The 106,454-nt window shown below is 38.7% G+C and overlaps 3 protein-coding genes and 3 long non-coding RNA genes across 11 annotated transcripts; 4 read left to right on the top strand and 2 right to left on the bottom strand.

Moving 5' to 3' along the window:
- Positions 1-249: 249 nt before the first annotated feature.
- Positions 250-2,116, bottom strand: CRH (corticotropin releasing hormone). The gene is made up of 2 exons (XM_014065194.2): positions 1,790-2,116; positions 250-1,217 (listed from the first exon to the last, which is right to left on the bottom strand). Exon 2 carries the CDS (start codon positions 1,197-1,199, stop codon positions 627-629), a length of 573 nt encoding a protein of 190 aa, XP_013920669.2. The 5' UTR covers positions 1,200-1,217; positions 1,790-2,116; the 3' UTR covers positions 250-626.
- Positions 712-21,161, top strand: LOC148049174 (uncharacterized). Of its 2 annotated transcripts, none has more exons than XR_015695386.1 (3): positions 712-785; positions 18,655-18,823; positions 20,965-21,161. It is a non-coding gene; the product is annotated as an uncharacterized LOC148049174 (long non-coding RNA). The 2 variants fall into 2 exon arrangements; XR_015695385.1 differs by lacking the exon at positions 712-785 and adding an exon at positions 2,216-2,390.
- A 12,971-nt stretch (positions 21,162-34,132) lies between these two features.
- LOC148049172 (uncharacterized) lies at positions 34,133-62,034 on the bottom strand. Its single transcript, XR_015695384.1, has 3 exons — positions 61,879-62,034; positions 35,810-36,047; positions 34,133-35,508 (listed from the first exon to the last, which is right to left on the bottom strand). It is a non-coding gene; the product is annotated as an uncharacterized LOC148049172 (long non-coding RNA).
- On the top strand, positions 53,632-58,381 carry LOC148049173 (uncharacterized). The gene is made up of 3 exons (XR_015695383.1): positions 53,632-53,841; positions 54,595-54,719; positions 58,001-58,381. It is a non-coding gene; the product is annotated as an uncharacterized LOC148049173 (long non-coding RNA).
- Positions 62,035-73,415: 11,381 nt separating the features above from the next.
- Positions 73,416-75,461, top strand: RRS1 (regulator of ribosome synthesis 1). The gene has a single exon (XM_014058896.2). It carries the CDS (start codon positions 73,486-73,488, stop codon positions 74,566-74,568), a length of 1,083 nt encoding a protein of 360 aa, XP_013914371.2. The 5' UTR covers positions 73,416-73,485; the 3' UTR covers positions 74,569-75,461.
- A 3,220-nt stretch (positions 75,462-78,681) lies between these two features.
- ADHFE1 (alcohol dehydrogenase iron containing 1) lies at positions 78,682-92,945 on the top strand. Of its 5 annotated transcripts, none has more exons than XM_087706993.1 (14): positions 78,682-78,781; positions 80,310-80,347; positions 84,026-84,069; positions 84,197-84,250; positions 84,755-84,909; positions 85,074-85,270; positions 85,859-85,936; positions 86,154-86,259; positions 87,072-87,224; positions 89,163-89,261; positions 89,574-89,652; positions 90,040-90,136; positions 91,300-91,457; positions 92,550-92,945. In XM_087706993.1, the coding sequence occupies exons 1-14, from the start codon at positions 78,723-78,725 to the stop codon at positions 92,631-92,633; spliced, it is 1,401 nt and encodes a 466-aa protein (XP_087563119.1). In that variant the 5' UTR covers positions 78,682-78,722; the 3' UTR covers positions 92,634-92,945. The 5 variants fall into 5 exon arrangements, with proteins under 5 accessions (XP_087563119.1, XP_087563120.1, XP_087563124.1 ...); XM_087706995.1 differs by lacking the exon at positions 78,682-78,781 and adding an exon at positions 78,786-78,877; XM_087706994.1 differs by lacking the exon at positions 84,197-84,250.
- The last annotated feature ends 13,509 nt before the right edge of the window (positions 92,946-106,454 follow it).

The raw sequence follows: 106,454 nt of genomic DNA, 5'->3' as shown, positions 1-106,454 counted from the left end.
CGTTAATCCATTTACCAACCTCACCCCGCCCCATCGAAGATCTCCAACCTTCCATTTTTTCTGAAATTTGACGTGCCGGCAGGCAAGGAAGTGTATGCAAACCAACGTTCCTTTGCAGCTTTTATTAAAAATATAGAGAGATATTATATAGATATAGATATTAAACGTTCTCTTACACAACCAAGTTGACCGAGCGCTGAAAATATGTTTTATTTGTGGAAAGAAATGTTTACAAAGAAAAGACAAAGAGGAGTGAAATCGAAATAGCTGAGTACAGACAGGCTCCGGCCCCCTTCCCCGCCCACCAACCCCCAGAAGACGCTTCTCGTCCTTCACCTGCTTCCGATGGCCAGACCAACGGACCCCCACCCTGGAACGCCTAACCCTGAACCTTGCCTGGGACAGGGCGGGTGAGAAAAGAAAAGAAAAGAAAAAGAAGTTACAAACGACGACACTTGGGTACGACGCCGGACATGCTATTCAAGGCTACTTCGAGAAAGCTTTCGAATAAAAGAAGGAGGAGGGAAGGGGAAGGGCGCGAGGGAGCGGTGGTGAGTAGATCTAGGTCGAAGGGGCTGTGCTAACTGGAGGAGCTCTTTGGTCGGGGCCAGGCAAAGGAGAGCGCTTCATTTCCCGATGATTTCCATCAGTTTCCTGTTACTATGAGCCTGCTGCGCCAGCTGCTCCGCTCTGGCCATCTCCAAGACTTCTCGGAGGAGATGGAAAGTCAGATCCAAGGAGATCGGCGGCTCCTCGGATCGTTTCTCCTTCTCAGTGGCCTGTAGGTGAGTGCCGTCGTCTTCGCCGTCCCAGGAGTCGGGGGCGCCCTCTAACGAGCGTTCTTGGAAGTGCTGCAGCTGCTGCAGCTGTTGGACGACGGCTCGGAAAAAGTTGCCCGCGGATGCCGACGTAGCCAGGTGGCTGCTGCTGGTGCTCGTGCTGGTAGTGGAGGAGAAGGATCCGGCGGCGGCGGCGGGAGCAGCGGGGTTCTTACGAAGGCTGCCCAAGCGCAGGAAATACTCTTCTCCCATGCGGAGCAATATGGGGAGCGATTGGGGTTGTTCTTGGAAATCTAGCTGCTGCAGAGCGCTACTGGCGGCGGGAGCGGCCGGGGCTCCCTTGCTGAGGGTTCTGCACTCATGGCAGGGCTGGAGAGCAACCAATAAGATCCCAGTAGAGACAAGCAGCTGGATCTTCATGATTCAGGACGGCCGGATCTGAAAATGTAACAGGAGGGTTGGTGGGAAAAGGCACAACTGTCTATCAAAGAACTGAAGGGGGGGGGGGATTTGCTGTCCGTGCAATGTACTGTCCGAGGTGCTTAACTCTTTCAAGCAATCCTCGCGCAGACTCTTAACGAACCGAAAACACAATCAGACTTTTGCCCGGAACGGTCAACCCAAATCATTTTTCCCCCTCGAACTTAACCGCGAGAAGGATTTGCATTCTTTCTCTGGGTGAAGAGCCGCCTGAAACCCACCCGCTCTTCCTTATTAAAGGTCAGAACAGACCGAGTAGTACTTAATTTACATAGTAAATAGCTATATTGGGGACTTCCTATAAATCATCAAACTTAATCTTTTAAAACAGTGAACATTGTCTTACCAAACGGTGTCTTTTCCCTCCTCCTCCTCCTCCCTTATCACCACAGTTATGACATGATCTCAATACAGCGATGTTTCTTAGACCATACTACATACTTCCATCACAATCCACAAACATGCACACACATGCACACGGCTTCCTGAGAAAAGTTTGCAACCCGTGCTTGCATCTGCCTCTTCCCTACCTTAAGAGATACCGACGGAGCAGTCTGTGAGAAGTAGAGTCAGTCAGTGGTCGGTGCCCACTTTTTCTCTCTCTTTCCTTCTTGGGATGTGTACCTAACGTCTCCTGCCTGTCCTGGTGATCCGTTGGTGTCCTAATCAGAGACTGGCTGTGATTTTTATAGGTTAGACCCTGTTCTGGAATCACGCAGCCCTCGCCTAATAAGCTGACGCTTCCTTGACAGCTCGCTTGCGTGCCCCGATCCACTGCTGAATCAATCATGGGGGCCTCTCCATAGCAGCGGTGGGCAACGTCCTGCAATCACAACCCCAAGTCTCACATCCAATTATAACAAGAGATATTTATTGCTTCGTTAGTGACGTCAGCAAAGCCTGTGGTTGGGAATTATCAGCGGGACACTCTTTCCCATTGACAAAAACCCTTGAATGAAGAGTTCCCAAACTGGGGGGGGAGGGGAGGACAGAACAGAACATCAGCAAGCACCACCTCCTACAATCCCCAGTCAAGATGGTCAAAACTTTCCACTTTGTTTGTTCTAAGGAAACCGTAACTCAAGGAAATCAAAGCATGGTAACAAGTCGTTCCTAGGAGAACTTCTAAAAGTAAGTCTGGTTTATTGCCAACAAAGCCATTCTTTCTACTTTCCTCATTTGCAGGATAGAGTAACCACAGAATTTCTAACATTCAAGGACATAAATAACATCTTAAAAATTGAGTAGCCTTGCCACTGGATTTTGCTATTGGTATAGGAGAAGAATTCAAATGAAAAACTGACATCAGGGGAAAGAATCAGGTAAAGCAAGCATATGCAACACACCTTTCTCTCCTGCTTTGTTTTTAACAGGGGGGGGGAAGGACTTATATGGTAAAGAGTGATAAAGTATTCTCTTAAAATATATGGTGAAGTTGACAACTTTGCTAGTCCTAACCTTCTTTGGGAGCATAAAATCCCATGAATTACAATTGAACTTTCTCTGCTGAATAACTTGGAGTGTGGCATGAAAGAGTTCCAAAGACATTATAGGGAGGTGAAAGTCCAGCCCATACACAGCCCATCTGGCTAGCTAAAACACACACAAAGGGGAAGGGAGAAATCAGATTGTTGGGGTTTTTTTGCCATACTATGGCAAATACAGTGCTATACTTCCATACACAGTGGATCCAATTTAAAGTGTGCTGTTGGACTTATTGGAACTAGATTTGGTGGCCTTTGCTTTTTTTTCAGTAGCTGAAAGTCTGATACACAGCATACAGCTGAATCTACATAGGGCTACACTCTGTTCTTTCTACACTCTGATAGCCTTTGAAATGATCACTGGCTTTTATCTCTGGCATGCAGGAAAACAGTAATGCTGGGAGTAATCCTACCTCAAATTTCCTTTGAGCTGGGTAACTTGATATAGCTGAATGGCCCTTTTGATTTTACTGGCCTCTTCCTTTGCCTGCTTGTATGTAAAGTTAAGTCTTCTGTAAGGACACTTGAACTCCTATTGACTTCATAGGGACAACCAAGTAATTTTATTGTTACCAATAAATGAGAATAGTTGTAGCTCAGGGTTGAAATGAATGGGACAATGAAACATCTGCAAGAAAACAAGAAAGCTCAGAGAACACCAAGGACCCTTCAGTTTTCTTGTTAGGAATAGAGAAATGGTTTGCTATTAACTTCTGAGATTTTTGTTTGTTTGTTAGATTTATTTGCTGCCCATCTCACCTCAATATTTTTTCACCTTCCCAGCCTAATTGTTACCTGTAGAATTACTTGGTCTCCCACCAAGTACTAATCAGGCATTATTTTGTATATCCTCTGTACAAGGAGTTAGGAAGCAAGTTGATCTGAATTCGTTCTTTAATTTTTTATTTACCCTTGATTCTACTGAATGTCACCCTTGCCATTTCTGTCCATAGTTTTATAGTTTGAACAATCCTATGACCAATTAGCATTGTTTTCCTCAGTGCATCCCAAGAGCTTCAATATCAGAAGTGAAATACACACAAACTTACATGCTATACTGTTTTTTCTTTTCTCATTCCCAATCAGTGACAGTCGAACTTGGACCCCAGAACAGTTGCTGTTGCTTAATGCCATTACCGATCCAGTTCATTTCCTCTATACAAAAGAGGTCCCATAGTCAAAAGCACTCTTTAATTCTCTATTCTCCAGTTGTTCTCAACCCAAATTAAGAAATTGGGTTGTGGATGTATTTACCTCTCTGTGGCTGATGAATGGGAGGGGACGGGAAAGAAGAAGGGAGGACAGGGGAAGAGACAGGAGGGGTGAGGAAAAGAGTGGAAGAATCAAGAGGAGAGGACAGGAGGGGAGGGGGAGGAAAGGAGGGGAGGGAAGGGGAGAAGAGACCAGGGGAGAACAAGGGGGAACAGGGGAGAGGAGAGGGGAGGGCAGGTGAAGAAGAGAAGGAGAGGGGGAAGAAAAGGAGGGGGAGAAGGGAAGAGAGGAGGGATAGCATAGTAGAAGGAAGGGGAAGGAAAGGGGAGGGAAGAGACTGGATCATCACAAACCAAGTGGACTGACATTTTGGATATAGCAAAGGAGTTGAAATTAAGGCGTAGATGTGGACAATTTAATGATAGGACCATTGTTTGATACATTCAGATTATTATCATGAGAAACTATTCTGATGAAACATTCAGAATTACACAGTTCTCCAATTTAAAGGGGAACATTGTTCATCTTGTTGGAGAACAAGAAAGAACAACTGGTTTTTATTTATTTTTCCCCAGAAATAATTTGACCTGTTCTTGTTTCTAGTCTACTTTTCTAACCAGATGCCAGCCACATGCATGCTAGTGCTACAATATATCTGGTGGGAGTCATATTAGGAATACCTGTCCCCTGGTTAATGAAGCAACGAAACTATGGAATGTGTGTTATATGTGACAGTATTTTGGTTTAAAAACTTGGCCAACAATGTTATAGAATTCCATGCAGATGGTTCTAGCTATGAGTATTGTTGTATTTTTACTGGCATAGAGTGCACTTCTGGGATTTTCTACTTCAAATGGTAAATGTCTACATAAAGCTAGTCCTCGGTTAATGCCACAGTTGGGGCCAGCAACTCCATTGTGAAGAAGTGTGGTCATTAAGTGAAACATCAAATGACCCCAATGTATTTACATCTGTTCCCCTGCAATCATAAAGCAAATTATTTGTAGTCATTAAGTGAGACATCACAGTCACATGATTTACTGCTGACTTTTCCATTGACTCCGCTTGCCAGAAACTGGCTGTCAAACTTGCACATGAAATGACATGAGCGTAGGATGCTGCAATGGTCATAAAATCATCCTAGTTGCAAAAACTGCAAATTGTGAGGATGTGGCTGTAAGTACACTGCAACTGTCTAATGTTCAAACACTGGTCATAAAGTTACTATTTCACCATTGTTGCAATTTCAAACTGCCTCTAAACAGGGAAGCTGTTAACCAAGAATTACATATACCTTGGTTTTGAGGTGTCATTATTTCAGCTAGCAAATGTGTTGAGCCAATTGTGTTATTGAAGTCCTCCATGTGGTTCTCCTTTCTGAGGTGTAATTGACATCATTAAGGAGAACAATTTGGTTATATTCCAAATGTCCCCAAGAATTGACAACTTTTCTCAAAGTGCTATGTTAATATTTTTAAAGATACAAATGAAAATCCGGACACTTATTTATTGGGTATTTTGCTCTTTTATTATTATTATTTTCTCTTTGGTATATGTTTTATTGATTTATACTTATGTTTTGTAACCTCACAATAAGGATAGTACTTACTATAAGATTACATAAAACATAATCTTGGAAGACTAAAAGATTTTCCTCTCTTTTTTTTTTTTAGTCTCCAGAAAACTAGGGGGGATACTTTCTGTGATTTTCCACTCTCTGTGGACTGAATTATTTCTTATCAGATTGTTGTCAGCGTTACAGCTCTTGCTCCTATCTCTCATTCCCACACATCATCAAAGTTTCAGAGGACCTTGGATGATGTGGATTATTTGGATTTTTCAGTTGAATTTTAAGATGGGTTATAGTACTGATTGGTTGCACTTCTAGATGTTATATAGAGGGCTTGGGATGGGAAAGTGTTCCCATCCTGACTCTCCTAGATCTTTCAGTGGCTTTCAATATCATTAAACTTACAGTAATATCCTTCCAGAGTGGTTCAGAGTTGGGAGTGGGGGGATGCTGTTTTCCAATAGTTCTGTTCCTTCCTGTGTGGCAGATTCCATTGTTCTTGGAGAGACTGTTACGTCCTTCCCTAAGTCCATCTTTTATGAGGTACATCAAGATTCAGGTCTCCCACCTCACCAATTTAACTTCTACAGGAGGATTCTGGGGAAGTCCCTCAACACCATGGCATGTGGTATCATCCATATGAGAATGATGTTGAGCTATACAACTCCATCCCAGGTGGGAGAGATGATGCCATTCAGGTGATTACCCAGTGCCTGGGGGCTGTAAAGGCCTGCATGTGGAGGAACCAACTATGGCTCAACTCTGGAAAGACAGAGTGGCTTTGAGTTCAAAATAAGAATGATAAATATTTGGAAATTTTCAAACTCATTGGAAATTCCAATTGGACTGGTAATGTTACATTTATTGGATTATCAAGAGATCCACATCGCATTGGAATGATGTGGATTTATTTATGTTTTACTTTTTGGTTATATTTTATAATAAGAAATTACCAGCCATGTACTTACAAACTGGATAACTCACAAAGCAATTAGCCTTCCTCAACCCAATGTGCCCAAATGAATTAGCTTTTTGTCTTTTTTTAAACATGATCTAAATGTTGCTTATTTGGATCAATGCTCAAACATTAAAAAAGCAGTTAGGGAAAGCAGCATTTATTCAGAGCATGTTTGGAGTCTAAGAAAGAAGACAGGTGAAATAATTAGGAAAATCTAGACCGGAAATAAACAGCTGGTTAAATCAAAAAAGTGTCTTGTTGATGAATTATTACCATACTAAATATAACCAAGAAAAAACTGGCCTTAATTAGAAATATATTGAAGTGTTATAATAAGAATGCCTACACTTAACCAAGATAATTCCATAACCATTATATACAATTTAATTTAAAGTTTGTCAGTTCCATACGAATCAATTCTTGCTGTCTTTACCAATAATGTTGATCTTTTCCTTAAAAAAATTACACTATATAACACAGTAATTGCAAGCTGTTGTTTAGGTTTCATGTATACAAATGCCATTGGGATGAACATGTTGCCTCCAAATTTTGGATTGCAACTTCCATTATCACATCCCATTGCCTATGCTGGACAGCAATATCTGGAGAGTTAGATATTACTTAAGTAAGACACATAAAGATGTCACTTGATAAAGTAGCTCATGAATTGAAACCGTTCAAATAATTCATGCAGACAAACATTCTTATAACTTAGTTTGGATTAATATTTTCTGTTCGGAAAATGCAACTGACCCTAATTATCTTTTAATGTGGGCCTTGTTCACTTAAGTGTGTTAATTAGGTCATCGGGAGAAGGTTAAGAATGTCATACAAACAAACAAAACCAATTAAAACTTTGCCAGTCTTAAAGGAGGTAAAAAGGAGACCAAATTAGTAGGATAAGAACTTTTTTTTCCCTGCTTTAACGAGAAAAAACATTGTGTACTGTACAATGTTTGAGATTTTAGTAGATTTCTCCATCAGAATTGCCCGTGTGTTGGAACCCAACCATGATCTATTGGAATTCTGGTATTATAAATCTACCCCAGAGCATTGTTTCTCAATCCCAACAACTTTAGGATATGTGGGCTTCAATTCTCAAGAATTCCCCAACCAGCATGCTGATAGGAAATTCTGAGAGTTGAAGTTCACACTTGTTGAAGTTGGTAAAAATTGAAAACCACTGCCCAGGGCATTGAACTGTGGAAGTCTTATCAGGTTAAATACCTCAAAAAAGAAATGAGTGTTGACACATTTATATCTAATGTATCTTATTTGGTTAAAATCTTATTGTAAGACAGGATTCTAAATGCTTGTTTTAGGAATTTTTAGGATTTCCAGATCTGCTTGTAAGACCTAGCAAATGAAAGCAGTTCGTATTCACTGTGGACTTCCAACACCAGAATCACATTTTTTTCCAACTCTCAGCCAGGCCACAATACCCATGACTCTATTTTGCTTTTCTAAGCATTGACTTCTTATTATTTAAATAATATCCTTATTTGTCAGTTTGTCATACAACAAACCCAGTTTGCTAATTGTAAATGTATAGAACCAGACTCTGGTTATTCAGAACTTGGCTTTAGTTAATATTACATTTTCTTAGCATTATGATTGCAGTAACCATTAAGTTACCTTAGAAAAGAACTAAGGACAGTATTAATGGCACCTTTGCATTTCATATCTATAATACTGTTTAAAAACAAAAAGCAAACAAATGAGATAGCAACATTCAATAAAAAAAACATATTCAATTATTTCAGTCCTGAATAAAACTTTTCTCAGAAGATACTACTGATGTGCGTCCGTCCGTCTGTCCGTCTGTGTGTGTGTGTGTGTGTGTGTGAAGGAAAGAGAATTTCTGCCTGATGAAGTAATAAGGGATTTCTCATACACACAGTCTGAGGATCATATCACAGAAGAAAAGGATTAAATTCCTCTGCACAACTAATGCAACCTCAAGATTGTAATTAATACTGTTGGAATTTTAAACTATTGCAGTTAAATGCATTTTATGTCAATTGTTCCTTAATTTTTCTAAAGTTGCCAGCCTTGGATTTCCAGCAAGCTCTATGGCCACGGGAGAAAAATTGACTTTCTCTCACTACTTTGAGTTCTCCCAAGTTACCTTCTGTTACTGTTGTTCAGTTGCTAAGTCGTGTCCAACTCTTCGCGACCACAGCATGCCAGGTCACTCTTTCCTCCACTGTCTTCCAGAATTTGTGTTCATTGAGTCAATGACACTATCATCTCATCCTCTGCCGTCCCCTTTTCCTTTTGCCTTCAATGTTTCCAACATCAGGGTCTTTTCCAATTAGTCCTCTCTTCCCATTTAGTAGTCAAGTATTTGAGCTTCGGCTTCAGCATCTGTCCTTCCAAAGAACAGTTAGGATTTTTTTCCCCTTTAGTATTGACTGATTAGCTATCTTCTAGTTGGTAGCTATTCCTGATACCAAATAAAAATGGGAACTTTAAAAAAATAGATGGCTCTCCCCATAGGAAAAAATTATCCTATTCTTCCACTTCCATTCTATTTTCATGATGGAGTTAATTGTTCTTACAGAATATTTCTCTCTAACTGTTCATATCCTTATATTTGATGTTTGTCATCATGATCTCATTTACTGTGAATTGGAACACCACTGAGATTTCAGATACAGTATACGCTGCCATCCAATTTGCTATTAAATAACTTGATTGCCTTAAATTAATACTAACACTGTCAGTGATGAAGTGTTCATGTGCTTTCTTGACTTGTACTAATTCAGCCTTACTGTGATTAAGGCAGAGGTTGGCTCCAGATCCATCTCTGCCCATTAGCGGGAATTTTTTCCCTAAGACTCTGTGCTTCTTAAGTCATGTAAATATATTTCAGAATCAAATAATATCTAGTTTTTTAAATGCTTGTTCCATGGTTGTCTAAAATCTGAAGTGACAATCTTTTTCTCGGTGATATAATATATGCTGTACTACATAACAGAATTATACATAAAGCATATATTGTAGCATGACATAATTAGCTAGAGAGAATAATGCATTTATCACTTCACAGGCAAAATAATTAAATAATAGGAAGATAATCCCAGAGATCTACTCAGCTGGACAAAATATAACAGTAGGGGAGCTGGAAAAAAAAGTTGAAAGGTGGAAGCAACAGGAAAAAAAACTCCTATGAACAGGGCCGGATTTAGATGAAAAGAGGCCCTAGGCTATTCCACTTACGAGGCCCTTTCACCTCCCATTTTTAAGTTTGTAAATTACATAAGAGACAATAAAATACATCATTACTGTGATATATAGCAATATATATCAATATATATAGCTGGCCTCCCGACGGAGGGCGGCTCTGCTCTGCAGCAAAGGCAGCGAGGCCAGCCGCCTCCCCTGCTGCGCTCAGGTGCCCAGCTCGGCCCCCTCGCCCTCACCTGCCTGGCCGCTGGTGGGCTCCGTGTCGATGGGGCGGCTACTGGGAGCAGCCGTGCCTCTCGCCCAACCGCCGGTGCCGGGAACGTGGGCAGGCTCCCCAACTGCCGCGGCGCTGGAACGATCTTAACCAATACATTTTTATGTTTGTTTATTAGTCATATGCGTAGAATTTCTCCTTATTTTTGGTTCAATAGCAGTAGACTTATAGCAGTAGACTTATATACCGCTTCATAGGGCTTTCAGCCCTCTCTAAGCGGTTTACAGAGAGTCAGCATATTGCCCCCAACAATCTGGGTCCTCATTTTACCCACCTCGGAAGGATGGAAGGCTGAGTCAACCCTGAGCCGGTGAGATTTGAACCGCTGAACTGCTGATCTAGCAGTAGCCTGCAGTGCTGCATTTAACCACTGCGCCACCTTGGCTCTTGGTTCAGTGTTTTAGTGTTCACTGTTTTTAGAATAGTGTAATTTTAATTTTGCTAACAATTTGAATGTAGGCCCCTCTTGATCTTGAGGCCCTAGGCTGAAGCCTAGTTAGCCTATAGGAAAATCCAGCCCTGCGTATGAATATAAGCTCCCTCCTCATTAGTAACTTTCTCACATCGGTAGTGCAAAGCTGAAGCCAGCCCTAATTTTCAACATATTGGCCACATTCATATAAAGGTCTCAATCAGGACATTTTATTCAGTTAAAAAAAGTGGATCTGGGACTTCCTGGGAGGAGCCTGCTGGTGGTGGCAGCAAAAAAATCAGCTGCCTCTGAATTCCTGGCTACGTACCTGTTTAGAGGATCTTCCATCTGACGTCTTATCAGGTTTTCTTATCCTTCAGGCAAGAAGGAAAGAAGAAATTGTTTTGCTGGCAAATGCTCTTCAATTTTTGCAGCTTTTGTGCTTGCAGGGAAAGGGGGGCTAGCCCAAGGCAGAACGGCTGTCCGTGCTGGGAATTTCAAACTGCCTTGTGCAGGATAAAGTAGGTCTCTCCCACTCAGTTCAAAGTTTTGTTTGATTTAATCTTATCACGAGCTGAATCCGTTTCCGTGGACAATAATTGTTTATCAACATTTTAGCTTCTTTTCTTTTTCTCCTCCAAAAAATTATTTACTTAGAGGCTTTTAAAATGGCGCCGAGCAGGCTGGTTTCTCCGGTAATAATGAACACTTTTTGTTAATTCTCACAAGAATTCAAAACAAAAGAGATTGCTTATCATATGTTTTGGTTTCACAATAGGCCAGCAGAAGCTTTTTAATTAGTTTCATTTCTACAAGAATTTTACTCCTTCATTAACTTTGCTTATCTGGAAGTTAAATGGTGATGAATCTGCTGAACGGTCTTGTTACAATGTTTACTCACTGAAAGTTTTGCCAAGCCTTAAACTTCAAAATAAAAGGGGAACTCAGCCTCTTTACTTAAAGCTGCATATTCAGGCAATAGAGTTTTATTAACTGCAGGCAGATAAATTTTGAAATGGCTTCAAAACCAAATATTAACTTGAAGTCGTAATTTTTTTTTATTACTATTCAAAATACCAGCTTCAATTTTGTAAAAGGCTTTCTTATCCAGCTGCGTTACAAGATGGCGATTTTATAGCTTCTGCGTTTGATATATGACACACTCAATCAGCTCTATTCTCCTGAAGACTTCTCCTTATTAACTGTTAAAAGTCTATAAATAGTATCCCATTTAAAACCGAGGGGAGCAGAGACTTTGTTTGTTTGCTTGTTTGTTTGTGCATTTTTTATAATGGCTCCCAAATCGAAGCAGTCTAAGCGTTTCCTTAATAATACATCTCAAGAAATTGTTACAAAATCGCTGCCCTTGCCTCCCACGCCCTCTACTGGAGATCTCTTAATGCAAGAATTTCTTTTTGAAACCCTTAAAGCAGTGTTTTTCAACCACTGTGCCGCGGCACACTAGTGTGCCGTGACATAGTGTAAGGTGTGCCGTGGGAAAAACACTTTATATATAGTCAATATAGGCACAGAGTTAAAAAAATTTAACATTTTCTAATGGTGGTGTGCCTCGTGATTTTTTTCATGAAAAAAGTGTGCCTTTGCACAAAAAAGGTTGAAAAACACTGCCTTAAAGAGTTCAGACAGGAAATTAAACAACTTTTATCGGACTTATATGATGAACTGGATGCCAAGATTGCTCAAACAAGGGAAGATATGATTGGAGTTATGACTGTTATGACAGACTATGTTGCTGAAATGGAGGACAAATTGGAACTTTTGGAAAAAGCTAATTCTAATTTGACATCTAAAATTCAAACATTACAACAGGAAGTTGAAAATGCTCAAAAACAACTCGTTATGATAAATTACAATAAGACTGCGTTTGCAATAAGAGTCAGAGGACTGCGTGAAAAGGAACAGGAGAATTTGAAACAGACCTTTTTTGAGGCTTTCAGACGTTCGGTGGGAAGTCCGGGATTTAACTTTGATTGGCAGATTCAAAAAATTTATCGCCAGAACTCGTGTGTAGCAAAACAATGACAGCTTCCGAGGGACATAATTATATATTTCACCACAAGAGAATCCAGAAATGCGATAATACAGAAGTTCTACAATAACAGGCTGCGAATCAATGGACAGGACTTGATTGTTTTTAAAGAAATACCATCTCAAATATTAAGAGCAAGGAGAGACTACACTTTCTTAACTGAAAAACTCAGAGTTTCTCAGATACAATATAAATGGGAAGTGCCATCTGGTATCACAGTCACATTTGAGAACCAAAAATATCGTCTCAATTCTGTTTGTGAAGCCCGATATTTTTACTACAAAACTCTGAAGGCGGGACTTCCTGATTCACCCGGACTTGGAGAAAGACAAGGAGAAGGACACGTGGCTACAAGGCGGAGGGTGTTGCTTTCCCCTTCCAGAAGGGCAGAAGAGTAAAGAATAAAGATCCAGCTATGCCTTTAAAATACTTCTTAAATTTTTAATCTGAATAAAATTTCAGGACTCCTGTCTGGTATAAAATGACAAAGCTGTATACCGATGAAGAGATATTGAGACTGAAAGAAGCGGTGCTGAATTTGGACATATATTGTATGGGACTTATATAAGACTTGTTTGAATCTTAATTTAAACTGCGCATGATCTATTCTTTGGGGCGAGGAGAGCGGAGATTGTAGTTTTCTTGGATTGTGGTTTGGGATGAATGGAGTCGGGTGGCGTGGGGTAAATGGAAGAGTAGTGAAAGTTCAATTAGATTACCTTGATCCAGAATGTAAGCTGATTTTTGTATAAATTGTTATTTGAATACAAGGTTAAGAAAGATTATCTGGAGAGTCTACACGAGGGTGGAGTAAATATGAGAGGAGCAATGGATGAGGATAAAATATATATGTGGACACGGGTAAAGGCAGGATGGGAGGTATAAAATTTATATGCGGAAGCGGGTAAAGACATTGTTTAAGATTTTAAAAATAATGAGAAGCTGAGTTTAATGTTAGAGAGTTTATTGACTTCTCTTTCTTGGGGGGGGGTTCCCCCCTTTTTTTCTTTTTATTATTCTTTTCTTTTTTGTTCTTTATTTTTTTTATTTTTTTTTATTTTGTAACTTCTAATCTATTTGGTTTCAATATACTCCAGACTTTGCTTGATAAAGAACGATGCCGGGAATGGGATCTGGGAAGTCGGAAGGGGGTCAGGGAGGGGGGTTCAGGGGGTGGGTGGGGGGGAGGGTGGAAATATAGACTCAATTTTCAGAACAATGAATGCACTTGGATACTGTTGCTTTTTTTCTTTTTTTTTCTTTTCTTCTTTCTTCTCCTTTTATTTTTCTTTTGTTTTAGTACAAAACAAATAGACCAATGAATACTAGAAATACACCGAAGCGAGGTGTAGAGGGAAAGAAGAGGGGGAATTAAGAGGGAGTGAGAAGGGAATGTAAGGAGGGTGAGATGGTGGGAAGGGGAGAAAGGAATGGCTGAGGGGGAGGGGAAGTAGAAGAGGGGATTGTTGGAAGGGAGAAATGAAAGTTGGAGGGGTAGAAGGAAGGGTGTAGGATAGAAGTGTTATGAGTTGTTTATTGCTTCTTTTTTTTAACTGCACAGTATTTAAGTGATTGTATAAAGGAAAATGAAAATGTAATAAAAGATGTCAATCCGGAAAAAAAAGTGGATCTGTTTTCATATAATTTTAAACCATAGTCAAAATGTTTTATTAAGAAAATAATCACTTAGAGTTGGTCATGAGTGAAAAAGTCTATAATCTCAAATAAATGTATACCATATCATACAATAGTATAATATTTTACCAACATCAATTAATTAATGAATCAGCTCTAAACATAAATTTTTATCACTCTCTTTACACTATTTCCTGGGCAAAACGTTAAAAAGCTGCCAATACTACTTCAATCAACCTAGTACAGGGTTGTTAAACTCGCGGCCCACGGACCAGATATATCACACACTGCCCATGCCCACGCCTGGTTTAGCAAAGTGGGGAAAAGTCCCAATACATCACATTATGCCACCATGACAATGCAAGTTTTACACCCCTGGCCTAATATCACCTTGGCTAGATATAGGCCAGATTGAAATTGGCTATTCAAAGATGGTCCTCCCATAATCCCAAAATCAAATATAAACTTGTATATTCTGGTGAAATATGGGATGAGGAAGTATGGAATCGGGCATCAAGAAACTAATATGCAGGCTGCAAATAGAATCATATGAGAGTGAAACTGCCCATCCCAAAACATGCTGGTCCTCTGTCCTTCATTACTGCTATCGCACTGTTTAGCATATCTTCTGCTTTCAGAGTAACAAAGGGAAAACATCCCATCCCCATCTTAGAAATTATTCTCCCAGATGGGAGATAGGAATAGCACAGCTCTGAGACAGAATTAATTTTAAAATACTTTTATTATTGATATTGCATTTATGTATATATGTACACAAGGTTCATTAGTTGATTGATTGATTGAACTATGGTATATTCTAGATCACATACCTCCACTTATATCCTTACGTTGCAAAAGAAAGAAAACTCCTTCTTCAGAAGCCATGCTGGTCCAGCAAAACTTGTTCCTCTCATTACACTTAGAATAGTTTAAAAGTTTAATTTAGTGGTGCTTTCTTCCAGTTAAAACTCAACATTGGAGCAATGTGCTTATAATGTCTTGGCTTCTCCTTAGATTTTATATTAGACACAGTATTGTCTATGTTGAGCTCATTCACTTGTGGTAATATTATAAAAAAATGAATAAATAAATTGTAAACAGATTATTTTAATCTTTAGATTGAGACGCACAGAACTTCATTTCTCATCGGTTCTATCTGATTAAATACTGAAACTGGTTAGTTTAAAAATAGTTCTGTGGTTATTTAATATCTAAATTATGAAGACTGATGGAACTATTCCATTTCCCTGTATATCTGCTCTCTTTTAGCAACCTTTTGACTCATTTGATATTTGGCAATCCAACCAGTCTCATAACTAGCTTCCTGCTTTGCATTTGTAGCACAATGTTTTATATGCTATTGAAAAAATATGTTTCTATATGCGCTCACTCCCAATAAGGTGAAATACACAAAGAGAAATATATCTTTGTTGATTGCAACTTAGTCACGTACTCTTCAATCCATTCTTAACCTCTCTTATTGTCAGATTTGCCAGAATTAATTTGAGTTTCCTCATTCAGCTAAATCTTTTATTTTAGTCTATATTGTGTCACTTTTGAAAGAATAATCTGTAAAAAATACAATACATATATGCTTTGAGCTGAATGCTAATAAACAAAGATTTCTTCCCCTTTTCTTAATTTCCAAAAGATTTTTCTTGCCACTCTTAATTCTAGTTCCTAATTTATACGCATGCATATACAGTATGTATATACATACTTCCTGAAGCATTTTCTCCCCATGGTTTATATTTACATTTGAATCCCTCTCTAAAACTCAATTCAGGATGAGTTTGTCTATTCAAGGCTGACAGAATTTCAACCAAAAACCTCTGGTGTATCTATCCCAATGGATTAAAGAGTGTCTTGTTCTTAAATGGTTTATTATCAATGCTTCATCAGAAACTATGTCACAGATTATGTCAATCTGGACTACTCTTTCTTGCCAAAAAGTAAACTTTCAAGCTGTGCATTTCTTACCTTCAACTTTCCAATCTGTTTTTGGAATCTCAATCAGTTCTTTAAGGAATGCAAATGATACTTCTCCCTTTAGCCCTGTAACAAGCTACTGGGAAATTCACTTGCATAATCTCTGCCTGTTCATGCATGAATTTTAATAATAATTGGCACTAAAAGAATAGGAAACTTATATATTTTCAAAGACACATAGATCTTCCTGGCCTTTCAATCAATTCTTATCTCCAATACAATCAGTAACATAAATGTAATTAGAATAGAGTTAATATATGCCAGTTGTTTGAGTTTTTAACTGTAAATTGGTTCTACATCATCAGTAATAGATTCACACTGTGCCATGATTTGTCGAACAAACCAACATTGGTTAGTCATTTGTAATATTAAGTGTACACTGTTTATAAGTGTAGGTTCCCAATATATTTAATACCATATTGGCCTATCAAACTCCTATGGAATCCAATCCATAGATTAATTATGTGCTTTGTAAATATGTCTTTCCTTTGTGTTTTAAAGCTCATTTCAATAGTTAAATGATAATCATTTTTATTACTACCCTTATTTTGCTGATTCAAGCCATACATTTTAGTAAATCTGTTTATTATTTTTAGAAGTTATGTATAGCACATGTATTCTCACCACCCACATCCCCAGCCATCATTTGTTCAGCAGCACCCAATTTTATTTTGGAATATATTTAATAAGAAGTAACTTATTAAATGCCTAGCACTAATGCAGTCTTAAAAGAATGGCTTGTCATTCTTATAGGATGTAGGTAACATCCGGAAGAAGCCTTAGCATCTAGATAATATTAAGTTATCTCATGGGCTTGTGATAGAGCCAAATCACTATGATGTTTCGCTATATGTATGATGACTTAATGTTTCTTTTTAAGCATGCATAACTATGCTTGGATGCTGTGTGTCTATTATCTTGTGTTTACAGTAGCCATAGGAATCAGATGATGAATCTGCAGTGCTATGGAATGATTTTCCTATTACTGTCCATGAGCTTTTCCCCAATTAACACCCACTCCCAGCTCCTGCTTCCTTTTTGGCTTAGGGGACTGAGGGGCAGAAGCTTTGTTTTGGTTTTTTTTGCCTCATTTTTTACCTTTTGAGGCAAATAGCAAGTTATATGAGTGTTTTTTTATCAGAAAAATTATCTGGAATAAAGGTCAACACCTTTCCCTCAGGCTCTGTCCATGTTGTTATTCCCTTTATGCCGGAATGTTCTGAATGCATTGGAATTCTATTCACATCCAACTTTTTCTCCTGCATCAGATAATTTGGCCAAATTAATCATCAAAGTCTTGAAAGGCTACCAGAAAAGCTGCTTATTTCCCAACCTGTCTGAATTTTTTTTTAAAGAACACTTAAAATGGATGTGTGTTGACTACCTTCTGATGTAGAACAAGAAACAAACACATTTCTCTGATGAAGTGACATCCTCTTTTCCGCCCTTCCTATCTGGTGGGGGAAGAAAGATACATTTCCAAGGCATGAGCAAAAAGGAAAAGAGAGTGAAATGTTTAAGGGCTTCTAAAGCTTCCAGCATTTTCTGCATTCATGACTAATAGTATCAGGTTGACATTTCTTTTCCTACCTGCCCACCCTTCCTTTTTTAATTTCCAAACTCCAAGTTAGTGGACTGGATGTTCCTAGGAACAAAGTTTCCAGCTGCAGGGACTATTTTAACTCTGCCAGAAATCTCTCTTCATTGGTTGACTTGAAACAGCATTAATAATGCTATTGAAGAAAACAAATACGTTTTATCAGACTTGTTGGCAAAGTCATGTTCCATATTACCACATAATCAAATTATCAAGGGCTTATTTTACACCAAAGCCAGAATATACTTTCAAAAGTACTTTCATCTGGAAATGTTCTACGGCCAGGGCAATGAATGACAGGAGAGGACTCTAATGCAGATGGTGAGGTGCATGTATTTCAGAAAAAAAAAATCAGATTTCAATCTCTGCCAATTTGATTTCAAAAAATTCTGGTACCCGTAAAATGAACCACCCTGCCTGGAAACTGAAGAGACATGCCACTTGACAAAGCCTGGGGTAATCATTGGGCTGGTATAAAATTTTATTTATACACTTGGGTAGAGCTCTATAATCCTGGATTTTATTCTGGAAACAATTTTCAGTAGTTTGTTGGCCTGTATTATGTATTAATTGTTATTGGGATTGAACATCACATGAAGTTTGTTTGGTTTTGATACTGTATACTGCATTAAACCGCCATTGTGATTCGAATAGCATGATTTATGGTTACCATGTTATATAAACTCATCTGATTGATTAATTACATTCTGTTAAATAAAGCACAGTGGTGTAGTGTGATATATGAACAAAATCTGTATGTTGTTACTCTATAATGAATCACTGTCTACAGCCAAAGATATTATTCATAAACCCATATAAATAATATTGAGGGACCTAATACCTATTGCCTCTGAAACAAATAAAATACTTTGATAAAAATAATTCTCTATTTTCTCTCCATGCTAACTCAATTTAATGGCCAAAACATTTTGATGAGATTTGCACAATATGAGCCTCCATTTATGGAATAATCAAGGAGTGTGTGAATATAGTCTTCTAATTGTTCTTTTCTTCATTCTCCCAAGCTTCCTGCCCTAAGGAGACACCATGTTGGAAGCATAGGAAACCAGGGAAGGATCACAATGAAGGAACAATGTGTAACAAACAAAAACATTGAAACACATTACTTCAAGAATAAAGTAAAGTAAAAGTCACTAAAAGAAATTCTAAAATTTCAGAGAACCTGAGAAAAAGGTAGGTAGAAATCTTTTTCTGCAGCAAAAGAACATGACTTAAAACTCCAGGACATATTTCAACACAGCAATAGTTTTATGTATTTTTATATTTCTAAGCAGATTGTGTAAATCTGAAAAGTTCTTTGCATCACTAGATTTCTTATCCAACCAGAACAATGCCTAGTAATCAATACTGAACATCTTTCTGGATAATAGCTGCAGGAAATACTCATTTTTCTTCTGTTAATATCATCAAACAATTTCTTATAACGTCGTTTACCTTCAGCCATATTTGACTGAACCATTAAATATTCCATCTTCAACAAATAATTATAAGATAAGCAGACAGAAACACACATACACAGACCACTAAAGGTAACATTTCAAATATGTTCTTTTAAACCATTTACACATACTTTATTAATGGAAATTAAAGACAAATTTAATTGCTTCATTAGCTATATGGGAACAATTCTGCCCTTGTTAAGAGAAACCTGCTGGTTCAAAATGATTTGTTAATTGGCTTGTCAGTCAGCTGTGAATTAATTTTTCATATCAGTTATAACAATACACCTTTCTTTCTCTTCTTGCTCCAAAGGAACATATAAAAGGGCAGCATTACAGCTTTCAGAAAAGCATGAGAAATGCGGCTTAAAATCAGATTCAGAATTTCTTATGGTTAACATTTGGAATAGGTTTAAAAATAGGTTGCAGAGATAGATTTAGTTTCTTTTATAGTATATCTCAACTTGCTAGCATAATGACTATATTGACACATGGACTATAGTTTATTTTCTTCACTATTAGAAGACATTAAGCTCATTCCTAATGCTAAGAAGAATGGACTCATTCTCTGTCACCCTGGATGGCAGGACTAGGATGGAAAAAATGAAATTACAGAGAAATATATTCAGGTTAGATATGAGGGGGGGGGAATCTTATAGTAGGAACCCATCAACCAGTAAAGTAGGTTGCCTCATGAAGTGGTATTGCAGGGCTTCAGACAAGAAGCTGGAAAGTCATATGTTCAAACACAGATCAGGGACTTGGATGATATTTACATTGTTTTCATATAGCACATTACTCTTTCAGTATAATTTGTTTCATTTTGTACATATTTTGTAAACTCAGCCACTACAATCTCTGAACCATGAGCAACCTATGTGAATTCAGCCAGTTGTGGTTTATTCAATAAGGTATGGCATTGCATGACGTTAAGTTATAATGTGGATTTTGAACCATTAAAGAACATTAAATTGGCCAAGTTACCCATACCAAAGAGCCATGCCAATATGAATTAGATTCCTCATAGCAGAGTATGAGAAGGTGATAAGCCGCCTGGGAAAGCAAAGGGAAATCATCAAAGCCATTAAAAAGCAGAAGTTAGAATATTTTGGACATGTGATACAACATCCAGAAAAATATAGCATCCTTCACTTAATCCTCCAGGGAAAGATTGAAGGCAAACAAGGTCCAGGCAGAAGAAGAACATCATGGTTTCAAAACCTAAGGGACTGGTTTGGACAAACTCAGACGACTTTTTCATGTGGCTGTTGACAAAAATTGGATTGCCAACATGATCACCAACGTCCGATAACAGATATGGCACAACAACAAGAAGACGATAACAGAGTAGGACTCTCTTATCCAACATGTCAAAAACTATTTGTACGCAAAGCATAAATCGCCTTTTCTGGAGAGGAGGGTAAAAGTCAGCTTGTTATTGTTTGAGGTCTTTAGCTTGATGAGTCTGTTTGTTCCTAGAGAAATTTTGAAGCAGAAGGTTCACTTCTGGATTGAACTGAAGATATTTCCCTTAAACATCTTATACTGAACATTAAAAAATAGTCTATTATATCAACGGATTATTTATTGCCTGCAAGATAACTCCAAGAGATCAAGAAATACTGGGCTTTCAAATTGTATTTATTTTAGCTTAACACATATACCATAAACAAGTTACATTATGTACTTCACTTGCCAATACTTACTCCTAAGTAAACTCCAGGGAATCCAGTGAAAGTAATGACTTGGTACTCTGCTAGCTATGTTCTGTGGAAGGCAAGCAGCATGATTCATCTCACTTAGAGAAGTTGGCATGTATCCACTCAAGGCCTGACATTCCATCTTACTTTAATGCATTTCTTTTTATACTTACAGGTTTTACTAAATCTGCTACAATTTGTAACAACAGAGAACCACTTTGTCCATTTATATTATTTTCTGTTTGGCCACTGGACCAAATGGACCAGCTTTCAAATGGTTTACTTGCCCTAAACTGAAATTCATCTTCCAGCAACAACATGAATACAATGTAAATCAACACAAATCAATGATATTAAAAAATACTGAAAATGTTTTGTGAATTGTGTGATACCCATTTATATTCTACAAAAAATGGCGACTTATCACATCATATGCATATAAATTTGGGACTGATCTTCCAGTCTTCTGATTGGCTTAACATTCTCACCACTCACAAACCATATTACCAACATGATAATATCCATGAAGCTATTTTAATTGTAAACACAATGAAGCTCAACTCTGAGTAAGTTCATGGACACATCCATGTAGTTGTTTTGGAATCGGTATAGATGTAGCTAATAATCATTGCCTTCTTTCAGAATTTTTGTCTACTCCCCAGTATATTCTGCAGCCCTGTTATTTCCTGATGCTGTCCCATTCAAGTAATAACTTTTTCTCACAACTGACTCCAGTGCACTAGAACAGCATCTTCATTGCCATTTTTCAGATCTTGTAGATAAGTCCAATAATTATGTGATTATTGCAAAATTCTGAACAAGGGTTGAAGTCCCAAGTATTGGTCAATTTCCAGATTAGGTAATTAAAGTTAAAAGCATGGCTCTGTAGAATTCTCCTGCTGTTTTAATTAATGAAATTATATTTCACTTCCTTTCCTATTAAAGTATGAAAGAGTTGAAGAAAAATGGAAGGAGCAGGTTAAGATTGCTTGAATAGAATGATTGTTATATTTCATATCTGATTCTGCTTAATTTTGGCAAAATATGAGAAATAGTGCTCTTCTACCTGAAAGTTATGGGGAACAGATATCATCCGGGAGAAATCATTCAAGGAGGAAAGTAAAAATCTCCTGTACAAATAAGTGGATTTTTTTTCCTGTTTTGATTAATTATTCATAAACATTTTACTTAGATGCATTGAGAAATTTAATTTTATTTAATGTTACTCAGTAGAAAGTACTTTACATAGTTTCAGGGCTTACCTTCAACAGGCACTGATGAAACAAGGGATTTTCCATTGGAACCAAACGAGATATATTTGTTCAAAGCCTTTCCTTTCCACAAAAGTGTATGCAGTTTACATCTTCCTTCAGTCATTTAAACTTTTAAAACCAATTTTAAACTTGGCCTGCCAAATGTCAAAAGTAGATACTATACACACCATATCTTTGGCATATTTCACTAGGTAGGTTGTACTCCTGACATCACACTGCTTTATAAGAATGCACCCAGTGTGGCTTCCTCAAGTGAGTCACCACCATGATGCATTGGACAGGATATTTATGGAGTGACTTTACTTAGGATCTATGATTAAAGAAACTAAAATTTTCAACTTAAGAAGCTAAAATATGAAAATATTACTTAAAACTAAATCAAATTTTCCCTTCCTCTTCCATCTTTTCCCTTTTGTTTCCCTGTGTGTAATGAGCAATTCTTTCATTCTATCAATGATTAAAATAAGCAATATTTATAAAAAATATAGACATTAAATATATCCTTGGAGCTGCATCTATCAACTGATTCATCATCATGACTTCTATCTTGCCTTCACTAATACCTGCAGTCTAAATGGCTGCAACACAAAGGCTTGTCTACTATGTGAATATCTTAGTAGGATGTCTGCAGCTGCAAAATGCACACACTTCATTTTAGAGTATTGCAATATCAAAGTAGCAAAGATTAAATGCTACCATTGTGTTGACTCACAATATTGTTTGATTGGTTCACATATATATGAACACAACCACTGTGGTTGGTAAAACACAGTTAAATACAGTGAATTTAAAAAAAAAACCACATGCCAGAACTCATGAATCATATCTTCACCTCAGCTAAATAATATAACTCACTTGCAATTGCCCTAAATATCTTTATATTCTGTAAATGTTTTGGCATTGATTTATTGAATAACAACATTGCATCTCTATGGTAAAATAAGCAATTTTTGATTATTTAGCTTTCCCATGCAATTAATGAACCCAAGTTAAACAACAGTAGCTATCATATATATATATTGTATATCCATCTATATGGCTGCCAAGAATTGACAATGAATTGATGGCACATAATCAGTCAATCACACATCATTATCAATAAGTGAAATCCTGTCTGAAAGTCCCTAATATTGGCTATTTCTATTGGTTGATGATGGCCCTTCTTGACTGCCCTGTATTCACCTTTAACTTGTTCTTGTTTAGTGGGCAGCATTTTGGAGCTGGGAAAAGTTGCCTTGCCTTCTCTCAGTCAAGGGAAGAACAAGAGAAACAACCAAAAATGCTTTTCTAAAAGGCAACTGGACTTTTCTGAACTGAATTGAAGAAGCTTCTTGGATGAGAAGCTGAAACATTTTCAAAGAGGAAAAAAAAACAAGGAAGTCCAATTTCCTTTTGGAAAAACACCTTTGGGATAACCATGACTTGGGTGATTGAGAATCTCCATAAGCTACCAAAAGAAAGATTAGAACGAATAAAAGAAGAAAAAAAGCTGGAAAGAAGAAAGTGGGACATGTGCCTTTAGCATGGAGAAAGACATCACATCAAAACTATCTCTTTGGGTTGGGACCAGTCAGTCATTGGTAAATTCAGTTCAGTTTAAGTGATTATAATATGATGCACTTTGTGGCAATTCCCCTACATGCACGCACGCATACACACACACACATTATTTATACTTTGTTTTCTCTTATAAACAGCCTTCTATCAGAGATGTGAGTTATACCTACCTTGACATCCTTCAGAGAGGCCTTGAATAAGGATGCAGCTATACCTCAGGGCATTTGGAACTGGTTGGTTGATTGGTTGGTTTTCCATCAGTGCTTAGGATGGCATTTATAGTTTTATAGCATTATTTTGCTGTTTCTTTATTATTCTAAATGTATATGATTATCTGGCAAACAACCAGGATTCAGTTGAACCCAGCAGTGCAAATTTGCACCTAGGTACACCTAGGTACACCTACGTTACACCTATCCTCCGCGAGCTGCACTGGCTGCCCATTGGTCTCCGGACACGCTTCAAGGTGCTAGTCGTTACTTTTAACGGCATGGCATCGGACCTGGTTACCTGAGAGATCGCCTCCTGCCAATTACCTCCCAAAGACCGATTCGATCGCACAGACTTGGCCTTCTCCGGATTCCATTTGCCAGCCAATGCCGGCTGGCGACCCCCCAGGGGAGGGCCTTCTATGTTGCAGCTCCGGCCCTCTGGAACGACTTCCCCGTTGAGATCCAGACCATTACCACCCTCCCGGCCTTCCATAAAGCTACTAAGTCCTGGCTGTTCCGGCAGGCCTGGGGCAGCTGAAGTATGCAGCCCCACTTTAATTGTGAATGTTGTTGTATTTTAAATTGTTGTTTTGTCTTATTTATCCCCCTTCCCTTTTTATTGTAAGCCGCCCGAGTCCTTCGGGAGTGGGCGGCATACAAAACCAATAAACTAAACTAAACTAAACTAAATAACTATATACATACCGCTTTTCCCTGAAAATAAGACAGTATCTTATTTTCTTTTGACCCCTGAAATAAGCAATTGGCCTCATTTTTGGGGAGGTCTTATTATTTGTGAGGAGGCAGAAAATATGGTCAGCTCATGGCTGCTGCTGTGTTGCGTGTCACTGGGCCTGCTTCCCTTTTTGCGTAGGCCATTAGCATGATAGAAGGGTGCAGTGGCTAGGATTGCGGGAGCAGCCATTAGGTAAGGGCATGTGGGGTGCATGGGGCATGTTCCCCCTCCCTTCCCCCCCCTCAGGCCTTGCCTCCTCACCTCTTGTTTGCGCAGCAAGCAACCAGAGGAAATGGCAAGGCTGCGCATGTGTTTAAATATTTTCAGGGGGGCTTATTTTCGTGGAAGGGCTAATTTTAGCACATGCGCTCCAAAGCCTGATTGGAATTCTAGGGGGTTCTTATTTTGGAGGAAACAGAGTAAATACATCCACAAAAGGGGTCTAAGCAGTGTGGAAAAAGGTATTCAGGTCATAGTGGATAGTCAATTTATGAACATATCAATTTACTGTGTGGTAGCTGTGAAAAAGCAGACGCCATGCCTCAGATCATTAGGAAAAGAACTAAAAATAAACTGCCAACACTGTAATCCAGATTAAGGAGTGCAGGGGCTCATGTACTTAGGACATTGGGTTGACGACAGTCAGGCTTGTATTCGACACCCAGTTATTGCTGCAGGATGGGGTGGACTCCAATCACTCGCTCCAACTCCTGCCAATCCAGCAGTTTGAAAGAAGGCAACTGTGAGATAGGTACCATATCAGTGGATATCTTAAAGAAGACATGAAAGGAGCCCACAAGTGGGCATCCCTGGGCAACTGTGATGTCACTAGCAAATCCTTTCAACTTGGAAGCACTTTGGCGCTCCCAACCTCACTGTAGTAGTATCCAGATTAGGAAAACCAGAAGTTTGAGCAAAAGTTTGAACACCTCTTATTAAAATTAAAATAAGATCTTAAAAATTGATATTCTTTCATTTGAGAGAAAAGGTGTGATATAATCAAAGTGTGATTATATTACTTTCAAAGGAAACTAGATAAATTCAGGAAAGATAGTTCTATTAAAACTATTAGTCTCATATTACTTTCAGCATACACACAGGATGGCGAACATGATCGCCAAAGTCTAATGATGGATGAAATTCTAACAAAATGAAATTCAATGTTGAAAAGAGTAAGGTTCTTCATTTAGGCAAAAAAAAACCAACCCAAAATGCACAGGAACAGTATATGTGGTACCTTGCTCAATAGTAGTAACCGTGAGAGGATCTTGGAGTCCTAGTGGACAACCATTTAAATATGAGCCAGCAGTGTGCAGCAGCTGCCAAAAAAGCCAACACAGTTCTAGGCTGCATAAACAGAAGGATAGAATCAAGATCACGTGAAGTGTTAATACTACTTTATAATGCCTTGGTAAGGCCACACTTGGAATACTGCATTCGGTTTTGGTCACCACAATGTAGAAAAGATGTGGAGACTCCAGAAAGCGTGCAGAGAAGAGCAACAAAGATGATTAGGTCTGGAGGCTAAAACATATGAAGAATGGCTGCAGGAACTGGGTGTTTCTGGTTTAATGAAAAGAAGGACTAGGGGAGACATGATAGCAGTGTTCCAATGTCTCAGGGGCTGCCACAAAGAGGGTGTCAAGCTATTCTCCAAAGCACCTAAGAGTAAGACAAGAAGCAATGAGTGGAAACTAATCAAGGAGAGAAGCAACTTAGAACTAAGGAGAAATTTTCTGACAGAACAATTAATTAGTGGAGTAACTTGCCTCCAGAAGTTTTGAATGCTCCAACACTGCAAGTTTTTTAGAAGATGTTGGGTAACCATTTGTCTGAAGTGGTGTAGGGTTTCATGCCTAAACAGGGGGTTGGATTAGAAGACCTCCAAGATCTCTTCCAGTTCTGTTATTCTATTCTATCATATTATCCAATAGTTTATTTAAGGAGCTTTCCTCCCTGGGAATTCTTTAAAAAATATGGCACAATAAGAAAAAGAAGATACACAGTATGCTTCAATGCAGTACTAGTTGTAGGAGAACTGAGGCAAGAAAAAGGTTATTATGCCTTCCCCTTCTCCTCAGAAGGACCACAGAACATCCAATAGGTCATTGTGGAAAAGAAAATGCTGGGATAAATCTAAGCTTTAATCTAACAAAGCTATTTTTAAAACAAACTAATTCTAGACCCTGATGTTGAACATGAATTTGCACAAGCTCGAGGAGGCAGTGGAGAATAGGGAGGAATCTGGCATGCGATGGACCATGGGGTCACAAAGAGTTGGACAAGACTTAGTGAGAACAAGAACAAAGTAGTTGAAGTCTAAAGACTTTTCCTGAAATAATGTGGCATTATATGGATAAGTTGCTGTGTTCAATTTTTTAAAAAAAGGCAAGAAACAGGAATATATAAAGAATAATTTAGAATTGCTTCTTAGTGAGAGAAGCTTTTAGAGTTAACTAGATAATGAAGCATTGGTTCTGCATCCTTATTGTTAGCAAATATTTTATGCTTAATGCTTTAACGAAGCTTGTAGCCTTAGAATGACTCTACCATTTTACTCTGTAGCAAAATATTTCAGTGCTATGAAATGATTTGCTCAAGGATTATCAAAATATTGGGTCTCACAGTTGACTAAAAATAAAACTATAGCAGTTTTGCACTAGAGAAATGATATCAGTAGATGCAACTCAGATACAGAACTCAAAACCGTGCATACTCTTTGGCTGCTACTCATTGGAGATTATTACATCTGTAAGTGTTTTCTACTCTCTCCATATCTGGAGAACACACTATTAAGTAAATTACACCATAAATACTTGAAATGTCCATCCAACAAAATTTCCTAGTAGAAATATATCCGTAGTTAACTCATGAGATTTCCTATGTATCTGTATTACAAATAGAGAGAACACTCTAAGATATGAAATTACATTTAGGTTCTATTAATAGCCTAGAAGAAGCTTACATTGCAGTTTATCAGAATTTGTTTTTTACAGTTAACAACTATACACAGTCAACTAGCAGGTGTTAATTCTAAATTAAGCCTTTAGAATTATTTTAGAAGTAACATACATTAGCCAGTTTTATGTTGCTAGTACAAAAAATAAAAGGAAATTAAGATCAATCTGTCCCTTTCTATATCTCGAGTAAGGAAATCACAATGCCTCTCCTCTGAGAAACACATAGCCTGTGGTAATGTACCTGGAGCATTCCTTTCAATAGCTTGTGTATAAAATTACTGCCCAAAGTATAGATATGTAGTTAGCTCTGCTTCTGTATTCAACATTTCAACAGGCTTTCCTTTTTTGAGAAAAATGCTGTTACAAGGGGTGATCCTCTCCAATTCCAATCCTGGGGTGCACTGATAATTTAAATCCATTTCAAATTGGGTTGCCAACTGATTTGGCAGTTGAAATGGCACTATTCACATAATGGTATTATTTATACCTGCAGAAATATATAGCATGAAATTGCTATCCATCTGATTCCTTCTGGACATCTTGATGGTTTTCAGTATCAGCTACCATCTAATATCTTCCCAGGCCAACCATCTGGACAGAAGGCATCCAGTGATTTCATTTCTTATCTTGCAGACTGGATCTATAAAATGAAACATTGGTGTGTTAGATATTTTTTAAAAATCCTTCTGAAATACAGGTAGTTCTTCATTAACAACCACAATTGGGACTGGAATATTGATTGTTGAGCAATAAGGTTGTTAACTAAGTCATCAAATGACCAGACATGCTTTTATAACCATTTATCATGGATGCTAAGCAATTCATAAGGTTGTTAAATGAATCAAGTAATAGTTAAGTGAATCTGACTTCTCCAGTTAACTTTTACTTGTTGGAAGCCGGCTGGGAAATAATTATGATCATGTGATTGCAAGATGTAATGGTCACAAATGTGAACCAGGTTGCCAAGTACTTGAATTGTAATTACATGACTATGAGTGTAGTGTGACAGTCATATTATTAAGGATGGGTCATAAATCACTTTTTTTGCAGCTGTTGTAACTTTGAACTATTGTTAAATGAATGGCCATAGATTCAGGACTATATGTAAATGGAATTATTTGCAGTCACTATTAATTTGTTACAATTAAGTTTGTGTACTCTAATCAATATTATGCCTGAATTCAATGAATTTGCCTGCTTTAGAGATAGTGCAGTTAGTATCACACATATTTTGGGGATAACTTGAAAACTTGATTTTAATTTGTTCACTTGTTCTAAACACAGTTGATAGAATAAATGGGCCATCTCTATAGAATATATCTCACCAATTCTACAACCATTTTATTTGCATTGTACTAATGCAAAATGATGGGTTTAAGCCCCACTTGGCATGCAACACAACCATGCAAAACTTGTATGATCTTTTCCCTTCAGTGGTCAGGTCATTCTCAAAAGCCTTTCTTTAGAAATCTCCTTCTAAAATTAGGTTCGTGAGAACAGAAGGGTTTTTTTCTGTTATGATGAATGGAATGATATCCTTATGATGGACTTGGTATCACATAATGATCTATAATGCCAACTTTCACATATTTTAATGTATTTTATATTCATTATTTCACTATATTTTAAGTATTAACTTTTTAGTTTAATCTTTGAATGCGAGTCTGCCTGGGACTCATACATCTAGGATATAATATTCAATACTGCACATAAATATATGATTAGAACAACAAATACTTTGAGATACATAAGTATAAAGTTACAGAGACATAAAAACTACAATAAAAAGATCTTAATGTAATCATTTCACAAAGTTCTAAGTTTAAAGTATTTGCCACAGACGTTAGCTCCACCCCATGACATTTGAAGAGAGAACTATTAGTCAACTGATGTCATTAACTAAACCTCATTATGTTTTTGGATGACACCAAAAATCTAATCGATCAGCTTTTTTAAGCTAGCATCCATCATCTTAAAGACAAAAGGCAGCCTTCAGAAAGAAAAATCATCTATTCTAATTTAAGAAGCACTTCTTAAGTCAGAAGTGATGGTTTCCTACATTTTAATTCCTTTGCTCACTCAAAATTGCTCTCAGTTGCACCACTATGGAGTAGAATACTTTTAATAGCTGGAAATGTTTGGATGCAAAAAGATTTGGCAGTATTGCAGGGATTTGAAATTTTGTTTGCATATCTACAGACTCAACCAATGAAATGATTAGCTGCCTCAAATTTGATAAGGTTTCACTCATATTCAGAAGGACAATTCTCAATTTGCATTTGTAACTCAGGATTGAAATGAGGGTCCTCGGGGCTCTATGAGGTTGGTTGTTTTCTATACTTTAAATAAGCCTAATTATGAAATAACTTTGCAGATGCAGAGCTTGTAAAGAAAAAGGATTCACGAGCCCAAGATTGGTCTCAATAAATGCAGTTGGAGGATCTTTTGATTACAAGGTTTACAATCAATTCTTGCATTTCATCATCTGGGACAGGAGACCATGATAAAGCATAACTAAGTCCAAGGGATAATATATTAAGCTGCTTTTCTATAGCAATAATGTGAAGAAAGAAAATTAGAATCTATTGATAGAACTCCGGGTGATTTGCAGTAATTGCTAGGAGCTTTCAAATTTTCAGCAGTTAACAAGAACAGTTAAAATGATGGCATTTTTCTACAGAAATAGAGCTGTTGAAATAATGAATATATAATATATCTCAATATAATATTGAAATAAAGGATGTTTGGAATATCCAGGGAGAACTTTTGGGTTCAAGGTCAATGAGATTAGTTCAGTTCAAGCAACTTATATGTGTGCAATGTGCATTGAGGTACCACCCATTACTTCATTCTAAATGTTTGTCTTTTGCAACTTGTATGTATGTATGTATGTATGCATGTATCTATTTGCATGTATAACAGTGGTGGATTTCAAAAAATTTTACTACTGGTTCTGTGGGTGTGGCTTGATGGGCGTGGCATGGCTTGATGGGCATGGTTTGGTGGAAGTAGCAGGGGAAGGTTACTGTAAAATCCCCATTCCCTCCTGATCAGCTGGGACCCAGGAGGCAAAGAATAGATGGGGGCAGGACCAGTCAGGGGTGGCATTTACTACTCAAACTACTACTACTCAAACTACTCAAAATTACTACTCAAAATTTCCGCTACCAATTCTCCAGAACTGGTCAGAACCTGCTGAATACCACCTCTGACATATTTGTGTATGGGCATACTAGTTAATATCAAGCAAAGTATGGCATGGGCAGGGACGTGCAGTCAGGGGAGGCAGGGCCTCACCACTGTCATCATGAAAAAGAAAAACAAATGTAAAAGGAAAAAGGCTGAGGTAGTTGCTGACAGAGTCACAGTGGATGACTCTGCTTAGTGCTTAACTGTAGGAGGAGGTGAGAGAACCACGTGTCTCCTTTACTCTATCTTTATGATCATTTGAGCAGAGTTAAGCAAGGGTTAAAAGGTGAAAAATTCCTTATGCAAAGGAGGCACATGGTTCTCTCGCCTCCTGTAGAGGGCATTTTTAGAGGCTTTTTAGAGTTCTCTGGGAGCAACTAGCTCAGTCTGACCTCAGAGCTCTTGCCTTTCTCCTTTTACATTTTTTTTCTTTTCATGATGGCAGGCAAGAGCAGAGTTGAAATCCTCTCTGAAACAGCTGGAAAAGGTGCATGTGTGGGGAAGGGAGAGTAATTCAAAAAGTTTGATTGCATGCAGAGCCACGTTGCCTTTTCAAACACACACACACACATATACAGCTGGATAAAAGTATATAAGCCCAGCTTCACTGATTACAAGTTCAAAAAGGCAATGTGGCTCCACGTGCAATCAAAGGCTCGGATCGGAAGGCAGCAGGGGAAGGGGGGGTATGGCAGAGGAGCTGCTTTCAAGCCATTGGAAAATATATCCAATCCAACTTCTGTGTTTGTGTTTGTTTGAGAGTGAGTGAGTGAGTGAGTGATCCAATTTCTCTGTGTGCGTGTGTCTGTTTGAGAGGGGGGGAAGAGTGAGGAAGGAGGGGGAGGGAGAAGAAAAAGAATGAAGGAAAACTTATTTTGCAAGGGGAGAAATGCTGTCGCTTTAAATCGAAACTGAGCATGCCTAGCTGTGGAATTCTGGGAGTTGAAGTCCACAAGTCTAAAAAAATTTGAAACCCCTGTGTGACTGTGTCAGTGCGTCACCAGCTATAAACCTCAGCGCATGTCACTGGGCATGAGGATGGGGACAGGAAGGAATTGAGGTGAGATGAACTTTGCTTCTATTTTAAAAGAAGTGTTTTATACAAGAATGTAAAACACTGTAAAAAAAAACTCAGGAGAGGAGTAAAATGTAGAAAACTAAAAAAAAAATAAGAGCATGAGATAAGAAAATATAGAACTATTTTATATATGCACTTTTTGCTCTTTTGTGTATTTTGCTTCATTTGTATTAATTTTTTATCCTTGTATTTTATACTTCAATAAAAATTATTACTACTTAAAACACTATTAGCATTTTTACTAAAGTAAACAAATGCATGTACTTGCTCTTACTTTTTACAATTAGTTTGCTTCATTTTCCCTCTCCAACAGATCTTAGATACTTTAATGTTCAGAGCCACGCTACTTGCTGATCAAACAATTTATCTAACATTTATTGCAAATCATTCCATTTCTCAGTCAATAACAGGGCATTATTCCAAAGGTGCTTTTTCCAAAAGGCAACTAGATTTTCTTGGGGTTTTTCTTCAAAAGTATTTCGCTTGTCATCCAAGAAGCTTCTTCAGTTCAGAACTGAAAAAGTTTCCTGGATATGAAGTGAAACATTTTCAATTAAAAAAAAACCAAGAAAGTCCCATTGTCTTTTGAAAAAAGCACTTTTGGGACAACCACAACCTGGATGATTGAGAATCACCATGGACCACATGGCATTATCGCCATACAAACATTAATAAACATTAATGTCCCAAACATACACTTCTAATGTCACCACAAGGATACCTAAATACATCAGTCAAAGGAAATAACCTTGCTTTATTCCATCCACAATAATGAGATGTTTGCTAAATATTCCATTTATTCTAATTCATCTATCACTTCAATCATCCTTAGCACATTCTGCAACCATCTTTCAACTCCATATTTGCATAAAGCATCCGCTCAATCCTATTCCTTTAATTTCATTTCATTCATTTCATTTATTTAATTTCTATGCCGCCCAATCCCGGGGGACTCCGGGCGGCTTACGGAAATGAAAAAAAAGGAATTAAAAAGAATTATTAAAAACAATGGGACACAACAAGCTAAAAAGGAACACAACAGACACTCAATTGGACGGGGCTGGACCTCCATCAATCATACACTTTCTTTAAATCAGCAAACTTACAAAAAAATTTAAATTAAAAAGGCTCTTGTGGGGTCTGCAGGCTTCTGATCCTGCAGGGCTGAGAAAGAGGCTTCACTGCTGCTCCTTGAAGAAAGATAGAGTTGCCTGATGGACAAAGAATTCTCACTCCAAGATGCCAATGAAAAAATCATAGCAATCCTTAATAGGGACTCAGCAAAGACAAGTGCCTGGTGGGGAAGAAAGAGAACAAGCACAAAAATGACTTAACTGAGCTTTTAAAAGTCTGGCAATAAAGTATGCTTGGATGTTGCCAAGGCAAAAACCATTCAGTTTAAGTTCACATGCAAAAATATGAAAGAAAAGGAAAGGCAAAGGGAGGGGAGGAGGAGGGAGGGAGGGAGGGAGGGAGGAAGGAAGGAAGGAAGGGTTGCCAAATACTTTCCCAGTCATGCTTCACAAACTGATCCCTCATAGTTTTGCATTCTTTGTATCTTTTCCAGACTATAGCATAATAACAGTATTCCAATCACAGATGAAACCTTCCCATACAGCATCAGTCGACCACTCCATCAGTACACCAAATCAATATTTTAACATTTCTTCAGTTATACAGCCCATTCTTACAGCTTTATTGTTTTTTTTCTATAGAGTGCTATAAAGCACTATGGAGAGGTATATAAGTCTAAGTGCTATTGCTATCCTCAGAGCATTTATTAATTCTTTTAATTTTTTTCCTACAAACTAAAATTTGTGATCTTTGACATATCACCATCTTTCCTACCATCTTCATCCACTGAAAAAGAATAAATAATGGGGAAAAAATTCTATTGAACTCATTGCCTTTTCTTTGCCATTTTTACTCTTAACCATTTATTTCTCTCGTTGACAGCATTCTCTGCAACTGTCATTTTCTTTCTACCTCTCTTTCTCTCAACATTCCTTACAGGAATCATTACAGCATGCATCATTCTCATCCACAGCCACTTTCACACTATCATTCCACTGAGTACCCTTTTTCACTCCTCCCATTGCTATAACTCCAATGAGGTCAAATGTAATTCTTTTCACAACTTTTTTATTTCCACTTTCCATGAACCAACACACCATTTTCCATATCTCATTAACTCAAAGAACATGCAATGCTCAAAGATATATGCAATGCAATACGCAACATTGAATATATTAATATTCTAAATTTAAAACAATACATTATTATATCTAATAGTTCTCAAGTTCTGTTGTTGTTGTGGCCATCTCATATTCCATTTGTGGGGAGGGAGATAAATGCAGGAAGGAACACTATTGGCTGTAGAGTTTATTCAAAGAGATCTTCCTACAATATTATTTGTGCTTAGTTTTATTTTCTTAGCTTTGATGGCCAGCTCATCTTGGGGCTAAGATTATACTGCCTCTGTTGAATCAAAGTGCCCTGGAAGCGAACTTTTAAAAAAACAAACTTTAAATAAAAGCAGCTCTTGGTAAGAGCAGCAACTATTGTTAACAAGTTTCCAAATTTGCTTGATATCTTTAGTTTTGAGGGTTAAACTGTTATACAAGAAACCTTTGTCATTTTGATTTTCACTTTCAAAAATAAATGTATAAACTTTTGATTTACAGAAAGCAAATATGCCATAAAAGTAATATTTAATCTTCATAGCAGATTGGTTGAGGTTTTTTTATATCTACACTTTTAATCTTTCAATAGGTGATTATTACTGTTGGAACGGAGTGTGCTAACCATCTGTTCCATGTTGCGTGTGTACTTCTAGTTTAAGAGAATAGTCGTAATCATGTGGGGATGCAGTCCTGAAAGTGACTCATATGGTTTCTAGCCCAGCAGGCAATCTGTATGTAGATTACCCTCACTGCAATTCAAAGTATGGTGTAAGAACAAAAGGCTAGGGAAAAGTCACCTATATAAATTTAGACTGGAGCTCAGTTTAAAAAATAAATAAATCACAGGTGTAAAATACTTTAACATGAACAAACAACCCTTTGAGTTGATTATGGACTTTGGTTCATTTATGAAAGTTATTTTCTTACTTTTAACATAGAAAGATGAGCAATTACTGCTAAATAAAATCTAAGAATTATTTGCAGACTCTGAAAAAAATGTTTTTGATGCCAAATGGATGAGAAATATGATGCCTTTTAAGCTGAAATAAATTCTAAGTTTTTCATTTATGGTCCTATGAAATAAATGAAATATTATGAAATGGTTTTTATTTTATTTTTAAAAATAAAGGGCTTTTACTTTAAGGATGTAGCTGCTCACAACTGAAGGACCCCATTTTTGGGAAACAATAGATTATTATTTAATAATCAAGAAAAACATGTACAAGGAAGAACAGCATCAAATATCTAGTTTCACTATAGGCTCAAGGCACAGGTCATATATAAATAATATTTGGGTTTATTTGGATATACTGGATTGTATTAAATTTGAGGTTAATGCTGCTAATATAGTCTATGGATAACAGAAGTCAAACTTGTATATAAACAAGATGTTGTTGTTGTTAGTTGTGAAGTCATGTCCGACCCATCGCGACTCCATGGACAACGTTCCTCCAGGCCTTCTTGTCAGTGGTGAAATCTAAAAGATATTCCTACCGGTTCTGTGGGCATGGCTTGGTGGGGGTCATGTGACTGGGGGTCAAAAGACAGAAACGCACTTTAACAATGTCCTGCTGGATCCCTTCCAGCCCTGGATTACTGTGCTCTTCCAATGTATCCCCTGAAGCTGCATCTAGTGCCAGGTTTGTTGTCCTTCCTCCCTCTCCTTTTTCCCTCCCTGCCTCCCTCTCTCTCTGTTCCTTTCTTCCTTTCTTCTTTTTCTTTCGCAGCACACCCCACACCCCTGTTTTTGGCCTAGCAGGCCTCAGGGAAGCCTCCTAGGAACAAAAATGGACCCCAAATTATAAAAAAAAGGTTTTTAAAAAGTTCCCACCATTGTGCAGCACATCTGATCATCAGAACATGTTTTTACTTTGTTAAGCATTTTTTTTACTCTCGGTTCAGGCGAACTGGTAGCATTGCACCTCTGCTTCCTCTGGAGTCCATTCAAGCTCACGCTTACTGCTTCAGTGACTCCATCCAGCCACATCATTCTCTGTCGTCCCTTCTTCTTTTGCCCTCAATCAAACCAGCATTAGGCTCTCCTCCAGTGAGTCCTTCCTTCTCACTTCCTGTGTATCCAAAAAAATACAAAAAAGTATATAAAACATAGCTTCTGCGACTTTCTAAAATTTCTTTACCCCAATGGCTATAGAGCTGTCTATACATCTCATGTGTAACAAAATAATGTTTCCATGTGAGCAGAAGTTTATTTCTATTCTTCTTTCAACTTGTGCCACTGTGTATGTGCACCATGGGAGCCAAACCCTCCCTACCTTATGTGACCAGCAGGCAAAAGAAAAAGTGGCTTAGAATTCTGAGCCCCTAGCTGGATGCAGTCCATTTTCAAACTCCATCTTCCCTCTGCAAGCTTTTGCCCCCATCCCAAATTTGGTCACATTCTGTTATGTTTTCAGGAGATTATCCTATTGGTAGACCGATGGATAGAGACCCAAACTCCTTTGTACAACTTTTTTTCAACATGGTGGTAGGGTATAAAGTATAGGAAAAAGTGTTATAGCTTTTGTTGAGGACTGGCTTTTGGTATGCATGTTTCTGAATGCAAAAGCATTTGTTACTCTAAAAAAAAATAATCAAATCAGTGACCTTTTGCTTAAAAAGAACTACCATGCCTGTTAATGATTAAAAGAGATTTGTTTTACTTGACCTTCCTACATAGTTAGTTTTTAGAACTAAAGACTTTACTTTTGGGCATAAAGACTTTCAATAATTATTTTGAAAAACTTTAAATGTTTGATTTCCAGCTGTTATGGCCAAGGCTAAGGCTTAGACTTTTACTACTGTGGGCAGCAGTATATTGGTTTACAAGGTGACCTCTAGAATAAGATGTCCTGGTTTACAGGTGTGTAAGATGTGCATCTGTTTGGGGGGAAACTGAGCTTTAGTTGTCTTTATGGAATAGTCAAATTGTGTCAATGTTGTCCCACTAGCAAGGAATATTACATGTGCACAGATTAATATAATTATGTCTGGTAATCAAAATCTACACTTTCTTATTTTACTAAACAAAAAGATTTGATCAACCAATGCAAGGCAGATCATGAAGGTAATGTCTATGAGCTTATCCAACAACAATTGTGGCATAGAGTTACAATCTATAACATAAGAGAAACAAAATGTAAATTAATAAAATTAATAAAGGAAAGGAAATAATTGTGTTTTGTGTTCTCTGAAAACATCTACACTGAATAGTGGTAATACAATAAAGAAAAAAATCTAAATATGTTAGTTATGGTATGATGGTTAAATGAACTAAACGTAACAAGAAATTAACAGAAAGAAAAGAGCCATTTGATAAATGTAGCTATCTACAGAAAATTAATTCAGTTGTTGAGCTTATTATTAATGGACAACTAACCTGATTTATCACATATGTAATGCAGACTAAGTATCTCTTTGAGTGCAAAGAAAAATAGGTAACATTTATTTGCAAACCTTGTAATCTGCCAGTCCAACTCTTCTGGTTCATCAAAGTGCTAGACACTTCAATTATTCTTCTGCAGACCACTTTGGCTCCAAACAGTAAGACATTAATGCCAATTGCCAGTTTATAAATTGCAACTTGTAAGATCAAGCTCTGAAATAACAACTCGCATACAGATATTGATTCTCCTTCCTCTTACAATTCAACCACGTACATATACCAATCCAGTTTACCTTATACAAAGTGATCAGAGACTCAAATTATTATTCAGATCTCCAACTATCAGATTTACCTGAAGAACATATTCACCCTTTTCCTTCTACCTCTCTTCTGACTAACACTCCGGCCTCTGCATAGCAAAAGCAACCACTTTATAAGTTGCATATGCAACAGAAACTTAGAATCTGGGTGCAAATAAACACTTATGCTTGTGGATAGTCACAATTTACTCTGGTTCTTCTACCAAAGAAACTATTTCAATTTCTATGGATATTAATTCCTCCATACGTTAATTATTTGTATTAATACATTGGCTACTCTCTAGAAGTTTGATGACTCAAGCCCTAGTCATCTCTCATCTGGATTACTGCAATGTGCTTTACCTGAGGCCACCTTTGAAATGCATTCAGAAGTTTCAACCAGTATCATGTAGGCAGCACAAGCAGTCTGTGGGGCCTGTGGAATAACCCCTATTATGTCACATGCTTCACAAGCTGCACTGGCTGCTGGTTTTCTCCCAAGTGCAGTTCATGTAGGTTATGACCTTTAAAGCTCTCCATGACATAAGTCCAAATTACTTGATGATATGTCTCATACCAGTAATACAAGTCCACCCTACTTGTGCCACAGTGGTGGGATTCAAATAATTTAACAACCAGTTCTCTGCCCTAATGACCAGCTGGGTAGGTGGGGCTCAGTGGTCATGTGACTGGGTGGGTGTGGCCAACTCAACGTTACTCATGTCAATGGGCGCTTCGTCTTAGCTGTTAGAACGTAATAAGGGTTAACTGGAGAGGCAGTTTCTGTAAGCAAGGCAATAAAAATTAGTCTAGAAACAATATCAGAATGTTTCCTTCCTGCCTTCCTTACAGGATTAGCCTTGTAAAGTGGAAAAATACAAAATAAAATTTCTTCCAACAACCAATTCTCTGAACTGTTTAGAAAGTTAACAACTGAATAGGTGTGAACTGGCTGAATCCCACCACTGTTGTGCCAGAGGAGAAAGCCTTCTGAGATCCTATTGGTCAAGGAACTCCAACTGGCAGAGTCCGGGAGAAGAACCTTCTCTGCTATAATGCTGATCCTCTGGAGCATCCTGTCCTCTAGGATGAGATTTGCCCCCATCTTTCTAGCATTCTGCAAGGACCTTGAAGACCTGACTCTGCCAGTTGGCCTGGGGGCCCAACAGGGGAATACCACACTGGAGGTGCCTACTGTGCTAATTAGCTTACTCCACCCCACCTCCTCTACTTCCTGATCCCCTTCAGCCATCTTTTAATTCATATTATTGTACTTTCATTGTTTATTTTTATTGTTTCATTGCTTTGCTATTGTTATATTTTTTATCAATTGTTTTCTATTTACTGTTGTAAGTTGTCCAGAGTAGCCCCACGGCAAGATGAACAACAAATACATTTAATTAATTATTTCATACATACATGCATGTGTGTCTGTGTCTGTGTGTATTTATATCTCTGCATTCTTGTGAAACCATAAAATTAATGACTAACTTGTTGCCTAACAAAATTGGACTCTTAAAAAAGATTGTATAATATGTTAGTAGCACTGGAATTCTCTCCAGAAAAACTGAATTTTTAACAAACTTTTCAAGGCCATCAAGGAAATGGTTAGTCCAATGTCTACATGAAAACCTTCCAGGCACTGCCACTGAGGGGTGCCTTCTAGCACTATAAGACACCCCCCCCCAAAAAAAATTAGTGGTTGGAAATATATGTACATCTTATAGAGTGAATATTGCAGTGTGGGGAAGAAGGTTGGTGTCACCACCACCGCCTGTCACTGCTGCCACCGCTTGCCACTGCCAGGAAATGCTGGAGCCTTCTCTGATGAGCAGCTGATTGGTGGTTGGACCGGCCAATCATACCACCAATCAGCTGTTCCAGGTGGCTGGGATGGCGATTGCTGTCCCAATTGGCGCCAATTGCTGGTGATGGTGATCAGTGGTGGCAATCGGCAGCAATCAGCTAATGTTGGTGGCAATCAGTGGCAGTGGCAAACAGCAGTGGCTGTTAAAGACTGGATGAGAGCTAACAAACTGGTACTCAACCCGGACAAGACCGAGTGGCTGTTGTGTTTTCCTCCCAACAATTTGGCCAACATTCCATCACTCAGGCTGGGGGGTCAAAATTTATACCCCTCAGACAGGGTCCGCAACTTGGGAGTCCTCCTGGACCCACAGCTGAGTTTTGACCATCACTTGTCAGCTGTGACCAGGGGGGCATTTGCCCAGGTTCGCCTGGTGCACCAGTTGCGGCCCTACCTGAACCGGGAGGCCCTCACAACAGTCACTCGAGCCCTTGTGATCTCTAGGCTGGAATACTGCAATGTGCTCTACATGGGGCTGCCCTTGAAGAGCATCCGGCGACTTCAGCTAGTCCAGAATGCAGCCGCGCGAGTGATTGTGGGCGCACCACGGTTCGCCCACATAACACCGATCCTCCGTGAGCTGCGCTGGCTACCTGTTGATCTCCGGGTGCACTTCAAGGTCCTACTTACCATTCATAAAGCGCTCCATGGTAGTGGATCTGGCTATTTGAGAGACCGCCTTCTGCCAATTACCTCCCTTCGTCCCATCAGATCGCATAGAGTAGGCCTCCTCCGAATTCCATCCGCCAGTCAGTGCCGACTGGCGACTACGCGGAGGAGAGCCTTCTCAGTTGCAGCTCCGACGCTATGGAACAATCTCCCCGTGGAGATCCGCACCCTCACCACCGTCCAGGCCTTCCGCACAGCCCTCAAGATCTGGCTATCCCGTCAGGCCTGGGGATAAGACTTTACTCTCGCCCCTCCCGAATGTTGAGTGAATGTTGTGTTTTACCACTAATTATTTTTACTCACATTTTCTTTTTGTGTTTTGTCCTGCACTCCCCTCCCCTATTATTGTAAGCCGCCCTGAGTCCCCTCAGGGAAAAGGGCGGCCTATAAATGTTTAATAAAAGTAAAAAAAAAAAAAGTAAAGCAAAAACAACTGTGGCAGCAATAGGCAGTGGCAATCCCCGCCACCTAAACAGCTGATCAGCAGTATTCCTGGAGGCTGATCCAACTGCCAATCAGCTGCTCAGCAGAGAAAGCTCCAATGTTCCCTGGTGCCGGCGGCAGTTCAGCTCAGTTGACTGGTGGTGGGCGCAACAGATTGGAGCCCTGACGAGCCACGTGCTGGGGCTGCGATAATGTGCTAAAGCTGACCAGGCTGTTTGCTGTTTGCTGTTTGCTGCAAGGATGCTAGCCAGATGAATACCGGATGGATGCTCAGAGGCAGATTTTTTTTTCTTGTTTTCCTCCTCTAAAGTTAATGTGTATCTTATGGTCTAGTGCGTCTTATAGTGTGAAAAATAAGGTAATGGTAATTTATCAACAGTATTTAAAGGAAATATCATGTAAATCTGGGTGATTTAATGAGGGTGTGAACACTAGCCAGGTCATCTTGCACCACTAAAAGTCACAATTGGTGCCCAGCTGAATCTACTATTCAAATAGAAGTCTTGATTCCAGAAGGACCCCAAATCACAAACCTGCTTCTTCACAGCTCACGTCCGCCCATCCAGAAATAACAGTTTATCATTATCCCTAATATACAACCTGCAACTTAAGTCTTGTTGAGCTTGTAGTACCCCATATAGACTCTTAAAGCTTCCAAGCCCCAAGAAAGAACTTCAACAAGATTTTCCCTACAACTAGGATAATGATGTATAATTAGTTATCATCATTGTATAGATAATGCCACCTCCCAACAGTCAAATGGCCTGTCCCCACAGCTTCATATATATGTTAAAGAAAGAGAACCAATTAATGCAACATACTAATTGGAATTGTTCAGTGGGGAAGGAGCAGAACCACCGCAAAACTGTGCCTCTTACACCTTAATGTTTTTGAAATAGCAGCTTCAAACGCACCAACAAGAATATTGATAGTCATAACAGATATTATTTGAAAATGTCATCCAGTATTTTTTTTTAGACACTGAAGCAATGAAATGCTGCCATTCCCCATTAACAGAGTTTACTTGCAGGTAATTGAATTCAATAATTATTTCATTTTGCTGTGATGCAAAATAAAAGCTATTTACAGAGAAATTCTACCAGGTCTACACCCTAATGATTCTCTCCTATTAAGAAGGAAATGTGTTTTTTGTTTATTCTTTTCTTAATTATAAATGAATAAATACAAAAAGCTAAAATTCAATTTGGAGAAGTAAATTGTTAAAATCCCTATTCCCGATTTTAAATGTTAATGCTTATCACATGTAGAACGTATTCAAACCAAGTTGGAAAAATGGATTAAAATGTTACTTATATTCCAAACACATTTGTCTTCCTGCTTAGCTATTCATAGTCCTTAATATTCTATCCAGTATCTTTCTGGCAGGGTCATTTGTTACAACATAAAATAGGAGAAACAGATAGTGGTCAGTAGGCCTAATTAGTCAGGCCAACCTCTCCATCGCACTCTTCCTTTGATATCATGTCTGGTCTGCATACTGCTGACTCCCTTCTTCTCAGCACTGAATCACCCGAACCAAGAGAGATACATACATGCATACATATAGATACATCTAATTATATGCAGTGATTTGATTACCACAGTATGAAACCAATCTGGAAATTGTACAGAACAGTGGCCATTTAAAATTATAACACCACTGAAAAAAGTGACACATGACCAGTTTTTACACTTGCAACTGTTGCAGTATCCCTATGGTCACATGATCAAAATTTTAGCACTAGGAAACTAAATGTATTTAAGAAGATTGCAGCATCTCATGGTCATGTGATCACCGTTTGCAACCTTCAGCTGGCTTCCAACAAGCAAAGTCAGTGGGGAAAGCCAGATTCAGTTAACAACTGTATATTTTGCTTAACAACTGTCCTAAAATGTTTGTAAAATAGGGCAAAACTCATTTAACAATTTTCCTGCTTAGCAACAGAAATGTTGAGCTTGATTGTTGAGAACTAGCTGTATATGAATTGCAGAGAACAATAAGTATAAAAGACAAAGATGGAAATCGCGTTAGAAGAGGCATCCTATGATCTCCGGAACTTCATTGAATTGCTTGTGCACATATTCAAGAGAATGAAAAATTTTACAGATTATCAACCTTCCTGTTAGCTAGTCATCTGATTTCACAATTTGAAACTAAACAAAAATTGAAACTCATTTGAGTGAGCTCTTCTGACTGTTACATGACCAGGCATTATAGGAATATATAGGAACAGCCAATTTAATATCTATATGGGCCTGCAGCACACACAAAGAATGTACAGCCTATCAGAATATGCCATCACTTGCTAAAGGATGAGTACAGAGATTGCCAAGCAATGCTCGGTTATTGTGCAGTTACTGATAGCTCAGACAATGCAAAATAATGAAATGCTGCTGCTTCTGCTAGCTTTGGGAAGTGACCAAGTTGCCCTACATTTCACATCTGCTGCAGAAAAAACCTAAGAAGAAGTTTAATGTCTATCAACAGCATCTACTGATCAGTATGAGATTCGACTCACCTACAAGCAGACATGAATCTATGGCTAGCAAAGCTCCATTATGAGTTGAGCAATATATAGTGAAAAAAGCAAGGTTCTAATGAGCCTTATTGTATCATCATAGTTCATCCTTATGCAATTAGATATACATCATAAAACAGACATGGAAGAAAAAATATGGGGGAAAAACCCCAAGAGTGAAAATAAAATAAGTCCAAGAATAGAAAGTACAAGTATGAATACATATTAGAAGACAGAATGAATGAACAGTTGACAAAAGGAAAGAATAACACTATTTGGAACCAAATGAAAAGGATTATTTTATGGAATGTTACCAAAGTGACATTAATGGTAAGAATGAAAAATAATGCTTAGTGAAATAGTGAAGTGAAAGAGGCTGTGGATGAGGAAAAATACATATAAGATAACAATTGCTACAAAAATGACTCTGAGAAAAAGACATGTTCTTATACAAACAAGGAGGTTGCAATGGATACAGCCCAAAAGAGTAAGGCATAGTTAAGAGTGCAAGGAAAAGAGAAAATGCTGACTAATTTTGTTAGAAATAAAGAACACGCTTTAGAAATGGGTGAAGAGGCTAAATTGGGAACTCACACAGAATGAATGGAATTAAAAATAAAAATAAGGAAATAATTTGGTATCAAAGGCTATCTGAGAGACCGCCTCCTGCCACAAACCTCCCAACGACCAATAAGATCTTACAGGTTGGGCCTCCTCCGGGTGCCATCGGCTGGACAATGCCGGCTGGCGACCCCTCAGGGGAGGGCCTTCTCTGTAGCTGCCCCAGCCCTGTGGAATGATCTACCCGTAGAGATCCGGATCCTTTCCACTCTTTCGGCCTTCCAAAAAGCCACCAAAACCTGGCTGTTCCAGCAGGCCTGGGGCTGCTGAACAATGTCCAGCCCCATCTAGACAGAACGGATGGTGTGTTATTTTAAAAACTGTATCTTTTATTCTTAATTTTTTAAACTTTTTTATCTTGTCTCTGTAAGCCGCCCAGAGTCCTATGGGATTGGGCGGCGTACAAATTTATTAAATTTCAATTTCAATTTCATACTAAAGTAGGGAAATGATAGAGGATTATTTTAAGAATTTGTATAAGAACAAACTTGATATATTAAATGCTATATGTCTTAGTCATACTCCACCCTCAAAAAATCAATGAAATAAAGAAATTATAACTGCTATGAGAACATTGAAATATGGTAAAGTTAAAGAAGTGGACAGCATAATTGAGAAATGTTACAAATGGACCTGATTTCCTTGTGGAGTGGCTGTCTGATTTGATTTAGTATGTGTGTGAAGACTACCTCTGTGTATCAATTGGAAAAATGTTGCTATAGTTCCCCATTATAAAGGGAAAGGTAGTCAACGTAAATTAAAACTTTACAATGTGTTAGTTTGTTAAGGATCCCTAGGAAGGTACTTGGCAGGTTTCTGATATAGCATATAAATATGACAAATTTTATTGTATATTTCTTGATTCAGAGAAATATATAAAATAAAATGAGGATACTTGAATTATGGAATGCTTTGCAAGAATATGGAGGCAAAGATTAGTTCCATAATGGAGTGAGTGGCATTGAATGAACATAGTATGTAGAATATGTGAAAATAAACGGGATACTTTGCAAATGCTTCAACATTGAGCAAGCTGTAACACAAATAATATATTTATGAATAAAAGTAAAACAAATGTTTGTGATGACATTGAAGTAGTACGGATGGCAACTGCAGTTATATTTACATGCAGATGACCCCATATTTTTGACTGAACCTAAATTATAATTATACAATTCAATACAAATCTAACCAAATTAGATTGCTTGATACAATGAGAAGCATGGATATGAAAATTAGTATCTCAAAAACCAAGGAGATTATATCTGATAGGGAAACTCAAGTTAATGATTACAAGTAATATATAAATGATGAATAACTAGAACAATAGATGAATTTGTGTACGTTGGTGGAAAGTTTTCTAAAGATGTAAAATGGTAGAAAGTAGAAAGATAATAGGTAGTAACTATACTAACTGCCAAAAGGAATGAATGTTTCTTGAAAGAATAGAGTTCTTCTGTTTACTATCGGGTATATTGGGAAATAAAAAAATAAATTTACTGCAGGATTTTTAGAATGTAAGCGTGATAAAAGAAGCAATAAATTAAGAATGGATAGGTTCCAAATGAATGTTGATTTGAATACAAAAGTGAGTGACCAGTATGAAAGTAGTACATTGAAGTGGTCTGATCATATAAAGAGAACGAATAAGGACTGAATTGCAGAACAAATATATGATGAAGGAATGGACAACATGTGCATCTGTAAAAAGGCAAGTGGGAAGTGTTGTCATGTATGTCATCCTGCAAATTAAGTTCTGTATGTCATTTACATCATAATGCCGCTTGTGTAAATTATGCAAATTGAGGATGCATCATTGGCATGATAAAATCATGACATTTATGATGTACTCAAAGCATCTGGCAGATTCCAATGATTAAGAGGAAGGGAAAGACAGAGAAGAAGGTTGGGGTTGGAATTGATAAGATCTTCAAAAAGAAAGAGGTGGATAGTTTAAAGACCAAAAGGAATATATGCACAGAGAAGTAAGGTTTGCTTGCAAGCATAGAAAGAGGTTCTGATCAGTTCTGGAGGACCGGTAGCGGAAATTTTGAGTAGTTTGAAGAACCGGTAAATACCACCTCTGACTGGCCCAGCCCCCATTTATTTTCTGTTTCCCGAGTCCCAGCTGATCCGGAGAGAATGGGGATTTTGCAGTAACCTTTCCCTGGAATGGGGCGGGAATGGAGATTTTGAAGTATCCTTCCCCTCCACGTCCACCAAGCCATGCCCAAGCCATGCCATGTCCACCAAGCCGTGTCATGCCCACCAAGACATGCCATGCCCACCAAGCCACGCCTGCAGAACCGGTAGTAAAAAGATGTGAATCCCACCACTTGCCAGGTTAGCTGCAGTTTGTTAGCAGTGGGAGGAAGAAGATGGTGCAGTCAGTTGGAAGTGGTAGGCCCAGCACAAGGACAGTGCAGCACAGGGACAGGGCAGGGGAGGGCAACAGGTCCAGATTGACAAAGCTAGCAGAGTACAGGGCAGCAGGCTGGCAGAAGCAGCAGAGTGCAGGGTGGCCAAAAGGGCAGAGATGGACGAGAGACAGGAGGTGTGTGGAGTTGAAGCAGAGGCAATTCTTCACCTTACCAAGGCTCAGGGCTGGAAGGGACCAGGCCAGGAATGGTTTGGATTGAGGAAAGTCCTCACCTAGCAACTGGATAGGATTCCATTAATGAAGCAGCTGGACAGCTGGGATTGCCATTGCTAAGCAATGTGTTCGCATGACATCATGTTTTACGACCACATCATTTAGTGACAGTTCCAATTACCATGGTAACCCAAGGGCTACCTCTAGTTTAATATACCAGAGGAAAAGAACAGAGTATTATAACCATTGCCTGGTCCTAGCCATTTGTTCTGGGACAAATCAACCCCCCAGCTGTATATTAGAACACATATGACTGTAATTAAAAGTTTGTTAATTATGTCAGGGTCTTCTGTTCGGCTTATCTCAAACCTATACTACCCTGTGATCAATTGTGCATATAAGGTTTACATATTGTAAAGTTTACCCATTCTTCTTTTCAGCTCTAAACAAACATACGAGAGCAGAAAATAGTTGCTTCAACCCTTGAAGCCAAGGAAAAATCCCTTGCTTTATATTGCTACACAGATGAACAGAAACATTAAAAAGTCACAGTACTTCTGTTGCATTATAGAATCTGCATGAAGTACAGATTGATTAATAACACGTGCTAACATCCTAAGCACTAACAAACATAAAATAACCTGCATTATTCTAGGGTTTGCATTTGTTTGGAATGATGCCAAGGTGAGATTCAGTAATGAGTCTGAAGTTGCTATCCAAATGCCATAGCACTGAATGTGCAGAACACTTGTAATGTTACCAAGTTGCATTAAAGAATACTGATGCTGCTGATGCTGTTGAATGACCTCTCCCAGCAGTCAGATGTTAAACAGAAGGGGCAAAAGATAGAAATCCTGAAGCATCCCTTACTGCAGGAGTCTGAATGGAACTTGCCATAGAGGAAGGAAGAGAACCACAGTGACCTCCAGAGCCAGTCCAGGAGGATATCATGGTTGATGGTATAAAACACTACTGAGATATCTAGAATGGCCAGAACAAATGCCCCAACCCAGTCCTTGGTCTTCTACGTATCATTCACATGTATGACCTGACTTAATATAACCTGTGTGAAAACTTATATCTGACCTGGCCTGATTTTATTTTGACTTTATTGCTTTTGACTTTATAATTTTGCATTAAAAAAGAAACAGAATTCATTCAACTGAATGTTTCTGTGCTGTAACTCATATTGTTTTATTTTAATTTTTATATTTTATCTTTTTCTTATAAACTGCCACAGATTTTTTTCTACATGTAGTTCATAAATACTTCAAAGTGAGCAAAGTTTTTACAAGTGAAGTCTTCGCAGTGCAGTTATATGACCATGGGATTTACTCCTCTTAGTTGGAGAATTTGTATTCCAAATTCCACAAATTATGGAGGGAATACCAGGCAGGTCCTACTGTAATCTACTCAAACGTTTAGCAGAAACTATGCAAATCAAAGGCTGGAGTTTCCTGAGCTGCCTGTCTGCTCTTACAAAATCAATAATTATCAGTGCAAGAACAGAAAATAAAAGAAAGAGTGTTTCCAGTTGTCCTTTTGATCAGTCTCATTCTGGCAATAGTATTACACACCTGCCTCCAGATGCAAGTAGTGCCAGGCAAAACATAAATGATAGCCAGTTGAGCTAGACATAAACAAGAGTAGCAATGTATGTAGCATTCTATTTCTCAAAATGGAGTTGAAGCATTTTCAATTGTATGCTTTATCCAATGCAGCCTAGTCAATAGATAATTAGACAAATGTTAAAACAACAAAATGTTTTTTCACAGGAATAGTCTAGGAAAGCAATTAATATACTTTTTGTTTTTTACACAGATTTTACACTACAGGTACATTGCAAACTTTACCCTAAATATAATTTTTTAAAAAGAGATTGTAATAGTTGATGATTCATATTATCTAAATTTAATATCAAAATGTAGCCAGTGTTTAGTTGACACCTCCTACACATCTACTGAAGCTTTGGATAACCTATAATATCCTAATTATTTTGAGAGCATCTTCATGAAGGAAAACACAGTGGAAATTCTACACTATTATAAAAACAGGAGGCACTTTTAAACTAATTTAAATTCTAAGCATAACTTTCTTATAAAGGCTGAAATAAGTCTATGTGAAACAAAAATTGCAGTATATATTTTTCTCTCTTCACATATAAATGTATCATGAATATATGCAGAAATTTCTCAAATAACATACAAAGGAAATCACAAAATAATTTGAAACAGAAGTGCCATTCAAATGTTGCCACTTGGTTTCCTTGTTGCCAAGTTCATCCAAGTTCAGGACTAGTTAAAGAGTAAAAACTCATCTATAAATAGATTCACATTCTGTAGAGTTGAAAGAAATCTGTGATATTCCACTGTGACATTTAAGTTAGCAGCACAGAAAAATTCAGGTGTTAAGAGTTGCTAAAAGACCAAATTGGAAAGGATATCATTCTAATATATAATCTCAGAATGAAACAGGGCAAGGCAAGGAAATATAAAATTCCCTCTTTTGTATTTATCCCCTCATAACTTTGACCATAACTACACTGGATTAAACTAAGACTGACTGTCTTGTTTCATGTCATGATTTGACTTCATTATTCTTACTAAGGTTACCAGATATGCCAACTACAACTTTTAAATTCTCCTTCTGCATTTGACTGAAGCATGAGTGCTCAAACTGCAGAGAGAAATGGACTTGCTATCCTTATGCTCAGCAGCCAAAATTTGGAGTTTTCTGTGATCACAGATTCTGACAAGATTGGGCTGTTTGTTGCCTGCACTTCATAAAACTGACACTCTTCTGCTTCCCACCATATTTTCAAAAGAGCAAAGAGGTAGTTACTCCACTGAAAATGCCTTTGATACCAACCTTGTACTAGTCCCGAAAGAGAAAAGTTTATTTTCAGATGAATTGCGTCCATCTCTCTGGTTGGTTTCCCTTTTACACAAGGCTATGTGTGCACCATCAACAATACTTTGTTAAATCACTTATTTTGCCAAAAATGCAACACAGCAGCATTACAGGAAAGACGACCTTATGAAATAAAATAAAAAATCTTTGCAAGCGCATCACATTTTCATATGCTGAGGAAAAACATTAAGAAAAGGTCACAGGATCAATTTTTTAAACTTTTTTTAAACTTTAAAGGAAAGAAAACTCTACGATGGGCTGATTCAAATTGGACTGGGCAACATAGCTTTGCTTCAAGCTATTACAATTTCAGCTAGAAAAAGCAAACTATTTTGTCAAATTTAAGGAGACATCCTTTTGCTGGAAAGAGAATATGTTTGAATTTAGAATCATGGTGTTTCATATATGAGGGAATGTTGCTTTAAAAGATGCCAAAATATTAAGATTTGAAAAAGAGGAATGTTTTATTAGAATTTACACATTTTGTAGAGTAGGATGCTATTTGTATCAGAAGTAAAAATGAGCAGATCTGGTTGCATGGGGAATTCAAGTGTGAAGGGTTTTAAGGAAATTAACATTAAATAACCTCCTCTGTTCTTTTGAAGCACAATCATTACTGTATTTTATGATTAACTAACACCAAATAGACAACAATATTAGGGAACAGATACAGAAATAGTGTTAAAGGCAAAAGGGAAAGTCCAACATCAAAAAGTGATAAACAGTAATCAACCTTAGACACACAGATATGTTTTATGCCAAAAAAGATGGGAAAGCATTCAGAAAGCAAAGGTTTGAGGATAATATTCTTGTAAATCTTCTGAATTGACTGAAAGAATTTTCCTGCTCTCCCGAGGATGAACAATATATCTATTTATAGAGCATCAGTCAGCCACCAAACTCTAGTCACATAATAGCTTGACCATTGTAACATGCTCTAGTGCAGTGTTTCTCAACCTTGGCAACTTGAAGATGCCTGGACTTCAACTCCCAGAATTCCCCAGCCAGCATTCACTGGCTGGGGAATTCTGGGAGTTGAAGTCCAGACATCTTCAAGTTGCCAAGGTTGAGAAACACTGCTCTAGTGGACTTGTCTTTGAAGACCACTCAGAAGCTTCAAATGATTGCTGTGCTGGGCATGCCTCTATATGCCCACATGACACCTCTGTTTTGTGGCCTGCATTGATTGCAATTAAAATGCTGGCTATTACCTATAAAGCATTAGGGTATATGACAAATTTCCATAGTTTCTACCCAGCTGGTACATGCTCCAAGTCCCTTACATTAAACAGCGTCATCTGTCGAGATCTAGGAAGCATGTTTTCTGCTGCAGCACTTGGGTCTCTACAATGGGATCCCTCCTGAGATCTATATGGCTCTTGCCGTGATGCGTTCTGGAAGGCCTTGTAGGCCTGGTGATTCTTTCAGGTCTTGGGTTAGGGTGATAAACATGTTGTGGGGTTGTTGTTGTTTTGCATTAAATGGTGAAATCCTATCTTCTTTATTTTGTGTGGTGCTTTTGTCTTGCTTTTTACTATACTGTCAACTGTCCAGAATCATTTCAGAGTCAGGAAGCACCAACATAATTTTTAAAAGATTTTTTTATTCTTCTTCTTCTATATTAAGACTTTTCTTTGAATAAACTTTTGTTTGAAAAATGAGACAAATGACTTCAGTGAAACATTAGTAGAAAATGATGTGATTATAAAGGGACACATTTAAACAGTCTCTAAATATTCATAATTAGAGCTGTCATCTTGCTAAGTAATTCACCTTTGACTTTTGCAGCTTTTTTTCAAACTATATGTCAGGAACAATGAATTCAAAAAAACCCAGGTATGTGACAGACCTAAATCTTTCAGAAACAATTGCAGGCAAGTCAGATAAGCTCCATTCAAGCTATCAATAGTGCTAAAACTCCAAACACATCCCACTGAAAAGATGTGCAAAAACTTAACTCATTATTCCATATGGCTTGCTGGAAATATTTTTTTCCCATGGATTGTGCAATACATCTCTGTGATTATGCTATGATAGTGTGTAACATATAGCCTTTAATGGCCCAGAATGGCTGCTGTTTTGCTGCTTTAATTCAGAAAAAAGAAAAGAGAAAAAGGGGAGAAGAATCTCAATTTGGGTCTTGAAGTATAGGCATGCTGTCAGGAAGGCTGATGAGCTGAGCTGACTGCTAGACAGGGTTCTTGTGAGTCAAAAGGAGAGAACATTCCTGTTGGGTAGTCTTCTATAGAAGGGTAGGACTAGAATCCTGAGGGAGACACTTACTTCCTCGCTTGCCAAAGGCTAAAGTTGATGCTGGTGTGTAAACCAGTTGTTGGTTCCTGGGTTGGAAAGGGAGAAGAAAAGTCAACAAGTGACTTCCCTGGAAAAAAGATATGAAGTTCCAGAGAGACAGAATGTTTATCCAAGTTCCAAAATGGGAAGCTCCATGGAAGAACTGAAGTCTTCCAAGAGAAGTTCTACCCCCCAACAGATAAGATGTGAACAATAATGGGTTGAGAAGATCCAAGGAAAGGAGAAGATCATGAGTGAAATTCAGCAGGTTCTGACAGGTTTTAAAGAACCAGTAGTGGAAATTTTAAGTAGTTCGGAACCAGCAAATACCACCTCTGGCTGGTCCCAGAGTGGGGTGGGAATGGAGATTTTGCAATATCTTTCCCCCAGGAGTGGGGAGGGAATGGGGATTTTGAAGTATACAATGTAAAACTCTGAACAGGCTGTAAGATTGGTATAAAATCATTGAACTTGCATAGAAAAAATAAACATCAGAGACAACAAAGTAAACTAAAATAAAAAAGCACATGCAATCAAAAGAAAAATAGTCTCACGTAGCTAAACTTACTCCTCAAAGGTATACAGATTACTTGAAGCAAAAGCCTTCCCCTTTCTTCCTTCTTCATTTTTTAAAACATATTGCAACCATTTTTCAGAGGCTCAGGAGTGTTGCCTAACTTGTTTACCTACCTTTACCTGCTCTCTCAGGACAGAGCTTGCGTGAAACAGACCGGCAGTAACGCCGGCAGCAATCCACCCCTGTTAAAACCAACCGTACCCTGATTCTATGCCTAATGTTCTGGAGATGATGAAAGCAGCAGTGGGTCAATGGGTTGGCAAGAAAACTAAGTAGGCAAAGGTGACACACTTCAAATGGGGCATTGGAGGTTTCCTGTGTTTAAATTGTATCAGGTCTATTCTCAATCTTATTGTATACTTTTCAGGAAATAAATGGTAATTGTGCTGCTGATTTTCAACGTTGATATTGCTGAAATTAAATGATATTCAAAAAATATTGGGGGTGGAGGGGGCAAAAAGATCTTCAAGCCTGCATATGGTCATGGGCAAGTGATTATATTTTGCAATCACTTTTTCCTTGAGGCCATCAGCCTACAGTTTTATAAGATTACATGGTATACCACAGTGATGGCTAACCTTTTTTTGATCGTGTGCCAAAAGCAGAGGTGTTATGAATATAATCTAACGGTTGGGTTGGCAATATATAAATCACGTAACAATGTTATTATACCTGTTTCTTTAAATCATACTGTAAAATGTGATTGGTTGCTGTTTTCCTCAATCGGCCATAAGAGGGAGCCAGAGTGCCGTGAGCTATTGTAAGTTTTGCAACTGCTAGCAAACCTTGAGTTCTGAATTGATTATATGATACTGGACAATGTTATTTGGATTATCCCTTAACTGAAAGACATTAATGACTGACTGTCTTATCCGTGTATGACTTGGACTGTTTGATGGACTCTGATACCCCTATTTCCACGAAAGTAAAAGCTTATTTAAACTGCAGTGTCTCTGTATGCTGGTTTGTGTGTTCTCCAACAACACTCTCACAACGCTTCGCTGAATGTACTCGCTCTACCAATGGGGAGCTTACCTAACAAGGGAGAGCACGGAGGGGGGGGTTGTGTGTGGCCGTGTCCACTGTGCGCTGGAGCTGACAGGGTAATGCCTCGTGTGCCCTAACAAATGGCTTGGCGTACCACCTATGGAACGTGTGCCATAGGTTCACCATCACGGATATAACCACATGGTAGGCAGGAGGAATTGACAGAAAACATATGCTGACCTTCTTCGTGTATTGTCATTTAGAAATAATACTCTAAAAATGTCTTCTCCAAGTAGAGCTGAGACACATAGCAGGATCCATTAAGAGAAGCAATCATTTTCAGCATTATAAATAATTGTCATCATTTTATGGTAATTTTCATTTAACAGTTGATGGCCTTTAATGCTGACAGTTAGGCTAGCAGCCAGAACTCTTATTACATCATAAACCTCGCACCTTAAAATACATTAATCCACTGTATCTCTTCAGAAGCTCAAAGACCATCAGAGCAGGCAGGCTACTTTCACCCAATGAACAGATGTATCCATCTTATTAGGGAACTTAATGAAATCAACCTGAACAACAATGGCAAGACACAGAAAGAGCTGTGCTTGTAGATCTAAGCGCCAAAAGTCTCGGCGGCGTAAAAGGGGGCAGAAGAAAAAGAAATCTTGCAAAAGGCAACTAATCAGTAAGAACAATGGTAACAACAGCATCCTTGTTCTTAATTTATACTATTTATTAACTTACTTTGGAATGATTTAGGTTATTCCCTCTGAATTGGCAGACTAGTTTGTGATTCACATATTTTAAGGATAAGATGTTACATTGAGGTTGGGTCACATGTGAATTGAAGAGATGCGCTATTATATCTCAAAGCAAATTTCATTATCACTGTCCATAATAAATAACTTTTAGAATAGTTGCCAAAAATATTTCAGAACGTCATCATTTTGTGACAAATCCAGATTTTCCTTCTTTGTTCTAGAACATCTGAGTTCCAGAACATAATGCTTACTCCTCATTTCAGAATAGCATGGTACACTTAGAACACTAAAGAACATTCTTGGTGAATATCTATGGATTAGATAAGACGGCCAGGCATAATTCATTTCCACCACCCACCTTTGTGAAGGCAACCCAGCATCTTTGCCAGTGGATGGCTGGTAGTCATTTATTGTTATTTTGTGCAAGAAGTTAAGAACTTGAGCTGATGAAATGACATCATGAACTCAAGCCAAGATATGATCAAAACTGTCATGACTAAGATGCAGAACAGTTATCCCTCCTTTACACCTTGTTTCCAAGCAAAGTTACTGCAAGGTCACAGGGGGTGAAAAAAGTGGAGAACAGAAGGAGTTGCTTCTGCACAATTACACTTGCAGCTGTTCCTGTACCCTGTATTGTTTTCTGGAGGACTAATGGCTGCTTAACCATAAGCTAACCATTATTCCAGGTTCGGATGACATGCTAAGCCACTTCCAGAACTGCTTAACCATGGACAAAGCAAGATTACAGATTGTGATTAATGGGGTCTCAACTGACAATGAAGTGCCCAAGCTCCCAGGTTCAGATGAAACGGTAAGCCAAACTATAATATGGCTTAGCATGTCGTACGAATGTGGTCTATCACTACATATCAAAAGTTGTCTTAACTTGATATATGATAGGTGAATTCTCATCTCTGAGGACTGCCCAGATTTCTAGGGCAGAGAAAAAACTGCCCTAGAAAAAAAAACTAATTTCAAGTATGTATACACATCCTAAAGTATAGATACACCTTGTCATCCTTCTTCCTCCTTTGTATTTCTTCTCTAAGCAATCTTGAACAATTGGGGATGGGATCCAGAAAGGGGTGCTATGGAGCAGCAAGCACGGGAGTTTTTTTTAAACCTGTTTCCCAAAATACCAGTTGAGAAACTAAAAGTAACATGTCAAAGAATTGTCAATAAAAGCACCAACTAACCAGCCACCACAATTCAGCCTTTCTTCATGCTACCCATTGAGGCACAACTATGATTTAATATTTAAAAAATAATAAAACTAAAACTAAAAAAGCCATTAACTAATTTAAACATGGAAAGGTAACATCCAAGTAATCCTGAACAGCCAAGGGCTTTTAATACACAATTGCATCTAACTACATTCATCAGGATTCCTTAATTCAAGAAAGAATACATTCTTCTTTGTTTGTTTGTTTGTTTTCTATAATTGCCCATCTCAGTCAATGACCCTGGGTGGCTTATAATTGAAACAATATATTACAATCGAAATACTCAAAACATTTTAATAAAAACAATAGAAACATGCAAATAAAATAGACATGGAAGCCGAGATACTTAGCTAGTTATCAATACAGCCAGGAAATGGGGCCCTTAACCCATTCAGGACCTTAAATTCAAGAATATAGCCAGGCGTTTAGGCCTTATGAAAGACCAATAGAGTTCATAAATTATTGTTATCTCAATCTTGCCTAGAGCCTCATTCTGGCAAAATCCAAACCAGAGATGTGCAACATTTTCTAAGTCAAAGGCCTCACATGAAGGTCATGCAATATCTTAAAAGAAGTATACTTCCCTTCATATTATGAAAGCAGCTGTGGCTTTTTTAAAATGTGCTACGGAAACTATTCCCAATTGTGTATATTTCACATGCATGTACAGCTATTTATAAAGCACCTCTTTTGGACAATTTGTAGAACGTAATCCATTGTTTTGTCCTCTACGGCCATGGGTTGTACTAAAAAAAAAAAGGTAGTGCATGGGACTGTAGAGTTATCTATGTTGCACGGAGCCAAGAGGTTTCACGCTGTGCTCCTCCATCCTCCATTCTACACAGATCGAATAAGTAAAGTGGAAATAAGATCTATGAGCATTTCTTGAAAGATACCACATCCATATTGATAGCATCACCCTTCATGGATCATTTGATTGTTAACCAAAAGTTTCAGACAGTTGAGAATCGGTGCTTCATCTTACTGTCAATACCTGATAAGAAGCAAACTCCAAGGAGATGACATTGGGGAAGCAGCCTTAAATGGAGAACAAAGTCCAAGTGCAGCTGTGCTGAGACTGACCTGAAAGAATGGGTGAAGAAAGTGAGGAGACATGAAGGACTATGAAAACAGTGGAGATTAGAGAGAGGGAGGGGAAAACGCAGGGGAGGAACTTGTGGTGTCTGCATGTGTACTTTGGGTATGATATGTATGTCTGTGATAGAGAATTAGGAGTTGAACTGTGTATTGTAAGTGTGGAGAAAATTATATGGATGAGAGAAGAAACACAGATATGTGACAGGTTCCTTAAGCAAGAGAGACAATTATGGGTCCCAATGTGTGGATCTGTATTATATATTCTGAGTCTCAGGGCACATTCACACATCCCCTGTCAGCAACTAAAAGATGCCTCACTAACCATTTTTGAAAGGCCTTTCCTCATGACTCAAAACTTCTTCTCATCCCAGCACACAGCTGAGGCAAGTTAACTTTGCATTTAGCTGATGTGATGTTAAAGTGGTATTTACATCTATTCTCAACACAAGGTTTGCTAAAGTACATAATGCCACTTACACAGCCATTGTGACAATTATGTGGCAAGAGTTGGATCTGCCCATCTCTTAATGGCTACTTTCAACTATTGTGATCGTGACCTTTTTTCCAGCGATTGCTGGCATATCATCGTGGCTTTTTTGATTTGTGTTGCTTGGCTGATGTGACATCAAGAAAGGAGAAGCAGCACCCAGCACATGAGAGAAAACCATAGTCCAGGAACTCTCTAAAGTAACCAGCCTCTCAGACCTCAGACCAAAATAGTCATAATGGTCTGTGAATTTGCAAGTCACTCTATGGCACGTTGTTTCTATGGGTCTGACAGGCAGAAGTTGCACCTAAACTTCACCTAAATTCTTGCAAGAACAGCAGCAAGGATCCTTGAAAAAGCAGGAGACCAGGACATCTCCAAAGTGACAAGCCATCAGAACCTTTGCAGAAAAAAGAACCTCAGAGGTGACCTATCAGGCACTCCCTTTTCTGTTGCCTGAAGGTAAATCTCACAATGACCATTAGAAAATTATTTATATTCAAAGGTTCTGACAAATGACTAAACCTGAAGGGAAACAGATACTTTTGACTGGTTACAATCACTCTGTATATATTGTTCTTTACATTTGTGGTCATTTCCTCACTAGTGATTTATAGTATCTTCTAGGATCATCAAACATCACTGAGATATTCTAACAATAATGGCAACAAGCTTATACTGTCTCAGTATTTTGGTGATGCCATAAGACAGTGTTTCTCAACCTTGATGACTTTAAGATGGGTGGCCTTCTTAAAGTCATCAAGGTTGAGAAACACTGCTATATAAGATACTAACATTCCTGGTCAAGGAAGTGGCTTGTGAAAATCTCACAACATTCCAGATATATTTGTTGACCTGAAAATTTTTATAAAACATTTATCCTACAAAGATTATTTTTAAACAAAATTATGACTTTTGGATTAGTCATGTGAATTTAATTTGGACAATTACTATTTGTAATTGTATTGTATTACAATTTTTAATAGGCCACAATCACCATCATGGAGAGAAATTTCTTTGTAATTTTTTACATTCACTGAAAGCTGAATGTTCCCACAACCATTTAAAAAATGAGGGATTTGGGTGGGGAATAAAGAAAAGTGACTGGATGAACAGTGTAACATTCCACTCAAAATGTATTCAGATGATACAGGTGATAATCATTTTGCATATAAGAATCAAAACAAGGTATGTGGGTAGCATGTGCTAAGCGATGAAGTTTGTCTCAAAGTTTCTCATAGTATGTTTTCTTAATAATAAAGCATTGTATTCATGTGTCAACAGGGTACGTACGTATCTCAACCACCTGCCATTACAAAAGAAAATAACTGCTTTGTGGGCCGCCTTCAAAACATCTGTTTCATTGCCATACCATACACGAAAACTCCACCTCCTTCGTGAAAGTGAACAGCAACCATTGGGAATTGTCAACACCAACATCTAAGGGACCAGAACATCAGAGAGTTGACAATGCAACAGCTGATTCTGCTGGTGGAAGTGATGGTAGCCTGTCAATACATTTGATAAATGCCTCTGTTCTGCAATATATTCCTCCAGATTATTGGGAAGAAGGGCATTTCATACAACTAGCTCTATCATTAAGCAGAACACCACCATCACCTTAGAGGCAGCTGATGTGGACTGAACATGTTATTTATTTACTGTTACTCACTGTGTATTCATTGTGTATTCACTGCAAGGAGGGAAGAAACTCTGGGAGTTTCTGTCACATTTGCTGTAATGTTTTGATCAGTCTTGGGTAGCATAGGCCTTGATCTAAAAGCCAGGGCACCTTATGGGGGTTGCAGCTCAAGCAACAGTTGCATTTATTGTATTGTTTTGAATACATTGAGTGCATTTAAATATTAAATTTAATTACTTTAAATTAAGTATTTAATATTTAAAATAGATTTCTTTCAAGACAAATTAGAATTCAAAAATGAGCCCTCTGCCATTATTCCATTTATTGTGGCACCAAAAAAAGCTTGTCTCCTTTGAGCATTCACAGCCTTCTTCTCCACTAAGAATATGAAATAGTCTCGGTTTACAAGAAGGGAAGAACCATTCATATTCCTTTCTTTCAGTTAATGACCAGCATAAAACAAAAACAAAAGAAAAACAATGAAGCAATAAAAAAGAAATACAAGCAGATCCATATGAGCTCTTGAACAACATTTGTGTTTTGTATTGTAGAAGTATAATATGCTGTAGTAAAACAGAATATCACCAAGATTTAAACTCAGAACTAAAACTAATATTTGGCATCTAACCACAAAGAGAGGGAAAATAGTGGAAAGTACATTAGTGGATAGTACATCTTCATAGTAAGAAATATATGAGTTATAAGCTGCATAGTCAATTAGGGAAAATATTTTTTCAAAGATCTGTGAGGAGAGTTAAAAATATAAATGTGAATAACACAGTCCCAGGAGAGGAAGAAAGGAAATTGGGCCTACAATAGGTTATTAGTAATAGTAACAGTTATATGCAGTACCGGTATATATTACAGGAACTAAAATAAATAGACTAAGATGTTGAAGTTCAGTTCAGTATTAAAAAAAATAAACCTGGAGACTTAACGCAAGAAAACAAGATTAACCTATATAATATCAACTTATCTGAAAGGGAATGGCTAAGTTATTGGATCAAGAAATTAACCAGGGTGATTTTAATTAAAGGAAGAGGGTTCAGTTAAAAACATTATTGATGATAATAATAATATTGATATTAATAATAAAGAATTTTTAAAAACTTAGTTTTTTATGTATATTTGCCCATATTCTTGCCATTTGTGGGTTTTAATTGCTCACACTCAAACACACACACACACACACACACACACACACAGACACACATTATATATATATATATATATATGAAAAATAACCTATTTTGAGTGCATGCACTAAAATAAGCCCTCCCAAAAAAATAAGCCCTCCCCAAAAATATTGCAACACAGCAGCAGCTATGAGGTGACCACACTCGCCACCTCCTGCACCTCAAAAATAATAAGTCATTCCCGAAAATAAGGCCATGTGCTTATTTTGGAGGGGGGGTTCAAATGAAAATAAGACCCTGTCTTATTTTTGAGGAAACATGGTATTAACATTCTGTGGAAAAACTTTCATTCATACAATAGAACTTCCCCTTGCTCTCCTTTCTTTAATCCAGTGAACTGATTTGGAAAATGAAGGGTGTGGAGGGACTGAGATAGAGGAAAGAAAAATGCTTTTTATTGCTGGATGTTGTTCCATCAGCTGTTGGAGAAAACTCACTGCTCATTGTTTTATAAAATGTATATTGTAACAGAAAAATCAACTAGCAAACAGCTATAAATATATAGCTGTTACTACATATTCTAATGACATAGTCTAAAATATAATACTTTTGCATCATAACAATTCTCAGCATATGGGTAAGTCCTTGACTTATGACCATAACTGGGACTAGAATTTCTATTTGTAAGCAAGGTGGTTGTTAAGAGGGCTGCACCTGTTTTTAAGAAAATTTGCTGCCATAGTTGTTAAATGAATCACTGTGATCATTAAGCAAATCCAGCTTCCCACATTTACATTGCTTGGAAGTCAACTGGTGAGGTCACAAATGACAATCACAAGAGCCTGGGTTACTACAATAGATACATGCTGGTTGACAAATGCCTGAATTCGATCACGTGACCATGGGGTGCTGCAATAGTCATGTGAGAACTGGTTGTAAATCTCTTTTCTCAATGCTGTTCTACATTTGAACGGACACTAAATAATTGATTGTAAGTTAACTACTACTTGTATGGTAACTCCAGCTAAATTCTAAATGGACTCAAAAGCTCAGGGTTGGCTTAGATTAGTATATAAACCAGGTACTTCTTGGGAATGTAGGCTGAACTGAGAAATAAAAGCAAAAGCCCCAAAATCTTTTCTATACTGATACCAATTACATGAACATTAGCAATATAGCTTGATTTCAAGGACCCTTGGTGCTTTTTTACTGTAATAACTGTAAAAGTAAAGGTTCCCCTCACACATATGTGCTAGTCATTCCCAACTCTAGGGGACGGTGCTCATCTCAGTTTCAAAATCGAAGAGCCAGTGCTGTCCAAAGACATCTCCGTGGTCATGTGGCCAGCATGACTAAACGCCGAAGGTTCACGGAACGCTGTTACCTTCCCACCAAAGGTGTCTCCTATTTTTCTACTTGTATTTTTATATGCTTTCAAACTGCTACGTTGGCAGAAGCTGGGACAAGTAACTGGAGCTCACTCCATTATGCAGTGCTAGGGATTCGAACCACCGAACTGCCAACCTTTCTGATCAACAAGCTCATCATCTTAGCGACTGAACCACCACATCCCTAACTGTACTGTACCCTACTGTACTGTACTGTAATAACTGTACTCTCCAGTTATTTATTTTCTCACCATTTCTCAACTCAAGGGACTACTTACAAGATTATACAAGTTTGTGTATGTGCTTTATGATTTTGATGATTAGACAAGATAGATTATAGAAAGAAGAGCAACGTGATGCATCTTTAAAGAAAGAGAGGTCAATATATTTGCACTTACACAGTATTTATTGTGTTAAATATCGGAAGCTACTTCTTTATATTTTTTTCAACTTTTCTTTTATTTCATTGTTTGCTTTTTCTTTGATTGATTAATTTATTTGTATTCCTTACTGTGTGTTATTTTGTGTTAGCTTTTTGTTTATTAAAAGTTTTAATAAATATTTTATATAAAAAAGACTGTGCAATCTTAAAAATAAGCAATTCTAATTCAAATTCTTGAGGTATTGTTCTTTTTTCACATTATGCAGGAATAATAATCTTAATGGCCTGGTATGATTGCTATTGAGTTGGCGTGATTCAGAAAAAGGAGAAAGAGAAAAAGGGGAGAAGTTCAATTGTGGCTTGAAATGTAGGCGTATTGTGAGGAGGGTGCTAGCCAGGGTTCCTGTGGGTCAGAGAGAGAGAGCTGCTGCTTGCCTAACCCCAGATGGGAAAGAGAAAGGAGAGAAAAGAAAAAGAGAAAATTAAAAAGACTGTATTGAAAGAAAGTGGCTGGGGGGGAATGCAAACTAAGGTTGGTGTGTGTGTGTGCGCGCACGTGCATGCGCACATGCGTGCCAACAAAGCTTCATTCAAAAGGGAGAAGAAAAACTGACCTGTAGCTTCCCTGGAGGAAGAGAAGCAAATTCCCCACATGACAAAATTTCACAAGACTGGAAAGAGACTGTTTTTGACAAAATTCTAGCCTTTGTGGTAGACTGGGCAGAGATGTTCTTCCCCCAAGGAAGGAGACACAGAGGATGATCAGCTATGTAAATGGATCCAAAGAAAGAGAAGCAGGACTGAGCACTCAAGTCCAGCACTTTTCTTTTTCTTTCTTTCTCTTCCCCGCCCTCCCCAGAAATGAGGGAGGGAATCTGAAAGAGAGACTTAAGAAACCAGGATCTTGTTGTAAACACCTATTGGTTCTACTGTCTATGGGGGGCGGGGGGACATAAAAGCATCCACTGTCTACGTAGGTTTCTCTGTTTCAATTGTCATTCTTATAAACCAAAATATACCTCAAATTATTTTGTATCGCTCCTCACTTTCCTTCTTTTGTGACATATAGAACACATGTTTTGTTTCTGAATACTATAAAAACGTCTGTAATGATTTTTTAACCAGTAAAACGAGAAAAGCTACTTGTAACCTGAATACCCTTCAGTAAGCTTTAAATGCATAGCCACAAAATCCTACAGCTTTCATCTAATACTTTAGCTATTCAGCACTACTACCAGTTGAATCATGCATACAAATACGTAAATGTTATGAAATCATGTCAGCAATTCTGAAATTATTAAACTGAGAAAAAAGTTATTCAGGGTAGAAAAATAGTGCATTCACATTTAAACGAAGTGAAGAAAAGATGCTGATTGTTTCTTCTGTTGTTGTTGTTGTTTGTATTATGCACAGTAGTAAAAATGTTGAAAATATTCCATGCATTGTGTTCCATTGCATAGACATGACACTTCATTCAGCTCCCATTCTAAAATAATACCATTATTATGAGTCAATAATTTGACTTCAAAGTAAGTGTGATATCTCCTCCTTAGGCAATCAGAGATCACTTCAAGTCATCACAAAGATGTCTCTTAGTCATGCTTCAAAATGCATAAGATTTGTTCTTCTATACAGCTGATATAGTTACTGGGAAGAATATATCATAATAAATTTGTTAATTTCTGAAGTGCTACACAAATTCTTTGTTGTTCTTCTGAGTTAATCATGAGTGAGAACTGCCTGAAAGATGCAAATATATAAGCACCATCCAATTTCAGAAAGCTATTCAATTTCTGTCATAGACATTATCCTGGTTAGTTTTTTTTTCCAATTTTGCACAACAAGACTCATAATGAGCTAACATAATAATAACATAAAAAGTGTTCTGCTGGATTGGTACCTTAGCCCACTAGTATAGGATTCTGTTCTCACACTAGCCAATCAATTGCACAAGCAAGGCCATTAGTCTTATAGTGGACGGCTTCAAACCAGTCAAATTGCTATCAAGGCTAATAGCCACTACCAATTCCACATGCAAAAATTATAATGTCCATGTTCCAGTATTATTGAGATACACACTGAACATTTCAGATCACATTAAGTAAAAAGTTGGTATTGCTATTGCCACCAAAGGGTAAAGAGCCACAAATGATATTCAACTGCTGTCAAGAACCTCTGATCATGATCATAATTCATTCCATAACTTTCAACCTGATTTGGTCGTGACTCGAACCTAATTTTGGAAATTTGGTACTTACAAAAAAATGGTGCAGAAAGAAAAATTGGCCATGGGAAAAAAGTGTGCATTTTTTTTTATTGGAATCCGATATGGTCGTGGTCAGAAGCAGAGGTTCTATTGTATCTGGGAGAACTGCTCAGCTGGCTTATTCAGACCAGTTTGCTCTGCAAGCTTGCTATGCTATGCTGAGAGAAGAACCACAAACAACTCCTTATTGCAACAGAGACAGTACCTCCGTTTTTTTCATTGCTGATCTCAAGAAAATATGACCCTAACTGACTGCTTTATGACTACCAATGACAGCTGCAAAAAAAGACTCACTTTAATACTTAATGTTATTAAATATCAAATTCCTTGCATATCCATATTTTTCTAGTTTTCATAGTAATTTTCTGCTTTAGAACTGTTTATGTCTTAAGGTTGTTGGCCAAACCATGAATTGGCCCAATCAAATGCTGAATTTGTTTGTCCTTGGTGCAAAATAGCCTATTATCAGACAAGGCTGGAAATGGCAACCTGTTAATTTTGCACTCTCATGTGCTTTCAAGACTAAATCACAAATGCAAAGTCCCCAGTACACAAATTAGCATAGCTTTTATACACTTTTGAAAAATGAATGCACATGATTATTAGCACTTAAAGGCAACAAGCAACGAAGTATTCATACCCATGGTAGAGGATTGCCTTTCCAGAAGGTGGATTCATTAATAAAATATTACAGTGCTTGCCTTTATGCCTATAACTGGTAAGGCTGGTAGTTTAACATTCAAAATTTTCTAGTTAATTTATCTGCAACATGAACTACTGACCTGGTATGAGTTTCTTGATAAAGCTATATCACATAACTTTCCAGGAATTTTAGAGCAAAAGGATCAGCAAAAAGGAGTGGCCCAATGAGAAAACTTCTAAAAGCAAAATGAAGGTTCGTCAACAAAATGGGGCATCTCTACCTAAAATTAGCTATACCAGTCCTACAATGTCTAACACCTAATCTCAAATGTCAACATAGTAAAGATACTGCATACCCCAGTGACCATATTGAAAAATACTTTGTAGAACATTATGAATTTGATGAAGTACCAGAATTGCTAAATCACCAAGAAGTGGCAGAATTAAGTAAGAGAGAGAGAGTTTGGCAGTTGATCATACCTCAAAGAGTTGATTATTCACAACAAAACAACAAAACCACACAGCTGACACCAAACTCTCATATATATTATTGCTTGACTTTTAGTTGTGATTTCACCCAACCTCTGGTAAAAAGATTCTATAGTACAGTGTTTCTCAACCTTGGCAACTTGAAGATGTCCGGACTTCAACTCCCAGAATTCCCCAGCCAGCATTTGCTGGCTGGGGAATTCTGGGAGTTGAAGTCCAGACATCTTCAAGTTGCCAAGGTTGAGAAACACTGCTATAGTAGTATCAATACGTCTGTGTTCTAGAACTTTTGAATATCCATTGTTTGCTCCCATATCTATTTTACTAATCAGGGAAAAATTATGTACTAGTCAGGGATGTTGTGCAGAGCTTTGGACTGAAGGAAATGTAATAATTCCATTTGATATATGAGATATCCTCCTCCTCATTCACCTTTTAGTCCTTTCAAAAGTTTTTATTAAGTACTTTTCCCTGCCTCCTCTTTTTTCTGCTTTCCCAAACATGCATGTTTGCAACAATATTTATGTCATGAGCTTTTTGAGAGTGGGCATGTAGATAAGTAAGAATTTCTATTTTTACAAGAATATTTAAAGCATAGTTCATGGGCTGGGTTTATTTATTTCTCAGAATCTCTTTCTGAAGTACTCAAGTTCTGGGGTGGTTTCACTTATTAAAGTTCTAGGTTTCAGCCTGCAGAGAGACTATAGTGGATATGCCTCAATAAACAGCAGATATAAACACTGAAGCCAGAATAGAAGAAGAAAGAATGCTAGGAATACCATAATAAAATAATTCCATAGAATAATGCAATTTCACTGGAGAAGGTCTGTTTCTATTTCTCCTGAAACTAATACTGCATCTACAACCTGCTGCTTCTATGAAAATATAATTCATCACCCACCCACTCACCCACAAATCACCTAAGAATGGTAGATTAGGTCTCGATTGCATGCTGGCTGGGGAATTCTGGGAATTGGAGTCCATACATTGTTAAGATGTTGACAATGTCCTGGTGAATAGATTTGCCTCATCAAATTCTTCCTCCCTCCTTTGGAAAATGTATTTTCACATCTGGACAATTCAGATACTGAACCAATTCTTAGTTTTACAAGATCAGTTCACACAAATCATGACTACTGTGGTTTCCCAAAAATAAGACAGGGTCTTATTTTTTGACCGTCTGAAATAAGCACTTGGCCTTATTTTTGGGGAGGCCTTATTATTTTTGAGGTGCAGGAGGCAGCGAGAGTGGTCACCTCATGGCTGCTGCTATGTTGCAATATTTTGGGGGGAGGGCTTATTTTCAGGGAAACAGGATAGCAAGTGCCAGAGAAATGGAAATATTAAAAAACTAAGATATTGGTTCCAAATAAATCTATTACAATATTGACATTATAGTTAATATTATCCACAGTGGGAAGGTATGTAGCATTCCAGATTAAAATTACCATAGCAATGCATTTGATTATAAGTTTCTTTAAAAATCATGTAAATTATACACTAAATTGGGGGTGCCTTGATTGTATATGGGTTTTTGTGAATGAGTTTAAGAACAATTCACTCATTAAATCTTTATACATGAAGAAGTACAAAAAAACCTCAGCAATACATATTGACTTGGATTATTCAGTGCATAATGGCAAAAGGAGTAGAGGTGCTAATGTAAAGTAACCCACTTGAAGGAATGGATCTAATTTTAGGCTGAAAATGCTAGGCAACAAATGAGAAGGACTATAAGAGGTTTTAGGTTGCCCTGACTCCATTTTTCCCATCCATTCCTTTGTGTTTGCATTCTGCAGGTAACCCACTTATCAGCCTAAAGGAAGGACTCACATAACCTGGTTCTTTACAAAAACTAACATCAGCATTATAAGTTATTTTAAACCAGTCTTCCAAGATGAAATAGAAGACAAGCGTTCCAATTCTAGTTCAATATTTTGCTAAATACAGTTGGAGTTAAACATGCATAAGCTAGTCCCAAAAGGATACATGTGGCATTTTACAAAAAAACATATTGAGTCAAGCAGCATTTTAAACATATACTGTCCATTATGCTGATCTGACCAGAGGAATCTTTCTTCAGTCTTCTTAAAATTTAATTAATTCCTTCAGTTCAAAATATCAATTCTGTTAGTTGTAAAGAAAATATGAGTTATCAAGGCACAGTACCATCTTGTGGTAATTAACAGTACTATTCCAGAAACAAGCCTGAATGAAATACTAGAAATATCACAAGACCACTTGAAACTGTGCACTTAAATCTATGACATGTTTATTTTTTCAGTTTCATCTGGGCAATGTTTTCAAATGTATTTATAAGAGCCAAGGTGGCGCAGTGGTTAAATGCAGCACTGCAGGCTGACTGCTAGATCAGCAGTTCAGCGGTTCAAATCTCACCGGCTCAGGGTTGACTCAGCCTTCCATCCTTCCGAGGTGGGTAAAATGAGGACCCAGATTGTTGTTGGGGGCAATATGCTGACTCTGTAAACCGCTTAGAGAGGGCTGAAAGCCCTATGAAGCGGTATATAAAAATCTGCTATTGCTATTGCTATCTACTTATCTGGATGCTTTTCTGTGGATGTGGCTTCTGGACAATATACAAAACCTAAACAGTTGTCAGAATTTTGACATAATACTACTTACCGCAATTTATGTATTTATTACACAGAAATCAACAATATAACTGTACTTTCTAAATTTTAAATAAAGATTTTATATTCACTGAAGGAAAAAAAAAACATCTTATCCACTATCTTAAATTCAAATTCAGTTACACAAATTCTCCAAATTCCACGAATTTGTTTCTTTAGACCAGTGACGTGCGGTGAGGTTTATGGCTGGTGAGGCAGTCCTCTCCCCCAACACCCCACTGACTAAAGCACTTTCTTTCACCCACCTGAGCTCGCGGTAGCCTGCCTGAGCTCTGTCGCGAGCACAGGCGGGCAAAAGAAAGTGCTTTAGTCAATGGGGTGTCGGGGGAGAGGAGAGAATGCCTGAGCATTGCATTTATTAAAGAACAAAGAAAAAAAGAAATTTGAAGGAAAAGAGGGAGCGTGGGGTGGGGGGCATCAGAAACGGAGAAAGAGAGGAGGAAGAGTGAGCGCCATGCTGCAGCTTTAAACAGAATGACAGAGTTGAAGCCTCTAAAAATGCGCCCTCTACTATGAGGCAGGAGAACTGAGTGCCACAATTACCTCGGGATATTTTAGGCTTTTAACCCTCGCTTAACTCTGCTCGAGCGCCTAAAAAGTCAAACTAGATGAGGCATGCAGTTCTCCTGCCTCATAGTAGAGGGCGCTTTTTAGAGGCTTTTTTAAACAGGCAGTCATTCACAGTGTGGCAGCAGCTAGCTAGTCTAACCTCAGCACTCGTCTTTTCCCATTTACATTTTTTTCCTTTTCATGATTGACAGTGGTGAGACAGTGGTGAGGCCTCCCCTGCCTCCCCTGACTGCACGTCACTGCTTTAGACATGAGAGAAGTTCCCAAACCATATTACAAATTAGAAGAAACAGACAACATTCTTGTTGAGTTCTACCTCCATTTCAGTTAGTAGTGAAGAAAACCCATCCTGTGTTCTTTACATTATTATCAGTTTTTGAGTTACTAGAATTCACTTTCTGAGTACTTCTAGCATCTAGTCCCTTTAAACCAGTTCTTATCAGAAATTGAAAACAACTTCATGGCACAAAATCAATCAATTTATATAACAGACAAAATCCTTACCAGTATTTAAAATTATAGTGATATAATCTTCATAGCTTGAAGATTGTCGGGTGTGAGTCCTTGCTGGTGAAGTTGGACCTCAAGGGTCAAGTGGGCCTGCTGTTAACGTACCTGCCTCCCAACAGCGTTGCAGCAGCCCTCCCCTCGCTCCTCGAGTCAGTAGCTGAGCTAGCAATTGAGTTCCCCAGGCTTATGGTTCTGGGGGATTTCAATTTGCCTTCGCTCGGTGAACACTCTGATGGAGCGCAGGAGTTCATGGCTTCCATGACAGCCATGGGCTTGACCCAAGTAATTTGGGGCCCGACTCACTCGGGGGGTCACATGCTCGGCCTCGTATTCCTCTCAGAGCAGTGGAGTTGTGATCTTGGTTTGAGGGGTAGTGAGACCTTACCCCTGTCATGGTCAGACCACTACCTACTGAGGCTTGACTTTCGGAGACCAAACCCCCACTGTAGGGAGGAGGAACCGATTAGGTGGTTCCACCCCAGGCAACTTATGGACCCTTTGGGCTTTCAGACGGAGCTTGGGGTTGTTCCTGATACCCTCGTCCGCAGTCCGGCGGAGACTCTGGTTGCTGCTTGGAATTCAACAGCGGCAGGGGCTCTTAACTGGATTGCGCCTTTACGGCCGATCTGAGGCAGTGGATCCAGGAGGGCCCCTTGGTTTACTGAGGAACTCCGGGAGATGAAGCGCCGAAAGAGACGCCTAGAGCAACGATGGAGATCCAGTAAGTCCGAGTCAGACCGAGCGCTTTTAACATCCAGCATCAGAGCCTATCTTCGGGCAATTAGGACGACTAAAAGAAGACACATTGCCTCTCTGATTGCTTCCGCTGAGTCGCGCCCAGCCGCCCTGTTCAGGATAACCCGTTCCCTCCTAAATAGGAGGGATACGAGCGATCCTTTGCAGGGCAGAGCTGAGGATTACGTCCAATTCCTCGCGGATAAAGTAGCTCGGCTTCGGATGGACCAGGACTCCAATTGCGCAGAACCAGCTGAGGCACCAGGGGAGAATCTGGAAGGACATCACTGGATTGATTTCCAAGCTGTTAGCCCTGAGGACGTGGACAAGGCCATGGGAGCTGTAAGTGCCTCCACATGTGTACTGGACCCGTGCCCCTCCTGGCTGGTTGCTAACAGCAGGGAGGTGACATGGGGCTGGATCCAGGCGGTTATTACCGCCTCCCTTCGGGAGGGGTTCTTCCCCCCCCCGCTTTAAAGGCGGCGGTGGTGAGACCCCTTCTGAAGAAGCCATCATTGGATCCAGCCGTCTTAAACAACTATCGTCCAGTCTCCAACCTCCCCTTTGTGGGGAAGGTTGTTGAGAAAGTGGTAGCCTTTCAACTCCGGCGGTCCTTGGAGGAAACCGATTATCTAGATCCCTTCCAGTCGGGATTTAGGCCTGGCTACAGCACGGAAACCACTTTGGTCGCATTGATTGATGATCTCTGGAGAGCCAGGGATGGAGGTCATGCCTTCGTCCTAGTGCTCCTTGACCTCTCAGCGGCCTTCGATACCATCGACCATAGTATCCTTCTGCGACGACTGCGGGAGGTGGGGGTGGGAGGCACTGTTCTACGGTGGTTCTCCTCTTACCTCTCGGACAGGTCGCAGTCGGTGTTAGTCGGAGGGCAGAGATCGACCCCTAGGCCCCTGAATTATGGGGTGCCGCAGGGTTCGGTCCTGTCCCCCCTCTTGTTCAATATCTACATGAAGCCGCTGGGTGAGACCATTCGACGGCACAGGATAAAATACCACCAGTATGCGGATGATACGCAGCTGTATCTGTCCACCCCGTGCCAACTCAATGAAGTGGTTGACGTGATGTGCCAGTGCCTCGAGGCTGTTAGGGACTGGATGGGGCTTAATAAGCTTGTACTCAATCCGGATAAGACCAAGTGGCTGGTGTGTTTCCCTTCTACTAATTGGCCAAGTGTTCCATCTCTCAGGCTGGGGGGGTCAAACAGTACGCCCCTCAGACAGGGTTCGCAATTTGGGAGTCCTCCTGGACCCACAGCTGACTTTTGAACACCACTTGTCAGCTGTGACCAGGGGGGCCTTTGCCCAGGTTCGCCTGGTGCACCAGTTGCGTCCCTACCTGAACCGGGAGGCCCTCACAACAGTCACTCGTGCCCTTGTGACCTCTAGACTGGATTACTGCAATGTGCTCTACATGGGGCAGCCCTTGAAGAGTATTCGGAGACTTCAGCTTGTCCAGAATGCAGCCGCGCGAGCGATCATGGGTGTACCTCGGTTCACCCACGTAACACCGCGAGCTGCACTGGCTGCCTATTGGTCTTCAGATATGTTTCAAGGCGCTAGTCGTCACTTATAAAGCCCTTCATGGTATTGGACCTGGGTACTTGAGAGACCGCCTGCCGCCAATCACCTCCACTAGACCGATTAGATCCCACAGATTAGGCCTCCTCCAAATTCCATCCGCCGGCCAGTGTTAACTGGTGACTACCCGGAGGAGAGCCTTCTCTGTGGCTGCTCCGACCCTCTGGAACGAACTCCCCGTGGAGATTCGAACCCTCACCACCCTCCAGGCCTTCCGCAAAGTCCTCAAAACCTGGTTGTTCCGACAGGCCTGGGGCTAAAGAGCTGTTGCCCCGTCTCGAATGGTATGACTGTTGTGAGTTTTAAATTATATATTGTTATGCTGTTGTTTTTAAATTTCTTGTCTGTATCCCCCTCCCCGGTTCGAGTTGTGAGCCACCCTGAGTCCCCTTCAGGGGAAAAGGGTGGCATATAAATTTAATAAATCTAATTTAATCTAATCTATAGTATGAAACCAGTGGGGCCTAAGTGGATCAAACTTGTAAAGTGTTTTCTACTTCAAATGTATGTACCATTCTTTCTCTGCTTTAGGAACCTTTCTGTATCAATGTATCAATATTATCACATATGTTAAGGATGCAGAAAATCTCTAAAATTCCTGAAAAATGACATGTTCAGGCAACTCCAAAGATCATGCAAGCTCTTAGTATAATATAGCATAGTGAAATGTAGTGTACAAAATGAAGTATTAATTCTTTTCAACAGCTTTTTTAGGCTCTATATACTTAAGAGTTCAGTAAGGCATTCAACAAAGTAGACCATAACCTACTTCTTGCTAAACTAGAAAAATATGGGGTAGTTGGCATTACTACCAGCTGACAAACTATACTCAACCAGTAATCCTTAATGGTATTACATCTACATGGAGGAAAGTAAGCAACGGGGTACCACAAGGTTCCGTCTTAGGCCCAGAACTCTTCAATATCTTCATAAATGACTTAGATGAGGGAATAGAAGAGAAACTTATCACATTTGCAGATTATACTAAACTGGCAGGCATAGCCAATACCTAGATGATAGGCTCAAGATACAAATAGATCTCGACAGACTTGAACACTGGACCCTATCTAACAAAATGAAATTCCATGTAGAGAAAAGTAAAGTCTTATCCTTAGGCAAGAAAAAGCAAAAGTACAAATATAGACTGGGTGAAACCAGGCTTAATAGCAGTTACTGTGAGAGTGATCTTGGAGTCTTAGTGAACAAGCAGCTAAATATGAGCCAGCAGTGTGCAGCGGCAGCCAAAAAAACCAATGCAATCCTAATCTGCATCAACAGAGGGACTGAATCAAGATGACATGATGTAGTAATACCACTCTATAAAGACTTAGTAAGACTCAGAGGTGGGTGCTTCCGGTTTGGCCCGGATAGGGTGAACCGGTAGTAGCGGTGGCTGGAGGCTCCACCCATCCACCCGGACGCTTCTGTGCATCCATGAGCACGAGTGAACCGGTAGTAAAAAAAATTAGAAACCCACCACTGGTAAACCACACTTAGAATACACACTATAAAAAAAGATATTGAGACTCTAGAAAGAGTGCACAGAAGAGCAACAAAGGTGAATAGGGACCTAGAGGCTAAAACATATGAAGAACAGTTGCAAGAACTGGACATGGCTAGTCTAGTGAAGAGAAGGACCAGGATAACAGGATAGCAGTGTTTCAATATTTGAGGGGCAGCCACAGAGAGGAGGGGGTCAAGGTATTTTCCATAACTACTCAAAGGCCAGACAAGGAACAATGGATGGAAACGGATCAAGAAGAGATTCAGCACAGAAATAAGGAGAACTTTATTGACAGTGAGAACAATCAACCAATGGATCAACTTTGCTTTCAGAAGTTGTGGCTGCTGGAGGCTTTCAAGAAGAGACTGGACTGCCATCTGTTTGAAATGGTGTTGTTGCAGAAAATGACAGGTGTTAGACTTCTCAGGATACAGGAAAAGTTTATTTGGCAGCCAGGTTCAGAAAGCTAGCCCACGGCTAGCATTGCAAGTTCTGAACAGCCTTAATTATCGAAGCACGCATTCTTATACATTCTCAAAAGCATTGCAACACGTAAATACTTAACACATTTCTTAGTGGTTACCTTGAGGAGAAAGCCTTATAAGGAGATGGGATCTTACTTCTCCTTTTGTCTATATAGTACGTGTCATTAATGAACTTTAATTGAACCTAGGATTTTTAACATAAGCTTTCGACATAGGCTTTTTTGACATAGACATCTTGTGGTTAGGCACAGGCTTCCTGTTCTATTGAAAGTTCCAACTCTGTCTATGTGGCTTTTAATATAGAACTATAGGGTCTCTAAGAGGCTGTCCAGCCTGACCCAGTAGGTTTCACACTTAATGTCCAAATCTCACTTTACGGCTGCTTTATCGTAGGCTCTCCTGCTTGGGCAGGGGGTTGGACTACAAGATCTCTTTCAACTCTGTTATTCAGTAAGGGAAAGTCTGTTTAAAAAAATTACGAGGGCGACTAGGATACAGTAAACCCTTCGTTATATTTGGAACTACGAGAACCAATGAAAGAATGAGAAGCCATTCTTTTAGCAAACTTCCTTATCAATGGAGGACTACATCCCCCAGGATTCCACGCACACATACTCCATGAGACTAATTTTAGTCGGGACGCCGCAGAAGGCACAACCGGAACTGAATGTGGCTTCGCCCCGGAAGTGGTCTCCCTGACTTTGATCTAAGAGCCGGCGTGGGAAAAGGAGAGTGCCTTTATCGGCAGCCACGTGCGAGGCGCTGGTGACTATGGCTACCCTCCTGGTCGAGGACTTGCTGGCGCGCGCCGAGGAGCGCAAGGCGGAGACCCAGCGCAGCGTGGCGGTGCATAAGGAGCTGGAGTTGGAGTTCGACGCGGGTAACTTACTAGCGGTGGATAAAAACCCGGCCCCGCGCGCCTTGGCGCGAGCCTCCTCGCAGCGCGAGCCTCTCCTGCGCGCTTTGGCCCGGGATAACACTCAGTTGCTGGTGGGTCAGCTGTGGGCGCTGCCGTCGGAGCGGGCGGAAGCGGGCGCGGGGCCCGTGGTGGCCCGCCTGCCCGAACCCTCCACGCGCTTGCCCAGGGAAAAGCCGCTGCCCAAACCTCGGCCGCTCACCAAATGGGAGCAGTTCGCGCGCCTCAAAGGCATCCGCCCCACGCGCAAGAAGCGCGGCACGTTGGTCTGGGACGAAGCCGCCAAAGAGTGGAGGAGGCGCTGGGGTTACCGCCGAGCCAGCGGGGATCCCTCCGGCGACTGGCTCTTGGAGGTGCCGGACTCGGCCGACCCGTTGGAGGATCAGTTCGCCAAACGGCGCCAGGAGAAGCGGGAGCGGGTGGCGCGCAACGAGCTCAACCGCCTGCGGAACCTGGCGCGCGCTCACCGGGGTCGGGTGGCGGCCGATCTGCACCCAACGGGCCACCAAGACCGGGCCGAGATGGGCCGCGTCTCCACCCTTGCTCGCGTCTCCACCGCCTCCCGCGGCCGCTTCCAGCCTCGCCTCCCCAAGGAGTCCGCCGTGGCGCAGACCAACACAGCCCGCGGGAAGAAGCGTTGCTTCCAGCCGCTGCTGGGAGACCTTGAAGGGGAGAAGAAGCGGCACCTGGAGTTAGCCCGCAGCCTGAGTAGCAAGAAGCCGCCCCTGGACCTGACCCGGGCGGTCAACAAGCAACTCCGCGAAGAGGAGGCCGAAGCTGCCAGAGGCAAAGGGAAAAAGCGCGACCAACGGGGCAAGAGGGGTCGACGGCAGCAGCAGAGGACCGGAAATGCCAAAGGCAAGAAAAGCACAGGAGCAGGTCGCAGAGGGAACCAGGGAGGATCTGGAAGCTTCAACGGCAAAAGGAAAAGAAAATGAGCTTTCCTTGGGTGGGGGTTACACTGCTATCCCAGCTAAACAGCAGACTGATGTGGTTTATTTTACATACCGCTGCAACAAAATGTGGACTTGCTAAGTTAAACATTATTCTAACAACCTATTCTAACTTAATGTTGGCCTTTAATCCCCAAAGAACTTTGTGGGGCCTGACTAAAGAGCATATAAAGACATCGCCAATAAATAAAAATATATAAAGAATATCTTTGAAAGAATCTACTCACTTGAAGAAATATGTACGGTTCAGACAATGCCTTTATTGGGAATTGGAGTGACTTCAAAGAATAAAACTTCAAAGGAGTTGAAATATATAGAAAGACCTGCTTTGTTTATAATAAAGTTCTAATATGCCTTTTTCTTTAAATGAGAATTGAAATGGACACCTCTCAGCTGTAGTGTTTTTCTGTATTTCTTTTTCATGTATCTGAATTGCAGTATCTCCATTGTTGGCCAGGTTGAAGGCAAATCACTAGAAGTGATTTGTGTTTACATCATGTTAACTGATTTTCTTTTGTATGCATTGAGATTATAAATCTGCATATAAAATGTCAAATCATCTCATCAAAATACCATTTTCATCATTTTGACACTATGAATCCTGATTTCAGCAAAACTAGATTTTGTATGTGGGCATGTATGTGGATATATATACTTATCCACTGTTCTTACAGCAAGATTATAAATAAAAACCCTAAGTTTAATTCTGTAGGTTTTTCTGCTGCTCTTAGCAGCAGGGAGTCATAAAATATTAAATTTAATCACCACAATGGAAACTTCCGCTTACCAGCAAGCCCAACTTTATTAAAAACATGTATATGCTTTATATGTTAAAAATCTCAATGATTTTTGGGAATATAAAATCTATTAAAAACAAATGTTGGAAGGAGTCTGATTGGGAAAGATCAGCATAAAAAAATTTGTATATGTTTTTAAAAAATGCACTAAATGTATGTATAGTAGGGCCTAGTGCTTATCTCGCTATAATCTACAATTAGATTAGACTTGGCTAGTTTTATTTGAAAACAAATTGTGTGTGTGTGTGTATATTCAGTGCTCTAGCCCAATTCCCAATCTTTGCATACAGGAGTGGTGGTCGTGTGAGGATGGTTCCATGTGATTGGCAGGCAAATATGCACGCCCTGCTCCATTTGTGTGAGCAGCCAGCAAGCATGCCTGCCACTCGTGCAAATGGAGTGTGCATGCAATGTTTGTCTGCTGCTTATGTAAGTGGGGATACAAATAAACCATGGCAAAACAAATATAGATATTTAAACTATTCATGTCCATTTTTATACTTTGAAATAGAATATTCTTTGGGCTTTAAAAATCCCATCTTGCAAATTAATCTTGAGGTTTTTGGTGATCAAAGCCTAAAAGGATTCTTTAAAAAAAAAAAAAAATCTACAAAGTACTACTGTAGTTGTGTCACTTTATTTATATTGCCTATCTAGATTTATGTTTCTTATTAAACATGAATCTAAATTTTGTTTAGATACTAGTATTTAAACGAACAGGATACAGATTGTGACCATAAAAATATGCTACTTTATATGATACTTTCCTTGGAGGATGGGATCTAATTTTATTAGTCACAACACTACATTGTTAAATGAAAAGGTGTTCTATGGAATTAAGAATGGTGTATGCTATTTTTTTTAATTAGATTTTTTTTATCCTACATTTTTATGTGTTGCTGTCAATGTGTGAAAGTAGGCATTTTATAGAATGTCTAGGACAGTGATGGCCATCCTTTGTCCCCTCGTGTGCCGAAAGTGGGTGCATGCACACCAGCGTGCACGCACATGCTCACATCCATAATGCAAAGCATGCACGACCCCAACCTGTGCACCCTACCTGTGTGCATACACAGGTGCTCCCCTTGCACATGCGCATATAACCACCATCACCACCCTGTGCCCATTTTGGGCCTAGCATGTCTCTCTGGAGCCTCCTGGGACCAAAAACAGGGCGGAAGGAGGGCGGCTCACACCCACCATGGCCGCTTTGGGCCCAGCAGGCCTCCCTAAAGCCGCCTGGGACCAAAAACGCCCCACACATGGATGTGCCACACACACATGCATGCACGACAGAGACCTGAAAATCAGCTGGCCGGTGGGAGGTGCATATGCATGCGCAGTGGAGCTGGGCTGGGGCAACGGCTCACGTGCCAGCAGAGAGGCGTACGAGTGCCACCTGTGCCACTGGTTTATCATCACAAGTCTAGGAAATCTATAAAACGATAAAAATAGGATATCAAAATATGAAACATTTCACACATTTTTGACAAAAGGCTGTATCCTTGTTGGAATGAGTTTTAGTCTTTCTCTTTTTTTTCAGTAAGAAAGTGCTGTACTTTATTTTGTATTTTTTTATTTTCATGTAAGTCTTTTCAATAAAGGCTTAGGGTTAGTTTACAGAAAGTATATAGCAGTGGTTCTCCAGGGGGGAGCAACGTCATCACGGGGTCCGTGAGGGTCTGAAGAAATGTCATGATTTAAATCTTGAGTTAAGTCTTGGAGTCCGTGGACATGTTCCATGGCCTCAAAAGGTATTTAAATGGGGTCAATGGTGAAGAAAAGATTAGGAACAATTGGTATTTAGAATATTAAAATAACATTTCATACTTTGTCTAAAAAGTCATGCATTCTATAGATTTCCTAGGGATACAATGCCAGCTTTTCACATTGCGGGTAACACTTAACTCAAGGCAGCAAACGTACCTGCAAAATTAAGGATGCCAATGGCTTTTCTCATTTCTGTACATATAAGGAAACTGGTGTTTTTAAAGCCAACCTTCATGTCCATTATTTATTTGATTTATATTCCACCTTTATTACCCAAAGAGTATATATGCCATTTAAGCACAGTAAAAAAAACTTGAATGTAAAGTGCTTAGTATTTACTGTAGAGATGCTAAAATCACTCTGCACATCACAAATAAGGGGCTAGAAAACCGGCAATCCAATTTTCTGGTGATGAAAGAAATGTCCTTCTGGGTTCAGCTCCAAGTGGGGAAAAAGACACTGGAGACACGGAGGCTGCTTGGAAAGATGGTTTATTGTTGGACAGGACCACATGGCTTGAGTCCTGAACAGAAAAGGTGATCACATGCTTCAATGTTGGTGGAGAAGAAGAGAAGGCTGAGGAAGGAACTTGCTAGGCTTTTTATAACCTGTTCAGTCCCACCCCTGTTTCCTGTTCCTGTGTAAGATATGTATTCTAATTGGTTGTCAGACTCCCATAGGGCCATGCAGGGGCAACTCTGTAGGCTGCATTTTGAATCTAGGTTTGGTTGAGTTCTCAGATGTTGTGTGGTCAGTTGAGCCAATATTATCATGCTTTAATCCCATCCCCCTGGGGCTGCAGTGGAGAAGTCTTTATTATGTAAGGGGACTATCTTGGCCTTCTTAATGGCCCATTGATAAGGGGGTGGCCAGGAAGCTACAGGCAGCTATTCTGTCTTTTAAAACATGTTTCTTTCTTTTCACATCCAGAGAAATATTCTGCCTTTTCAATATTTCCTAGGATATTTCACTTTTCTGGGAGAGGGCTGGATGATAACTTCTCACACTGGCCTCTTTATTATCTTCATCCGAATCAACGCATAGAGGTAATTTTTTGCATGAGCTAAGAAACTAAGCCCATAACTCCAAAGAACACAAGACTTTGTTAAAAGGGCATTCATACCATGCTTAACCATGGTTTATGCAAGCCAATTTTGCTGGGGTCACACAGCATAATGAACCATAAAGGGAGCCAGCAGAGTTTATGAAAACAGTTTTTATAGATGGCTGGCTAGTTTGTGGTTCAACATGTGCCGTCGTGGTACTGTAATGCAGTCAGCATCGGAACCCGCACCTGTGGGAAAACGCTAGGATGAAGAAGTCAGGTAAGATATCCATCAACTAGGTCTAATGCTCTAAAATTAATGTCCAATAGTCTGGAGAAAGATGAACGCATCGCTGTACCCTTCCTGACCTTGATCTGAAACCCATCCCCTGTCAGCGAGGTGCTACAGCGGATTGCCCAACATAGGGACAACCATTTCTTCCTTTCTCTTTAAAGCTCTTTACTCAATTTGTCCTAACTTCGCTTTCCCGTCGTCCCTTGCTATCCCAAGCAGAGCTGCAGAAGTCATGGCAGGAGGAGGACGCGAGAAGGTGGCTCGTTTGCTGAAGCAGCTGCAGCTGGCAGCGTGAGTGTTTGTGCCTTAGTTTCTTGCTTCTTCCTGGGAGCGTCTAGCAAAAGCAGCTTGGCTCACTTTCCACGAAATTGGAATCAGGCTTGGAAGGTTCGTTTGGGAGCACCTGGCAAAAGCAACTTGGTTTACTTTCCACGAAATTGGAATCGGATTTGGAAGCTTCGTTTCTTTGCGGCGTTAGGAAAAACAAAACCGCAGCAAACCTGTGTAAGAAAAGGCTTGAGAATTTCACAGGTTGTAAAGCCAAGTTCTGGGATAATTATCTTTGGATGCTGATACCTTAATTTACTTATTTCCATCTAGCGTCCTGCTAAGAGAGAGACAAACAGAATGCTAGTCTGTGTTTCAGAAAGTTATTTGTTCAAGCACAGAAATGGACTTTGGTTTATACGTCTAATTTTTGAAGTAAATGCAAACAAATAAAAGGGAAGAAAAGAAATTGACTTTGGTGCATTGTGAAACAGAGCAGCAACACATAGAAAAGTTGTAATTTACAAATCGAAACAAAACCTATTTATTTAATATTATTCATGTACTGAATATGTAGCTACCCTCTGCAGCATATGCACTCGGAGTAGAATTGCAATATTCTACCCAGAATATTGGGGGGGGGGGGGGATGAAATATTGAAATATAAAATATAGTAATTAAAATGTCATAGTAACATTTTTTTCACTGAAGAAAAATTAAACCAATTAGTAATTGTTTGGAATAAAGATATATTTTCCTATGTAGTTTCTCCTTTTAAAAAATATAAATAAAACCACTCATTTAAACATATCTTTTGGAGGAGAGCAATACATTTTTAACATGAATTGAATGATATTATTTCAAAAATGTGCAGGTATAAACGGATTAGAGACAGTAGGTGGAAAGAGTTGACATTAGAGACTTATCCATATTTATTGAGTACTATTAAAATAATGGACTATGAATTAACGTTTATTGTATAAAATGTTCAGATTGCCTCAGTTTTAAAAGATAGTACGTAGTGCCCAGGAGCAACTAGCCTATGCAAAATAATAAATACATGAGAATTCAATAATTGAATAAGTAGCTTTAAATTATATGCACCACTACTTGTGAATAAATGCCATAGGAGCCAATGAAATTGTTCTATAAACATGGTTCAAAGGGTTGGCAAAGTGAACATGCAAAATGTACTCTTAGCCTTAGAAAGATTCTTAAAAGTCTTAATAATTTGTTGCTCCTATGACTACTTTATAAAATCAAAGATAAAATATACCAAAGATAAACTGCCATTAATAGATGTAATAAATAACTGGGGTTGAAATCTTACATTGAAATGAATGTAAATTGCCTCATTTTAAGCCCTGTTTAAATTTACATTCAGATTAGATTGTGATATTGTACAATCAATGACATTTCAATAAGAGGCAATTGCCACGAGGTGGCAGAATGTCCTTGTGAATTAAAGCTATCAATTGTTTCTATAGACAGTGTTGATATTTCCTCTCAGTACTTCCTTACGGTAATCAATTTCCTTTTTTCTTTTCAATAGATGCACGTGTCCAGTTCATTCTCACACTTACAGTCAAGGTGAACTGTTATTTTTTTGTGTTATCTATGTCAGTACATTAATTATTCCCTGTTCCAAGTTCTGCAGATATTAAATCACCATTACAAATAGTAATTATTTTACCAAGTAAACCAGGCCAGAAGTTTTTTTCAAGAGTTAAAACCTAAGGATTGATGGACAGTATATTGTTAGCAAATCATCATGCTGTGTCTGGTACTGCATCAGAATCTTTGCGTCTGGGGATAACGCTTGACCAGGAAGCTTTATTGGGAGGCAATGTTTTTCATTCCCCAAGGTCAATTATCTAATAGGTAGCAGATTTTAGATGAATTGCACAGCATCTTAAGAGTTTGGAGGAGGTGCAGGTTGGAATTTTGGAACATGTGTTTCTTTGAGTCAAAACGGAAGAAACAATCCCTCCTTGGCAATCCCTGATTGGATATTCATACGATGAAATACGTGTAGGATGTACTAACTCTGATTCCTCAAATGCTGTTATTTTTTAATTATATATAAAAATACTATGTTTTATATATAATAATGTTACACATAATAATAATAATTATACAAGTAGCCCTCGATGACCATATTTGGTACCAGCAACTTCATCATTAAGTAATGTGGTGTTAAGTGAAATATCACTTAATTGTGCTGAACTTACAACAGTTGTTAAGAGACATCATGTCACTATGACTTGTGGTCTTGCTTCTTCACTTGTTGCAAGTCACTTGTGAAGCTTGCAAATGCTGATCATCTGACTCGGGGGACACTGTGATGGTCATAAATGTGTAACAGTTGTGAAGCACCTGCATGGCAATCATGTAACAGTGGGGATGCTGCATTGGTCACAAGTTCAAGCCCCAGTCATAACTTTTTCAGTTTCATAATTTCAAACAGTTACTATGTAGGACAGTCATTAACCAAGGATTACCTGTATTTTTCATCTTAGCTTAAATATCAGAAGAAAGTGCTAATTAGAATAGGGAATTAAAGAAAATTAGATTAAAGAAAAAAAATCAGAGTTGTAGAACAAAGCAAAAAAAAAAATCCCAATTAGTCCACTGCAAAGTTCCACATTCTAAGGTTTTGTTAGAGTCATCTAATGGTTTAACTTTGCAATCCATTAGAACAGGTGTCGAACTCAAGACCCAGGGGCTGGATCCAGCCCATAGGGTACTTAGGTCTGGCCCATGGGGCCACCCTGGAAACAGCAAAGGACCACCCCACAGTGCCTCTGCCAGCAAAAAGCTCAGGAGTCCATTTTTGCTGGCAGAGAGCTCAGGCCACCACAGGCACCCCCGACATGAGTGACGTCAAGCTGGCCATGCCTACCCTGGCCACGCCCACCCCAGCCTTCTAAGGTCAAATACAACGCTGATACAGTCCTCATTGAAATCAAGTTTGTTACTCCTGATCTAGAATGTTTGCTTCTTGGGCAGGTTAAAAGTATGAGTGGAGGACAGCAGATTTAATTTTAGACTTTGATTGCTGAATTGCTAATTCATCAACTCTATGATTCTAGGAAAATAAACTCTGGACATCCCAAGAAAAAAAATATAGAATCACTTATTACATTTGGGGTGACGGGGGCAACAATTTGTGTTTTTACCATTCTCATCTCTGAAATATGTGATTAGCCAAGGAGCACTCAATCCTATGGCAGTGTTGGATCTAAGAAAATGTGGATTAATCAATGTATGAATGAGACCATTCAGATCCACCATAAACTGCCTACAGGAAGAGCAACACACATATATTACAGTAACTCTTGTTTGATTTATTTATTGTTAAATTTAATAATTTGTTTATTTGCAAAATTTCTATACAGCATCCACTTAAAAACAAATCCTCAAAGTAGGTTACAATTAAAACAGTTCAAGCAATAGGAATAATTGAAGCTGGTCATTTGCAAAGCAAAACTTGTTTATTATTTATTTTATTTGTATTTATTTTATTTTTTATTCTGCCTTTATTATTCTTTATAAATAACTCAAGGTGGTGAACATATCTCATACCCCTTCCTCCTCCTATTTTCCACACAACAACAATCCTTTGAGGTGGGCTAGGAGAGTATGTTATTTTGCTTTTACTTTTCTTGCCACTTTGCTTAATGCAAATGAAAAAGAATTCTATATAGATTTCAAATAAAAAAAATGAAACAACAGTGATAAATGGGATGGTAAAAGAATGGATTTTGCAAAAATTCACATGTTTCAAAGAGAACAATACATATAATTTTGCAAGACAAATGAAGTCTTTAACAAAAGCTTAGCTCTACCAGATAATACAACAGCAGGATTTCTATTGTACCATCCAAAGAAAACAATGGAAGTGGCTTGGACATGTTGTTGGGATGTCAAATTAATTACAGAAATTATTGCAGATTCAGACATTAGAGGAAGTCGACCATGTGGAGAACCAATGAGAGAGAGCATAACAAGCAACCCAAAGACAGCAGATTAAAGTACAGTTTGAGAAAACAGAAATGTTTCTATATTAATTGTTGGATGCATCCTGCGTCCCAAAGCTTATTAGTAGGCTTATTATCATGGCTTAATTGTTTGGCCATAAATTCAGAAACTAAATATTGAATGCAGCTTCCAGACAGTGGTTTACTCAGTAAGGGAATCAATATCTCATTTTTTGTATAGGAAGGGATCGATCGATCGATCGATCTATGTGGTGCACTCTGGAACAAAAATGGCTGGATTGGCTCTAGATTTAGATAGAAAGCAAAGCAATAACCTGGTTATTATAAAGGTGAGTATTTTTTTCAATAGGTCTACTCTAAATGTAGCTAAGTCCAGAGATAATGCCATGCCATATTTGGAATGGAAGGGAGGGGGAGAGAATAACTAATCTGTTCTCTGATTTACCTGATCTTTTTAAAGATTCTTTTAAATTTAAATGAAATTAAATGGGAAGATGGCAGGCTGCAATGTGCCAGCCTTAGGCCTAGAGGTGTTCTTAAAATTAAAAACAGTAACTAAAAAAGTTGAACCCCTGCAGTATTGAGTATCATAATTTTTTTAAAAGATTTTTTGTTGTTACTTGCAACATCTTGTCTGACCCATCACTACCCCATGGACAATATTCCTCCAGGCCTTCCTATCCTCTACCATCCTCTGGAATCCATTTGGTGATGCTTTGGTGACTTCATCCAGCCACCTCACTCTCAGTGGTCCCCTTCTTCTTTTGCCCTCAATCTTTCCCAGCATTAGGCTCTTCTCCAGTGTGTCCTTCCTTCTCATTAGGTGGCCAAAGTATTTGAGTTTCCTCTTCAGGATCTGGCCTTCTAAAGAGCAGTCAGGGTTGATCTCCTCTAGGACTGATCGGTTTAATTGTCTTGCAGTCCAAGGGATCTCAGGAGTCTTCTCCAGCATCATAGTTCAAAGGCCTCAATTCTTTGGTGCTCAGTCTTTCTTATGGTCCAACTTTCACAGTCATACATTGCAACTGGGAAAACCATACCTAATTTTCTTTCTGATAAATGCTTACTTTGTGATTGGAAATGCCTTTATGATGGCTGTAATATGTGCTTCAGTTTCCATGACAGGGATAGCATTTTATACATTTGCCTTCATCTCTATGGTGAAATTCTTAAAACATTACAGAATCTCAAATGCAATGGCCATTCCAGTAGAATTTCTGTTTTCCATAAACTAAACAGCAAGCTAACTGCATTGTTTTCATTCCAGGTACTAAAGATATTGCTTTGGGGAAAACAGACTATGCCTTTGAGGTAAAGACACTAAACAAACTGCTACTTGTTGAAAGGCACATTTCCATTAGTTATATTAAAAGGTGACTTGTGCCCATACTTCCATAAACTATTTTTACTGAAATGTTGTTGTTGTTGTTTTTTCCAGATGGCTGTTTCCAATATCCGATATGGAGAGGGAGTTACTAAAGAAGTGGGAATGGTATAGAATAGTTTCCAATATTTCAAAAAAAAGTGGTTACTTAATTCTTTTTTGAAAAAGAGGAAGAATTTTACATACATTGTATCTATATCACATGAAACAGAATTATAAAATATCCTGCATCTGCCATTGTTTTTGGTTAGGTCAGCTAAGGATTGCGAGATTTGAACTCGAATACATATGGAGAGACCCTGATTTGGAAAGGCTCCATTTGGTTTTGGCAACATTGCAGTCAAGGAATTAATTATTATACTCCTCCAACTGGATCCAAGGTATCCAATTGGAAAAGACGATGCAATAGATACCTTTGAGACCATGTTAATCTGTTAATTATTCTTTCCATTTCAGAAATCCACATTAAGATACAAGTTAGTGATAATTTGGGAGCCCTACACTGGGCAGCCAACTATCAAGTTGAATATCTGGCATTTTACGATGGAACAACATTTTCAGATTTCACCCCTTTCACTTTCTTTGTTTTAACTGTATTTTCATTTACTATAGGACTTGCAGAATTGGGGTGCTAAAAACGTTTGTGTGATGACAGATAAGACTCTTTGTCAGCTTCCTCCCATGACAGCAGTGTTAGAGTCTCTGACAGTCAATGGCATAAACTTCCAAATCTATGATGATGTGAGAGTGGAACCCACAGACCAAAGGTATTCGTTCTTCCCTGCGTTTGTGCAGCCTACTGGAATCATTAGGCAGAGATGGAGAAGCTGTGCACTCTAGATATTAGATATGACTCCACATCACGGTATTTTATAAATTGTGAGTTGGATAAGTGTAAAATAAATTGAAATGATTTTTTTTTCATTTCAAGTTTCCTAGATGCCATTGAGTTTGCCAAAAAGGGGGAGTTTGACTCCTATGTTGCCGTAGGTGGGGGTTCAGTCATAGATACTTGTAAAGCTGCTGATCTCTATGCATCAAGTCCAAGATCAGATTTCTTAGATTACGTCAATGCTCCTATTGGAAAAGGCAAGCCTGTTACACACCATCTCAAACCTCTGATAGCAGGTAAGGAAAAGCTCTGGACTGGGGGTGAGGGATGATTGTAAAACAATAGAGCTTATGTGATAGGTTTGAGTTCTCTTATTTGAATTGGTTTTGTAAACTAATTGGATTGGATTCTCTTGAGCTATTTGGGGAAATCAGACCATGGAAATACTTGCATAGGTAGAGAACTTTTCTAATGATAACAGATACTTTTCATTATAAGAGTGTATTTTGCTCAAGTTTTTCTTCTTACTCTTGTTTTAGAATTATTTTTTCCTAGTCTTCACCATTTTTCACACAATGATTCTACATCATGACATTATATTGCTCCTAAGACCAATACTGGGATGTAATATAGCACCTGACAACTTTGTACAGGCTGTTTGACAGTTCACAATAAATTGGTTGATTTACTGATGAGTAAATACCTTTTATTCATATATGTGCTATTGAATTCCAGATGAAGTTGCTACAGCTTTTGAAGTAAAGTTGAAATATAATAAGCCATCAGTACCTGAGGGCAGCACATTCCCCACCTCTGATGAACGTTATTGTGTGCGTAATGTGTAGCTAAGTGTACTATTACATTTAATTTGCTCTTTTCAAAAGTTCCTACAACAGCTGGAACTGGAAGTGAAACCACTGGAGTTGCTATTTTTGATTACAAAGAACTAAAAGTAAAAACTGGTAAGGGTTGTACATTTGCACTTATTTTAATTTTATAATACCTCCTGGCTTTTTAAGAAACTTCTTTCCTGAAATTTTATTTAAATCTCAGTAATATTCTTAATTATTTGAAAGGGTCAAATGATTTTGCATAGTGTAAATCATTTTAACCATTATTGCAAAATCTATTTAGAAAGTTCTCATTTCTAAATATACATAAATATTTTTCTATATTTAGGCATTGCATCTAGATCCATTAAGCCTACTTTGGGTATTATTGACCCATTACACACTCTCCATATGCCAGAGCGGGTGGCAGCTAATAGTGGTTTTGATGTGCTTTGGTAAGTATATTTTATACAACTTTTTTAGTTATACATTAGTTAACTTCACAATTTGGGATGATTCTGCATGTGGGAATGATGTTAGAAGACATGAGGAAGATATGTAGCCTGGGCAACAGTCTGATAAGAGGCAGCTCTGTCCACAGGTAGTGAAAAAACATAGGAAGCATTTCAGAAGAGAAGCAAAGCAGAGTTTGAGTGAAATAGATTGGCTATCCCTTGGGTATAGTTTGTACGCCCAACAGGTTGTGGAATCATGAAGTCTATTGCTTTTGCCTTACATATGAGCAAACAAGTTGGGAAAGAGGCCCAGTTTTTGCCTCCTTAGCTACAATTCCAATGGTAGTTCCCTGCTTTTCTATGCGTTCAGCCAGAAGTTTCTCTGAGGACAAAAATGTGGAATAAGTAACCCATTTGACCCCATCAGGACAAGCCCTAGTTATCTTTTATTGAAACATACTGCACTTCAATTTTTTTTGCTTAAATTGACCTTAATGGATTATGAGGGAACATATTTGGTCCTGAGGAGGAATAAAAAAAGCATTAGGAAAACATTCATCCTCTCATAATCAAACCCTGTATGTAGTTTATTGGTAGCTCAATATGATGCACACCTTGTGTAGTATTTGGGAAATAGTTGCGCTAAGTCTAGGTACAAAGATATGCTATCATTTTACCATTTTGAAAAGGTCAGGAACAGTCATTGACCTTCTGTTTTCCCAAATAATATTGATTTGCAAATCCTTATAGGAAACAACCCATAAAGTCAAATCCTTATATATTTCTCCCCACTTTCCCATTCAACCTGCCAGCCATGCTCTTGAATCCTACACTGCTCTACCCTACAACAAGCGCAGCCCTTGTCCTTCAAACCCAGTGAACCGGCCAGCTTATCAAGGAAGCAACCCCATCAGTGATGTCTGGGCTGTCCATGCATTACAGATTGTTTCCAAATACTTAAAGAGGTACAGGTCTTCAAATGACCTTTTATCCTTGTATTAATTTTTTTCCCTTTCAGTATTCAAATGATTACTTAAACTTTAAAATATAAAATCTGTGTTGTGTAGGGTTAGGATTAGAGTTAGAGTTAATCAGGCTACTTCCTGAAATAAGTTCATAAAGAGCAAATAAAACAGTTTGCCATAATATAATGTTATCTGGATATGTTAGATTACAAATTCCATTGTTCCCAGCCAAATTTTTGAGGAATTGTGCAGTGCATCAAATTACTGAAAGACAGCAATTACAAAGTCCAACTAAGCAAATCTGACACATCACAAAAGTTGGATACTCACAGTCCTCTTTACTAAGCAACAACACAAAATCTTTATGATACTAATTCAGAACAAATGCAATGCACCACACTTTTGAACAACATAGTTTGAGATTCTTCTCCAACATGTACATTTTGAATATTGATATTGGTAGTTGTCATATCCTTTTTTTAGGGAACAAAGAATGTAAATGATCTTCCTTTCCACTCCTCAAGAATTCCTCAAAAAAGTCTTATCAATATTTGTAGACACCCTCAGTTCACTGTATATAAAAGAGATTGGATCTTTCTTTTATCCATTTCTACTTGCAGAGCATTTCCCATCATAAGCTACGCTACCTAACAGTCCTACAAAAGTCACTTATCCTCATTCCTACACAGTGACGTGCGGTGAGGTTTATAGCTGGTGAGGCAAAAAGGAAGAAAGCGACTTTTGGCCGCCCTGTGGACATAGCGGTGGGGCAGCCAAAAGCCACTTTCTAGAAAGAAAGAAAGTGCCAGCCCACCAGCAGAGGCGGGTAAAAGACCCGCCTCTGCTGGCGGGCTGCCCCGACACAGAGAAAGAAAGCTGGCGGGTTGCCCCTCTTCTGAAACAAGCCACTTTCTAGAAAGAAAGAAAGTGCCAGCCTGCCAGCAGAGGCGGGTGAAAGACACAGAGAAAGAAAGCTGGAAGGCTGCCCTCCCTGCCTCTCCTACCCCCTTTCCTCTGAGTGAAGAAACAAACACTGCCCCGACACAGAGAAAGAAAGCTGGCGGGCTGCCCTCCCTGCCTCTCCTACCCCCTTCCCTCTGAGTGAAGAAACAAACACACGCACGCGCACACACACACACAGACAAATTACTTACAATTACTTACAAATTACATTAATTTTGAATTCCTCCCCCTCCCTCCGACCCACATACCTTTTCCAGTTGTTTCACAATCACAGAGGATTTCAATTCTGCTCTTGCCTGCTATCATGAAAATGTAAAAATATAAAAGGAAAAAGGCAAGAGCTGCTGAGGTCAGGCTGTGTTAGCTGCTGCCAGAGTCCCCAATGGATGACTCTGCTTAACTGTTTAAAAAAGCCTCTAAAAAAACCACCATCTACCGGAGGCAGCAAGAGAACCACGTGCCTCATCTACATAAGGAATGTTTCGGCTTTTAACCCTTGCTTAACTCTGCTCGAGTGATCATAAAGTCAGACTAAATGAGGCACGTGGTTCTCCTGTAGAGGGCACTTTTTTAGAGGCTTTTTTAAACAGTTAAGCACTAAGCAGAGTCATCCACTGTGACTCTGACAGCAACTACCTCAGCCTTTTTCCTTTTACATTTTTCTTTTCTTTTCATGATGACAGTGGTGAGGCTCTGCCTCCCCTGCCTCCCCTGATTGCACATCAATGTTCCTACATAGCAAAGCTAGTGATAGAATTGTAGTATGATGCAGCTGGAAGCCACCAGATTGAGGAAACTGAAGTTGGGATTTCTGCATGAAAAATAATACGCTTGCTGCTAAGATACAAAAAAGGGTTTATTGTCTATCAAAAAATGAAGAGTAATACCTTGTTAACACTTAACATACTATAAGAACCTATCTTATACATATGAACATTTCTGCTTTCTTGAATAAAATATTGTTCTTATTGGTAGAGCCATAAAGAATCCAGAAGATCAAGAAGCAAGATTTAACATGCATCTGGCAAGTGCTTTTGCTGGCATTGGGTTTGGAAATGCTGGTGTACATCTTTGGTAAGTTAAGTACATCATTTTTATTTGCACTAACAAAACAAATGTTTGGTAAAAATCAAAAGGCTTCAAAATAAACAATTTAGAGAAATTCACTTGGGTTTTGATTATATCACCATTAGTAACAGTCTTTGTACAACTGAAATGAAAACACACTTTGGCTGAGAGGATTGGGAGGTGAGGTGCTCACAGATACTTTTTCTGTACCTTTTTCTGGACAATTACATTATTATCAACTTGTATCTGTTCAAATTGCCTACATGATTTCTTTATTGCATAATTTTGGTACTAATTCAGGTTCTTTGTTCTTTCCAGCCATGGCATGTCTTATCCAATTTCCGGTTTGGTGAAGAATTATAAAGCAAAGGATTATAATGTGGATCATTCTTTAGTGGTAACAATTTAATATACCCATTAGTCCTTTGTCTTTAATGATATACCCTGCTTTCCCCAAAATAAGACCTCCCTAGATAATAAGCCCAATCAGGCTTTTAAGCACATACACTAAAATAAGCCATCCCCTGAAAATAAGCCGTCCCCGAAAATATTGCAACACAGCAGCAGCCATGAGGTAACCACGCTCACTGCTTCCTACATCTCGAAAATAATAAGGCCTCTCTGAAAATAAAACCAATTGCTTATTTAGGGGATCAAAAGAAAATAAGACCCTGTCTTATTTTGGGGATAACATGGTAAGTTTGTTCCTATGATTTTTCAGTGAATTCTATCGATGATTATTGGTAATGTGTCTAAATAAATGTGCTGTTTTGTTTTGCTCCAGCCACATGGCCTTTCGGTCATCCTCACCTCTCCAGCAGTGTTTACCTTCACAGCACCAATGTGTCCAGAGCGCCACTTGGAAGCTGCCCAAATCATGGGTAAGAGTCTGATGATAAAAGTCATTCATGTTTTTAAAAAATCTGCCAGAGGAGATGGAGACAATAAATGTTTGCCTTTCCTGGCAATTTGATTTTGGAAACTGCCTAGGAAATGAAAAAGCTGTTCTCATTTGAACTGTGGAGAATACCAGAACTGATATAAGGAAGATCATTGACATTTAGCCTGGTAACAGAGGTTAGACTGGTCAACTTTGATGTTATGTTAAAACATTCCATTTCTTTTGATTGTAATGCCTTGAGAGGATGGATGGGTCAGGCTCATTCCATCCAGCCTAGAAAACCAGGTATATTCCAGAAGCACACAAATAAGGCAGGAAGAGAATAGCCCACTTTGATTGTGCTCCTTAGTGTTCCCCAAGCTTTTAAAATATGCTGCTTGTATAAATCTTATGTTGCCTGTTATATTGCAATGTTAAGAGGTCCACCTCCATGTGTATGTCTAATTCAGTTTTAAAATTCAAATCTCTGTTGGCCACACATCTCCTGATAGCCTTGAACTTCATAAATTAATTGTATGCTACTCTTTTCGTGTGCATATCAGAAAGTTTAGTGTGAGTAAAATATAGGAGACACAGGTTTCCATCTTGCTTTACATCAGCACTGAGCTTGCCTTAGCTTGCCTTGGTAAAGAAAAATAAGACATGAAAGTAGATAGATCCAATAAGCAAGGGGAAAGACATTAATTTGAGAATGTTTACAGGAGTTAGATTTCAATTAAATTAGTTAGAATTAAATTCTCTAAAGTGACAGAACAAAATCACAATGGAATGCTGAATGTGACCTCTCTTCTAAACAAGACTTCGGCAGCTGTCCCTGCTCACCTGTTCTGGCTGCCATTGTCTAGCACACCTGAGATTTAACTTAGGTTGGGCAGCTTCCAAATAATGGATCTTACTAAATGCAAAAATGGCAAACAAACTATTTTTCACGGCAGCTAAGCTGATCTCTCATTCCCCCCCCCCCATTTTAGCTCAGACTATATTTTGTAAACCGCTTTAATTGAGAAGTGATTTCATGAACTTTAAGTTGATGTTGTTCTTAGCAAAATAACTTCTTTAATGTGTAAAGATATACATCAATGAGCTTTCAATGATATGATAAGTTATAACACTATTTTTTACAAACTTGATGTTTCTTTTTAGGAGCTAACATCAGTAATGCCAAGATGAAGGATGCTGGGCTTATTCTGGCAGACACTCTCCGAAAAATTTTATTTGATCTCAATGTTGATGATGGTTTAGCTGCCCTTGGTTATTCAAAAGCCGATATTCCCGCTTTAGTCAAAGGCACCCTGCCTCAGGTAGGACCGATTGCAAGATCTATTTCTCTGAAAATAACCACCAGGTCTTAATTTGTTGTATTTTCATGCTGGCTCTGAGAATATTGTTTGCTTCTTTTAGCAGCAGTGTATAAAGAACAAGTTGTTATAGGGCCTTTTTTTTTTTTGCATAGATGTTCTGCCTCAAAAAGAGAGCAAAAAGAAAAAAAAGTAAATATTTGCTTATCCAGGAACATTTAATGATAATCACACTTATTCTCAGAAAATGGCTGTCCCATTACAACATTTGATAACAAACAGCTGTGCATATGTATGCATGAGTTAAATGAAGGTATGAGGAAAAAAGACATGAAGCTATTATTATTCTTTCAGGGTCACAAATGGGAAGTCTATAGGCCATCACTGTTGATCACTTGCAGTGTATCTTGGGATATTGAGTGTTAGAAGTCACCAACATCTGAAGGACCTCAAATTCCCTAAATTTATTAGCTCTAGTATGAGGTTTTTTGTCATTTTTTTCTATCCAGTTCTAACACTCAGATTGATCATTAAATTTTGCTAATATGAGCCAAAATTGGCCTTTAGGACATCTGAAATTGTTTCTGTGTCACATAGATTTTATGTCACACTCATAACTTACTTCTCAAACTTTCCAGAGTCTCAGAAAGTTCACAACACAGTCCGTTTTTCCACTGAACATTCAGATTTGTTACATAGCCCTTTAGATCCACTGTAGGTGGCTGTTTATTCAGCACATGGCTAAAAAAGAACAGGAATAAAGCTGCTGAACTATGGACATGAATCAGAATCTAATATTCAAAAAGAGCATTATATATATATATATATGTATGTATGTATATGCTTCTCTATTTTTCAAAACTCAAAACTTAATTAAAAAGGTCTTTGTTCCAAAAGAAATAAGATTGCACCCTTTGAACTGAAATTCTAACATCTCATATCATAAAATTACTGAATGTATATTATTAGGATTACTGCACAAGGCAGGTTGTCTAATAAAGTTTTTTTTTTTGCGCCAGATCTTATCTGTGATTTGTATTCTACCTAGCTATTGGTTTTTCCTAGAACTTTACAAAAGTCTTTTTCTTCTTATAGGAGAGAGTGACTAAATTATCCCCTCGCCCTCAAACAGAAGAAGAGCTGTCATCCCTGTTTGAAGCATCTATGAAATTATATTAATTTGTTTTTAAAAAAAACTTTAAGCAGTGTTTTCTCATTTCAGGGGATAAATCAATTCAAAATTTTATACGGGGATTATATGTAAATGTCATTTCCTATTAAGAACTCCAACATTCATGTTTATTTTTACACATGATTATAATTGGAGATAGTCAGATTTCATTCACTAGTGGTGATCACTGGAATTAATGATAGTTTTGTCATGAGAGAAAAATATAGTAAAGAATGTTTTGGTTTGCCATTTCACTATCTCCACACCAATTGGGTCAAGCAGGGGTACAAGAATAAAACTTTTATAAGTTCAAAACATCCTGTTATGTATTTTATTATTATTGGTTGTTGTGTGTAGCAGTTTCTCTTTGTTATTCCCATTTAAACAAGGATGCCTTGTAGTTTTTATAATTGGCTTGAACTCTTGGCTCTGTAATATTGCATCCTATTGATTGTGAACTAGGAGTGTTTTACCTTAGTATATTAAATGTGAGTCTGAAGATCCTCTGATATTTATTGCTTGTAAAAGCAGAAGAGGAAATCGTGGACAGTCTTTCGTCTTAAGGCTACTACATCTGATCTCCAAGCATTAAGATGACCAGAGGATTAGAGCAAAGAGATGGAGGATTGAAGAAACTCTTAATTCCTTGATGTCTTCTAGTCATTGTCTGGATTTTGTCTGGATGAACCCAGATCCAATCCAATTTTTTCAACCAAGATTCAATGCAGTTTCTGTCCCAGAGTAATAAATACTATGTAAAATGCAGTGGTGGGATACGACCGGTACACTCTGGTACAGGTGTACTAGTGCCTGCTGGGAGCACCAGGTACCATTCTGGTACGGTGCTCCGGAGGGCCCTCCCGCCTGCCCACGCTCCTTACCGGTATTTGAGCCAATTGGGGCTTTCACGCACGCACACAGAGCGTACGGCACCTGCGCGACGCTCCAACAAGCAACTGGAGCGTCGCAGAGTTGTTGCGGAGCGTTGCGGATGGTTGCAATGGGATCCGGAACCCACCAATGTACTACAGATATACACATATGCACCCTATCTATAATCTGTAACAAGATATAGAGAGTCTTTTCATGTATTATATTCCACAATATCAAACTAAAATTAACTGACTGTAATCGTTGCATAATTGATAATGGGTGCAAGTTGCATGAACAAGGTAGTGTTCCAAAAGCTGCAGTCACCAATTCCAGCTCCTTGATAAGAGTATTTATTGACACATACACAGATATAACGTGTTTCCCCAAAAATAAGATGGGGTCTTATTTTCTTTTTACTCACAAAATATGGCTTGGGCCTTATTCTGAGGGGAGGGTTTATTGTTTTGGGGTGGCCGGTGGCTGCTCTCTTGCGAGTGGCATCCCAAAGAGCCAGGCACAGTCTCAGGGGCTAATGGCTGTGTTGCGCTATCTCAGCAGCGCAATACAATAGCGATGAAGCGACCACGCTCACGAGCAGCCACCCAGCAAACCCCCTTTCCAGCTGGGCACAGCACCATTCACTGATGTGTATCACCGCTGCCTGGCTCCCGCGGCTTGGCGCCTTCAAAATGCCAGTGAATGGCGCTCTGCACGGCTGGAGAGGGGGGTTGCGCAAGCGGCTGTTCTGCTCTCGTTCATGCGCCTCCCAGGCTCACGATGCCCTGGCCCAGCTCACCCTGCTGAGCGAGGGCACCTCCGCTACCGCCGCCGCCACCACCATCCCAGCGTGGCTTTTTCAGCAGCTTCCAAACTCAGTCTTCCAGCAGTGGCCATTCTGGGCGTACGTTCTATGGTTGTACGCTCTGCCAGCAGCTGGCCCACAACCATAGAGTGTACACCCAGCCACTGCTGGAAGACTCGGTTTGGAAGCCATGGAAAAAGCCATGCTGGGATGGCGGTGGTGACAGAAAAGGTGCCCCACCCCACCGGTTCCCATGGCTTGGTATCTTCGGGATACCGCTAGGTTGGTGAGCAGCGCTCTGTCTGGCTGGAGGTGGGAGGTTGTCCAGGGGGATTATTTGCGGGGGAGGGCTTATATTTTTGCCCATCAGAAAAATGTGGCATGGCCTTATTTTGAGGACATGTCATATTTTGGGGGAAACACGGTAATTTTTATAAAGAAGACATAATTAAAATGTTTCTCTTAGCAGATAGAATACAGATGGGAATCTATGGCTTTCCAGATATTGGATTTCATCTCTTATTAGGCCAGGACAAGGAGCACTTCACAAAATGTTCAGCATCTGACTTTGAAAAGTCATTAGAAACATAAACAAAAATTGAATATCCTTGTGATCAACACAGATGTCATTTTTTTCTCTAATGTTCTTTATTGTTTTATCATAAAAAGTCAAATACAAAACAGAAAAACAAAATGAAACAAAAGCATACAATCAACCCTATCAACGACAACAAAGTAAAACAAAAACAAAAAAGGGAAAAGTGATGACATTCTTGTGGGAAAAGTTTTATTCTTAAGCAGAGTATTGTGTTTCTCTTAAACTTGCAGGGAATTAGAACATTTATTAACCAAATATTTATCATGATAAAATCTGGAATTTGCTAGTAAAAAATCCTCTGGAATATAATAGCTTAATACAAAGTTAGTACAAAAACTAACTTTTGTTTCAAGGTATATGGATGTGTTACATGAGGTATTTTATTTATTGAATATTTGAGAATGGCAATTGGGGAAACAAAGATGAGATGCATTACAGCTTTCTATTCTTGTATATGCTTCAAAGTCAATCTATTATTTTGATTTACTTTTCAGCACTTAAAATAACTATCATCTCCCCTCCTCTGTTCACTGATGACCAGAAAGTGGTCTTTTTTAGTTTTTGGTAATAAATTTCTTTTGATTGTTTGACATAAGAACAATGAAGGATTAACAATTCCATTTGTGACCACGAAATTCCCCATCTGTTTAGAGTTAGTGTTCAACAAAAACTGGATGGAGACAGATGAACAAGCCAGCTGAGTCTGATGTTAATGACATCATTCATGAAAGAAATAACATATGGCATCATAAATCAAAAACTAATTGAACTTTCTGCTGATTGTATTGACTACTCCCTGAACATTTTAAATATTCCAAAAGACTTTAGAACAATAACTTCTTTTTCATTCCAATTTGTTGTCATAGGATTTGATGCCATAGGAGAGCTTCAGGTTGGTCAAAGGAAAGTCAAGGAGTACAAATGCTCTATTTTCTTCTTTTGTTTTAAGCCACAACTATTCAGGTATTAAAAGCAAGTGTTCTAGTCTTCAACTTAAGCTAATTCAGAATGCTGATCTCCCATTTCCAGGGCACTTAAGTTATAATTCTATGATGTCAGTATTTCTGAATTAAAACTCCATAACCCCTTCAAGGTGCATTCATAGAATATCAAAAGAAAAATGCCCTAAAGCTTTATCATCTATCTATCTATCTATCATCTATCTATCATCTATCTATCTATCTATCTATCTATCTATCTATCTATCTATCTATCATCTATCTATCATCTATCTATCATCTATATCATCTATCCATCCCCACCCACCTATCCCACGAAAACTAAAATATCATTTCCATGGTATTAGTAAAGGGATCATAATAATACAAGAACTAAAATATTTATTAAATTTTTATTTAAAATAAAAGTCGTGTAAATGTAAAATAATACAACATCAAAATAGACAAAAACAGCACTCTCAACAGCTCATTCTTTATCAGTCTGCTGCCACAAAGGAAGCTATTCTATAATACTTGAAGCCATTGCAGAGGAAATATTTCCTAGCTTCAACCCACTTGACAGCATGGAAGTACATGATAAATAAGAGCCTCTTTCTCAATTTCCATGAGAATGGATCAGTTCGGGTTGGAGACAAGAGTCTGGAAAATACCTTGCATTAAGCCATTTAGCGCTCCATAGTTCAAAACAAGCATAGAGCAGAGGTGTAGTGACAAGGTCATGTTTTACTGTTAAGAGGTAGGCCTACATTCTGAACCAATAGTTGAGTCTTCAGAGCAGTTTCATATGTATGCTAAATAAGAGAACTGAACTCTGGTATCCCATTACTGAGTGGCCACCAGGTTGTTCTATCTTCCTTTACAACGGAATGAAATTGTTCAGTAGGAAAGGAATGCAACCACGGCAACACAGTGCCCCAATCCCCAATTCTTGCATGTGATCAATAAGGATAACCAAATTGTTGGTATTACATGACATTAAAAGATCCAAAAGGATTGAGAAGGAAGTACTACCTCCATCTAAATCTTGACAAAGATAATTAATAAGCATGACAATGCAATTGGTCTCAATCCTGACTGAAATTAATCCTTTATTATAAAGCTGTTTCTCCAAAAAGGCAAATAAATACTGGACATTTCCAATATACTCTGCACTATATCTTATATAGTATTTTATAGTATCCCTCTGCTGAACATTTAATTCTCATAGCAGTCTCATTTTTCTTTTCTCATCTTCTTATGATTAATGATTCTAACTATCATTGTGACCTATGGCCTATTACTTGCTGTTTATATGTACTGTGAACTTATGCACCAGAGACAAATTCCTTGTGTGTCCGATCACACTTGGTCTATTCTATTCTATTCTATTCTATTAATGAAAATGCAACACGAGTATCAGAGAAGAAGCTATTGGACCTTCATTTGCATTTATTCCATCTGGTGATCTTAGAATGAGTGTAACCCCACAGCAAATCACTCACCTATTAAAATGTCTAACTATAGATTTGAGTGCTTTAAACAAAATGTTTCTATTTGAAAATATAGAATTTGGTGCTAAAGAGTTAAGAAACATAGAGCCATTTGCTCAGAAGTTTGGAAAATTTAACATGTTCAAATAATATGCTTTTTGGTCTCAACACGTATTAATGAGGAGAGCCTTCTCTGTGGCTGCTCCGACCCTTTGGAACGAACTCCCCGTGGAGATTCGTACCCTCACCACCCTCCAGGCCTTCCGCATAGCCCTTAAAACCTGGCTGTTCCGACAGGCCTGTGGCTAAAGACTCGCTGCCCCATTTCGAATGGTATGATTGTTGTGCTTTTTAACTATGTATGGTTTTTGTGTTTTTGTCACAGTTTGTATTTTCCCCTCCCTTGAGTTGTGAGCCGCCCTGAGTCCCTTCAGGGAAAAGGGCGGCATACAAATAAATTAAACCAATAAATTAAACCAACCATAATTATATAAGCCTTTTATTTCGTTTAATAACTTAATATTTCTGGTTTCATTTTTCACTGAAAGTGTCTCGAAAATACAATTACACAAATACAGCCCAACATTCCTTTAGTTTCTACTTACTATACCTGTGGGCAGCTGTAAATTATATAATAACAATCAGCACTAAGCAAATAAAATATTACTAGAATGGCACTGTAGTTTTAATGAATAGTAGAGCCCAAAAAATTCATACCCAGGTAGATCCGGTAGATCGGTAGTAAAATTCATACCGAGGTAGATCCGAATAGAAAATGTTACAAGGAAGACCATGAAATCACAGCATTACTGTGTTTGGTGGACTTGGACATTCTGATCAAAATGTTTTGGTAATCTCATCATAGAGCCAGATGAGATTACAAAATTTATTGATCAGAATGTCTATGGAAGTTCATGTTTGTCCCAAAAGGCACTTTTTTCAAACAGCACTTGGACTTTCTTGTTTTTTCTTGAAGACATTTCGCTTCTCATCCAAGAAATTTCTTCAGTTCTAACTGGTGGGGATAGGATTCATACTCTTTGCAATCAGTCATTATTAATCAGACGTTCAGAACTATGGCATGAAGGCAGCCAAGAGAGGGGGATGAAATTGCACCAGATTTACAGCTTCAGTGATGAAAATTTAGAAAGTCTTCAGTATGGATTCTTCCAAATCTTGAGTACCAGCCAGGAGAGGAAAGGTTGGACAGAGTCTTTGAAGGGTCAAGGTGGTAGCAAAAGTTGTGGCTGGGTTCTGTGGAATTGGAAGTTGAAGTCCACACATATTAAAGTTGCCAAGATTGAGAAACATTGGAGTAGGCTATTACCTCTAAAGATAGCTGATAATGCTGCAATGATCGGCTTGAAATTCCTCGTAAGTTTTATTTCTGTGCAAAAGAAGCTTCTATTTTACTGCTTAATTAGGGGTTGCTTCAGGCATTCCTTCACATCTCTCTTGAAGTCATAGGTGAACTTATTACTATTGGACGTGGAAAGTGCTATGGGAGCTTGTAATAGGGTGCTGTGATCTCAAGCTTGGAATACAGAATTCATTTTTCTATTTATGCTGAAAGAAGGAAGTAAGACAAATGATTTTCAGTTCCTTCTTTCCCTCTATTTTCCTGTAAAACTTTTCTGAAGAGCTGTGGAACCATTTGGATCAGGATAAAAGATGGAATATAGAACTACAGGAATCAGAAAAAATGGAACTTGAAATATCCTGTCAACAGGAGGAACTTTTCTGTTGCTTGGGAGATGTGCCAGATTCATTTACCTTTGAATGGCTTTGGAGATATTTTTTGGGCCCCTGCTGGGCCTGGATGCAATTAAGGTTAAAATGTCACTGTTTAAGTCAAAATGAGGCACTTATTCAAGCTCTGGCAGGTGGAGACTCTCTAACATGCTGACATTAGGATAGAGATATGTCTCTTATTTCCAAGTCTCTATCTTCAAAATAGTCTGTCTTTTTGCCCCCTATTGTTCTGAAACCTGTCCACAATCCCTCTGTTGTACAGAAAAAATATTGTACCAAGACTCTTTAATGGAATAACTGGGCTATTATTATACTTGCATTATGTGCCTCTTTTTTTAAAATGTGAAATCTACTTCATTTAAATAAAAATTGGAGGAAGCACTTGGATACCCTTAGTAAAACTCAAGAGTACTGCAGATTTGAATGCTTTGTAGCAAAGAGAAATAACTTGTGACAAGGTTGCTTGTCACAAATTCTTCCTTTAAAAGCCCAACCCAGGTGGTATCTTCTTTCATTCTTGTTATGACAAGTGATTTGAAAACTATTCTTTACACTGAGCTGTTGTGCAGTGAACTTTCAATGTAAGGTCTGAATGTTCTATAAATAAAGGTAAAAATTCCCTTCTCACATTTGCTAGTTGTTCCTAACTCTAGGGGGCGGTGCTCATCTCCATTTCAAAGCCAAAGACCCAGCACTGTCCGAAGACATCTCCGTGGTCATGTGGCTGGCAATGTTCCCTCTAATTTTTTTTCAGTGTGAGCGGAAAAGTATAGTGTTTGAGCAGCACATTTTCATGCCTGAGCACCTGAATTTTTTTCATAGATGTTACCCAATACAACGAAATCAGTGTTATTTGAAACTCAATTCTACCATGTAAATATCCATTAAGTAAGGAAATCTCCCTATACAAGTAGTCCTCAATCTACGACCATAATTGAGCCCAAAGTTTCTATTGCTAAGTGAGACATTTGTTAAGTGAGTGTTGCCCCATTTTACAACCTTTCTTGCTACAGTTAAGTGAATCACTGTGGTTAAATCAGTAACCTGGTTGTTAAGTCAATCTGACTTTCCTACTGACTTTGCTTGGCAGAAGGTTGCAAAAGGTGACCACAGGACACTGCAACCCTCATAAATATGAGGCAGTTGCCAAAGATCCAAATTTTGATCATGTGGCCATGGGGATGCTGCAATGATCATAAGTGTGAAGAACAGCTGTAATTCACTTTTTTCAGTGCTGATGTAGCTTTAGTCATTAAGTGAACTGTTGTAAGTTGAGGACTACTTGTATTCAAGTTCAATGGATGACTCTCTATGAGAAAAGGATCAAAACTTCCCTCTATCCATACTATGAATTACTTTATATGCTTTATACTTTCCCCCTTACTATCCAATAGTCTGCAGTGATATTAGCAAGTTATGAATAAATTACCAACTGATGTAGATTAGCAATTGGGGCACATAAAGAAACAAACAAAAAGGGGAGGGGAGGGAGAGGAGGAAGGAAGGAAGGAAGGAAGGAAGGAAGGAAGGAAGGAAGGAAGGAAGGAAGGAAGGAAGGAAGGAAGGAAGGAAGGAAGAGGGAGACAGAGACAAAAAAAGGAAAGAGAAGAGAAAAAGAAAGGGGAGAGGAGGGAGGATAAGAAAAAGAGACAGAAAAAAGAAAGAGAAAGAGAAAGAGGAAAGGAAGAAAGAAGGAAGGAAAGAAAAAAAGAAAAAAAGAAGAAAGAAAAGAGGAGAGAAGAGAAGGAATAGAGGCCAAAAAAGCAAACAAGGAAAAGTAGGGAAAAAACGTTCACTGGAAAACACTATTTTTCCATCAGTGCAAAACTTTCCTAAACAAGGTTAATTTTCCGGATTTTGACTTTCCAGTCCAGGCGGACCAAGAAGCCTTTATTTTCTTTTTCTTTTCGAGCAATAAAATCAAATAAAATCTGCAGAGCACCAGCTCGACTCCCCCTTCCTGCAAAAAAAAACCTTGAGGCCCAATGCTCCGAACTCAGAGGCTGGATTCAGACAACATGTGCACACCTGGCGTGGGTTTCCACTTGCTTGCGTGACGAGGGCCTCCCACACACCTGCATCTCGGAAGCGGAGCCAACTGCAGGGAGCCCAGCCAGCCATGGGGGCTTAACCGACATACCGCGACAGAAGCATGCTCTGCACGTCCTGCGGAGAGTTGGCTTCTGCCGCTGCTGCTGCTGCCGCTTCCCCCCTCAGTAACTTTGATCCAGGAGGGAACGGCCTCCCTGTCAATCACCCACATGCCAGCGGAGGGAGCCCAATCATAACCCTAGGCGGCCACATTTCTATTGTCCAAAGGCCCGCCCTTCTCTGGGTGTGTCCAGGCCAGAGGTGGGTTCCTACCAGTTCGCACCTATTCGGTAGAACCGGTTCGTCAAATCTACCGAACCGGTTAGAAGAGGTTCCACCAGTGGATCCGGAAAGCAGGCCACACCTACAGAAGAGGTTCCAAATTTTTTTGAAACCCACCACTGGTCCTTGGATATGATTATTCTACACTATCATGCTCATATTTATAAAACTCAGTGCCTCTGTGGAAGGTAAGGATAACTACTGCATTTGTGGTGCAATCAGCACATTGCGTGTGTTGAAGTTGTTTTAACGCAAACCAAAGATGCCTTTTACAAAACAAGTTTACATCATATTCTTATGCATGCCAGTGCTGTGTGTGAGGTAATTTAAGGTGGTTCTGACAAGTGTCGTCGACATCTTCGTATCCGGTCACATGGGTGGCAAGCCACTCCCACGAAGGAGGCCACACCCACAGAGTAGGTCCGAACAATTTTTGAAACCCACCACTGGTCCAGGCACTATAATATCGCAGCCCAGCTGACAGAAGCCTCCTTGCCACCTGCAGACTAAAGTCCAGCATGCTAAAGATTGCTGCGCGGCAGTTGGAAACTGCTGCACTGTGTTTTGTTGCCACCTGCACGGTCGCACACCCACGCAGTTTAAAGGGAACAGTGGTGGCCGGCATGACTAAACAGCACGGAACGCTGTTACCTTCCCACCAAAGATGGTTCCTATTTTTCTACTTGCATTTTTATATGCTTCTGAACTGCTAGGTTGGCAGAAGCTGAGACAAGTAACGGAAGCTTACTCCGTTAGGCGGTGCTATGGATTCGAATTGCTGACCTTTCTGATCAACAAGCTCATCATCTTAGCCACTGAGCCAGTGTCCCTTATTATATAAATAGTTCAACATTATATTTATGAGGGTGCAGACATGTACTGTCTATGTATTTAGATTTGTTCAATTTAACAATGTTTTTGATTCTCTGGTTAGGGAAAACATTATGTCACCCTAAACTCTTCTTTGGTATAAATATACACTATATTGCCAAAAGTATTCACTCACAACTGAGTCTGATTATGTGGATGGGTGAGCGAATACTTTTGGCAATATAGTGTACTTTCCTACCATTAACTGAGTAGAATGTTCGAACCTCAATGCTCAGCTCAGCAGATATTGTTCATTAGATCTTTAAATGTTGTTGGAAGATTTGACATATCTATTTTTTCATTTATTGCATTTGCTGATCCTTTTTGAGGTGACTTATTAGTTGGTGTGGGGAAAGAGTTCACAAGATTATTTCAGGGCCACTGTAATACTCCATGCATCTAACAACTAAAGTCACTGAAATCCATTTGAATGTGGCAAATCTAGTTGAGTTGAGTAAGGCATGATCTTATCCTGTTACCTGGGAAATGTTCCACTCTGTAATGCCTGAGAAAATGAATGGCTACTTGGGACTGTTAATTGCCCTTCTGTACAGCCATGTCCCTCCTGTCTATATAAGGCCTGCCAAGGTATCCATGAAATGAATTCATGTTTGAGAGGTGGCTCCATCTGAATTCAATAAAGCGGTGGTGCCCTTCTCAATAAACCATCACTAGACCTAACAGTTCTGGAAATTTTTACCCAGTTTCCATCCCTTCTTTCAAAACAGCAAGATTATTTTGACCTGCATTTCTTTTCTGCATCCCACCCTCACTGCAGTATGGCTTCAGCAAGTTGGACCATATATTTTTCCTTTGGCAAAGACAAATGCAAAATAGGACTTACTGTAAGTAGATCAGCCTCTTGTTCATTGCCATCTCATCATCTTCACCAATCATTACACTTACCAATTCTTTGGCTTCCCTTTTGTTCTTCACATATCCAAATAACACCTTTGTTATTTTGGGCATTCATTGCAAGCAGATGATCATTCTGAGCTTTAGCTTTCTTGACCACATCCTTGAATATTTAGACTAGACCCTATGCTTTTGTCATCCCATCCATCTGGAGTAGTATTCTCCTCTTCTCCCATTCCCACCCCCAAGGTTCAAACATCTCCAATTCTGGTATCTTTTCAATAAGCCTAGAAAACCTGGCTTTTTCTCCACATTCAGAATGAATAAGATGGTTTAGATATTTGTGGTATGTTTGTTTCCCCCTCCCCATATGGCATTTTATTTATTTATTCATGTAACATTGTTTTAAATTTGTACACATGGCCTAATTGCTGTGAACTAGGTACTCTTATACATGAAATAAAGATGCAAGCAAACAACAGACAAATATAGGTAGTTCTTGACTTACAGCCATTCACTTGTGACTGTCTGAAGTTAAAATGGCAGTGAAAAAAGTGACAGAAACATTTTTCATACAACTGTTGATAAGCCATGTGATCAAAATTTGGACACTTGGCAACTGGCTCATATTTACGACATTTGCAGTATCCCAGGGTCAAGTGATTACCTTTAAGTGAAGCTAATTCACTTATCAATCATATTACTAGCTTAACAACTACAGTTATTTACTTAACAATTGTGACAAGAAAGATCGTAAAATGGACCAAAACTCACTTAACAACTGTCTCACTCAGCAACAAAACTTTGGGCTCAAGTGTAGTCCTAAGTGAAAAACCACCTATACTGTTTTCTTCAACACATTGGTTTAGAACACTGGAAATTGCAGGTTAAACCAATTAACAGTGTCAGGTTCAGGAAGACTGATATAAAACCCTTCCTAGTATGTAAAATCTCTCTTTCTTGATTTGTATGAAAATGTATAAGCTAAAATATTTTCTAAAAAGAAATATTTCTTTTTAGGAAAGCTAAATATTTCTTGATAGCAAAGCTATCAAGATCTTTCCAATTGTTTTCTTAGGGTCAATTTTGTACAATGTACATACTCAGCTTTACTATATATTTTTTTTGAAGGGGGGGGGTAGGCATCTGGTGAAACTCAATCACTGCATAAGGGATTTTCCCTCCTAAAAATACAAAAGGTTTTTTTTCCAGGCCAACAATTATGCAGTAGCAATAATCCCAGAGAGCGTGCCAGATGACCGCTTGTTGCACTTATAATGACACGCCATCTGGTGTCTAGAACAAATGATGCCTGGCCATTTGCCAAAGAGGACTCCTCCCAGACGTTGAGTCAATCTATTCTGTTGTGGCAAGCTTTGGGGAGCTCTACTCTCCCACAACTGAATGCACTGCATTCACTTAGAAATGTCTGTTGAGGGTTATTTATAAGTAAAACCTACTCAATTCTAGATAGATTTTTCTGTTATGAATCAGACATAGATGAGACACTGGGGGACGGGAAATTTTGTGTTAATCTGTGTTAACTTCTGCATAATAGTTATCATTCCAAATAGTTCTGTGACATGGTTAACAATATATATAAGGGCCTAGAGATTCAATGAAGTAGTCTGTCTTCTACCAGTATAGCTTGCCACAAACATTTTCAAAATTCATTAAGATACAAAGTAGTGCATCTTACTATATATATTATTTTAAAAATAATAGCTGCATCCAGAAAAATTATATTGGAATCAGTCTGTTTTCTACATTATCATATTGCAAATGCCAAATATGTCCCTGCATGCAAAATATAGTTAAAGGCCAGTATGGCAGAGTTGTAATTAGAATGTTAGGCTAAGCTTGGTGAAACCTAGATTCCAATCTCCACTTAAAGTCAATGCATAGTGATTATTTTCCATTGCATCTTGAATCCCACATTGAGCTCCTCATAAGAAAAGCAATGGAATCATGTAGGAAAGGCAATTTACTTTTCTATACACATTAAGGAAAGGAACAGCCACCTCTCAGTTATTAACTTAAAGGAATTTGTATAACCATCCTACTTCTACAAACATTTAGAGTGCTTAAATCAGTGACAAGAACAAATTAGCAACAGATTCATTAGTAAAACCAGAGGTAGCAAAGAACCAAGGATCTCTATGGGGCAGGGGAGACATTTCTGTTGGAAAATATAAAATAATACTTTACCACAGCTACTACAAAACTTTGTCACTTCCATATATTTATGCTTCACATTTGCTGGATAATATTGCTTATACATAGCAGATGGCATTCTTTTAGTTTATATGACTCTTAGGAAAAGTCCTAGAATTATCCCACAAGATCCTCCAATACAGCAAATGTCTGCAAATAGTTTCAGGAACTGTGTTTCCAAGCAGCCTGCATATGGAAAGCTGGGGGTGGGAGGCTGCAATCAGTTCATTGTTGAAGAAGCAGCCATTTTGGTATTTATTTTTCAAATGGACAGTAAGTTGTTCCTTTGATTTCTTAATCTTTTTAAGGAATATTAATTTTTATTAAGCTAAAAGAGACTCTCTTTAGCCACAACCCGTTAAAAGGATGAAGAGGGAGTTAAGAAGATGGAGGAGCAAATTATTAGAGATCTACCAGTATTTGAAAAATCTTTAAATAAAATCCATCAGTTCATAAATCAATTATGCTCCAAGAATGTTAAAAAACAAAATTTTAAAAAGGAAGTATAGAAGGAAAAATATTCTATGACGGTAATTTGAAGGAAGTATCTAAATTTAGTGAGTTAATTGGAGTTAGTTGGGATTTTATTGGTCTGAAAATCAACTTTAAAGTATATATGTTAAAAGGAAGTTTTAAAAAGATATAGTATAATGTTTTGATTTTAGAAATGTTTTTAAAGAAAATTTTGTTTTAAAATGGAAGAAAAAATATTTTTCCCTTTAAGGTTAAAGAATCTGAAAGATGACAGTGAATTTTGTTAATATAAATGATGATAATTTATAAAGTGCAAATTGAAATATATATTATTTCCACAGCAAGAAAGATAAAGTAGAAATTGGTAAATTGATTGTTTTATTCAGAGAGAAGAATATATTTAATTATGTTTTTTATTTGGACATCACTTCTGGATTTCTGCTTGTGATGGGAAAAAATGAAACTTTGACTTTGGTTTTGCCAATTAGATAGATTTGTTTTTAAAGAAATGGCTAGTTATATACTAATTTGTAAAAGTAAAAAGGTGAGGATGTAATGTTCTGCACTAAAAAAAGTCAGAAGTCAACACT

The sequence above is a fragment of the Thamnophis sirtalis genome, unplaced genomic scaffold (assembly GCF_051295495.1).
Source record: "Thamnophis sirtalis isolate CommonGarterSnake01/CBP01778 unplaced genomic scaffold, rThaSir2_p1.2 scaffold_2, whole genome shotgun sequence".
Taxonomy (NCBI): domain Eukaryota; kingdom Metazoa; phylum Chordata; class Lepidosauria; order Squamata; family Natricidae; genus Thamnophis; species Thamnophis sirtalis.
Note: the sequence above shows the minus strand (reverse complement) of the source record. Positions and strands in the feature narration are given on the sequence as shown.

Excerpts from the sequence above, each read along its gene's own strand:
- ADHFE1 (XM_087706993.1), top strand. The coding sequence starts at position 78,723 with ATGGCAGGAGGAGGACGCGAGAAGGTGGCTCGTTTGCTGAAGCAGCTG. Across the intron at positions 78,782-80,309 it reads AAGCAGCTGCAGCTGGCAGC|ATGCACGTGTCCAGTTCATT; the intron begins GTGAGTGTTTGT and ends TCTTTTCAATAG. Across the intron at positions 85,937-86,153 it reads AGAACTAAAAGTAAAAACTG|GCATTGCATCTAGATCCATT; the intron begins GTAAGGGTTGTA and ends TTCTATATTTAG.
- RRS1 (XM_014058896.2), top strand. The coding sequence starts at position 73,486 with ATGGCTACCCTCCTGGTCGAGGACTTGCTGGCGCGCGCCGAGGAGCGC.
- CRH (XM_014065194.2), bottom strand. The coding sequence starts at position 1,199 with ATGAAGATCCAGCTGCTTGTCTCTACTGGGATCTTATTGGTTGCTCTC.